Source organism: Psittacula echo (assembly GCF_963264785.1).
Source record: "Psittacula echo genome assembly, chromosome: 5".
NCBI lineage: Eukaryota > Metazoa > Chordata > Aves > Psittaciformes > Psittacidae > Psittacula > Psittacula echo.
Window position 1 is genome coordinate 86025018 of NC_137739.1, and position 112276 is coordinate 86137293.

The 112276-nt window shown below is 42.2% G+C and overlaps 2 protein-coding genes across 4 annotated transcripts; both read right to left on the reverse strand.

The window, feature by feature from the left end:
• Nucleotides 1-9416: 9416 nt before the first annotated feature.
• Nucleotides 9417-90902, reverse strand: EXT2 (exostosin glycosyltransferase 2). 3 transcript variants are annotated; one of them, XR_013956994.1, is made up of 15 exons: nucleotides 90805-90902; nucleotides 87956-88515; nucleotides 87691-87780; nucleotides 82860-82976; nucleotides 78497-78692; nucleotides 74055-74194; nucleotides 73061-73154; nucleotides 52085-52216; nucleotides 38713-38902; nucleotides 27213-27379; nucleotides 19645-19788; nucleotides 19013-19141; nucleotides 17726-17808; nucleotides 10917-11196; nucleotides 9417-10843 (listed from the first exon to the last, which is right to left on the reverse strand). XR_013956994.1 is itself a non-coding variant. In XM_080619231.1 (15 exons), exons 2-14 carry the CDS (start codon nucleotides 88489-88491, stop codon nucleotides 11058-11060), a joined length of 2157 nt encoding a protein of 718 aa, XP_080475357.1. In that variant the 5' UTR covers nucleotides 88492-88515; nucleotides 90805-90902; the 3' UTR covers nucleotides 10815-10843; nucleotides 11011-11057. The 3 variants fall into 3 exon arrangements, 2 of the variants coding, with proteins under 2 accessions (XP_080475356.1, XP_080475357.1); XM_080619231.1 differs by having other exon boundaries at nucleotides 10815-10843; nucleotides 11011-11196; XM_080619230.1 differs by having other exon boundaries at nucleotides 9417-11196.
• A 7970-nt stretch (nucleotides 90903-98872) lies between these two features.
• ACCS (1-aminocyclopropane-1-carboxylate synthase homolog (inactive)) lies at nucleotides 98873-112241 on the reverse strand. The gene is made up of 14 exons (XM_080619633.1): nucleotides 112044-112241; nucleotides 110550-110609; nucleotides 107456-107526; nucleotides 106884-106953; nucleotides 105849-105915; nucleotides 105330-105427; nucleotides 104640-104717; nucleotides 103320-103420; nucleotides 102547-102636; nucleotides 101535-101580; nucleotides 101245-101386; nucleotides 100500-100642; nucleotides 99969-100122; nucleotides 98873-99454 (listed from the first exon to the last, which is right to left on the reverse strand). The coding sequence occupies exons 1-14, from the start codon at nucleotides 112224-112226 to the stop codon at nucleotides 99156-99158; spliced, it is 1602 nt and encodes a 533-aa protein (XP_080475759.1). The 5' UTR covers nucleotides 112227-112241; the 3' UTR covers nucleotides 98873-99155.
• Between the last annotated feature and the right edge of the window lie 35 nt (nucleotides 112242-112276).

Sequence of the window (112276 nt, forward strand, 5' to 3'; positions counted from 1 at the left end):
ATTTAGGTTGGATATAAGGAAGTTCTTCCCTGTGAGGGTGTTGAGGCGCTGGCACAGGGTGCCCAGAGAAGCTGTAGCTGCCCCATCCCTGGCAGTGCTCAAGGCCAGGTTGGACACAGGGGCTTGGAGCAACCTGCTCTAGTGCAAGGTGTCCCTGCCCGTGGCGGGGGTTGGAACTGGATGAGCTTTAAGGTCCCTTCAACCCAAACCATTCATTGACTCTATGATTAAGTGCTATATCCCTTGTCTTGTTAGAGACAGGAGAGCCTCCGGCAGCAGGTTGGCATTTACAGAGGTTTCCCCCGCTTCTCTCACCTTAACATCCATGTGCAAAGCACATGTTGGGCTCAATCTATTTTAATCACTACGTGTGTGCCCGGACCTGAGCATGCCTGGAAGCATCATGATCCGAGGGGGAACGCTGTTCCCCAGAGCCCACTGGCTCCAGGCTTCCTTCCTCACTGCCTCTGCCGTGCACACCCCTGTGCCCTCATCCATGGGCCAGGCTGCAAGGTGCTCCCTCAGCTACATCTCTGAAAGCAGCTATTCTGGCAGGTTTTAAGCTACGTGCATCTGTATTTACACACATTTTTTTAATTAATTTAAAAGGGTTTTTTTTTTAACTAGCTATTAAATTAACAAGAAAAACTGTATAAATATATATATACTTTATATATATATATATGTATCTTAATCTAAGCCAACCTGCGGCTACTGCATTTCTTAAGGGTCACAGGGTCAGTTCTGTCCTTGCAATCTCAAGTTACCATAACAATGCCTTTGTTAATTATTATTATTATTTTAATACCTTGCAGCTCTATTTATGACTTTTCTTCTCTATTTATTTCTTATTTAGTATTTTACTCCTGTCCATACATTGATTTACCTTCGAAGCTGCAAGCTTCGTCCCCAGCCACCAATACAATTCCCAAGCCCCAGCTTGTCCTATGGACACCCTCCATGCCTGTGGTGGCATTCTCTGCAGGCGCAGCACCCAGCGAGCTGGGTTCACCCTCTCCAAGTAGCAAAGCAGCCCTGGTCCTGGCTGTGTAGCAGCTACATTACAAGGAGGGTCTGCCTTATGTTGCCCATGGTTAGAAATACCAGAGATGTCCCAGAGCTTTGAGACTGGGAGGATGCGAATAGCAAGAGCAGTGTGGGTTAAAAGCGGTTGGGTACCACTCGCTGCTGAGCCCTCGGAGGCACTTGTTGCTTAGGAGCCATAGTTAGTGCTTTGGTAGCAACTGCAAACCAGTGATGAATGAGGTTTGGGCTTGCTGGGCCTTGAAGAGTCCAAATTCTAAGGGCTGAGCCTCTTGTGCCTGAACAAGCTCATGGAGAAGAGCAAGATGGGACCAGGTCAGCCCTTTGGGCCATCACCCACCATCCAATCCCAGCTCCCAGCCGGCTCTCCAGCCTCCTCTCGGATATGCTACTCAGCTCAGGTCTCATTGCTGGAGCATCTACCTGGGTAGAGCCCACAGGGATGAGGAGCAAGACAAGGTGGAGGAGAACCAGCCTCCCTCTCCTATAGAGCCCACGGCAGCATACGTGTGTGTGCATCCCTGCTGGAGCACATATCCCTGACAGAGGATGCCTGGCTTGAGCTGCTCCCATAGCATTAGCAAAGGCCATACATAGTGACAATGAGGTCGCAGAGCTACAACACACACGGCTTCACCTGCCCGATAGCAATGGGGACTCCAGCCTGGACCATGTGTCCCCAGTGCAAAGCAGGGATGCTGGCTGGGTTTCTCCATCAATGGATGTGTTTTTGGGGCAGGAAGACGGTGTTTCCCTGATTCCCAGTGCACATCCATGCTGGGCAGCACATTGTAAAACCCTCTCCAAACAAACCCAAAGAAAAAAGAGGTAGTTTCCTGGGAAAAGGCCCGGAAAATAATCAAGCCAAGGCAGAGCCCCGTGTTTATTTTGCTGCTCTGACTGACACAGCAAAAAGCAAACAGACCCAGGGAGAAATTAAACCCAAATGGGAAGGGGGGGAATGGGATGGGATGGGAAGTCATTCAGTCCTTTGCAGCTTCCAAAGGGAGTTGGGAAGAGGCAACGCAGCAGCCTTGCACCCCTTAACTCTTTGCTGGTAACACGGTTCCCCACTCCCCGCCACATAGCTAGGTAGGAAGGTAGAGCTAGGACTTTTATACTACTGATTTTGAAGGACAGTTTTCAATGTATAATAATATATCGGTTTAGGTGTGCAGTGATTGAAAGAGAGACCGGGAGAAAGGGAAGAAAACAAACCTCAATCAATACTATTGGGTTGGTTTTGTTGTAAAATATTGTAACCTTGTATAAACGCAACCTTTTACTGTGGGTTATATTTTTTCTCTCCTTTAGCTTAAGGGCCTGGGGTAGGACATGTTAATAATAAATACGTTAAAAAAAGTACTAAAAAAGATCAGGAAAATGACAAAAAAAGAACAAAAAAAGTATCATTAAAAATGTTGCCATGTGAGAGGTTTGTGCCATGCAATGTTATTGCCTATGCAACCATGTATTACCAGTTCATTACAGTGGAATATTAAAGAAGAAGAAACACTCTTGCAGCTTGGTTCTTTTTCACCTTTTCTGAAGTAACTTATTGCACTTGCAGGGGTTGTTTTTTTGGGGGAAAGGGTGGAATTCCAGGGCACCAGTTTTGATTTTCCCAGTTTTTAATTGGGCAGCCGCATCGGGAATAGCCCCAACTTCCCGTCGGGCCCCAGCCAAGACGGGGGGACACAAAGGGTGTTGTTGTTGTTTTGGTTTGCAATAAACTCCTTCTCTCCTCTCCTCGCAAGTGCGATGTGGCTGGTTTGTTCCTGACTCCCGGAGATGAAACGCGATCAGAGGGGCCTCCAGAACCTCACGTTAATTGGAGCTGGCAAAGGATCCCAACAGTGCCCTTTTGAACCGCTGACGCAGCGCAGGGGGGGATTAGCTGGGGTAGATTAACAACAGGTGGCAGCTCACGGGCTGCTGCCTCTGCCCCGTGCAAAGAGATGGGTCCCGGCACAGGAACATCCTGCCCGGCAGCTCCCGGGAGCCATGGCTGCTCCGGCAGAGCCTTCCGCATCCATACCCGGCACACAGTGCCTCCTGCATCCATACCCAACACATAGTGCCTTCCGCATCCATACCTGGCACACAGCGCCTTCCGCATCCATACCCAGCACACAGCGCCTTCTGCATCCATACCCAGCACACAGCACCTTCCACATCCATACCGAGCACACAGCGCCTTCTGCATCCATACCGAGCACACAGCGCCTTCTGCATCCATACCGAGCACACAGCGCCTTCTGCATCCATACCCAGCACACAGCGCCTTCCGCATCCATACCCAGCACACAGCGCCTTCCACATCCATACCCAGCACACAGCGCCTTCCACATCCATACCCAGCACACAGCGCCTTCCACATCCATACCCAGCACACAGCGCCTTCCACATCCATACCCAGCACACAGCGCCTTCCACATCCATACCCAGCACACAGCGCCTTCCACATCCATACCCAGCACACAGCGCCTTCCACATCCATACCCAGCACACAGCGCCTTCCACATCCATACCCAGCACACAGCGCCTTCCACATCCATACCCAGCACACAGTGCCTTCCGCATCCATACCCAACACACAGTGCCTTCCACATCCATACCCAGCACAGACTGGCCACGGGGAGGAGAGGAGGGTAGAAGAGAGGGAGGTAGAACAGGGAGTTTTGACAAGGGCATGGAGTGATAGGACAAGAGGAATGGATTTAAGCTGACAGAGAGGAGATTTAGATTGGATATATGGAAGAAATTCTTCCCTGTGTGAGTGCTGCAGCACTGGCACAGGGTGCCCAGAGAAGCTGTGGCTGCCTCATCCCTGGCAGTGTTCAAGGCCAGGTTGGACACAGGGGCTTGGAGCAAGCTGCTCTAGTGGAAGGTGTCCCTGCCTGTGGCAGGGGGTTGGAACTGGGTGAGCTTTAAGGTCCCTTCCAACCCAAACCATGCTGTGATTTTTCTCCTTCATGCAGAGCTGAGAAGGTGCCCAGCAGCTGTCAACAACCCATCAAAGCCACAGAGCCCCTCTGGCCTTTCCATCAGTTGGCTGGAAGCATCAGCTCGGTTCAGATGGAGCATGGCTGTTTTCCATCTTTCAAAGCAATGGATAATGCAGGTGCTGTTGCAAGCTTATCCATTCCTCTCACTTGGAGGAGTAAAATTCCTTCCCTTCCCAAGCACTCAAAGCCAGATCCTCCAGATGTTGGCAGAGCTCAGGGTGTTGAGAGCCTGAAGCCAGTTTCAGTAACATCCTGGTTGTATGGGTTTACAACAGAAATTGCTCCTGGCTTGAACGCTGCCAAAGAGCTAAAAAGTCTCCCTATAAACTCTTGATAGCGGCAGGTCCCAGATCAGAAACGTGCATTCTTTGCTTGAAGCTGCACTTTCCCTACTGGCATTACAAGAGTTGTTTAAAACACATGGAACAATTTCTCTCTGGTGGCTACAGCACCTCGGTTAACGTGTTCCTTCCCTGCTGCAGAATGAGACTCCGAGGCAGGGCAAAGTTCGGGCAGTTTTAATGAAAACCAATTTTTTTCTTCCTGTAAACTAACCAGATTTGCCCTTTTCTTCTTCCTCTTTTTAAAAGCAGGTTATTAACCTTTAAGCAGATGGATATACAATAATCTTCTCATGGGCAAGGAAGGGAACAGCCACGCAAGGTGCACCTACTTACAGCCAGCTGGAGCCCACATGGAAAGGTGTTGCATATAATCTGAGACAAACAAGTGTTTATTATTTGTGAAAGGATCTTCCACTTTCTCTTGCTTTTCAGTTCATAACTTACTCATGCGGCAAAGACAGATGCTCCGAGTTAGGGATCTGCTCCTTTTGCTGCGGCCTTGCTGAATTCCTGGATCTCATTTTACCGTCCTTTCTGCTCCGAGCCTTTTCCCCTGCCTGGTTGGATGAAGTGTGGCAAAGGGGGTAGTGCTCCTCAAGGCACGCAGCAGCATCCGTGCCCAGCACCCAGCTGAGACCAGGCCCTCCCTTTGAAGGGAAGGTTCCCAAAAGGAGGACCTGTAAGCTTTCAAATAGGCAGAGCTGCAGGTGAGAAACTGTGTTTTCCTTGAGTGCACTGAGTTACAGAGAGAGCTGGGCTGGGGCAGCCTGGACAAGAGAAGGCTCCTTAAGGGGGGACCTTAGAGCAACTCCAGTGCCTAAAGGGGCTGCAGGAAACCTGGAGAGGGGCTTTGGACAAGGGCCTGCAGGGACAGGACAAGGGGGAATGGCTTTAACCTGCCAGAGGGGAGACTGAGATGAGCTCTTAGGCAGAAGCTCTTCCCTGTGAGGGTGCTGAGGCGCTGGCACAGGGTGCCCAGGAAAGCTGTGGCTGCCCCATCCCTGGCAGTGTTCAAGGCCAGGTTGGACACAGGGGCTTGGAGCAAGCTGCTCTAGTGGAAGGTGTCCCTGCCCGTGGCAGGGATTGGAACTGGGTGAGCTTTAAGGTCCCTTCCAATCCAAGCCAGTCTGGGATTCTACGATACATACATGCAGAAGAGAACTTTCTAAAGGACTATGGGCTTATCTACTGGACAAGTATGAGATGCTCCCACTGGGCAGGTGGACATCCGTAAGTGGCACTTTTCAGTCATTCCCAGCCTCTGGTTTACAGTTTTACAGGTTCCCATTGCTGTATAGAATGCAGTAGGTGGTAGAAGAGAGAAGCTTCACCCTTTAAAAGCACAGTGTGCAAGAGCAACCACATCTCATATGGAGTGAACATGGAAAACCTCACACAGGTCTGTGTAGCCAAAATTCTTGGTCAAGCAATCCAGCTTCCACCTTTTTCCAGTCCTCCACTAACTAAAATTCAGGTTAAAACCCCAATAGATGTGACTTAATTATTCAGCTGGTAGTTTCTTTTTCTTATGTCTCTGTAGAACCACTCACAACATGGGTTATTTCTCTTTATAGACACACAGTTATCCCATTGCCCATCTTATCTGTTGTCTTCCCCATCCTGCATACCGTCTGGTAGTGAGCACTGATTCAAGTTTGCAGACCTAATGAAACCAGGACAAAATTGCCTTGCTCTCAGCCCACAGCGACTGCAGCGCTGTCCTGCTTGTCTGCAGTCAAGTAAACAGGCATTTGAAATGAGTAAAGGAAATGTGAAGGGGAATTACTGGGTCCTTTTTCAGACAAATGAAGACAACAAACAGGCAACCTTGCAGGGAGAACCTTTGAGCTGCCCTGTTTCCAGTCGGAAAACTCCCTGTGTGCTGCTAGCTCCATGCCGCTCCACTTAATTGCCTCAATTGTCGCTGTTATCCTTTAATGGGAAACACAACTCGCTTTCAAAGCAACCACAAGAAGCTGCAGACAGGGGAATCCTGAAGATCAGCAGAGGTGGGACTTCATTACAGCCATTTCCATCAGGCTGAAATTACACAGGGTGCACAAGGAATGTCACTAAATGGCTTCAAGCCAGGGCAGGCTTGACTCAATGTCAAGGCTAACAGCCCTCTACCTTGGTACTGAGCTACCCCAAACAAACACTTCAGTCAAAAGTGTGGTCATTCTGCTAAAACACAGGCTTGGGTACTGGTGTTCAATCCTGGTTTTAACCCACACAACTCCTAAGGCTTTGGGTATATGACGGTCTCTCTCCATTTCCCTATCTGCAGTTCCAGGTTGATCTATACCCAAGGTAGGACGACCATGAAGCTCAATGTACTGTGCTTAGATACAGCAGTGGCAGGCTGTATATAAATATATCATAAAAAGGTATCATATATGTATATACGTATATATATATCATAAAAAGAACTTACAACATCCTACATGCATTCCCAACAGTGCAAGACACAACTGAAGGATGCATGACTCAACAGTAAAGCACAATTTAACCATTATTCCACTAAGCAAATGCCTCTGTCTACATACCAATATTAACAAGAGGTCTGAAGTGACTACCTGCTCATGGATAACCTTCAGATCCTACAGAAAGATGCACAGAATACCATGCTCAGAGTTTTCTGGCAGGTTTTGACAGAAAATTATTGTTTCCAGCCTAAAAATCAAAAGGAAAAGACAATACAGGTGGAATATCTATCTTTCCAAATCTTCAGGACCAGACTGAAGTTAGCAACTGGACCAACTGGATGCTCATTTTCTAGCATGTATTTAATCTAACACAACTTTGCAGAATATGTTGTTTAAAGATGCAAGTCTTTACGAAGAATAATGAAAAATTTCATACTCACTCTGTCTGATCCCTGGCCACGGGACTTAAAATCCATCTTCTCACCAGCACCAGCAGTTTCAGTTTGTCTTTCCTGTATTGTGCTGTAGCCCTGTTACGACAGCAGCTTCCATGGGAAAGGGCTTGGCAGAAGATTTATGCACTACCAAGTAATCATTTTCCTGGTGAAAAGGTGCTCTACTTTGAGAAGCACCCAGAGTACCAGGCATTCATTATGGAGGGTGTTTATGCCAAGTCTTGAAAGTATTTTAACATTAAAACTGCCCACCTAAATCCAGTTTCATGTATCTCAGTATAACACTCTTCCAGAGTGCCCAGCGCTCACCAATACAGCCTAAAAGCAAAATGAGCCCGAAGTGCTGAGTATCTCCTAAATCCCACCTCGCAATTATTGTGCTATCTGTGTCTCCAAGGCCCTGGAGTTTAAAAGGCCCTTGAACTGATAATTGACAGGGATAAACTACTTGCTGCAGTAAGGCATATTTGAACCGCACCAGCGGAAGCATGATGGATGGCAGGAGGTTCAGGAGTAGGAGCTGGAGATGGCAGGAGGCAGCAATTCAGAACATTACAGCTCGTCCTGTAATGAGATAGTGGAGCTGTGAGGAAGGAAAGAGGCAACATGTTGTAGGGAGAGTTGGTGATGCTAAAAATGTACCCTTGAGACATTACTGGCAGGGCAAGCACTATGGCACATCACACCATCACACCTATTGCTATGCACAAGCAGCATGCCCCAGTGCTGGGGCACCTCTGGAAACAAAGAGCTGCCACCACACTGGATTCCACAGTCTCCCTGGCTCCACCAAAGCACCATTCTTTAACATTTGCTGTCTCTCTTCACAAGAAGAGAAAGATCTGTTCCCTATTTCTCCAAGATAAATGCTACTGTCAAACCTTGGCAGAAAATTAGAGTAACATCTACTCTCCTCAAAAAGGTGACTGGGATGAATTCGTGCAAAGCCAACTTCTACTTCAAAGACGACCATCCAACTCCAGTTATGGGAAAGACAAAACACTGACAGATCTTTCTAAAGCACAGTGTGGATATTTGAGTTTAACACAGATTTATGTAGTAAAACAGCCTGTCGCTGCAATTCTCCCTTCTAAATGCATCCATGTTTCCTTGTGCTGTTCCAGAAGGGAAACAAAATGAATACTCCATGATTTATTTTTTAATATACCAATATTAACCTTTTTTTGATAATATATATACTGAAAATATATATAATGAAAAGTTAAAAATTATCTTAATTTAAAGATTGACAACAAACCCATTTGAAATCAGACATACAGGTACATCTTACCTTCACATTTTCCATCAGGAGCATCACAATTACAAATGTAGGGGGAAAGCAGACCATTTTACATTGGATTTTTTACAGTTAGTTGCCCATTTTCTCCATGGCACAAACCAGAGACAAATTACCATCTAAATGAGATGCAACTGTAAAATGCCAAAGGATAGTACATGATGTTAGGTCACTGGACATTTTGTGGATGCTTTGGGATGCAGGCACAAGGGCCTGTTGCCTTTCTACTGACCTGATAATATATATATATATAATATATATATTATCTACTTACCTACTGTAAATCAGTTTAGGAGGGCTGATTAGGCTGTCCCCACTCAATAATATTCCACCAAACATTTCAAATGCTCCATGTGTCTTTTAACACTGTGCAAAACCGGCTCACTGAGAAAGAACCAGGAAATCACAGCAGCTTCACTGCTCTGTGTAAGGGAGATGTTGTAACTCAGTTAAACTGCTTTGGCCTGCCAAACTGTGATCAGCCCCAAAAGAACAGCCAAAACTGAAGTGACTACTGCATTGTCACAATGACCCTTTCAAAGCAAACTACTCAAGGGAATTACGCTGGTATCTCCTGATGCTCAAGCACCACAACATAAATCAAGGGGAAGATCCAGAAAGAAAGTTCATGTCAATGAACCTGAGAGGCTGTAAAAGAGAAACAGCAAGCGACAAACCTCCTTCTCTCTTGTGACACCCACTGTGCAGACAGCAGTTGTTATCACTGCAACAGCTATCCTAGCTTCCCAATGCCCCCTCCCACAGCAACTTAGGAACGAAACAAAGACTGCAGGGAAAAACATTTACTAGCAATTAAATGTTCCCAGAGAATCAGACGATACAGTTTACAGGCACATCCCAGGGGAGTTATGAAGTGAAGCATCCCCTCAGAGCTATTGTTCCAATATGATTTTCATTCACAGCACATCCACTGCATTGGGCAATAAGATAAGTCTTAGTGGGGGTGAGACAAATAGGAGCAGATGTTTCCTGTTTCTAGCCTGACTTTCATTTGGTTTCTGTCATTGCTGCGTATCCAGCTTAGGAGAGGGGGTGAACCGTGATGCCTAACACTTGTCCTATTGTTTGGGGTTTGGCAAAATCTGAGGAATAAGGTTGCTTGCAGTGAAACAGAAAAACAGCCCATCAAGTAGGATTGTCTCTGTAGCTGGCACTAATGGAGGTTTCAAAAGACAGTGAAATCACCCGTATCTGGTAACAAACGTTTTATCAGTGGTGATGGAAAAGAGATTCTTTTCTCACCCCAACTTGGGATCCTCTTTAACACTAAAGGGCAAAAGTAACAGTCCTGGCAATTTTATTTCTCATTTTGTTGCATTTAGTTTGCTAATTTAGGTTCATTTCAGCACTGAGAAACAATTCCAGTGCTTCATGTTTCAGTGGTAGCCTGTTGCTCCTGAAACTACAAGCAGAAGACTGAATGGTAATTCACAGGAGTTTGTAAGTGTGCATTAACAGTGTCTTGTACATACACATATCCCTCCACATGGAAGCTGTAACTGAGAAATTCTGTAAGTTTAAGGGTTTTACAAATCAATACTACAACACATGCTTGCTGAAGAGGATTCAGATGTGAAAAAACTTGCTTTATAACTGTTCTTACCTACGGCTGTGACATAAAACTGTGACCTGGCCACTGTTTTGATAATGGAAATAAAAAATACAGTAAGACTGAAAGACACATCTTTTTTTCCATTGTAACACAACCAGTTTTGATGTAGAGTCACAGTCTCGTGCATGGATGTAGCAGAAAACCTGAGAAGAAGAGGCGCAGCAATTGGGGTTCTCTTCCTGCAGGTCTCTGCTCTGAAGGAGACCAACCACCCAGCTGCTGCCTGCCTCAATCTGCACCACCATAACTTGAGAAACACAAAACGCTTTGCCCTTTAAGCCATGTGACAACACACGGCTTTTTGTTGCTGATGTTGTAAAAAGATAAATGCTGTCTCACTATGCAGAAGAAAATGATTGTTACACAGTTACTTAAGCCAACAATTAAGCTCAAAAGACAGAGGCCCACCAACCACACAGGCAATAAGCTCCTCTGAAAAGAGAGCAGCTATACACTGCAGACAGTTGCTTTGGGTGGACGCTACAAACCAGAGAGCTGCAGCACATTTGATGGAAGAGGTCAGTTGCACCAGTCAGAGAGCGAGATTCTGGTTTATTCTTCCAGATGCATAAAGTCTCCTTTGGAGAAAAGTGCGTGTGGGGCATTTCTGGAGGACCCATGAACAGATTCAATCCTCTGTGATCAAAAGAGAAGCAGTTTTTCAGCTTTCCATTACACCTTTGTGCAGTGTAAAAGGAAGACAACATACCAGAATGCAACATTCATTCCCATCTCCCTCAGATGTAACCCATTCTCCAGCGATTCTTCAGGGCCACATATTCCTCTTAATTCCTTTTTAGCACCTTTTCAGCTGTCGTTTTCATCACTCAGGTTTGTCCCACAGCTGCCTTTACAAGCTGCCAATATTGGGAAAGCTCTTCAGTTTCTCAGGAAAGTCATCTTTGTAGAGGACAGGGTCAGCACGATGCTCCACCACTTTGAGAGGCATGGTCCCAAAGACAGAGGCAAACTTATTGATGCATTCAGATCTGGTGAAAGGGAAAAGCAGCGTCATTAAGAACCCCAACAACTGGGCTGGCTACCAGCTCCCACACCAACATAACCGGGAGAAGCCTTCCCTCTTGTGCTTGGAAGTATTTCAGCCATGCTGGCTACTAGTAACTAAAAAGAGAGCCTCACTGCAGAGAGAACTGCAAAGAAGCTGGTGTTCTTTGATTTATCCATTTAATCACAGAGACGAGCAAGGGGATGCTGGCAGCAGCACATGTGCACATGGAGGTCAAAGCTTCCCTTCTCCCTCCCCCTAGAATTCCAGTCATTCTTAAAGCAATGTACATGCTGTAAACCAGAACAGATTAACTGCCAACATGTCTCTTAAAGGGCCACTGTTGGGTCAGGTTGGCTCATAACAAGGGTTTTGCACAAGCCAAGCCTTTGTGAAAATGGAGTTCTAAGTAAGTCTGGGGTTTTTCAGGCTTCTTCAGAAGCTCTATCTTTTCCCACAGAAATAAATGTGCATGGTCAGCACTGATTGCACTGTAACTTAAAAGAGAAGCTGAATTAAAACTCTAAAATGAAAACAATCAGTTTCTCTTCCTTGTTTACATACAAAGATCCTGAGCAGTTAAGGCACATTAGCACAAAAAAGATGGGACCGCTGATGACTCTTTCAGTTTTAATAATCTCAGGTGTCAGTAACGCCGCGGAAGGGAACAGCCATGTGCTTCAAAAATCAAGCACACAGATGTTTAACCTTACAGTGCTCCTTTAACCCTTTCACTGAAAGAACTTCCCTACCTGTGGAAGCAAGGCAGGAAAAGCTTGTCTCACCCCCTCGCAGCTCAGCTAACAACAGCTGTGTACTTGATAAACCAGCTTTTAAGAACTTGAGACACCAAGAACCATGACAACGGTCCCTAACACATAATATCAGACAGCTACAACAAAATAGGTCACATTTCTTTTGCCATTCAAAAGTGAAAACACAAAGTGAATGGGTATTTTGACTCAGCTACAGAGGCTGACGTGCTGCAGGCAGTCCCAGAGCAGATCTCCTGCTCTCCAACCACTGCACCCTCTCCCGACCCCTTCGAAGGGTGAGGGGGTCACTGTGGCTCCAGGATAATTTTCCTCAACAGACCCGGTCAATCACAGCAACTAAGTGTGACAGCTTTGTGATGGGGACTGCTCAACACTGCCCCAAATACTCTTTTGAAGTAGATGGGACAGCAAGACTGGCTTTCAAAACCAATTCCTCAGCCCCTGAGCCATCCCGTGGCTCCCTCCTTAACTAAATGACTGGAAAGCACAATGTCCAGGTTGTTAATGTGCTACATCTCTATGTGGCTGTTTTAAGCTACAATGGTCATGTTTCAGACCATTTTATGGCTTGAGAAAAGTGGCAGAAAACTAATTCATACGGGGTGATACTTGAATAAAGTATTTATATACAGGTAAATGCAGATATTTCACTTCCTGCTGTGTTCTCATCCCCTCATACTTCTTCCTACCTCCAGATTCAAACCTTTGGGCTAGGAAACAAACAAGGAATTCAAAGGGTAAGAGAAAACTCAGTGCAGTGGAAAGCAGCCTCTGGATCTGGCTCAAGCACTGTTTGCTCCTGGGTAGCACAGATCTGGAACAGCGAAGGAGCCATCAGTCAGGACTTAAGCGAAGAGACCCAAGTTTAATCTCTTTAATAACAAGATGAGCCATGAGGAGGGTGAGCTCTGGGCCATAGGCACAGAAAGGTTACAGTAATATGGACACCAGGAACTGAGTGTTTTCTCTTGGAACATCCATCTGTTGCCGAAGATGAGATACCTTAAACACATCTGATTTTCAGGTAAGGCCACACTTCCAAATGCTCTGTTACTTCTGAGAAACCTGGCTAACTGGAATCCAAGTTGTGTGCATTGGAGAAGTCTTGTGGCAGGAAAACCAGAGACTTCACAGGCAGGTAGAGGAGGCAGATGCACTGAGTGATGCTCATGTGAGGAGTTCGCACAGCTGCTGGCCCTCACTGGTCTCTGGAATACAAGAATACTTCCAGTCTACTGGGTCAAATCCTGCCTCTGACAGTAATGACTGAAAGACATTGTAATGTAACAGCTGCTTGGTGGCCAGTGTGAAATGAATTAGTTAGCCTGCTGCCTGGTAGGCAGGTGGCCACATCAGATCAGCCATTGTCACAACCGGAACTAAGCAAAAGACAGGACTAAGTGGATAATGGAGACAAAAGTGACCTCTTCCCTCCAAAGGTTATACTCCCACATCAAAGATGAGGTCTTATGAGAAAGTATCAAGATGGAATCCTTCTACAGGGTTTGGACTAGATGGCCTTCGAAGGTCCCTTCCAACCCAAACTATTCTATGATGCTGTGATATAGCCAAACTTATTCTGGTGGCGAGACCATTCCAGCAGACCATTACTGGCAAGACCATATAAGAGCAGTACAGTACACCTTTAACCACCAAGAAACCACTTCATTGCTAAAGAAATGAAGAAATGGAAAACCCAGTATGTTCTAATCACTCTGGCTGAATTAGAAAAGTTAGTCCTCAGGAAATACCAAATTCAAAGATCAGAAACGGGCTTTTTTAGATTAAAGAAATGTCATACACAAGCCACAAAATGTGTTCGGAGGAAAGGCGCCTCCTTCCAAAAATTTCATCTCCTGCACTGAACTAAATCACTTGAATTCCAAAACCTTTGCCACTTTTGGACAATGTAAGTCCTTCTTCATCAAGAGGAATGTAGTGACAGAACATGGGGTAATGGCTTTAAACTTTAACAGGGGACACCTAAAGTTGGAGATAAAGAAGAAATTCTTCCCTGTGAGGGTGCTGAGGCACTGGCACAGGGTGCCCAAAGAAGCTGTGGCTGCCCCATCCCTGGCAGTGTTCAAGGCCAGGTTGGATGGGGCTTGGAGCAACCTGCTCTAGTGGAAGGTGTCCCTGCTCATGGCAGGGGGTTGGAACTGGATAAGCTTTAAGGTCCCTTCCAACCCAAACTATTCTATGATTCTATAAACCAGAAAGGGTATCTAGAACATTAAACATTCAAAGCTAGATAGCCAAGAGAATGTAACATGCCATCTTCATATGGAGTGAAGGTGTTTTTCTTGGCTGTGCCAATAACCTTGCAAATTCATGCTAACAGAGGCATGCTTCCTTCCAAGAATTATCTGGGGTTTTAACTTGCTTTGCTGACACCATGCAGTTGTTGCTCAACAAGGAATTAAGATTGTGTGAGTTTAGAACTCAAGAGCCTTCTTGCCCAAGGCAGACTGGGTGAATTTCATATCTGGTAAGGCCTCTCTTCATCAGTTTCCTCTCCCTTATAACCCAAAGATTTTTTGGCAGGGTAACTCTGCACTGAGGCCTTTGGCCAACTGTTACCTGGTCCATTTGCTTCATAAGGGAACGGCTTCCTATTTTGACTCTAACAAACACATGTCCTAAAGAAGACGCGGCGGTTAATGTGCCTGAAGAAGCAGCTCAGCCCTTTGCTGTATTTACTGTACAGGCACTTGCCTTCTAGGCTGCATTTTACAGTTTCTCTTTTTCGAGAGCCAGATGCAAAGATGCTAAAGGCAGAAAACTTGCTGCTAAACAGCACCTGTAAATACGGGGATTATGAGATCTTCCTACAGCTTCATCTGTGACCTGATGTAAAAGCTAACCTAGGGCAAGAAGGGGATTCTTGGTTCAAAGCTTTCTTTGGTTAATGTATTTTAATGATGGAGCTTGATAACCCTGGGGACTGAAGTCTTTTATTTGTATCAGTGAAATTACACAGCAGGAAGAACAGCAACGTTGGCTTTCCCTTGAGTTGTTGTAAACATATTTCAGTACTGGTCTAAAAACCCCTTCTTAATACTGAAGATAAGAGTCCAACTGTGCCATCTATCCTTTGTCTCTGCTGGAAGTGTCAAAAGGCCCAACAGAACTGGTTAGTTACATATCCTTCCTGGACAGATCTCCACAAATGACTTCTCAAACATCTTACACTTACAGAACAATCATCAGGCAGTTGCTGGGCATCTCTCTGCTATTTCTGAACCAGAAATAAACACTAAATGTTGTGCATGCCCACGGCAACCCCACTAAAATGCTTGTTCCACAAACAGTAGGTTCATCCCTGAATATTCAGGCAAGTAATCAGCTCAGACTACCTGCTTTGTTAGTTGTGAATGCTAAAGAACAAGGAGTCAGGCACTTTGGGAGGCTGTAAGTGGAGCTGATAATGGCTCTTTGCCTGATACCCTAGGTATTGTTCTTCTTACCCAACACTGTAAAGTTATCTGTACAAAGTTATTCTTTGATAATATGATGCCATAACAGCCTTACTGCTCTAGAATTACTGTCATTCGTTACCCACTTAAAATTAATAACTAGCTTCCAAGATTCAAAGTAAGAAACCCTTTCAGATTTTCAAATAACTCCCTTATATTGAATATAGATAATAACAACACAGGGTGAGAAGGAATTGGGTGTAGCATGTTTCAGTATATTAATGATCTTCAAAATGAAGCCTGAATGAATACATGCAAACTGTGTATCCCCTCAGATTTTCTCTTGCACTCAGACTCTATCCCAGCAGGTATTCCTTTGGCTGGGCAAATCCAAGTATGTGGATTTGCAGTCAATCTAACATTTCCCACAACCCAGGTATCTCTACTGTTGGAAACTACAGAGAAGCAAAGCAACAGTTTCAATGTGTTCTCAATAAACTGTCCATGATACTTTACTCCGAGGATACAAGAATTGCTATAGACATGGAAACATGACCTTTACCCTGCATCATAATGCACTGCGGAGCAAAAAAGCACTTTTCCATCTTCTGTTTTCATAGTTTTTACCTTAATGAGGACCTAGTTCATGATCAAAATTCCTATGTGCTGTTGTAATGCTACTAGTATGATCACAGGAAAGCTCATCTGGCTTCAGGTAGCCCATCCTGTAAAGCCAGTGCAGAATTGCTAGACACAGAACAACCTCTTGTGCTTCCCCTTAAGCTCTCATTTAAGATCTACAAAGCTTCTAACCCCTTCCTTTAAGAGGTTTTCTGCAGAGTATCTTTTACCATCTTAATGATGTATGTTTTACTTCTGACTATCATACTCCTTTTTTAATTACTTATATATCCAATCTAAATACTTTGTCACTAACCTTCGTGGTTATGCTCTTCAATAGCTGCCATGATGCTCGGTTAATAATCAATCAGCCAAACTACATATGTGTTTGTATGTGTTGTATCTTGTGTGTTTACACATCAGACACATGTATGTACTCTTTCTGTAAATAAGCCCCAACCTACTAATCAGTTCTGCATTAGTTCACTGCATATATTATAATCCATAGATATCATTTACATTACTAAAGGCCAGTAAATGGATCCAACACTTTAAATTTGCTGAATGCTGCAGAGAAGGACAGAAAAAAAGCTCACTAATAAGATGGCAACTGGTAAGATACCCATCTTATGCGTCTCAGTGCAAATCTGAAACGGCCTATTTTAAATGCAGGTCAGGTATTTTTTTATTGTCACCTCTTCTGATGGTCTTTTCCAGCACTATGGCTACCTCTGCCTACCTACCCCATCAATCCTAAGGCTGCAAGTTATTCTTCCCAAAGTCTGCAGGAGAGATGCAACCACGCAAGCAGCCTGAGATGAAATCCATTTGTCAATTCTAGATCCCAGTTAGTTCCACCTAATAACTAACATGGCAGGAGGGTTGGAACTAGATGAGCTTTAAGGTCCCTTCCAACCCAAACCATTCTATGACACAGTTCTTTTCAAACACGGGTGTTGAACAGCGTTGTAAAAGTGAAGCAACTTTCCCCTATTCTACACATTCAGAAGCCAAGGCAGAGGGAAGCTTAGCGTCTCGGTCAAGGCTGGGAAGCCATTTTCCTGCCAAGCAGAGAACCCAATTCTTACACTTACCAGCTTCCAGTATTCACTGTCACCATTCACTGCCTTGCAAATATAAATGTAATTTCAAAACCAAATTCTCACAGAAATATAATAACGCTGGGATTGTCAAAAAATGTGACATGCAATAGAGAGGCAAATGCCCTTCATTGGAGGAAGCAAAGTGCTTCACAATCTCTGGAGGAAAGACAATGTACAAACATCAATGCAAATAACATTATGAATAACTTATACCTTTGTTTCTCTTTGGTAAGCTAGCCTGGTTCAAAAAGAAAACAGATCTCATACTCATTACAGTTGATGTGCCATAGAAAAACATAAATGTGGTATTACTGAAAGTAGAGAATTTCATATATGTGTCCTATACACTTTACAGCAAAGCTGCCAGAAATAGTGCCCTTCTAAAGTCTTTTCTTGTAGTAGTCCACTTCTCAGTGTCACATCATCCATTGTAGGAATGACTTTTGCTGATCATATCCATGCGACATTCTTTCAAAATGAGCAATTTACAGCAATACAATCAGTGAGTGGTTTTGATCCTAATTTAATGAGACACAGGATAAGATTCTAAGGAATCAGAACAAGGCAATCAAGGGGAATAAAGGGTGGTCACTCACCTTTCCACCATGTGTGTCTGGTCCAGTGATAACCCATCAATTGCCGTGCATTCTGGACATTTGAACTTCTTCCGTGGGGTCACCTGCAGAAAGGCACGCCAGATATCATCAAATAGCAACAGAAGGGACATTAATCTCCTTGCTCAGAGAGCAGTGCAATACCTCTGAACATGCCTGCAGTGTAAGCTGAGCTGGCTCAAAAAGGAGGGGGGTTAAAAAAAAGGGAAGAAAAAAGCCACTCCATTCCTCCATTCAGCTCCATCTGGCCCAGCTGACTGCAAAATTCACAGGGGCCCAATAAAAATGGCTGGGAGGATTTTTTTCCTTCTGTAACTGAAAAGAAGTGGCGATGACAAGCTCCTTAATTCCTGTTTAATGACTGTTTTCTCACTGCCAAGGTCCCTGTATAAACACCATTTGTTCTTGCAGCCATAACAGCGATGAAATATAGCTTCCCATACTTCACCGTAACGTTGATCCAACAGACGCTCTTTTGCTCACTCCAGTTAGAGCTGACTGGCAAACCCTACAAGACTCTCCGAATCGCACAGAGGTGCCAAATTACTCTGCTGTGCCCTCATAGAGCTCAAAACCTTTCTCAGCAAAAACACACACTTTATCTTCTAAAGGCTTTTCTAGGAAACACAGCCACCAGCCCCAGTAAATGATGATGGACAGAGGAGAAAATGGACCCTGCTAATTGAAGTAACGCCTGGTGGCCTCTAAATCTCATTCCAACTTGACACACTTGGAAATGAATGTACAGAGTGAATGTCCAGACCTGAAAACGTGTCGAAACATGTCAGGAAATTAATTCAGGGATAAAAAGTTCATTTAAAGCTGATCTTGCAATTAACATTCTTGCAATTAACATTCCTATAAATCAGCTGTTGCCAGGCCACGACAAAGAGAGCTGCGGACAGTTGGCAATTTCTTTCTGCTAGTGATCCCAAATAGTTAAAATATATATATGTGGGTGTGTGCATATATATACGCATACACACACACATATATATATAGCTATCATTTAAATCACCTTCTTCAGACCTCATCTAGATGGCTAAAATAACCACCAGAAACAACTGGTAAACCAACAATTCTTTGTTCTTCAGCATCAAAGTTTTACTAAAAGGGCTTTTCTACCATGCAAGAACACGACACCAACCCAGGGGTCAATGAGAGAAAAAGGAAGATTAAGTAATACATTGAAGCCTACTAAATACATTTCTATGAGTATATACATCATGTTTTGAAACTTTGTAAAGCTAAACTGCAGAAATGTCCCACCTTAATAACTGATTTGCCAGTGACATTTGCCACTAGAAAGTTCATGGCAATATCTTCACAGTTCATATGGGCATCCACCCAGTTCTTGATGTCCCCAGGCATTTTGTAGGTGTAAAGATAGTTGAAATACTGCAGGATAGAGGGAGAGAGAAGACAATTTTAAATACAGATGCAGTAACTGTAAGACTAAATAGTTCAGTCACGGAACAGCAGGCAGGTAAGGATGGATTACGGGCGAACTGTGACAATGCCTTCAGGCAAGGACTACTTTAGCAGACACAAAATCATTTTTGGGTGCTTAATTCCTAACCAGCATACAAATTTCTTTACAATCTGTTTTCTTTTCTTGAACTGCTAGCTCCAAAGCTATGAATGCAGAATGTACTGTGCAGTTACAGCTCATGCACACTGGCAAGAGTTTTCCTGTAAGGTCATGAAGGTAATGGTTTTATTCTATAGGCAGAGACAAATCAGTTGTTTTCACAGCAATTGCAAGAGGTTTAGGGTTAGTTTGCAACTGGCACTCTGAATGTTGTAAAAAACAATCACAGCACCACAAAACATAGGACAATGACACAGCTCTTTATCAAAGGTTCATGTTGTATATTAGTATACTACAAATTGTACATTACCTTGTGATAAAACGCCGCCCCAGTGAGCACCATTGAGACTTCATTGGTCCATTCTGATTCATATTTCCATTTGTTCATCTCATGGTCCCAAAGATGCAGGCGGCCTGGATAACCAACCAACCTGTCAGGGAACTCACGCCAAACCTGAAGAGAAAGAGATGTGACACGCTGCAACACATCTGCACAGCGGCGCAAAGACCACTTTCAATTCTTCTAAGTCCTAATCCTTGGAATAGAAAGGTGCCTGGAAGTAGCATGAAAAAGGCCAAGCTTGCTTTGGAAGGAATCTACAACTCAGGGAAGCCATACCCCAGAGCAAAAGGCCACAAAAGCAATACTAACTCCCTTGTAAAGAAATACAACCAACTATTCAAAAAGATTTTAACACTAACTAAACCCAAGCGTGATTAGAAAGGAACTTTTGATGTTAGCTTCAGTAGATGTGGCTATAACCTAACTACTTTCACAGCTGGCTTTGGATCTAACCAACGTGCTTCCTTTGATAAGAACAGGCTTAAAACAGGCTTATATTTTAATATTTCTGGTATTCTTTAGTGGGTGCTTGGATAGATCTACTGCTACATGGAAGGCCTCTTTGCCCTTGACTTGTTCCAGACAGCTGGATACAATCAAGATACCATCCTTGTCACTCCATACATTATTTTGTAGCTGACTACAGGATCAAACACGGTAGACAAGAACAAGGAGAAGGGCATCATTAACGCAACCCCAGTTCTCCACACTGCTGGCCACATTAAATAATGGACCATTTCTGTGTTGGGAAAAAAGGGAGAAAGGATTATAATTATTTAGAAGGGTCTGAACTATTTGCTTGCTGAATGCACAGTTTGTCTTTTTCTCTGTCTTTATCTGTGTTATTTGCAGACAAATTGCTCAAAATCTGTCCTTTAATCCAAATAACTGCTAGATTTGTTGGAAGAATACAAGCCTTGACTCTCTGACACACAGTGTTAGATCGCAGAGTTTCTGGTTTAGATTGGTAGTGTATAAATAAAACACATACAGCCCTGAATTTCACCGTGCATGCAAGATCAACAACAAAATATCTCACACATCCCCAATGATCACTTCACTAGGAAACCTCTTTTCTCTGTATATAAAGGCAAGGGAACCCTACGGCTGAATCTGCACTATAGAAAGTGTTAGCTAGAAGTCCACCACCCTACAAACCTTGCCTTGTCAGCAGTTCACTTTGGGCACTTCCTATGTGCCAGTAAGTTTCAGTGGGAAGGCCTGGACTACAAGGACTCCATGCAAGTATTTTATCAAAGTAAATACAATAAAATAATCAGCTTTAAATTCCTGCTCCTGTATCCATATTTCTGTGATTCTTGCATTACTATATACCTTTTCATCTAGACATCTCAACACATTTTATTGCTGTCAGTTAATATAGCTTCAGAATCCCATGATGAGAGCAGTTATTATTTCAAACGTGCAGATGAGGAAACCTGCCAAAAATCATACAGGAAACAAAGAATGGGAACCAGATCTTCTGACTCCCTGACTTGCACTTTATCCAGAAATCAATCTTTCTAGACAGTTCTAGGGCACAAGTAGTGGGAGTGTATTTAGACAGGACAACCTCTAACACAGAGGGTTCTTGAAAGCAGAGATGATTTGGAACTCAAGGAAGAGAATACCTAGGGCATTGTTACAAGTTGGTGCTATCAGCTAACTAAAAGTACAGATTTTCAGCAGGCAAGCCAGTGAGGTCTTGAAATACCTATTTTACATGTCAAAAACATGAGTAAAGAACACAAAACCACAGGGATGACCAATCCCTCTTCCCAAATTTTATTCCTTGCATTCCAGGACACAAAAATTCATGATTTAATTTCAGTATATTTTGAAACCTGACTATTAAAATGCCCATCTCCAGCTGTTAGAAGGCACCACCACATAAACTACTGCGGTTCATGAAAGGATTTGACAGAACACTACAGATCTGCAGTGCACTGGGCTATGAATGCTTGTAGAGGGAATGGCATGCTCTTAAAGGCAGCTGAAAGAGAGATTAAACTCAGCTACTGCTTCCCAAGGGACTTCAGTGCCTTCACAACACAGCAGCACAGATTCATATCCCTTCTAGGTTTTGTCCTTGGTGTCATCTTCAAGAGTCCAAATACATAAAATAAAAGCTATAATGCATGTTGCTCCAACAGATCTCTTTATAAAACTCAACCCTACCCTGATTCCGGCCTCTGAAAATTGTCAGTTTGATGCATCTAAAAAATAACTTGGTTGCTTTAAACAGAGATTCCTTTGAAAGTGCTATCGGAGTCAGTGGAAAAGCTTGGCTTTTTCATAATGTTCATCACTAGCTCAATTCAATGGTAATTCCTGGAAAGACTCCAAATAGCTGCATCCAACTCACTGCCCAAATCCATACACAGGTTTTGTGCCAAAATTAATGTATACAGCTACTGCTTATAAGGAAGCTTTCAGAATGAAAATACTGATAATGACTCTTATACTACCCTTTATTTTGTAGCAGGGTCCATTTTCTGGTTTGAGGGTTGCCTCTAATTTACTAGTCTGTTAGGAATACATTCCATTTTAGCCAGTGATCTTATTAATGTTCTCAGACTAAAGGAGGATAGCCTGATTTAATACTGGTAAGGGACACATCCAAAGAAAAACATATTGCCAAGTGAAGAAGAGGTATGCTGCTTTGCAGACAACACTACAGTGACTTTGCTACAGAACCCTGAAGATCAGTATTTTTGGATGCAGCATCTCCCAGCTGAAAAGTCAAAGAGAAGTTCTGACTTGGTAGCTTTACTAAAAGTCTTGTAAGAGATACTAAGAGAAAACAATAGCAATTGTGTTTCCCAGTCAAGTTCCCCAAGTCACATAAAGTCTCATTTCTCCACAGTTCTTTCTGCCTCCTAGCCTCAACCCTTCCATGTTGTTTCTCTGTGCCCTCAGGACAGCTGCCACAACTCATTCTCCGTGTAGCCAGAAGGACAGAGAAGCATTTTCTTTTCCAGACTAAACTCCAACATTTATGCATTAAATGTATTAGACTCTATTAAGTCACGTGCAACTGGAACTGGCTAATTACAACTAGAATTTCTTACAATTTAATAAAATAATCAGCATTTCAGGTGAAAATAATGAAATGAAAATATTCCAATGAAAAATAATAATCATTTCCAATGACAATGTTTAAAGCATGAATCACTGATTACCCTCTATGAATGAAAGAAATCCCTACCAATCAGTATTCCTCTTCTGCCAGAGCCACATCCACTCTTAGGTCTACCCGCGTTCTCAAAGGGACAGCTTGTGCTATTGCTAAAACCCAAAGCAATATGGCAACACAAAGCCCATTAAAAGATAAATGATGCTTCACATGCACTCAATTTGTAAAATAACATCAATTTCAAAAAGAGCTTTGAAAGCAGCCAGCACTTAACCATCAAGAAGTGTTTTGGAAACAGAGTTTTATTATTCATCTTACAAAGGAATGCTGAAAAATCTACTTTTAACAGTCAGAATGGGTATGGAAGAATTCTTCTGAAGAAGGCATTCAAGCTTTAGGATGATTTTAGCCTATTGAAACATGTAATTCATCAGAGAGTTGATTGGTTTTAAAGAATGCCACAGACATGAAACACTGAAAAATAACTCTGGGACAGACTAGGATCATCTACCAGCAGAAGGCAAAAAGCTTCCAATGATAAAACACAAACTTAGCAATGCACCAAACACCACTTTTTGTGAACAAAATCCGATGGACTTAGAGCAATAATCCCAATTTAGATGATTTCTATTCCTGCTGCAATTAAAAATACTCTGTAAGGACAAAGTGCGGCATAAGTACATAAGAAATCTTCATGAACTTCATACTTGGAAACTGTTATCCCCACTTTTCAGGGTGACAAGAACGCAAAGCCATCTACCCCAAGGCCAGTTGATATGCAGACTTGGGAACACTACAACACTTGCTTTCAGTCCCACCTTCAGACACCAAACACTTGAGGAGAAGCCAACAGCTCTGTTTCCATTTGTTTAAATTATGGTAATCTAAATACTTGCTGCTTTTCTTGCATCTCTCTGATACTCCCCCTGTGGACACAAAGATCAGCATGTGGAGAAGAAGCTGTTTAGCCCTAATAGCTTTTTTCCACCAGTGCCCCAAGTCATGCCTGTGATTTCATCAGGTAACTTAACAGAAATGCTTTTTCCAAACTCAGACCGTCATAAGTATTCTTCTGCTACCTTCACAGAGCAGCACACCCGGACTATTTTTCTGCTTGCTCCAATAGATTTATGCGATGCCATAAATCACTGTACCGTAATAGTTCACTTTTAACAAGTAAAAAATGTCTGACACTTTGAGTGTTACTATAATTTTTTATGGCTGAAAGTGTACAGAGATCAAAGTTTCCTGGGTTTTTTTAGCCTTGCTCTATACATTCAGACAAGTCTGTGACAGAGGGGGTTTTGCCACATGTTTAAATGTAAAGTCTCAAGGATGTCAGGAGGAGCAAAGAAAATTACTGAATGTCACGTTTCCAGCCCTCCTTATGCCCAAAGCAGAAGCAGACATACTTTTCAAGGAAAACTTTCTAGTAACATTATATGCTGCTACTGTTCCCTCTGGATTCCCCTGCAAATGAGTCAAGACCAAGAGAGATACTTTGCTGGTAACACACATAAACAGATAAATAAATTATCACAGGCTGAGGACAATTTAAACATCTGGGAGCCAGCTCAGGCCTGTCAAGCAAGTCACAGACACTCAGGGACAGGAAAGATCAATCTTCAGCCCCCGAGTTCTGTGCCAGAGAGTAGGAACTACATCACCCACCCTCTATATGGGGAAAATGTGTATTTATAAAATACTTTGCTGCATTTTAAGGCATTTCTATTCATTTCATTTACAGGGGAAGAATAAAAAGCAATCTCAAAATATAAGGATTCAAACTCAGCTACCTGCTCTATAAAGCATTTCAATTTTCCAGCGATGCGGCTGTGCAGTTAAGTTCAATTCCCAGAATCAAAAAGTAATAGGATTTATAACAAAATGCAAAAAACCTGCAAAAGCAATAGCCTTCAGCCTGCCAGACTAAACAATCTTGTGTCCCAACAGTTACATTCACTCGCTGAATATAAGGACTGCTACTCACGTAGTCCCTACGACCAATGCATATGGTCCACAGAAGGCCAATAAATTACCGGCACAGTCCAGCAGCTAGACCTGGCGATGAAGAGTTGCAAGTCCCAACTGTCACCTAATCACACTGACTACAGGGGAATTCACAGCACCTTTTCTTTGCCTTTTCTTTTTCCATGAGGAGAACCCTTTCCTGCCTTAGCACAACCAGACCCAATAGATGTGAAGTCACAACTATTCTCCACTGAGGATGTTTAAATTAACGCTTCAGACACATGAGTACCACGTTCTACTTCTCACGACTCCTGGCTGACACAGCTGAAGCTCAGCTGCAGTTTGAATCTCTGCTTTGAAGCCCTTCACGCCTGCTTTGCCAGTAGCAGAGATTCATTTGGAATTACTTAACACAGTCACTTAGGTTTCTAGAGAACTTACTTTTATTTACTTGGAGACAGCTTGATGAAAATGAAAATCAAACTGCAAATGGAGCCAGGATTTACACAGCAGGCACGTTATGGCTTTGTTATCTTTCATCCCATCACTTCACTCTGAAAACTAGTAGTTATGAGCACCAACATAGGCAAAAATAAATCAGCTTGCAGAACTGCCAACACTTGATTGCTTTGCTGTTGCAGTGCAGTGCTTAAAACATTCAGTGTAGACAACGAAGTAGTGAGAAGGCATATGTGGCCAAAAGCCTCTTCCTTCAGTTGTCTTCTCTTCATTTCATCTTTCACACTTCATGTTCTAACCCGTTACTCTTAACCTGGCAAGGAAATTATTTCCTTTCTGGAGGCACACATGATAGATTAAACCTCCGTCTCCACTACTTAACATCTCTGTTGTTACATCAGCATATCTACATTACCACAAGTCATTTCTGGAGGCCAAAGCTCGTTACTTGCTAACAGTCTCTTTCACTTGAGAGGGAGAAAGAGCCGTATTTTACCACAGATGTATTCACATTAAAGAAATACTTCCAACATCTCTTAAAAAATATCTTCTTGTGTTAAGAATTGCAGTTAAGATTGCTAAAAACGAGACAACTATCACATTTAGTTTGCTCTCTGCCCTTTAGAAAAGTGGTTTTCATTATTTCACTCTATTTAGGTAGTTGTGCGTTCTGGCTCTCATGTATGAAGCCCAGTGCTGTTTTACTCATGATATTGCAGGTACAGGAGTGACTGAATAATTCAAACCTTTCTTAAAATATAACATTACATTTTCTAACAATTCTGATTTATGTACAAATACAGCATGTTTGTCTTAAATACACACACGTAACAATAAGGTCAGATTATTATATGTTTAGGCTGAGAAAGTTGGGGCTGTTCAGCCTGGAGAAGAGAAGGCTGCGTGGAGACCTCAGAGCAGCCTTCCAGTATCTGAAGGGGGCCTACAAGGATGCTGGGGATGGACTCTTCATCAGGGACTGCAGTGACAGGACAAGGGGTAACGGGTTCAAACTGAAACAGGGGAGGTTTAGATTGGATCTAAGGAAGAAATTCTTTACTGAGAGGGAGGTGAGGCACTGGAATGGGTTGCCCAGGGAGGTTGTGAATGCTCCATCCCTGGCGGTGTTCAAGGCCAGGTTGGATGAGGCCTTGGGTGACACGGTTTAGTGTGAGGTGTCCCTGCCCATGGCAGGGGGGTTGGAACTGGATGATCTTAAGGTCCTTTCCAACCCAAACTATTCTATGATTCTATGAACTGTGCCATACACTCAAATACAAATGAAGACAAAAATTAACTCATTCAAAGCGAAGCTTTGGAAGGCAAACAAGAGTGTTGTTTCTAAGTAAGTATACGTTTTAACAAACAACTCAAATGCCAATGACGACACGGAGACTGCCAACCTCTTATTACTGCCATGGTTACTGATTTGGACAAACCTTCTTTTTGTGGATACCCTCATTACAACAGCAGCTGTCGAAGCTTTGCCATTTCAAGCATATGATACATGCGTCCCCTCCTTGACATTCTTCAGTTCCTCCCTTCACTGCACTCCACCTTACTTCGGCATGTCCTCAAGGACCTCCTCTGTTCCCAACACTTAATCTCTGAAACTTGTCATGTCCATCAGGACACATTAACTTGGACAGCACTTGTGATTTGTCTGAAAACTCTTTGAAACTGTTAAGAAGAATGCAATTCAGCTTCCAGACTGTTCCCATTACAGCAATTACACAACATTTTCTGGAGTCTCTTGGCATTACTGTGCCAGTTACTGAAAATCTTCTGTTAGCTGGCAATTTTTTCCATAAAGCAATGACTATCTGTAGAAATATTTCAGTCAGCATTGAACCGTTACAGTAGAGAGGCAACAATATGAATCAGCAGACTCTGCAGTGATTCCTCCACTTTATACACATATGCAATGCTGAAGAGGACAGCTTAAGAGACACAAAAAAGGTTCTCTTACCTCATAGCCAAACTGGAGTTCATCTGAGGTTAGCATAATGATATCATCATCAATAGCCAACACTGCCTCTGTTTCAATCTCATCATAGGGGAAGAAGCGGTTACTGAGCTTGTTTTCTGCAGTCCTAACGACTTTCAAAGGAACACGAATCTTCGGCCAGAGAGATTCTAGAGAGAAAAATGAATAGAAATAAAAGGCAATATTATACTCCTGAAGAAGGCTGCACATCCGTCTTAGCTTCCCTTTACTCTTTATTTCTTCACATCTTAAACAAAAGCTTCTTAAAGGCCAATTCTATGAGAATGGCTTGTGTTGGAAGGGAGTTTAAAGCTCATCCAGTTCAAACCCCCTGCCATGGGCAGGGACACCTTCCACTACACCAGGTTGCTCCAAGGCCCTGAAGCAGTAGTACACAATCACTAGCTGCAAGTCTACAACCACAGACAATTTGAAGAGGAATGTTAATTGTATCAAGTGCTAAGACAAAGAAATTTTATTATATAAATGATATATAAATAATTCACAAATTATATAAGTTTTATTATACTATTTATTAACTACAAAGCAACAACTCAGAGAATTCAGAAGTTGTTCTCTGAGTCAAATGAAAACATGTATAAAGATACACCTTGAGGGAAGTGACCCTTCCCCTCTACTCAGCACTGGTGAGGCCACCCCTGGAGTATGGTGTCCAGTTGTGGGCTCCCTGGCGTAAGAGACATGGATGTACCAGAGAGAGTTCAACAAAGAGCCGTGAAGATGACGAAGGTACCAAAGCATCTCTCCTATAAGGAAAGGCTGAGAGAGCTGCAACTCTCTGAACAAAAAGACAGACTGACACAACTCGACACAGAGTTGAACACTAGGACCAAGGCAACTTTTTCCCTCCTGAAAAGGATTAAGGGGTCAGAGTAGACATTTGCACTCTGCATGCTGCTGGGGCAAAATGGATTAAGACATTTTTTGCATATGTAGCCGGTAAGTAGTAAGAAATGGGGGGAGAGTGAAGGGCAATTTTCCCTGTATGCAGACATAGCCACACAGATACCAAAATACTGTTTGATTCTGGTGTTTGTATTTTTCCAAGCATGTTAAAACACTGGAAATGGTGCAGGAAAGAACCACATTAAGTTATTTGAGGGCAGGAGAAAATGCCTTACAGTGGAACTTGGAGATCAATCTGTTTAGCTTACTAGAAGAAGGAACAAAAAGAAGATTTGATTAACATGTACAAGTACCTAACACAGGATGAAAAATGCCACATATGTTCAACTAACTGGAGAAAGACATAACAAAAAACAATGACTGGAATCTAAAGCCAGGCAAATTCAAAGTATAAATAAGGAAGGCATTTTTAATAGTAACAGTGGTTAACTTCTGGAAGAAGTTACCAAGGACAGCAGCTGATTTTGTACATCCTGGCTTTCAACAAGACTGGGTATTAAAATAGAAGATGCATTCAAGTTAGTAGTCATTGGACTAAAAGGAAAAGATGGTCTTAAAGGTGTTTTCCAACCTAAATGATTCTGCGATGTAGCAACTCAAAACTTACAGGTCAACCCAGATAACCTGACTGCCCTTTTGCCTCAAACTCTATAGCCAGTGACATTGTTGACTGTCATCAGGATGAGAATAGGAAGCTTGAATGTAAACTCCTAGGACACAGGGAGTAAATATAGAAGTTCAGAAGATAGCACAAGGAAATACGATCCGTGCTTGCGTTTTTTCAGAATGAAAAGAGGAAGGTAAAATTGGTGTCAATGAAAAAAGCCACTGTAATGGCTGAGGAAAGAGAAGTCCTAACCTGAGAAAATGGGTTTAGTCTGTCAACAACTACATATAACCAAATTCTGGAAGCGTTCTCAGCAGAAGGATCTGAAGAGATGTGGGATGATAGACAACCCCAAACCCAAACGGGTTACAAAATGACACAATTATACACAGACTTCCAATCCCATAATAACTGAGAATCAGGTCTGCTTCCAAGACAGCTTTATCCTCTTTCCACTGTCAATCTGTTGCACTAGGGAGCTACTACCAAAGAAGAGCTGCTGCTTCATTCCAACACGTACAAGTTAAACTCGCTCCCAGGAATGAGCGTCTACATCCTCATTGCCACTGGGTCTCTCAGATTTAACAGCTCTCACAACACTCAAATGAAACACAGGACTGCACACTGCTTAGGGACACCAGAGTCCAAATACTGCTTTACTGAGAAAATAAAGCAGTTCTTCCAAACCACAGAAAGAATCTTCAAAAGTCGGTTTTTCTTGGAGCTGAATTTTAGAAAGAAGGATTGGCATGCATGGGTGGCCAAAAGAAAGGAGAAGAAATACAGAGTGATGGTTATTGGTCAAATATGTATTCAGTTTCCTACCCTGAGTTCTTTCCTGTGAGACTGAGAAAATGACTGCAAAATCTACCTTTATCTGGGTGGTCCTGTAGACCATGGCCTGTATTTAACACGTATGCAGGTTCCTGTCCACTTTTACTTACCTCTTTTCCTTCTAGAAGGAGGCAAGAAGCATCAACTCAAACACTAATGCACACTTGAATGGCTTGTGATATTGAATCCAGCTGGAAGGATTCAATCACGTTACTTATGTGCTCCAATGGAAGTTACAGTCAGCCAGCAGCTGGAGAGACACTGCAAGAGCCTTGGGGCCACAAGAGTATTGTTCAAGAGCTATGGATTCCAGTTAGAGTGCAATGAACACATTTTATTCTCAGCATTGTAAGGTCTTTGAAATCCCCTGCTTGAACCATAACCTGAAACAGTGATTCCAGTGGAATTCCAAAGTTTTCATCTTACTACTCATCCTAATCACAAGAGGCATTAACACTGGATGTCTAGAACCACATATTGCAAATTACTTTCAAGTCCACTCACTGCTTTCTCACTGGTTTACCATACAACATGCAAGTATCCATAGTTACAAGTCTGTTACAGGTACCTCACAAAGACAACATATCATGGCCTCATAATTTAGACTGTTTAACGTTTGCAAGCTACATAAAAACCTTTGACTAATTGCCTTTAATTACCCAGTATTGGTATTAAGTAATTTTAAGCAGCCGGCTAGATGCACAAAATACTGCCACAAGGGTTTTGGTAGCATTCAAACTTGCCACAGCTATATATGCATTTGTAAATTTGCATTTATAAGTGTCAGCATGATTTACAATTTGATATATGTTAATACATCTGTTACACATAAAAAGAAGAGGACCAAATTGCAATAAAGATTTTCTTCCGGTGCAGGAATACATTGAAACTAAAAGGCATTAGGATTGAAAAACAGTGATTCAGAAAGCAAGCAAGAATGGACACTTTAAAGTTCTAACTCTTTGGAAAATCCACTGTTTGATAGCTTACCAACAGACATAAAATGTGGTAACAGAAGAAAAGGTAATGAAAAGTGTATGAAAAATGAAGATGTAATCTAATTCTCATCAGCATGCGTCTCAGATGTCAGCAAATCCTGTTAAATCCACGTGATTTACTAAGGGCTTCGAAGGTCTCTCAAAATGACCAGCTCTCAAAAAGAGGTATGTTACTGAGAAACACGATCCAGAGTTTCTGAATTTGGACTTAAGTTAATGAAGTCATTTATGATAAATGGTAAAATACCAGCAGTTTGGAGAAACTCTGAATAAGACATTAGGGTCCCAGTTACTCTGCAGCATGCAAAATGAAAGCATAAGACTACATACATGCAGCATGCTTAGAGGCTGACCTGATACTGAAAGTTGCTGCACCTACAGAGATGAAAGCACATGGGAGATGTCATAAACCCAATGGCTTGGGTTGGAAGGGATCTTAAAGATCATCTAGTACCAAGCTTCCTGCCACAGGCGGGGAAAATGCCATGGCATGACACAGCAACACCTGGGTAACCACTGTGGTAGCCTGGGCAAAAATGACTATCACAAAGCAGGTTCCAGTCAGAGATCCAAGTGTTCAAAATTAGCCTTGAAGCAGGAACTCCAAAAGAAATATGTTGCCAATAAAACAAAATAGACAACAGCTACTTCAGAAGGCAAAGTTTTATAATCCATGGGGAAGGTTAAAACTGTCTGCACTTACTTTAAAGGAACATAAAAGAGTGGATACACTTTTACACAAAGGAGAAATGTGGCTTAAAAAGAAGTCAGACACAGGGTCTGCCACTTCTATAAGACCATGTTCTTCTCATAGATACTCGTGCTCATTTCAGATACTGCTTGGAAAGCAATGAGAAACCTCAGCACTAGCAAAACTTATATGGGATAAAGCCTTAGTTCAGTAGAATTTATTATAATCAAAGAAAAAGCTTATGCTTTATTCTTACACTATACGGGTATCACATCATTTAACAAAGAATTACAAAGATAAAAGAAGCCCAGACAAGAAGGCAGATGAAGTCATAAAGATGGGATGAGAAGCTTTAAGCATAGGTTGGACAGGTTTGGCCTTTAAGCAAGGCCAGGTTGGATGGGACTTGGAGCGACCTCATGTAGTGGTGTCTCTGCCCATAGGGGTTGGAACTAGACGATCTTTATGGCCCCTTCCAACCCAAACCAGTCTATGATTCCATGATGCAAAAGTAAAATGCTTGTTTGCCCTAGGAATTATCTTCACTTCTTTCAAAACCAGTGAGGACTTTCCATGATGCAGATGACAGAGGTAAAACATGAAAATGGAGTGTACAAAAGTCTATGTACACACAGAGTCTGAAGAGAATGACAGGCACCTCCAATTTCACATCGTACTGAAATAATTATGAGAGAAGACTGTTTGAATAACACACTTGCTCTTTGGCAACAAGACTCAAGGGCATTCTTGGCACTGATTGCAGGAGCTGCCCACAGAAAACAGCATGTGGTCTTCTAAACACAAAATCAGCAGTGTTGCCCAGCTTTGCCAAACGCAGCTTTCACTTCTAATGGGCTTACAATCCCTTAACGACAACGTACATGGCTGTGTATCTGGCCAGCCCACAATCCCACCAGGAAGTGGGGCAAGTCCCTATCTCACAGCAAATTTTCCAAGCATGATTCCAAGATGATTTCCACAAACAGCAGGATCGAAGAAGTCTCATAATTATACTCCCATTTAAACCACTCATATATAGAAGAGCAGAAAAAACATCCATCCTCTAAATATGCATTTCTCAACTACAACTTCCAATGAATTACATGAAAGCCATAAGGAAGAGAAGGAAAGACAATCATGAGAGAGAGATATTATAAACTAAAGGAATACTCTCTCACATCAGAAAAGCCCTTTCAAAGTAATATTTCTATGGAGTGTATTATGCCTTTTCAAAGAGAAATGGCACCATCATGTTGTTAAATAGCATCATTCTCTGCATCCTTGCGTCTGAGAAACCGTGAAGATAATAGTATCTGAAGGGGTCCTTTGACAGCAGGTGGATTATTATCTATCTATTGAGTAGACAGAAGTGTATTTATATAGGAAATTCCTTGCTGTAATTATTAATCATCCATTTCATAATCATGGAATCCCAGACTGGTTTCGGTTGGAAGGGACCTTAAAGCTCATCCAGCTCCAACCCCTGCCACAGGCAGGGACACCTTCCACTACAGCAGGGTGCTCCAAGCCCGTGTCCAACCTGGCCTTGAACACTGCCAGGGATGGGGCAGCCACAGCTTCTCTGGGCACCCTGGGCCAGCGCCTCAGCACCCTCACAGGGAAGAGCTTCTGCCTAAGAGCTCATCTCAGTCTCCCCTCTGGCAGGTTAAAGCCATTCCCCCTTGTCCTGTCCCTGCAGACCCTTGTCCAAAGCCCCTCTCCAGGTTTCCTGCAGCCCCTTCAGGCACCGGAAGCTGCTCTAAGGTCTCCCCTTAAGGAGCCTTCTCTTCTCCAGGCTGACCCAGCCCAGCTCTCTCAGCCTGGCTCCAGAGCAGAGCCCCTCCAGCCCTTGCAGCATCTCCATGGCCTCCTCTGGACTTGCTCCAACAGCTTCACGCTCCTCTTGTGTTGGGGGCCCCAGTTTCAACATTCAGCCTAGGGAGAGTGAGAATCAATACAGCTGCTGTACAGAGCTACCCAATATTCTTGGGATACCCATTCTAAGCAGTATCAAGTTCAAAAATAGGAAGTGATACTTGAATGCAGACGGCTTGTTGCATCTGCAATTAGAAGCAGCAGGTAAGGATAATGAGGAGCATCTGGAAATTCAGTGTCCACTCTCCATGGCAAGAACTGAATGCTTGACAGTATTAGGAGCAATATGACAAATTAAAATAACAAAAAAAAAATCCACTTATTGTCTAAAACAATGGCATTTGATTATTCATACAAATAATGCTGTTCTTGGTTTACTTCCTCAGTAATAACAGGTAGGAATAGTTCACGACTACTGACAACCTGGCACCAGAGTACTAATTCATTTTAAGCTCTGACTTCTCACAACTTCTGAGGAGCCCACATGGAACTATAAAAAGGAAAAACCTTGCCAGAAGTAGTGTAAGGTAGACTAAGATCAATAAAAACCCTGGCAGAAAACATCTCTAAATACGCTCCTCTGTACGTACCTGCAGTTGCAGAGAATCCCATACCCCACGCTTAGCTCTCCTACCTGATCTTTGATAAACTCTGATTTGATTCTAACTGTTCTGTAGTAATCTGTATGAATTCAGCTAACTGAACATGGATGACAGAAGCCTAACAAGTACTATCTCAGTCTCAAAGGCTGAACGGCAGAACTTAGCTGGAATCTGAAGTTTCAAAACACTGTCAGAAACACCATCAAGCGCCTCTGGTCTAGTGGAAAGCGTCCCTGCCTTTGGCCAGGGGGTTGGAACTGGATGAGCTTTAAGGTGCCTTCCAACGCAAAGCATTCTATGATTCTATATCACATTTATTTATTATCAGAATTCCTTCAATAATGGCAATAATGAAAGAAAAAGAAGTCTATTCAGGCATTTCAACTGCTTCAACTTAGAACTCTGTTCAGTTCTAGCGCTTTTACTTACATTACAATGTTTATATTGGCTTACTGTAATGCACAGAATTCCTCTTATATAAAAGAAACCAGAATATTGGTTTCTAGGACAGTATTTGAAGTCCAGTTTTGTAAAGCTGGGTTTGTTAAGGCAAATTTCTGGTTTCCTTGGAAATAACATTGCAAAATGCTCCTAATGCTCAGGTTCCTTATCCCCAGTGTTTCAAATCAGTGTCATCCTTTAACAGTATCAAAGTGAAACACAAAGATGATTACTGCAGTAATACTCATAAGCATTATAGTCTGTATCTTATTCATAGAATCATAGAATAGTTAGGGTTGGAAAGGACCTTAAGATCATCCAGTTCCAACCCGCCTGCCATGGGCAGGGACACCTCACACTAAACCATGGCACTCAAGGCCTCATCCAACCTGGCCTTGAACACCGTCAGGGATGGAGCATTCACAACCTCCCTGGGCAACCCATTCCAGTGCCCCACCACCCTCTCAGTAAAGAATTTCTTCCGTAGATCCAATCTAAACTTCCCCTGTTTAAGTTTGAACCCGTTACCCCTTGTCCTGTCACTACAGTCCCTAATGAATAGTCCCTCCCCAGCATCCTTGTAGGCCCCCTTCAGATACTGGAAGGCTGCTCTGAGGTCTCCCCTGATCCTTCTCTTCTCCAGGCTGAACAGCCCCAACTTTCTCAGCCTGTCTTCATACAGGAGGTGCTCCAGTCTCCTGATCATCCTGTATCTTATTCCAAGTGCATCAGCAACTTAGCTCCAGGAACCACCACTGATAGAACTACACAGAAAGTACAGATGCTTTAAAACATACTTTCCACCTCCATAACTCTGAACCTAGAAAGGAATCAAGGTAAATAATTTGTAGCTTGTTGAGTATTTACTAACTAAACTGTTTACTATTTTTATACCATTGATGTAGTAAACAAAATGGTTTCTTCCATCATCTGAAACAAATGCAATGAAACGTTGGTGGAAATTCCTGTCACAGAATATCTTCTTGACTTTCAGAACTAGCCATTTAGCCAGCTACAAATGAAAGGGCAAAGGTATTTGGCTGATGGAGACAATGAAAAGCATCCTGTCTATACAAACATTGCCAGCTGCAGGCACCTGGACCACAATGTTTCTTTCCCTGGATGCAGGGTATTTCAAAGCATTTAATCTCTCCATTAATATTATGTATGCAGTTGTGGGTCTGCTGACTTAACTGCCGGGTTGAAAGGATTCTTGCATACTCTGTATGGCTGAGAACATACGCAAATTCAGCCGAACACACAGAGCAGAAATCAAATCCCCTGAATTCAGAGAGCACTTAAGATCAGCAAGTTCATTATATAAAGCTTTAAGGTTCCAGATCAAAATCATCATTGCATTTTGTATTTTCTTTCTGCTATGTCACATATAAGATCCCATGACATGGTCTAGTGTGAGGCGTTCCTGTCCACGGCAGGCGGTTGGAACTGGATGATCTTAAGGTCCTTTCCAACCCTAACTATTCTATGATTCTGTGATTTTTACCATCACAAGCACTCCACATTTCAACATGTTTTTACAAGGTATCTGTGTTGCTCATAGATTTATCTGTTCCTGTGATATTTATTTTCTTTAAGACACTGCTCATATTTTGAGTTCAAACCCAAAAGATTAGACCCTTGGTTCCCAGGCTCACCCAAAGCACAATGTTCCTACTTTGGCACACAGATTCAGCAAACCCCAAAATACATAGTAAACCTCCCACCTCCTACATGTACCTATATAGAAAGTATAGAAAGGTGGTGTATTAAAGTAAGCAAAATAGAGGTCAAAGCACAGGACCTTCTTGAATCAATTCTTTGCCTGAAGCTGAATTACTGAGTGATGGTGAAGACTTCACCTCTGGGTACCCCAGTTTCTAAAGATGCAAAATGAAAATAGCCAGTTAACCTAATGGATATGCAACCAGAAAATATACATATTTGGAAGTGTTTTCATAGAATCATAGAATGGTTTGGGTTGGAAGGGACCTTAAAGCTCATCCAGTTCCAACCCCTTGCCATGGGCAGGGACACCTTCCACTAGAGCAGGTTGCTCCTAGCCCCGTCCAGCCTGGCCTTGAACACTGCCAAGGATGGGGCAGCCACAACAGAATAATATTTGTCATGCTGACAAATGCATCTTTTCACACAAACTGTATTAAATGCTGAGGAAAAGCAAAAAAGGATTTTTATCTTTAGGAACTGCACATTTGGGCAGTACGGCATCTTCATTTTTGTCCAATATTTAGAAGGGAATATTTCATGTTTACTCCGGTTTCCTCTCAAGTCCTGAGTTTTCTGATTTGCATTACATTAAGGCATTATTAAAGGTATATAAGCTTTCATTAAAAAAATAAATAAACCAAATCCCCCAAAATCAATGTTAATTTTACAATTTGCATGTACTTCAAAGCTTTCCATTCCTAGGGATGGATTCCCTCTACTTCCAATACATATTGCTTTGCTAACAATGTCATTTTCAGTTCTAATGTATTGCTGGTGTTGACAGAGGAAGGAAAGGAGCAGAGCAGCCACATGTCATATTCGTGTGGCACTATGCCAGCTACATCTCAGGAGACCTAAATCCACTTCTCAATTTACTGCACATAATCACTAAGGAAGACAACTTGGATGTCCTTCACTCAGCCCTCCCACTTACACAGGCAAAACAAACCAAATGCACAAAACGGCTGCAATAATAAAAGCCAAGATCTGCTTTTGTACCCAAATGCATCCCTTACGTGGAAAGGACCAGGAAACACAGCACTTGATGCTCTAGGAGGTTAAGCACCTCAGCTTTACTATAACCAATTAAAAGTGAATAGCCATAAAAGAGCAGATACTACTGTAGGGTAATAAACCAGACTTTATCAGTGACAGTGGTGCACATTACAAACTTCAAACTCATTCCTTGCTCTAATCCATCAGAAACTTCCTGGCTTTAACAGGCTATAAACAGCAGAAGCTTTGAAGTCCAAGGATTAGGATCACTAATAGACAGACTGAACGAGAGACTGGCCAAAGAGCCAAGTGGAATGCCCTGCATGGATCTGGAATAAAACAAGTTCATTTAATCAAACTGACCTCTCTAGCCATAGGCCAAGAGATTACAGTGGTTATAACAGCAATAAAGGGACACTACAAACAATTATTTGCTTCAGTGCAGTGCTTAGGGTAAAGGCAAAACTGCTTTCAACTGTGCTCTCAAACCCACAATTTTAAGCTCTACAGACAAAGTTTGTTGGTTTTTTTGTTGTTGTGGGTTTTTTTAATTAAAAAAAATTAAACACCCTTCAAGTTTCAACAACTTCTAAATGCAAGATTAATAGAAGGATTTAACAAAAAAAAGATCATTCTAATGATTGATTTCCTTTGACTCTCCTGTATCGCAGACTCACTCAAGGGAAATGTGGAAACAATCCATTTGGGCTAAATCCACGCACATTCAGTGCTCACATAACTGAATATAACACCAGAGCATTTTTGCTTTTAGGAAAAAAACTCTTCTTACTGCAAAAATTCCAGTTATCATCAATTTGCAACACTTCTCATTCTAAAGGATTGCAAAACACTGAATAAACCACTAAACTTGAGGTGTTTTGCACTGCAGTATTACAGGACTCTTTTTACAGCAAACAATAAAGCCGCTCTGCTTAAAACAGGAGCACATTGCCAAAATGGCAAATGATCCAAGTGAATGGTAGCAATAGCTTGGCTCTGAGAAGCTGTTAGAAGATGGTAAATTGAGACTAGTGGTTAGGGGATTCATTTTTACATTGTGTCTTGCAGCTATGCAGAATAGCTAACTTCCAAGAGTGAAAGGCTGCAGCAGCTGAAGCTTCTGAATAGAGAATGCTGAAGTGAAGAGTCCTTACAACACGCTTTGCTCCTACAGACAGAAGAATCCACATCTAGCATCTTTTTGAACATGCACTGCTAGCAGACAACATTTCTTGTTCCACAAAACCACCACATTTTCAGATTAGAGTGACATTCATCTGTAAAGCATCTACAAGGAATCTGGAGAGGGACTTTTTACAAGGGCGTGTAGTGACAGGACAAGGGGGAAATGGCTTTAAACTGACAGAGGGGAGATTTAGGTTGGATATTAGGAAGAAGTTCTTTACTGTGAAGGTGCTGAGGCACTGGCACAGGGTGCCCAGAGAAGCTGTGGCTGCCCCATCCCTGGCAGTGTTCAAGGCCAGGTTGGACACAGGGGCTTGGAGCAACCTGCTCTAGTGGAAGGTGTCCCTGTCCAAGGCAGGGGTTGGAACTGGATGAGATTTAAGGTCCTTTCCAACACAAACCATTCTATGATTTTAAGTTAGCAGCACAACCACTGGAATGCTTTTCCCTTTTAATCTACTTTGGCTTTCCTTATGGAAGTATCCATGAAATACTTCTCAAAGACACATTCAGTAGAAGAGGGGTCATTCTGTAACATGTGAAAGTAAGCATGATACTACCAGATGCACCCTCCTCCACCACACCTACCAGGGTGTCTTACCTTCTGGTGGATTCTTATTCTGGTTGTTCCAGACAACTAACAACTTGGACAGACTAGGCACTTTAGACACCTCTGTGATGACTCGGAAAAGGCTCTCCACCCGGTCATAGGTCAGAACTATGGCCGTGAATCCTTGGGACTGAGGTGGGATCAATGGAAGGAAGAGTGGGTTGCTCACACTGCTCCATTTCTGTGAAGGAAAAGAAGAAAACAAGTAAACAACTTGATTGAAGTGACTTATCACAGTAGGGAGTAATTATTACATTAGGGAGTATTTCAAGTAGTCAGGACTAGACCATTAGATTCGGAATTTGCTCAGATAAAGTGGGTTGATTTCTCCAAACCTTTATTTCAATTTATTTCTTAATTCAATTTTCATTTTTGCCTAGCTGTAACATTGCAAACAAGAGGGGGTTTAAGTAAAAAATAAAGTGGAAGGGGCAGATAGATCTGTGGTGAAGGAAAACCAAGTCAATTTTGAACCCAGTTAGCACGACTCAATTCCCATTTACTAATCACTATTTCAAGACAAATCTTATTTATAGTCAGGACTCAATAAACCAAGAGAAACTTGATCAGCACCATTTTAAAGGAAAAAAAGGGTTTACAGCAAAACCAAATCAACAAAACCATGAACCTGGCATAAAATGCGTACCCAAGCAAAAAGGCAAGAGCAGGCACTAAAAAGAATAATGTACTAGCTTCTATAAAACTGTGTTTGTTCAATGATGGAAAAAACCACCTATTACATTAAACAAAAAAAAGAAGGCATGAGATGCAAAGATGAGAGCTATCTACTTCTCATGAATTTTAACTAAGCCATCCCTTTTAAGACTTTAAAAGGTCTTACTTCAATATACTGCCAGGATAAGGAAGCCAGCTCAGCTGGCAGAAGCCAAGACAGACAACTAAATTCTCACTAGATGTGCCAACCTCCTTTGGAGCTGACAACACGGGGGAGGAAGCAGTGAAGGGACCACTCGACAGGAATGAAAGCGCCGGCATTTCAGTCTCAACTTTTCCATTCCAGCTGACGTTCCAAGCAGGGGTCGGAGAGAGAAGCAAAGGGGAAAAACAAGACCTTTTGGGACGAGGTGAAAAGGGGAGCTGGGAAAGCAGAAACTGAGTGATGCTGTTTTGAAGGGAAGTCTTGAATCCCAGCCTGTAAAAACTATGAACACTCAGAAGAGGTTAGGAACTGCCAGCAGTTTACAGAAATACTGCGAGACTCTCCAGTTAAACTCATACCACAAGACTGCCTGTATCAAAAGGCAAAGCAAGTTTTATAGACTCAAAGTTATCTGTTCATATTAGCAGGAAATAAACTTTGCAATTTTCCATTTCTTTATTTAGTCTTTGGGTTACTTTATACACCCAGCAAACACCTTCCTCATGTTTAGTGGTTAGACACCTCTAACTAGAGTAACTCCAAGGACAAGGAGTATAGAGAGCTTATTTACTAAAAGAGATCATACCTTTTTGACCATTTTGGTAAAGGAGAGAAAAATATGATGTGAATATGATTTCCTTCTACAAACACAGCAACATCGAAGGTTGGAGGTGGAAAAGACACTTAAAGTTAAGCACAGCACTGACATACTGTTTTATCCAGGATGGTCTAAAGGTATGTTCCTGGCAAGGGTTTGTCAGTAGGAGTAATACCTTATAGTAGGCTTCCTGTAATAGTTGGAAAGGCAGAGTAGTCTTCAGCTACACGTACTTTATCAGGTCTGGTACAAGTAACATTCGGCATAAGCTGTTTGTGAGTTTCCTAATGGAAAGCATGAAGTTCTGGTTTCAACCCAACAGGAGTAATAGGATAATGTAGGAATAGTAACAGGGTAACACGGAACTTAGGCTCATGAGAACGACATTGGCTACGTTGGACAGCAGAGGACTACACTCAGCAATTCAGAAAATACATGATAGAATCACAGAATAGTTAAGGTTGGAAGGGACCTTAAGATCATCCAGTTCCAACTCCCTGCCATGGGCAGGGACACCTCACACTAGACCATGTTGCCCAAGGCTCTGTCCAACCTGGCCTTGAACACTGCCAGGGATGGGGCATTTACCACTTCTCTGGACAACCTGTTCCAGCGCCTCACCACCCTCACAGTAAAGAACTTCTTCCTTATATCTAACCTGAACTTCCCTGTTTCAGTTTGAACCCATCACCCTTTGTCCTACTGCTACAGTTCCTGATGAAGAGAATATATCCATTACTCCAGCAGCTGATATGTGCAGAAACAAATCTGCTTTCAGATTATTACATTTTCTAAAATTAAATCTATTACACATCCTTTGGCCAATTCTACAAGATGACTGGTGGCAGATGGAGACAGCCCTCTGACTTTGCTCCAGCAAATCACAATGTAAATGCTACCAGAGCATAATCCATCTCATTAAAATGCTGCAGATTCATTTCCACACAACCCCCACCCCAAGACTGCTATTACCCAAGTGACCCTTGTAACGCTGAGCAGCTTCTTAAAACAACCTTCAGAAACCTCTCTTCATTAAGACTTGAAGCAGAGGTTTAACATCATACTCAGAGAGCCAAGGAAATCTTGTGTTTCTGCTCTAGAAGTAGTAGTAACTGGTAGAACACTCTATGGACAGTGCTTTATTTACTATGAGTGAATATTGCCACCTAAATTAGTATCTCCCACTTGAAGGTTTTCTAGTTACTTTTTCTCTCTGGCAACAGCATTTCCTAACAAATCACTTGCTATAATACCTTTGGAAAAGGACTAATCCTTCTCTGCCATCTAAGTATTTTGGTCACTTACAGAAAAAAATACAGATGCATTTGTGTGAGCACATGCACATCTGCCTAAAGTATCCTGCATTCTCTTAAAACCTTAAGTTTTAGGTACATTACTTAAATTCCAACTTTTACTACTTTCAGAAAGGTATGAAAATCCTCCCCTGCTGCTTGTAACTTAGGAAAACTAAGGCAACTTTTGAGGTGTTTTTTGCTCATGCACCTACTAAAGGATGATAGTGGGAGGGAGAGGCCTGTAGACACTCACTAATGGATGGGAGAACCATACCTCTCATTTGAGAAAAACATTTCAAAAAGGCAATTAAGCATCTCTCAAGTGCCATTAAGAGCCAACCCCCTGCTGCCTGCCTGAAGAGTGTGTCTACAGTCTGAGACCTATTGACCCCACTTTCTGCAGGAAATCGGGCAAATTCAAGCCTTCATAATTTGCTAAAGTCTTCCAGATTTCTGCTTGGGAAAAGCAACCATAGAGGGGATTAATTCAACAGCAACCTAATTAAATCTCTATTATGGCAGCAAAGCATGAAGTGGATAATGACATAGGGATGGGTTCTCCCAGTCAGTAGTCAAAGAACCAAGTGGTGAGGGAACATTTCCTTCAGTGTCATGTTTATTAACATTCCTGATGGAAATTCAGAGGAACTTTCAGGGAGAAGAGCAAACAGCAACAGTGGATTGATCATCCATCACCTTTCTTTGACAGTGCTGACACTCAGCTATGGATAAGACAACCCTTCCCTCTCACTAATATCACCAGAAGAGCCACGCTAATTAATCTAAGATTAATAGGTTGTTTATATAGGCAAAAAGGATCAAGTTCAAATGCCACTTTCCTAAGAGTAATCTTATGTCACGTAAGTCTTACAGTCTCAATCATCTGACAGCTCTTTGCACTTCACGTGAATATCCACAGTAGTGTGACATGCATGACAGTAAGAACTTAGGTATAACCTGAAGCAGAGGAGAGAGAATTCAGGAATGGGTATGTATACGAGGAAGGATTCACACTGCTGCAGCTGTCCTGTGCATGCTATCCACCAAAGTGCATGTGTAATAATGCCTTAGAAATAAGGCACCTTCCTTTACTAGAGATACATCAAACATTGCCCTACCTCTTCATCATTAAAACCAACTTGATTCTATTTTAGGAAAAGCTAATACATTAAGGACAAGGTATCAAGGGAGCTGAATTCTCATTGCATGGGATGCTTAAAGTTGGACTCCATGTGGAGTCTTCAGGTTCAAGTTAGCAGAGAAGTTCTAAACAGACTGTTCTTAGCAGGCTACAGAAGTGAGATAGATGGGAGCTTCAAGATGTCAATGAACACAACTGGCCTGAGAACTGGTCAATCATAACAAATGCCATAGAGTCTCAAAGGTATTGGCAAACTACCAGACATAACACATGGTCCTATCCCAAAAATTACTTGGGATACTGAGTACCATTGAAAGAGACTTGAAGAAAGACACAGCAGACACATTACAAACTGCATCCCAGAATGGTCTCTAGGAAAACCAGATTCATGTAAGGCTGTCCTGTATTACAGAAGAGCGTCAAGAACTTCCCAGCTATCATTTCATGAGAAAACTCAGCAGCAACACTTTAGAATAACAGAATTTCATTGCTCCCATGAACAGGACAGTGGGCTTTCCTCGTTGTGTTTTATTCTCAATAACTAGACTTTGTTGTAACCACATATTAGAGAAACCACACAGTCTGAGCAACAACTCATTGCCTTTTAAAAGCACAGAGGTAAGGACAACAGGGTGTTGAACTTAAACAGTAGCTAAGCAGTTCTATACACCTAAGCAAAACAGAGACACATCCCCTGCCTTTGTGGGTAAGGCTTTTTCAGCTGGTTTGTTCTGAATATCAACCTAACCTCAATGTGGTTTCAATTATGAATTACCAGACCAGGAAAAAAAAAGCCTTGATTTATTCTATTTTGCTCCAGTTATTTACAATAAGTTTTTATTGAATACTGTCAGAAAGTATTCCACCATGCTTCCCATCCTCAAGTGGTCATAGGGCAAAACCAAAGGAATTTACCCCCTTCTCCAGAACCAACCATAGTGCCTACACTCTGCAAAATCACAAGCCAAGTTGCAGTGGCCATCACTTCATGTTTTGATGGAGATATAAACCCTCCTCCAAAAAATATTAGCTACAAGACAGACAGGAGTTTCTACCTACTCTTTCTTGAGTGATAAAATCTGGTACTGCTATGAATGGTGACTTTTAATTGCCAAAGTACATCATATAATTGTAACACAAAGTTATTCAGCATATTTGTTTTTAGCCACTTAAATCTAATCAGCTGCCTGAGCATTTCTGACAGAATCTATTGGCTGAACACATTCTTTTATAACAAAACCCAGAGCTTCAGGCTCTTCTCTTCAACTCCTTGATTTCAATAATGTGTCAAAGAATAGATTTGCAGTGAGAAGTCAAGAACTGAGTTCATATTTAAGGCTGCCATAATAGTTATGCTTTCTGGAATCCCTCAATCAATTTTCTTGCCATTCTATTGGAAGAATATTATAACATTATAACTTTCATGAAAATATTTGGACAATTTGAAAGAGAACCATGAACAAGATTCATGGGTTTTGTGGGTTTTCTTTCTTTCTTTCTTTCTATCTTTCTCTTTCTTTTTTCCCTTTCCCGTGGTGAAAGTCAAGGTAGAAGCTTCTGACCCAAAAAATCCAGGGTATGACATAAATTGAATTGGGAAAACAGAGCTTAAAATTCATTTTATACTGTCAAAGCCAGAAAAGACACGGAGTACTGAAAAGTTGACTTATGGAAGCCAAAGCAACAAAGCTCTATTATTATCATCATCCATTATTATTATCCATTTAATATTATTATCATCATCCATTATTATTATTGTTAACATTAATATTGATAATTTTTAGTTAATGACTCCCATTATATACAGTAAAGCTGCAAGTTATGCAGCCATAGGAGGCACCAGGCAGTGCAACAAACAAGGTAAGAAAAACAGTGATGAGACCTTCATCCTTGGCCAGCAAAATCTTTTGTTGGGTGCATCTCAAAACCAACTTTGCTAAGGTGACAAACATGTCTCTCACTTGTGTGTGTAAGTGCCTGCTTCTAAGCTAAAGACAAAGCAAAAAGCTCTTAGAAAATATAAAACAAAGTGGTATTAAATGGTTATGTATAGTCTAAGGAACTAAAATGTCATTCAAGTTAAATATATGTCTCTAAATTGGAGAGACATCAATTTGATGGATGGACCACTCAGTGGATAAAGAACTGGCTGGATGGCCACACACAAAGAGTTGTGGTCAATGGCTTGATGTTCGGCTGGAGACCAGTAACGAGTGGTGTCCCTCAGGGATCAGTGTTGGGACCGGTCTTGTTCAACATCTTTGTCGGTGACATGGACAGTGGGATTGAGTGCGCCCTCAGCAAGTTTGCCGATGACACCAAGCTGTGTGGTTCAGTTGATACGCCGGAGGGAAAGGATGCCATCCAGAGGGACCTCGACACGCTTGTGAGGTGGGCTGATGCCAACCTTATGAAGTTTAACCATGCCAAGTGCAAGGTCCTACACTTGGGTCGCAGCAGTCCCAGGCACAGCTACAGGTTGGGCAGAGAAGAGATTCAGAGCAGCCCTGCAGAGAAGGACTTGGGGGTGTTGGCCAATGAGAAAATGAACATGAGCTGGCTTCAGTGTGTGCTCGCAGCCCAGAAAGCAACCGTATCCTGGGCTGCATCAAGAGGAGCGTGACCAGCAGGTCGAAGGAGGTGATCCTGCCCCTCTACTCTGCTCTCCTGAGACCTCACTTGGAGCATTGTGTGCAGTTCTGGTGTCCTCAACATCAAAAGGACATGGAACTGTTGGAACAAGTCCAGAGGAGGCCACGAGGATGATCAGGGGCTGGAGCACCTCCTGTATGGAGTCAGGCTGAGAAAGTTGGGGCTGCTCAGCCTGCAGAAGAGAAGGCTGTGTGGAGACCTCAGAGCAGCCTTCCAGTATCTGAAGGGGGCCTATAAGGGTGCTGGGGATGGACTCTTCATCAGGGACTGCAGTGACAGGACAAGGGGTAACGGGTTCAAAATTAAACAGGAGAAGTTTAGATTGGATCTAAGGAAGAAATTCTTTACTGAGAGGGTGGTGAGGCACTGGAATGGGTTGCCCAGGGAGGTTGTGAATGCTCCATCCCTGGTGGTTTTCAAGGCCAGGTTGGACAGAGCCTTCAGTGCCATGGTTTAGTGTGAGGTGTCCCTGCCCATGGCAGAGGGGTTGGAACTGGATGATCTCAAGGTCCTTTCCAACCCTAACTATTCTATGATTTCATGAAATCTAGCTTCTGGTTCCGTCAATCAAATTCAACAATTGGTTGTTCATGCCTTAAAGATTATTATTTACAATGGAAATAAACCTACACATTAGATACTAGCCACACATCATAGGATAACTGTGAGGTTATCTACCACTGGGTAAGAGAAGAATGCTAATCTCTACAGGTAAGTTAAAGAACCAACTGTTAAATCATGTTTCACAGAGACACACAAATGGCAATATTTATAGCAGAATACATGTGGTATACTCAACTTCTCCCTAATATTAACACTGGAAAAACATACTGATAAACCGAACTTTATTTAGCATAAGAAAGAATACCTACCTTTTAACAAAATAAATAAAGGAAAATTTCACCCAGCTGATTCAAATGAGGTAACTGAAAATACAGCAGGAACAGAAACCTAATACTGTCCAATGGAAAGAATAGTAGATGTGCATTGCCCAGAAAGGTGTTAGCTTATTTTCACTTACAGCTAAACAAAGAAGCATATGTCAGTATCTGCTTAATGCTCTGAAGATGAGGAACGGCACTAGGATGGAAGTACAGTTGTAACAATGGCATTATCTGGAGGCTGAGGGCTCTAAAATACTAGTGAAAGAGCTTAGAAACAGTTCAGCTGTTTAACAAGTGTCAAGTGCCTGATCATTGTCAGAGGCCCACGAAGTATTGTGTAAATGAACATCTTATTAGGCTTTGCTAAATGAATGGCACATTTTACACCAAGTTAATTTGGCTGGTTTAGTTTAAACCAAATGATGATGCTGTTTCCTGCCTTGCTGGAAGAAATGAAATCTGGTATGTTTATTGTTCGGCATAGTGATATTCTCAAGTGATTCTCAAACTATGGTCTGTATCGTCCAAGGTCAAAGCTCAAAAGCAGCCCCTGACAAACAAAACCTTCCATGTTTTATAGGTCTGCATTCTAAACAGTCTTGAAAGAATTTCAACAAAAGCAACTGAAAACCTTTGGAAAACCCTGTCTTCCTCATTTTTCAGAAACCTACATGTTGGCAGGGAGTGATGCAAACCAAGAGGGGAATTGAAATGATCTACAAAGAAGCACAAGTGAGAAAGCAAATTACCTCTATTAGAGCATAACAAAGTATTTAATTGAAGATAACAGATCACATCTCAAACCCAGGTCATTAGTTCGAAACCAGCCCAAACTGGTAATCATCACAGTGTGCACCATGGAAGTGATCATTTTCTGGTTTACTTGAATGTAATGGATTGCTTCTGCCTAATGGATAATGCTTGGGCCAAGAAATACAAAAGGCACTAAACTCCCATGCTTGCAGCAAAAGGCTGTCTGAGATAAAGGATTCAAGTGGTCCAAGAATGAATTTCAGGCCCCCAAAACATCATTTGCCCCTCTTCATTAAAAGGAAGAAATAGCTTGTAATGCATTTTTGTTGTACTATTTTGAAGTACTATTCCATAACATATTAGTCTGTTATATGCTAATAATCTTCCACTTCCTCAACAGGATAATGGGTGAGTAGGAAAATAATCCATTTCAGAATGCATTTCTTTACATATAGAAAAGCCAAAGGGTCTTCAGTCAACCCATACAAACACCTAAAACTGCTCGGATCAGCTCCTCAATGTAATGTACTTAGAATTAACTGCATATTCATTTATCTTCTGCGTACCTTACAGGCCCTCCTGCTGGAAAAACACCCTGTACTGCTGCTGTATCCAGCGGTGGTGAAGATACTCAGGCAACAGCCAATATAAACCAAACTAACGCCAAATAAAGCAACTTTCCAGCCACCCGCTCCCTTTTCCCTCCCATTCCCCTCCAACCTTTTTTCTTTTGCTGTTTCATTTTTATATCATGAAATTTGTTAATTCACCACAAGTGAATCAGAAAATTCAAAAAGAAGGTAGCACATTGAGAGAGAAGTCATCACCCAAGTGCAGAAGAGTGCAGGACTGTTTTGGCAACAGTACCTGCTTAGCGTGGTTTAAAGTGTTTGGGAAATGACAGACTCAACACAAGGTTGAGTGTTGGGCTGGTGTTTCTATGTGTTGAGACTTGAGATATATCTGGAGAACAGGAATAAGGCTTATAGAATCATAGAATAGTTTGGGTTGGAAAGGACCTTAAGATCATTCAGTTCCAACCCTCTGCCATGGGCAGGGACACCTCACACTAAACCATGGCACCCAAGGTCTCATCCAGCCTGGCCTTGAACACCACCAGGGATGGAGCATTCACAACCTCCCTGGGCAAGCCATTCCAGTGCCTCACCACCCTCACAGTAAAGAACTTCTTCCTTATATCCAATCTAAACTTCCCCTGTTTAAGTTTGAACCCGTTACCCCTTGTCCTGTAACTACAGTCCCTGATGAAGAGTCCATCCCCAGCATCCTTGTAGGCCCCCTTCAGATACTGGAAGGCTGCTCTGAGGTCTCCACACAGCCTTCTCTTCTCCAGGCTGAACAGCCCCAACTTTCTCAGCCTGTCTTCATATGGGAGGTGCTCCAGTCCCCTGATCATCCTCTGATCATCCTTATCTATATGCAGACCTAGCCATGAGCATGCTTCACTGATTTTAAATGAGCAAATACCACTTCCACGCTGTCCAAGAGTCATTCCCTCAGATACAAAGAAATCAGTGTAATTTTGCTGAAAAGAGAATGTAATCATCACTATGTTTACAGATACGTCCTCATTCCTAATTTGAGGAAACAAGAGTCAAATTCTTCATACTCAAATCTTGAGTACCAAGAGTTAAAAATGAAACAAAGAGAAAAGCTTCAGAAAATAGCCATAAGTGCCTGTTGGTCCTGCTTTGCAAGTGACATCAAACTTGAGGCAGCCTTCTGTGAAAGATGCAGCTTTTTCTTCATAGGTGCTGTTGTTACAAACGTCATACAGTGTTTGAGGCTCCTAAACATCTCTTTTACCTATCATACTTACAGGCTGTAAGCTCTTCAGTGTTTGCTAACTCAGATTCAACTCTACTGTACTGTAATCAAAATAATAACACGCAGTACCGTGTTCATCGGATCATCATCGGATGATGAATCTTAATATTGGAAGCAAACATTTAGCAACCAGGATACTATTTTCTGTTACTTCTCAGGAACCTAATGATATATGAAGCAAAATTAACCCCTACAAACGCTCAAAGAAAAACAATCCTTAAACCAAGGAGACAGGCAGGTAAGCAACCATGGCCAGGGATTCTTTCTAGCTAAGGATCCTCCTCTGCACGATGATCTTGCACAGACAGCAAGCCCTTCTATCTGTCAGAAAGGTGTGTTTGTCCTAGCAAGTAAGCTCGTAAGCCCATTAAAGCTGGCATTTCCTGTATAAATATTCCATAGGCAAATCCACGCTCCCATTTTCAACCGTCACTATTCAGAGCACAGGGATCTCTGTGCTGCAAGCATCTTGCCTTAAAATGGTGATTGCACCTCTGCACCTTCTGATCATCTGCCAACAGCTTCTACATAGTCTTCCTGCAACTCCACAATTCTATCTAAGCCATGTAACAGGAACAAGAGCATACAGATGAGCACTGCGTTAATCCTTACTGACCACAGCATCACAAGGAACAACAAGCAGAGCTGGAAGAACTGGGTGCTGAGTTGGCTATGTTTGAAGGCAGAATATATGTGGCAATTCTGGAGGTACCGCTCTGGCCAGTAACGTAAGACTTTATGACACCCAATTACTCACACATTTCACTGTTGTGTTAATGTTAACTTGCAGGTGCTTCATTTTAACAGTTACCCATATCCTGGCCCTGGGGCTGAACTGAAATAATTCTCTATAAAAGCTTCAGTCTTGGAGTCTATTTACAGAAAAATATGGCAATTTTCCTGTAAAGGAGGAACATATTCAAGTCATCTTTAGTTACTCTGTTTTCTTGTCAGAGTTAGAGGATATGGTTGGCATCTTCCCCTACCTCTAACATACTCAGGTACCTGCTTTCCAACTATATGTTTTATTCAGGCTTACCAGAAATTGTAACAGTGCTGTAAATGGACATTAGGTACCAGCTTAGATGAGAAACATGCTCAGGTTCAAGTGCACCATTACTGCCTTGACAAGCAGACACCAAGTGTGGAATTTTGACTAGCACAACTATTAAAAAGAAATCAATTATTTAAAAGAATTAAAGTAACTATAATGAAATTGACTTTGTATTAGCAGATACTGTATATATCTAAATTATTCTACATCCTAAATTGTCTGAAGTTACAAATTAGCCAAGTCCTGAAAAATACGCTCTCCTATAGATCACAGCTGTAATATGCTCTCTTCTTGAAGAGATAAAATACAGTCACAGAAAGAAAACTTAAAACTCTCAAAGATAAATTGGAGAAGACTCCAGTTATTTGCTTCGAATGAAAGAACAAGGGTCAAACCCAAACAGCATTAGCTGGCTTAAACAAAAAACAAGAGAGGCTGATGGAAGGAGTAGCTATCAAACCCCCCAGTTAAAGATATCACAGAATTGGGTACTGCTGGTCTACAATGTAAACTGCCCTTGAACAATTCCTGATCTGAATTCCATTTCCTTTAACTGACCCTCTGAGAAACAGTCACAAGCATTCTCTGTTGCTGGCTAATATGGAACTTACACAGCCCATAAAGGGACTTTTAATGGCATTGCTGTTTCATATTGAAGCAAGAACTGAATTCATGCACATATTAAGCAATTTTCATAGACTAGAATAAACATCAAATTCTTTCAGCTGAGACATAAATGCACCAAGGAGCTGACCATTCGTGGCATGAGAGAGTCACGATATGAGGTGTTAACTCCAACGTCCTGGACAAACTCCAGTCTGTCTAATTGCAGGCAGCCTTTAGCTTCTCTTTGCAACTGCACACTGACACAATATTCCTGCCCACTCCTTGTACTGCCCTAGCACGATATTCCTGTTACATATTCCTCCACAGTTACAAAGCTCTGCTCCGTATGTTGCCATGTCTGCGGTCGTAAACCTTCTGCCCAAGAACCTCTAGGTTGAATGAGTAACATAAATGTTTTTTTCCAAGTGTATATTAAAAACAAAGAACAAAAAGGAGCCTGCTTGTTGTTCAGAGTAAGACTGGCTTCCCCAGAAATGGAGAGAAAGAACCCAGGAGAAGAAGGGTTTGCATCCCCTTTAAAGCCTGAGTAATCCTAAACCTATTTTCTTCCTTTTACTAGATGTTTCAAGGTGTTTGTTCTGCTAACATCATCTAAAGGTATTAAGATGCTCTGATCCCTTCTTGTGAAGCACATGTTGCGCAGTTTAATTTCTGCCTTAATTACTGCCAAGTGCCACATTTTCTCTTTAGGCAATGAAACAATAGATTATTAATGCCTTTGGCTAAGCCATGGAAAATCATCTTCTGAAAGCCAGCAATGAGCTTCTAACTCTTTGTCAGCAACTGTTCACCCTATTGGGATGAAGGGTTTAAAGGAAAACACATTCTACTCCTGTGCGCACCTACCCAGCTTGTAGAGAAACTCTCTACACCACCATAAAGCCAAACAGTTAACAAGTTTGGTTTTATTAGTAAAACAAAACTATGTTTTATATTTTGACACAAAGAAAATTAACTGATTATGAGTGAAAATCATCTGCAGGCTTTTATATAGTAAAAAAATCAGAACCAGCTGCTTGGTGCAGAAGGTTAATTAACACTCCAGTGTTTCTTCTGAACAGAGGTGGGTTCAAACAGTGAAACTTCTTTTTCTTTAAAGGGAAAACAAAATTCCCCAGCACAACTTTGATCATCAGTGTCTTTATAAGAGAAATTATGGAGAAATAACATGGAGAAAATTGTAGGCAGAGAAAGAATTAACTGCTTCATCAGAATTACAGGCAAAAGCCTTGCAGACTGCTTAAGATCTTCAGTATTTCCACTGCAGCTAACTCATTTTTAAGATGACTAAGCTTCAGCTTCTAAATTCAACAGGAATAAAGAAGCGTGTGTGTGTAGATGTAGGCATGAAAAAGAAAGGAAGAAATAAACAAGCAAGCAATTTAGTGTGTGCAATAGCAAAAGGAAAAAGTTCGCATTTCACTGTCAGGATATAAAATGAACTGCTGGTTATTTTGCCAGTTGTCATAAAATATATTAGCTTCATCTGTGCAAGTTACCAACACAACACATACACAAACACGCATCCATAGAATGATTACCAAGCTTCATAGCACATACCTTTTATACAAGGCAAAAAACCCAACAAACCTACAATTTGTTTTATGAGTAAATCAAACGAATTTGCTTACCACAGCTGGCGGATCATTCCAATCCTCATAAGAAATGGCAGCATATGGGTAAATTCTGTCATTGATAATCTGAAGAGTAGCAAGAGCAATTGCTTTCATTGATCGAAAATATGCTTCCCAGAACCACCTTGCCTGTAAAGAGAACAACGTTCACTGTCACAATGCACAGATCCAGTGCTTAATAATCAATATTGGCTTGCTATGCATATGTTCCATGTAGTCAATGTGTAAGGTGGAGATTAAATTAGGAGGCATGTTTATTGTAGCTAGGATACTTCCATAGAGCCTGAAGGCTTCAAACTCAACTCCACTGCCCAAAACCCAGGACTTGCAGCCAATAAAATGAAGCAGCAGCATTGCTTTGCAAGTGATTGAATAGAATGAGAATACTTGAAGGAATCAATTACTTTCACACTTTAGCTGTACGTTTTCCTCTTGAAAAATGTTCAAAAGCAGTTTAATCATAGAACAGAAGAAATTGCTGTTATACTCTGTTTTCTCAAGGCAGAGGAATCCACAGGGCAGCTAAACAGCCAAACAAAAGCATGCAGCCTAAAGGAAGCCACTTTCGAACATCAGTATTCGAGACAGCTGATCAGCTGGAGAATGTCAGTACTCATGAACCAAACTAACACCTTCCCAAGTCTTCCAGAAAACAAATATTATACAAGTACATGTTAAGATTTTTACATAAAAGTACATGTGTGTGCCGATTTGTTACAACTGTTCATCTAATTTACAACATAGTGTAAAACCACTGACACGAAACGGGATTTTCTTATACACAGATGCACTGAATTGCACAGATGAGTCATCTTCCAGCTAAGTCCCTGTCATGCAAGTTCTAATCTTGTCCCAGTTTCTGTATAACACATAAATGCTGGAAGAAAAACAGGGTTTTGGCAATGAAAATGCTGACTTAACTGATTCTCTGTTAGAGACATAAACATCCTTTTGAAATGCCTAGAACCATCCCATGATCCTGTAGGCCCCCATCCAACCCAGAAGGAAACACACTTTGCCAGTAAATGTAGTTCAGGAGTTTCATCCCAAGAGATATGAATTCATTTCAACATAATTTTCCTTGAGGAAATTCCCGCACCTTGAAGCATCCAGCAGGTAATTTAACTTGCAATCTCCTTATGGTTCAGTATCAGCTGTAAGAGTGTGGTTCGCATCTAGTCGCAGAGCAACTAAAAGGCTTTTCTTCGTTCACTGGAAGCATAAGAAGCTTTCAGAGCCAGAATGTAACCACTGAAGACAACATACAAATTTGGGCAAGTGCTATATTACTCTCGCCACAGATTCCTTAAACAGCAAAAAGGCTTTAATCATATACTATGACAATATTAAACCATATTATTTAGCATATTAAGTTACTGAAGGAATACCAAGCTCCTGGAGGAATACCAAACTTTGGTACTATGAACCAAAAATAACTCATTTAGCTGTTGTTAACAAGTTACCAGTGTGTCTCACTCTGCAAGACAGTACTTTAATAGAAGACAAAGAGTGATTCCTATATGTAGAACTAATGCATTCCCTATGCTAAGTAACAGGGTACAGGAAAGATTACAAATAGGGAAAACACAAGTTCACAGGCAAATTTGCACATATTCACACATGTTCTACCTTGTACTTTACACTGTGTGCACTCTATGGGATTCAGAACTAAAGACCTGTTGCTGAGATACTGGCCCTAAAACTCTACTCTATGAGTAGTTTGCAAAACAGGCTCTTCAGAAGCAAACTAGAAAAGAGTTAAGTGCTCCGTGGAGCCCTACTTTTATTGTGAGAAAACATGAACAACCATAAGCCTCACTACTTCAGAGTATTACAGAATTCCACTAAGGAGAGTGGTGAGTACGTCCAAAATCTACACTTCTCTGGAGCTTGTCATCCAGAGACAATGCAAAGCCATTTCACCCTAGAACAGAATCACTTCCCTCTCCTGATTTCTCCCCCTAGTAGGCCTTAAGCTGGATAACAAGGTGATTACCAAGAACACAGAAAAAAAATGAATATTCTATGAGTATATATATCCAAAATGAGTATTACGCATGCCCACCTGTAAAAGCAGAATTATATAAACAGGTCAAGAATAATGTCTGCCTTCCTAAAATACCAAAAAGACCTCAAATCAAGGGAACACCACATGCTAAGCATAGGATGTAAGTACTCCTTTCCCCATGCTCCATTTCTTAAGAGGAAATGTATTATCCAGAGCTCATACAGCAACTGATACAAAAAGAAAACCAGAAGCAGATGAAGAATTAAAACTGACCAGAGCAATAAACCTCTCTATTCAAGTACCCTAAATAAACAAAAGAACACAGATTCCAAATTTCATTTTCACATTAAACAACAGTTTAGAACCATTGCTATAATCAGCACTAGGGAGAAAAGAGAAATTCTCTTATGCAGCCTTTTAACATGTAACTTTATATAGCAATTAAGTAGCTATTGTGTGTCATACACACAGGACTTTGTTTCACACTTATTAAATGACAGCATTCCTATACTGTTCTGACTCAGATTGTTTATTTATACTGTAGTATCTATGAATATCTAGCTTCGTAACAACTAAAGCTGGTCTTCCTCCTTCAGCAAAACCAGGACGGATCTGCTCTGGCGTCTCTTTGCTGAAAGAACGCTTGCAACGTGAGGCAGGATTACACCTTTATACCAGAAGCAAAACTGGAGAGAAGGGCAGAGGGAATTTACTTTTTATAGACTAATATTTATGTAATTCATTTTTTGTAAAGAGCCAGAAAATGTTCCCACAGTTGGCTCTAAGTTTTCTGGGAGTTGTGTTTCTTTAAGGCAGAACTCAAAACCTTCCAAGGGGATTCGAAGTCTCCAAACAGATGTTTCAGGGTCTCATTACTTCCTCCCCACCTTGTTTGCTTTTATAAAGCAGAACTGATTAACATGGCTTGCCAGTGTCTGCTGCTCAGCATGTGAAGTTACTAAACATGTTGGGAAAGTTTTCTACTGGGAAGATATACATCGGTTCCATTTGAAATGTATTTTCTGCTGTAGTTAGTGTGGTTGAAAAGCTTTTGTTGGAATGTAATAACTACAGGAGATAAAAATCCCATTAATACATTTGGGATACAGGAGAAATAACAACAAGAAGAGATCTGTTCCTGACTCGTACGCCAACTTTCTTCTGAGCTGCCCATTTCTCTTTTCCATATCTATGAATTCGGAAGACTAATGGCTATATACTTGAGAGTAGCTTTAATACACTGGGTAATGGTTTTCAAGCATGACAATCGTAACATACTTATCAGACCTACCTGAAAGCTTTCCAGGACCTTGAAATAAATGATCCATAAGTACAGATCTTATCTTCCACACAGCATTGGTTACACACATATTCTACGACTATGATACGGTCAGGCTGCCATTCCTTTCAACTTGAACTGAAATTAACTTCTGGTACTCCAGGTTTCAGAACACATTACATGGACCACAGACTTGTAGAGAATGCTAACATTTTTATACACCTAAATACTGCTTAGGTCACGAGCAATCTAAATTGTACATAGAGATCAAATGCTACTTTGTACAACTGCTAAAACAACATAGATGAATGTATGTTAACCTATGGGACCTTGCTCTGGGTGTATGGCTTACCAGAAATTGCAAACAGGTATTTAAGAAACACAGCTTCTCTTTCCCTTCTAGATTTCTAGATAAATAGAAAATGTAGGGTAGATCCTAGAGAAAAGATGAGAAAACATTACTTTCTGTAACATTCCACCAACGTGTGGAAGAATCAGACATAAGGTAATGAATGACTTGACTGAGAATGAGAAATACATTATATTATTAGGTTGCCCAAGGGGTAACTTGAATCTCTAACAATACAATAAATTCCCCGTGAAGTTAATTTACCTGAGTTCAATTTCTGCATAACATTTTACAAAGCCAAGACAGCTTCGCCATGGAAGCCAAAGACTGAAGGAACTGAAGACCAAACTCTCCTCTCTCTCCAAGCAGTGAACCCTGCAGACTAAGGTCACAAACTCAGGCATACCAATAAGCAGATCTAAGTTGTACCCCTTCCTTCCTCACCAGACCACTTTCAACTGCTGCATCCTCATTAGATCAGCCATGAAAACCCACGACTTTCTGTAAAGGCTAAACTTGTTTAATATAATATAGAGGTATTCATTTATCTCTGCAAATACACATGCACACCTTGAGGAACACTGACCATATCTGTAAGGCAGAAGAAAAAGTTCAGAAACATTGTTTTCTTCCTCAAACCTGTAGATGGTATGGGGAATTCTGCGCTCCTTCAAGCAATTAAGCAAGCATCCAACTCCAAAGTTAAATTCCACTTGTTTTCAGTTCCAAGATTTTGGTCAAATGGCCTCCAAAGAAACTAAATTGACAGTATTCAGCATATACTGGTACAGGCAAGAGCTTGGGATGGAAGCATGTGCAGTTATTTTCATAGGAAACAACAGGCAGGAGCACACAGCAATAGGGTAGCCTATTCACAGAAGGTAACATTTATTTAGGTAAGGTGTTATTTTCCTTAGAAATAAACACACTTGAAGGCCTAGCATCTTTTTATAAGCTCTTTACAAGCCCGAATAGCATCAGGTTACAGACTCCATTCATATAGTGTTTATAAGTTCTAGTGTTAATGCCACTAATGGTGCTCCGGTGTAGAGTGCAAGACAGATCAATGTAAATCTTTTGGTTAGTTTGTGAGAAGAAAAACACCGGGCATGAGGCAGGGAAAGGAATACTTTCTGTAACGTTTGGATCAAGGGGAAAACAGACTGGGAAAGAAACTTTCTAGCCTCCTGTATTTTCACAGCCTATGATTTGGTGGGAGTTGGTAAAGTTAGCAAAAGGGGAGAAAACAAGGTTTGCAGAGGAGTAGTAAAAGTTAACTGCCCATAAACCCACCACCTCTCTCAGCTTTTAGGTCAGGCGCCATGATGCTGTAAGATTTTGCCCCGCTGCAGGAGTTCAGTGTTTCCAAAATGCTTTAAAAGGTTTACGAGGCCTTGAAATATAACCATTTTCACACAGGGGCGACTCTACTTAAATGCTTTCCCTTCTAGATGGCTCTGGCGTTCCTGGTTTTTACTCTCTGACCAGCTGGGTTTGGGAAGTCTGGCCAAAGACTCCAGCAATGGCCTGGGAGCTTGGTGATCTTACTTTAAATCCTGGTTCTATTACTTATTTACAGATTAACGCTTGACATTGATTTGATTTCTTGCTCCTACTCCAGCTTCTCAGCAGTGTGTGTAATATTCACGACGGACCTGTTGCGGATTTAACCTTTCAAATTCTGCGGTGGATAGAAGAACATTAACAACTTTATCTTCTCTTATTATTTACAAAGACACCTTAAACTAATAAAGCTATTATTTAGCTAACCAATGCTAATTGAAATTGACTGCAGCAACACTTTGCTACAATGTACTTTGAGAAGAGATATGAAAGATATTACAAGAGATACCCACAGCTTTGCTATGTGTCTAACAGCTCTGGGCATGGAAGTTCATCCACTAAGACCTTCAGGTTCCTAAGTTACATGTGATACTGCAATATAATCAAATGCTTTTTATGTTACTGAGACCTAACAACTTATTGCCCATCAAGCAAACTACTATAACTGGTCACAGACAACCCCCACCATAACCTCTTCCCATTATGCACTAAGATTAGCTATGCTGCTGAGGTTCAAGATAAACTGAATTATCATATATCTGCCCTATAGTAAAGATGCCTATGAGGATAGCTGATGACATATAATAATCAGATAGCAAGCTTGAGCTCTCACTCCCCCTACTCCCCTCCCAGAGTAAAATGGGACTGAACAGAAAGCTTAAGTCCCTCTTTTGGAGGAACAAGCATTTTATAAGTTTCCCAAGCCAAATTTTGGGTTCAGACTGAGGACCCTATAACCCCAAATTCCCACATTCCTCTGCCTATGAATTGTAATCTGCCCCCTCTTTCTGGACTGCTTTGCTGTTTCTACTGCTGGTTCCTTGTTCAAACAACTTCCTTGCTGATCACACGTACCACTTAGTATGTGGTTCTTCATCAAAGATGATACCAGCTGGGTCAGCTAAAATTAGTGCTATATTTGTTTCTTCACACAGGCTTAAAATAAACCCTCAGAAGATTTTATACTATTAAGCATTATGTGGTAATTTGTTGTTTCTAGAAATCTGTAAGAATTTGAGTTTAAATTAAAGTGTTTATTTGGTTCAGGACCCTTAATAACATCACACAATCAGATTCAACACACCTAAAGCTGGCTGGCTCCATCTTCTCTCCGTAATCAGTGCAGGGAGAAAACCAGGATCATTCAGAGAGACATTTAGAGCTCTGGTACCTTAAAATACCCTCTGAACAATCCGTTCTCCTCTTCTTAAGGGAGCATGAGAGGGCAGAGTAAATGACTAGCTGTGAGCCTTGATCCTTCTGCCCCTTGAAGCACTATCTTCAAAATGGATCCGAAGACCTTCTCATTGCCAGCCAGCCATGAAGATTTGAAATGAGAACAAGCAAGAATGTAGGATACATTTAAAAGAATACATTTTCATTTATATTTCATTTATATTTCATGTGATTCAGGCTACAGAAAAATGCAAGACAGCCATACTCTGAGAAGCTGGCTCACTTTTGGGGTGCAATTACCCAAACTGGAGATTACCTCTTTAGAAAGTGCAATCTGAAAGTAAGAATAAGATTCTTATCCCCATACATAGACTACTATGTAGGAATTTTAAGAGTTAATCCATTAAATCAATGCAATACTGGTAAAATCATGGTAACCTGCCTAAAACTGGAGAGTTTCTCAAATTATGCTCGTGTTTTATAGAAGATCAAATTAAAAACACCTTTCAAATTTGACTTAAGATGGTTGTGTTGTGTCTATCTGTCAGCAAGGACCTGCCCAAGAAAAGCTATAGTGTGTGTGTGTGTGTGTATATACACACACATATATATAAACTGTATAGAGTGCTCACAACATCAGCATGCCACTTTGAAAGCTAAAAAATGGGGGTAGCAAGGAAACACACTTTTGGGGGTCTCTGATCACTTCAGATAAAGACTAATCCATATTTCAACATCAGTTTTTTCCCGAAGTTTAAATCAGAAGTTTCTCTACAAGGAAAAAGGAGGAATGAGCAGGAGAACAATGCAGGGCACATACAGTTGTTTCCAGTTAGCCAAGGTTTGCTCCTAATAGAACATGACAACACTCTCTTAATATTGTTCCTGAATTTTCATTCCATCTTTCAACTCCTGTTTCCGAGCTCTGCATGAGTCCCAAGCAAAGCCCTGAAAATATCCATCTATTTAACTTACACAACTTATAGAGTGGCCTATAGAGGAATATTCCTTATTTACAAGGAAGATTCTGCAGGATGAGCAAGCAAAACCATAATTTGTCTCATTACAGCCCTGTATTTTAAGGAAAAGATTCTAGACAGACGTTTTGTGGTGCTGGTTTTTATTGTAATTCAAGCTCAAAAGGAAAGCAGGAGGCGGATTTAATCACCAGGCTCAGCATTCTCCACTGTAGTAATTTCAGCCATGAACAAGCACATTTGCCCACTTCAGGTACAACAGAGAGTGAAAGCAAAATCTTTCCCTTATATAAAATTCCTTTTTTTTTCCCTTCTTCTTTTTGAAGTTGCAATTCATAAGGGGACAGAGGTCAGAGTTCAAAATGCTAGTCTTACCCTACAGATACCAGCCACTTGGGAGTAACTGACTTCTACTGGCTCTCGGTTTTATTGCTGTGAACTACTTGACAAATGCTGACTCATAAGAGCTAAGGGTAAAGGAAAAAGTCAGTGCAAGCTCGGATATTAATCTCCAGCTTCTTGCACTGCAGTCTTCCTCCGACTCCTCTCTTTGGTGCTTTGAAAAGGATCACTTTTATCAGTCATAGTAATCTATATCTACAACAACATGTACTATGCGTGTGTGAGAATGGCTCTTTGAAGCGTTACCTCTTCAAGTTAACATTTTGAGTCTTGCTTTCATACTTTCACATAATTTGTGGAGAGTTGGGGTTCTTCGTTTGGGGTTTTTTGGTTTGAAGAAGTTTTGGGGGGTTGAGGTTTTGGTTTTTAGGTTTTCATCTTCTGATAGGAGCAAGAGCCTTGCTCCGCCTAAAATCTGGCTCAACTATATGACACAGAAGCAGCTCTTTTCAACAGAATAGCACTCATTCTCTCTCATGAACTGGTACCATTTCATATGGTGGGGAAATCCTGCTTTATCTTGACCCCTAAAATATATATTTCTGCTATTCCTTGTCCTATTGATAGTAACTTGGTTTCAAAAATAGCAAGAACACGAGACTTGAATAGATAAAAATACCACTTAGCACTGGTGTTCTCCCCTCCCTCCATGTATTTCTGCACCCAAAACTTGCTTCTTTGATTACTGAGAATGTCAGCTTCACAAGCCTGTTGCAGAAAGCAACACTCCACCGGTCAGGGAACTTGACTTACTGCCCTGGCACTCCACAACTCCATTGCCAAAAGACATTTCAAGTTATAGAGCCAACAAATAGGCATCAGCACTACGAGCAGCAAGGAACCACCCCATTCCCAGAATACTGCTGCAAAGCATATAGCCAGAGCCAGCAAAGAAAGCAGCAGGTTGAGTTAAAAAGGCAAGTTTCATAAAGCTTTAAAAACATGAACTGTAAAATAACTACCATTTCCTGAATTCCCTTTGCTCCCAAAGAGCTCTCAGTTCTGTCTTCCTATTTACAGGCAAACGACATGTGTTGACACCACAGAAATAACACAGCTGTAAAAGAGTAATATAGATCCCATGCTGGCTTCCATAGCCCTATCTGCATAATCACCACTGAAAATGATGTTAAGATACAAGAAACAGCCTACTCTCATCCCTCCAGTTTCCAAGGGGGTTACAGGGCTCCTTCATTACTCCACTATCACCAGGCTGTTACTGTGAAGGGGCAAGCACACCTAACCCTGAGTAGTCAAAATGACTTGGATCTGCATCATCCATCCTTTTTACGGGTTCTCCTTTGCACACTCCCTGTTAACAACACAAAACCAGATCTACAGTGGGCCAGTTTATGGCATCATTGATCCAACAGAAAACAAATACATGTATGTAATTGCAGGGAACATTCAACTACTGTATGACCACAAGTTGAGGGGTAGGGGGACGTATTAGCCACATTTCTTGACAAGTGATGGACAGCTCCTGAAACTGAAAGCAATAGGTTTCTAGTCCTAGGAGTATTGCCTTCAAATATGTCTATGTTCTCAGGGTAGATCAGTTTTCCCTGCTGCAGGCATCCCGCCGAGAGGCGAGGTCCCAAGCAAAACACAGGAATCTGACTGCAAGCCTTTGAGGTGGCAGGAGCCAAGGGAGGTTCAAAGACAAGGCTGGCTGGTGGGCAGCACCTCCGAGTATTGCAGAGGTTAGAGGTTAGTAAAGCAGGAGCCACTGGCCAATAAACTAGTGTTTGGAGAGCCCACTCTACAGATAAATTGGGGATCTGTTTACACCTTTCCCAGCTTTCTGAGTTACACACACTGATGCTTCCCACTGTGATCTTGTCCTATGTCCACCAGCACCTCCCCTCCTCAGCAGCTGCCCTGCTCTCTGCTGGCTGGCTTTATAACATGGTTAAAGGATGCTTGGAAACTTTTAATCAGCATCCAGCATCAAAAATAAATAAATAAAAGCACAACTGCTTTTATTTGTGTCAACTGCTGCAACAAGATCTGTCTTGTTTGAGATTTCCCATGACTGCTGCACTAATGCTGGGAGAATAGAAGCTTAAATTCCCTTGATTAGAGAAGCTAAACACAAAGCGAGCCCAGTGCCAATCACACACATGAAAGGACAGCTTTTTGAAGCAAGGGAAAAAAAACCTCTAGGTAGGGTTACCACCATATTACAGCAGTCAAAAATCAGCACATACCTTAATTTCAGAGCTTAAGCTCTTTACTAGGAAGATCTTGCCCTTTTGATGAAGGCATGTTTTGCTCAGTTTCCTGTAAGCTATATAGTTCTATTTTATATAAGCATAAACATACACTAATCCCATACACACAGTTTTCAACATTGGACAACTTTAACCACAGACATTACTGCCAGCATTGCTTGAACACAGATATATATTACTGATCTCTGTAAGGATAAAAGCTGAAGGAGTGGAAGTCATCATGGGTTTTTTTCTGTATCTACAGGAAAAATTCAGTTTAGGACATAGCGCCGCTTTTTAACCCCATACCTTAAAAGTAACTGATCTTAGCTCAAGCTATGTAAAAAGCTTATCCTTTATGACTCAAAATCTGTGCATGGCTGTATGGCTGGCTGATTAAATAGATAGGGTGATTATTAGCTGCTGGTTGTATAATACTACGTGGTGGTTACACTGCAGGTGAACAGGACTGAGAATTCTTCATGGACAAAATAATTGATGGATGGCAACAAGGGTTAGTTATTTAGTTCTTCTTGTTAAACATCTGACACAGCATGCTAAAGAGGAATAGTCCTTATTGCATGAAGCCAAAGTTTGTAAAAAAGAAACAGTAATCTCAAAGATAATCATTAAAGCTTATTACAGAAGTCCTTGCCATCCCAAAAGAGATGGAAAGTACACCACTGACCAGTGTTTGCATATTTATCCTGTATTACACTGTGAGGAGGGAGTTGTTTTCCCTCTCCCCTCCATACATATATAACATGGCCCCAGGGGATAGATGGAGATTCCCTGAAGCACTGGCTGCTAAAGGCAGGTAGCAACCGTTAGAAACAAAACAAGTGGTGAGAGGAAGAGCTCAGAGCCCAGGCTTGGTGCTGCTTGCTTACCAATGTGGTTCAGATAACTGGTTAATGGGTGCTGTATTCATGCTCGGGCTTCACCTCATCACCAGATTCAGGATCAGGAAAGTTTCCCCAATGCCTCAACAGGCACCACGGCTGGTTTACGCTTTTGTTTCATACAGTGCCAGGAAGGATCTTACAATAGAATCTCCCATGCAAGGAAACCGAAATGGAGTATCCTGTGGATCCCCTGGGACCAGAATTCCATTACTGGCTGAGTCTAGCTGCAGGAAACTGTATTTTTTAAGCTTAACCATAATCTAACAACTTCAATCCATGATTCCCTATTCCACTGTAAGTATCCTGGCAGATGCACTCCCTCTATAATCCTCTTCTCCAGAGCATCTGTACAGATTTAAGCCACCAGGATAGAATACACATTCAAAGACAACTAATGCTAGGTGCCATTTTCATTCCTGAAGATCATTCAAATTTGTCAGCTAATGGAAAAATAAAGACAAAAAAAGAGGAGCAGGTGGAAAAGGAAGAAGCCAACCCTCAGATACAAGGGGGCTGCTTCTTTTGCAAACCAAAACCCATTACAGTATATTCCTAGCACAGCCCACTTTTCCATTTGTAAGAGATAGATAATTTCCCTTTAGACAGTTACCTATCTAAGAAACTGTCACATATTTCTTCGCAATTTACCATGATTAAAGTGAAAGCCATCTGAAGATTATCTGGCAGCAGATTGTTTCTATAGGACATGTAAAACCTTTCTAACTTAAAAGCCAAATGTTTCTACTCCATTGTAAGACACAGTTGATTTAGTCATTAAAACAGGAACCAGGACTCCTAAATTCCACTATTAGTATTATATTAGTATTATGATTTGACTTCCTATATATTATTTATTCCTCTATCCACTCATCAGTAAAATAGATACAAGGCCAAGGTGTATGTACTACTACTATGTAATATACTCACATGCAAATGACTACAGCAATGCAGTGTATTTATACTACAGGTAAAAGCTAAACTTGTAACACGTTCAGTAATGAAGGGGTAAGGGGAGCAAGTGAATTTGATAACGAAACGCGATGTGGTACAGACTAAGCAGCAGCAGAGGGAGAACAGAGAGTAACAAAGAATGAGTGGAACACCAGGAGAGATGCTCCATCATCCACTTATCTGCACTGCTTCATGTGCATGACACAGAGTATTTTCGAATACTCTTTCTCAAAGAAGTACATGCCTTTCCAATTTTTGGATCATCTGGGTTTATCTGTAGTCTATCCAAGCTGCGCATAGCAATTCGCAAAGGGTAAGTACCAGAAGCCCCCTTTGCAACAACATAAAACAGAGACTTAAAATTTGATCTTAAAAATATAGCAATAATACGGTCTTAACCCAGCATCATTTCTCTCTTCCACTTGAAGTTTACCCTTTTGTTGTTTAGAGGCTGCAAACCCAGGTACAAAGGCAGCCCAACCGCATCCTATAAAAACCATTCACTGAGGTGCTGACTGCTCTCAAATTGCAGAGCTCCTTCTCAGGCATGCCACGAAGATCCCGCTGTAATACAACAAGCATGAAAAGAGCTTGCTTCATTCTGAAAAGCAACAGGGCAGGGCAGACAACAGGGGGGAAAAAAAGTAGGATAAGGATAATCTCTGCAAGAAACGAAGAGGGGAGGGGGGAGCAATGAAAGGCTCATATATAAATGCCAAGGATTCTACAACTCCCATGGTGATCCTGGCTGTAAGCCAGGAAAAAGTTTTCTCTTTCCTTTGCCGTTTGCAGCAACAAATCTTCCCTCTGGGGCAGGGGTGAGAGGGCTGGAAAGAACTTCCCTGCATCTGATAAGATGGCAAATTGTCCAGGCCTGACATTTATGGGGGACCCGGAGCTCCACTGAAGCACTCTAGGAGGATGAAAGCAGGGTGAGCCTCTCCGATCGTGCTCCTTAAAATGCTACAAGTGGCAGAGAGATGAAAGTTGGTTTAGGTTTGATAATGACGAGTCTGAAGAACCCCGAGACAGAAGCTGTACCCTTGTCAGGGAAAGAAGTTGAATATTCTAATTTAAACGACTTGTAAAAATCTCATTATGCTCAAAGAGCTTCCAGTGTTCAGATACTGAAGTTGTGTTTAATTGGCTAACAAGAACTAAATCCCATCTCTTTTATGTGAGCTGCACCACCCACAGGTAAACTCCACCACCCATTTGCTTTAACTCTTTCTCCAGGACTGTTTCACTGTAAGGATGGGATGTTTCACACGCCGACAGTGATTGCCTGGAGCCAGCAGAAAGGCTCATATAGCTGTCAGCAAGCTGATAAGAGCTGAAATTGCTCTACAGAGCCCTCTTTAAAGAAGAGCCAAAGCAGCACATTAAATGAAAGAGAGGAGGGGTCAGAAAAGCCAGCCACTCATGTTGTTTTAACGTGGCACTAAAACAAGTCATTGATTTATGCATGTGTCTTCAGCTCTGTTTGACCCGGAGTCTGAACTTTTCTCCAGGTCAGGGCTGAGGCACATGGGACATGCACTAGAAAAACCATAATAGCTTGTCCAGGTATTCCAACTGTGGGAACAAACACTGTTAACTACGTCTTCTATCCATGTTTTTAAACCTTAGTTTACATCTCTTTGTAGCTTTTAATTGCCTACATGGGCTGAAAAGGCAGGATTTATCTAAAACTTTAGTTAATATAACCCAAGAATGCTGTATGGCCACTATCTTGTGGGGCTTCAGGAGAGTGAATTGTCCATTCATACAAAGGAGGAAACTATACATCACGGTCAGTATTCTCTCACTGAAGTGTTTAGCAGCCAGTGAAGTTAAGATGCATTTAAAAAACCCACTGACAATCTAACAAGGTTATTCCACAAGGTATGATAATACCAAGGTTTCCTGCAAAGCTGAGTCCTGAAGCTGCATCACAGCAACCGCACCAGGTCTCACCAAACAGCCTTCTGCTCCCGTATTCTGCCTCTGACAACAGTCCACAGCAGGTACCTTTTGCTCCCATTTTTCCCCCCTCTTTTTCCCCTTACCACTCTCCAGCTTCCAGAAGTCTGCAACTCAGGAACTTCTAAGCCAGAGGGTGTATCTTTGCATTCATCTCTGACAGATTTTCCTTCTCTGGCTTTCTTCATTCACCCTTAATGCCAATAAAACCCCCTCACTCATAAAATGCTGAAGCAGTGAGTTCACACACTACCTGAGAAAAGACCATCTCTCCTCCTTCAGTTTTATAGGCTAGATTCCCAACAATACAAGTCCTAGGAAACTTCAAATGAAATTCTATCAAACAACATACAGTCTTATCCATTCACTTTCTTCATGACCTTCTTATTTCATAGATCTGTATTGTATCCCTGCTACTCGCCTTACCCCCAGTCATTCATTGTCAGATGAAGAGTGGTAGGTTATTTAATCACTCTTCTGAAACTTCTGATCATCCTTGCTCTATTATGTCCTTTTTAAGCTGGGGGAACCTAACTATGGCCTGAACTTCATTCGTCACTTTATCATTTGGTCATGCTGTGCCTGAATTTCTTTGACCTGAGATGTGCCAGTTCCAAGTAAAACCTTTCCCAAAGCAGAATCATTCCTAAGGGGTTATTTTCTATTACTGTTAGCTTGAGCTGCAAATTTTCCCTTAAAAACCCATCCTGTTCTGGGAAAACCTTCTACACAGCTACCTGATTTTATGGAATTTCTTATCTCCAGCATCTCCAACTCTCTGTAAGTTTGACTGAAATTGGGCAGTAACAGAAATCAGAAGAGAAATCAGCATGCACATCGTATGTGATCATAGCCTTGTTTCCCTAGGAAACCAGGATGAAAAGAATTCCTGCACTCAAGAACACTAGCTCTTCATTCTTGTACCATTAGAGCACACAAAGTCACCCAGTCTTCCAGACTAGATATTACTTCAAAAGCTTTATTTTGAGGAGGTGGGGAGTGTTATAAAGCCAGAAAGGAACAGGCACACAAAGCCTTCTGTTGAAAATAAACTCCTTACCTAAAATCTGTTCAGTGAGAGAGAATGCCTAAATAAACAGAGGAATAATTCTTCTCTTCCCATTGCACAGACTTTCATATTCGGATCCTATGCCTGCATGAGTCTATCTGTAGTAAAAGACTTCCAAGTATGTTGATATTAAGTGAGGAAAAACATTTCCAATATATCTGTCTATTCAGATAGACTGATTCTTCTCTCAAAAAGAAGGGGAAAAAGGCACAGAGGCTCAAATATAAGCTGAGGAAAACTTTCACATAGTTAAGACGGTTCTGTATCAACTACAGTGGTGAAATATGTTTCTAGGGGTTAACAGGCTTTCAAAGCAAAACATCAGAAACACTCTGTTGAGAGGGAAACTACACAAGGCACCGTATGAGCACATAGCAGCAAAGCTTTGTTCTGTGTTTCTTCCTTTACCTATTTCACTCTTCAGGAGCAACACAAGATGTCAAATATCACTCTGTCATGTAGGTCTATTACTTCTATTTCTTGCTTCTCCACTCCTAGAACTTTGCTATTACCTGGGTGCTGGATTGGGATGCAGAGAAAATGAAAGCCTAAGGATGCAGCACCAAGTCTGCTGGATCAGTAGCTGTGCAGCTGAGCTGCTTATCGACTTGCCTCTGGGCACTTCTGCCAGTGTTTCAGACTCCATATGGAACTATTTGTGAGAGGGGGATGGTTCAAGGAAGCTTCAAAGAAAATGAGAATGACAACATTACTGTAGAAAACAGACAAGGTAGGAACCCCAGAGATGCAAAAGTTTCATCCTGACTGCTATTAATTTTAGCAGCTCAACTAGCAGAGGCTTTTTTGATGGTCAATACACTCCAGTTTATAAGAGCTGTCATATGCCAGTCTCCAGTTCTCATGGGCAGAGGCTGTACATGTAGTACTGAATAACAACTTTTCACTACAGTGTAGACTAGGCTATGAGCACATAAACCATTCCCTTTTGTGAGGAAACACAGAACTGAACCAGCAATTGTTGAGGGCAAAATGGTCTGCAAGTTTGAACAACAGAAGTGTAAGTTAATAGAGTTAAACCCCAGAGATCTCAGCACAACCAGGTACAAAGCAGGACAGCAGAAAGCAACTTTGATTTCCCACACTTCAGCACTGCTCAAACCAATAAATCTCTTTCCTGGTTTATACCATATACAAAACAACTGAGCAAAACAAAGCTGTGTAAAACTGGAAAGGAAATCACAGCCCAGGTCATACCAGCCACAGATGACTCCAAAGCTAAAGCACTTGTATTTCATCCTCATCATGTCTGCATTGATCACTGTACAAGCTATTGGAAAATATGTTCAAATATGGGTTTTGAGGTATTTTAAATGTAATTACTTCTCTTTAAGAGCTTTGCTCTCTTCTCCAACAGATGTATGGCCAGAAGTACCTCCAGAAACAAAGAAAAAATTAAGCATAGAGAATACCGATTAAAAGCAGACTATATTTCAACTTGAAAAAAATCATATTTACATATATACATATGTGTGTGTGTATTTATCTATATATATATATATATATATATATATATATATCTATTTTAACCTTGATGCATGATTACCGGAGCATCAACTGCAATAAAATGCTGCAAAGAGAGCACGTAATCAGCAAAGAGAACTGACAAGCTAACATTTACTACAAGATCTGGTTTAATTGACAGGTTTTCCATAGGAATTAAGTCATAATCTAGAGAACCACTGAAACCAAAGCAGCTGGACAGCAAGGCTCCAATCTCACAAAGGTTATCAGACCCGGAAGTTCTGATAGGTATGATGAATGCATGCTTTATCCTACTCAAACCAGGAGAAGTTTAGAGCAAGGATTTGTTGCTTGGCTAAAAAGAGGATGATCTCAACCATACTCACGTCAGAACATGTCAAAGGTTTCTTAATTTACATTAAAGTACATTAATTGGGAGGTACTGGCAAAGCATGGTTCACAAGTCTTCACCAAAACCATATTTCCCCTCTACTCTGCTCTCCTGAGACCTCACTTGGAGCATTGTGTGCAGTTCTGGTGTCCTCAACATCAAAAGGACATGGAACTGTTGGAACAAGTCCAGAGGAAGCCACGAGGATGATCAGGGGACTGGAGCACCTCCCGTATGGAGACAGGCTGAGAAAGTTGGGGCTGTTCAGCCTGGAGAAGGATCAGGGGAGACCTCAGAGCAGCCTTCCAGTATCTGAAGGGGGCCTACAAGGATGCTGGGGAGGGACTCTTCATTAGGGACTGTAGTGATAGGACAAGGGGTAACGGGTTCAAACTGAAACAGGGGAAGTTTAGATTGGATAGAAGGAAGAAGTTCTTTACTGTAAGGGTGGTGAGGCACTGGAATGGGTTGCCCAGGGAACTTGTGAATGCTCCGTCCCTGGCAGTGTTCAAGGCCAGGTTGGACAGAGCCTTGGGTGCCATGGTTTAGTGTGAGGTGTCCCTGCCCATGGCAGGGCGGTTGGAACTGGATGATCTTAAGGTCCTTTCCAACCCAAACTATTCTATGATTCTATATAGTCTCCCCTAGGAGAATTTTATGTGCAACAAAACCATCTTTGTTTCAAAAACTTAATCACATCCTCACTGCAAAGGGAACAGTGAGATCTTGTAAAACAACTTTCATACCAGTTTAATAAAAGCTCTTCGCAAAGATCATTTTTTCCCCATTTTAACACCAGTTGCAGACCAATCTTTTTGTCACTGTTACATCAAACCCAAATGTTTCACAATGTAAAAACAAGAACGGACATGATCATTGTGATTATCTGTTTCCATCTCAAAAAGAGCAATGCTCAGAGAAAACTAGAACACACCACAAGACAAACCTAGTACAACACCAGTTTCAAGTCAGTCCTCTTCCACCTGACAGAAAAAACAAGCATCAAAATATTGTATATGAATTACGTGATTAGCCCCTGAAGTTGAAGCAGCAAAGAAATCTGTTTAAATATTATTGAGACATAGATTACACACAAACCCAGAGTACTCTGAAGTTTCCATAGCCCTTCCATGGCTAAACAGAATAAGTGCTATAGATCACATCTGAAAACATGCATTAATCACTCCAGTTCCTTTGCAGATTCATTCTATGCATGGGTACTAGTTGAGTTTCATTTTAGTAATTCCCTGCCCAAGAAGCTGATTTTCCACCCCATCCCACATGAGCAGCTGAGTGGTACTTAATAGTTTAAGCCCAGCCAGCAAAAACAAGCCCAAATTCACTTTGCTTCTGAACTACCCTTAGCACCAGCCTCAAAAGGTTCATTCCAACTTCAAATTATCTCTTCTACTATCACTCCTTTAGCCTGATTTTGTGATTCTTTATTCATTGATTCCTGCACATTGTCAGCGAAGTGAAGACACTAAAAAAATATTGGGAAGACGTTCTGTCTAGCCAGAAAGTCCTAATACACTTTTCCAAACCATTTAAATGGAAAGACAGCAAGTGTGCAACAGTGACACTGATGAGGAGGAAGGAAACAAGAATCTGTAGCACAGGTGGAATATTACTGCATATTTATCAATGAGGAAAAGCAATCAAGTTACTGGCAGTCCACACAATATCAGTCACTAAGTACATTTTCACCTTATCAGATAGCTACAACGTAGAACCATGTGTCAGCAAGGGAATTTCACAGATGCTTACACTGGGATTTTACCTTGTAAATAAGACTGCCAGGACATGAAATGTCTGGATAACATGTTTAAGTAACCTCAATATGCAGCCAGAAATAAATTCACAATGACAAGAGAAAGAAAGACCTTGTGATTTCATCCTCATCCTCTTGCTACCAAAACACACAGCTATATCCTTAACAAAAGCACCAAAATGGGAGAGTAAGAAAACATCCTTCCCACCTATGGTCAATAGAATCACTGTTTCCAATAGTTGTAGTGATGCTTTAGACCCAATGACTACTGCAAGCCATCTATAATCCAAGAAATTCACTCCAGGCACAGGCTACAACTGCATACTGGGTATTAAAATATCTTCTATTTTAACTTAATTTTATGGAGCTACAGATAATATAGATAACCTACTGATCATCTGAATTAAGAGGGGGTTTCTTGGTTTATTTCATTGTGAATGTTCTTTGGTTGGTTTGGCTTTGTTTGTCTGTTTGTTTTTAAACAAACTAATGTTGTTTCCTGATTTCCTACTTTAAAATTACTGTGGAAGCTTTCCAAAATGCCAAGTGCATTCTCTGTAGGAGAACACTCTCCCCAAATGATTAATTTATGATACTAGTAAAGTGGACAGCAAGAAAAAAATCAATGCACACTTCAAGAGACTCTTAATGTCAGTTTTAAAGCTTTATTAATCCCTCGTATTAATTACATTTATGTCGGAGAAAGAAAAGAAAATAAAGCAAAACCATGTTTCTAGGAGCTGCAACAGCAAAGCTACTTTTTCACCTGCCATCCTTGGTAGCAACTTTTGGTGATGCCAGCAGGCCCCACCAAAAGGGTTCATTTGGGTGATGGGACTAAAGAGAAAGGAGACCTCTGATGGCTGCTGTGATATTTGCAGCTTCTCCTTTCAGAGGATGAAGCGAAGCTGGGAACAGAATTCAGGTGCGAAAAGCTATTTAATGCTAAATTTGAGAGTCCATTCTCTCCCACATAGCCAGTATTAATATACGCTGTGCAGTTTTAGCACTGTCCAGGTAGAAAGAACTAGAGTGCTATAGGTTACATCTTGAAAAACCACACCTTCGGTCACTTTTTGTAAGGGCCGCAAAAAAGACGACTGCCACTAAGGCTGGGTAAGGGAATTTCACAAACATGCCTCCACAGTTCTTGCATCTTTAAAAGTCACCTGAAATCACAGTTTACTGTTTACCTACATACTCAGCTCTTACTACTTCTATGCCTCAATTCCTCATCAGGAAAAACAGTAACACTGTCTCCCTACCTTATAACAGTACACACTCCGGTACAATGAGGTGACAAGGATCACAGGATCCTAGATACTAAGTTTACAATATATGTTAACATCTTACTTCTCCACTGGCTCAAAATGTAATCTATATATTCCAGCCACTGGAAGAACAATGTGGTTGAATCTTATGCCCTAATCTGACAGCAAAACTCTTCACACTTTGTGGAAATCCTCACAAGGCTAACAGTCCTCATCTGTTGAGCTCAGAATTAAAACCACTAATAGTGTCCATAACAGCAAAGCTAATAGACAGGAATCAGCATCAGCTGGAGCAAACTGTAACACACTTCCTTTTGACTATATACCCAGCCAACACGGACTTCATTCATGAGTTTGGACAGTTTGTGATCTCAGCTCTTTCAGTCACCAGAGAAGTAACTGAGAGAAACTGTCAACTTTGTTAAAATACTTAAATCTTTTTGGATTTAATAACTTCCCTCCCGTGTTGAGTGATTAAAATTTATTCACAAACCAAAACTTCTTTAGAGATAAAGGCAAGACTCTTGAACTTCTTTTTTATTATAATTTAAATACTATGGTGAAATAAAGAAACCAATATGCACTGTGATTTCATCAGAAGTATGTTAATATATGAGAGTAGGCAGCACACCCACATTCAGTGAGAGCTTCCATCCCAAGGTGTAGAAAGTAGACTTTGACTATGTTGGCAGAAATTGGCAGCCTCTACACATGACAAATACCACATGATCTTTACATGAAAAAGCACTGGTAAAAACCTCAGTTTCTCTCTTCAGGAGGTCTGCTGCAACCCAGGATGACTGGGCATCGTTCACCGTGGATGCTAAAGATCCTACACTGTATTTCACAACAGCAAATACATTAATATAGTAGGCTGGGGCAAAAAGTCTGCCTACTGAAGTGGTCTTCTGCAGCCACAATCATAAGCAATGCTCTTACTTCCCTCACCTGATGGGTAATGTAGGACTGATCAACAGCTGTTGTTCAACACATTTAGCCACACCAGGGATGGGTAGAGACACAACACTGAAAAGTAATGGTGAATGCATATGCTTAGCATAAAGAAAGGGAGTCAAATGAAGTATTAACATGAGTACAGCAGATGCTTCTGCATTCCAACAGATTCCACAGCAAAGCAGGTGTAAGAACCTACACTCCAACCATAAATAAAGGAAAATCATTTAAACAAAATACATTATTTTACCTGTCTTTGCATCTCTTCAATCTGTCGCTGGGGGACACTTTGCAGAATACTGTACATTTCAGGCATCTTTTCTTCAGGGATGACAACAGAGGCCCTATAGGCAAAAAACCCACAGAAAATAAATGGTAAGACAAAAAGAAAGAAGTTATACATTAAAAGATTACATTAAAAGATGTCGGCTACTTTTCCAATCCAGAATCTTGTCCTATTCTAATAAAACACATTCAGAAGATATTAGCAGAAAGAAGCAGTCTTCTCTCAGTGTAATTGATTATTCTGCAGCAGTTCCTTCGCAGCATCACCAAGGCTGCCAACAGATAATGCCACAAAAGCCTGGACTGATCTGCACAGACAAGTTGATAAATATGGAAGGGACCCAGAAATCCTCATTTCTCATCTCTGGATTGCCACTGCCTTGCTGTCAGCTGAGATTTTTGAAGTGACTAAAGAGTAATACACATACAAAGTCATATATAGCATATACAGGGCTATGTATGCAAACTAGGAACTTCTGTACATATTATCCCAAGATCACGTAACTGGGCGCAGTGCATGCCTGGAAAAATAATCTAAGCTCTTAACACAGTGTACTCAGCTACAGAATAGTTATACCTTTCAGTTTCAGACAAACTTAGAAATCATGATACTATATACTGAATTTAGCTTTTAAGTGATGCATATACTTTCCTTAAAAGAGCCTGAATGCAGACCAGTCTTCACTGAATTCAAGCACAAGATAATAAAGCAAGTCTGTTCTAGAAAATATATTATCAGCTACAAGATAATCAAACATTGTCATCACTGCCTCACTTATTTTCCTCTCTTATTTTTGATGCATAATATATCAAGGGCAAAGACTGCATGTATCTTAGTCTGTGTTACATTCCCTGTAGCGCCCAGTACACTTGACTTATCATACAGATCTTACTCAAATCACTGAATGCAATGAAGTCTCTTATGCAGGGATTCAATGTACAGTAGTGAAGGTACAAACCTCTTCCAGTCCAGAACCTCAGAGAAAGGTAAAATGTAGGAGTCTGCAATGATCACTGGGACACAGCCAGCTTGAAGAACATCGCTCAGCACAGCCTGTCCCAGGCGGGCGCCGCGCAGAACGACACAGAACGTAGACTCCTGTCAACAAATGGTATCCAACACACAGATGAGGATAAAAAAGGAAATGTCAGATTTGTGTTTCCATTCTATGCTTTGTTTTAATGGCCAAACTTCAGAATTCTAAACTGAGAAGAAAAATAAGGTAAATTTTGAAAGTTTGGCATAATAGGATGAGCAATGATCAACACGCACTTACTGAGTACAAACTGTATGAAGCTAACCTGATTTGCTTCCATCATAGGGCAACCCAGCTCTATGGATAGCAGAAAAGCAATAGAATCATAGAATCATGGAATAGTTAGGATTGGCAAGGACCTTAAGATTATCCAGATCCAATCCCCTGCCATGGACAGGGACACCTCACCCTATACCATGTCACCCAAGAATCTGTCCAACCTGGCCTTGAACAACGCCAGGGATGAAGCATTCACAACTTCCCTGGGCAACCCATCCCAGTGCCTCACCACCCTCTCAGTAAAGAATTTCTTCCTTATATCCAATCTAAACTTCCCCTGTTTCAGTTTGAACCCGTTACCCCTTGTCCTGTCACTACAGTCCCTCATGAAGAGTCCCTCCCCAGCATCTGTGCAGGCCCCCTTCAGATACTTGAAGGCTGCTCTGAGGTCTCCACGGAGCCTTCTCTTCTCCAGGCTGAACAGCCCCAGCTTTCTCAGCCTATCTTCATTACGGGAGGTACAGATTTCATATCTCAGCTTCAAAAGGCATTTGACATCTTTGATAGTACTTTCATAAGCAAATTAAGAAATCATGGGCTGGATAAAGCCCTCACAGGATTTATAGTTACATAAATTGTAGTTACAGAAAGAACTCTAAGCAGTTTGCAGTGGCTCACAGGTAAAACAGTGATGGACCAAACAAGCTTTCCTACGTGCAACAATATTCCATGTGTTCCTTAGTTACCTGAGTAGCAGAATTAGGACCATACTTACTAGATATTTCAATACTTAAAATTTGGTAGGATTAGCAAGAATAATGGATAACGGGATTAGAGTTTGACATTATATGGATAAATTGACTAAAAAAATAGCCATAGGGTTCAACATTTAGATAAAAATAACCAACTGCATAAACATAAAGCATGAAGTAACTGGCTGAGTTTTGCACTTTGCAGAAGAGGGCATTTCCTAAGGACAGGAAAAGAAAGAGTATTCACGTGTCAGCAATATTGTGCTTCTTTAAAACCAAACCACTCTACCCACAGGGTGTATTAGAATCAAAAAGAAGTACAACCGAAGAAACCTGAAGGAATCACTCACTTTATTCAGTAATAAAAGACCTCAGACACAGCAGTGTGCTCAGCCCTGGCGATCACTTCCAGGGATAAAAAAGAAGGATGATTACTTACCTTGAAAGTATGATCTACAAGGAAAGATTGACTATATCAATACTACTTATTGTGAAGAAGTGAAGGCAGGAGGAAGATGGCGAAAGGGAGCTTCAAAGACATAAAAAGTTGTTGCAAAAAGGAAGAGTATAATCCTCTTACTCATGTCCACAACACGCAAGGCAAAAAGCCATGAGTTTGAACTGCAGCAAAGAAGACTTCTGGTCTACACTGCACTCACCCTGTAAACAGGGACTTTAGTTCTCAGTGCCACTGAGGAATCTTTCTACAGGTTGCAAAATAAATGCTTGTGGAGCTCAGTTACACAAACAAGGAAAAAGCCCAAGTCAGTGTTATCCCTAAATCTCAGAAAGAAAATTATAAAGTTGATAGAGGGGCTCCCACAGATAAGAAAACATCTCTCCAGCTTGTGTTCTGTGGCCTGAGGAAAAGGAGCCAGAAGGCTCAGCAGGGCAGCAAAACATCAAAATGGAAGTAGGAAACACAAGGGGGTTTTGCTGGCTCTTCACTTGTTTCCTAAAGCAATCGTTAAGACCTGTGTTCATACCCATAAAGTACTAAAAGCCTTGAAAATCTCATCCAAGAGAAGACTGCAAACAGGAAGCATTAGCAACCCAGAAGCCCAAGAGCCTGTCTAGTAGGAAATCTATAAAGGCAGCGCTGGAAAGGATGAACTGTGACTGCAATCCCCCTTCCCCCATTCTCAGACAGGAAGAGAAGGAAAAGAAGAGTGCAGGGAATGGAAAGAGCAGAGAGAAAGAACAGACATTTTAACCATTGACTCACTGGATCACACAGCAGCAGGTGGAAGAAACTCACTAGTAAGGCCTGGGAGAGAAAAAACCAAAGCAGCCCAGATGTGGACACACATGCTCATCTGCCCAGATAACCATTTTTCCTGTCTAGACAAAGGTTACTATAAATATATCTCCTTGCATCACCACTGTTATCAGCCAGACATTCCGAAGGGAGATGGAGGGCTCTGCAAAGGAAAGTATTTTAACAATCTCTGCATGTGCCAGCTCTCTTCTGAGTTATAAAATCATATATAGCAAGATATAGATATAAATTCCCCGATTTGCTACCCTTGAGTAATCCAGTCTGTACTTAAATAAAGCAAACAAGAGTGGGGTTTTTTTCCCTTTGGCTGAAAGTTTAGGGCTCAGGGTGACCCCTTCCTCCCCCTCCTCCACAAGGAATTTTAAACATATTTCCTACAAAACATAACAGGAGGGGTGGAAACTTTGCCTTTCCTCAGCTTGTTTGTTGTTTTAGCATCATTTGTTGAAGTTCAAAGCCACATTATGTGCTGGTGGCCACAGACAGAGCACAGTGGCCTGTGGCATAGCTCACTTCACCACACTGCATGCCAAAGCACCTCTGCGTCCATGCATCGCCAAGAGACACAGGGGGCTGAGAATGGTATCTAGTTTTATCTTCACTGACACATCAAAAGGCCTTTGGAAGTTGGGCCATGGCCATGAAACACATTTCACCTAGATGTTTTCATAGCTGCATGCTGACAAGTCTTCTAGCTCAGCCTGTCACATCTATATAGATCATTTTGGAGGGTTTAACTACTAAGCTGCATCTAGAAGAGAAAATCTGCCAAAACTCCTTAAGTGGAGGGCTCTTCTTTTGCCTCCAGATAAATCCTCACATGACTCCATTTTAATCTTCCCTCCAATTGATAAAGCCATCCTCTGCTCCAAGCTTTATCTAGCAAGGCCAAGACTGTCATATGTGAGGAATCAGCTTTAAATTCACGCTTGCTGAAGGTCACTTTACTAGTTATTCTGTGGAAAGTGTAGATTCCAATGTTCTTCCCCAATTCTGAAGTGAGCAATACTGTCTGGCCTCCAAAAGTTTCTCCTCTCGTTGCTGCTGGATTTGGCAGTATCTTTGTATCATTTTTTAAGTTTACATGCCATTATCATGTGCTACTAGAAGACCACCATTACCCATCGCATGAAGTTGTGATACATAGGCAATGTTTTCAAACTGCAGCACAGTTTGAGTACAGAGTCCTTGGTTCTCTTGAAAATAAGAATAAAGTTTGGATATAATATCCAAGCTAACATAATGAATTATACAGTTACAAAACATAGCCAGCAAGTCAACCCAATCCAAGGAAGTCCCCTACCAATGCTAAATGGGATCAGCTAAGGTTGGGATCAGCTACAGGTTGGGCAGAGAAGAGATTCAGAGCAGCCCTGCGGAGAAGAGAGAAGGACTTGGCGGTGTTGGTCGATGAGAAAATGAACATGAGCCGGCTTCAGTGTGTGCTCGCAGCCCAGAAAGACAACTGTACCCTGGGCTGCATCAAGAGGAGCGTGACCAGCAGGTCAAAGGAGGTGATCCTGCCTCTCTACTGTGCTCTCGTGAGACCTCACTTGGAGTATTGTGTGCAGTTCTGGTGTCCTCAACATAAAAAGGACATGGAACTGTTGGAACAAGTCCAGAGGAGGCCATGAGGATGATCAGGGGACTGGAGCACCTCCTGTATGGAGACAGGCTGAGAAAGTTGGGGCTGTTCAGCCTGGAGAAGGATCAGGGGAGACCACCTAGCAGCCTTCCTGTATCTGAAGGGGGCCTACAAGGATGCTGGGGATGGACTCTTCATCAGGGACTGCAGTGATAGGACAAGGGGTGATGGGTTCAAACTGAAACAGGGGAAGTTCAGGTTAGATCTAACGAAGAAGTTCTTTACTGTGAGGGTGGTGAGGCACTGGCACAGGTTGCCCGGAGAAGTGGTAAATGCTCCACCCCTGCCAGTGCTCAAGGCCAGACTGGATAGAGCCTTAGGTGACATGCTATAGTGTGAGGCATCCCTATGCCAGGGGGGTTGGAACTAGATGATCCTAAGGTCCTTTCCAACCCCAACCCTTCTATGATTCTATGCTTCTAAGACAGCCACCAAGTGGAAGAGAAGTTTGAAGGAGAGGCAACCTTACCTGAAGCACTTGAGGATAATCAAAGACTTGATTCTTGTGACAGCGTTTGCGAACAGCAGGGACCCCATCGGACAGATTTGTACACTTGTCTAGGATCAACACCGATTCCCCATTCTCAGCTTGAAGTGCTTCCAGCTCAGAGCGGTACTCTGGGTGCAGGGACATTTGAGATGACAGGATGAAATACCTGCGAGGACTGAAAAAACACAGCAGGGTTACCGGACAGCACTGGGAGTTTACTTCCAAGATGCTTTAGAACACATTTCCTTCCATCCTGGAAAAGCAGAGGAAGATTAACTAAATGTGGACACACTGCCAAGACCATGTAATATTCAAGACAAGGCTGGAAAGAGTAATAATGCAATATAATTAAATCTTGGATAATAAGTGGCTCAGCATTATTTACAACTTTGAATACTTGGAAACAGTGCCTATTATATTAGAACAGGCATTTGCATTGTAACCTCTATTACAAATGGAAACAAGCATTATTTAGCTATGTATTAAAACAGCCTGTCACTGAGGCCAGGACTGTTTATTCTTTCATTTGGTGTTTGTGGACTGTGACAATGTAAATAGGACACTGAATGCTGCTGCTACTTTCTCCTCCCATGTATTTTTTTTATCAGTTTTAAGTGAAAAAAGAAGATACTGAACTGACAGCTCATCCACCCTATGTTTATATAGTCTTGATATGGTGATGGCAGCAACAGGACAAGCTCATCTCATTAGCTGTGATTCAGTTCTGTCCCTTTTAAGCAACATTTCCAGGACAAAGATGAAGACCCATTATCCCATTCACACTCAACTCCTACCATGTTCCAAAACCATGAATATTTAAGATGTGCCTTAATACTGAAGTGTTTAAAGACATAATTAACGCTGGAGGTAAAACACACAGGAATACAGCCTCAAAGTTGGTACTCACTGCTTTAAAAAGTTATGTTAAAGTTAGAAAACAGCATTTCATGTAGTATCTACTCATACTCATCTCCTTTCCTTTTTAAACAGGCCAGACTGCTCCACTGCTCCCCCCTGAAAGGAACACACAGCGAGTGCCTGCCCTCACGCTGCCAAAAGAACACAGGAAACACAAAGCCTGCACTTAGGCTTCCAGTGCTACTCCACGTGATGCTATCTTTAATTTACAGCTCTGAAAACACATCCAAACACACATTTCATAAAGTCAGACCTCTCCTGCTGCTCTTCTCACCTCTTCTACTCATTTTCATGCTGGTCACTTTAGTTGCTCCAATTAACAGACGAGACATTCTTTTTACCAAGCCTCCAGCTGCTACCAACTTGCTACCAGCAGCTCTACTGAATATATATTTCCAGCAGAGGTGGAATTAAAATGTTTTAAACAATTCAACTAAAAAGGACAGTAAATCAAAACCCCCCAGCAATAAATGCCTGTAACCAGCTACAAATTATGCAGGTTTGTTTGTGTATATGTTTAAAGCCAAATTTTGCCTTAAAACAACCATCATCCTATGATGCTCCAAATCTTGTTATATTAAATCTTGCTACAAAAGTATATCCCAGCTCCCAGGAAATAACACATTGGTGTAGTGGAATGTAATAATTTATCCCAAGCAAGCCTGAATTCTGAGCATCATCCCCTTGTCATAGTCCTGCATAAAGCGAGCATCATCCCCTTGTCATACTCCTGCATAAAGCAAGCATAATCCCCTTGTCATATTCCTGCATAAAGCAATAGAACCTGTGAATGTGTTTCAATTAGTAATGCTAACTGGCCACTAGATGGTAGTCCGGAGACAACAGTCAGTTCCACACACAGAAAAACCACCACCTTTGAGAAATATGGAAGCTCCAACACCTTCACTGAACACAGATTCATGCACCGCAACAGCTCCCATGTAAGAGTTTCCCTTATCCGACCTAAAACCAGACAAAGCATTTAGCTGACTACACGAATGTGAACAATATGACTGCATCTCTCCTTACAATCGGTTCTATACATGCTGATGCCTATCATCACCTTCATGCTTCCCAGGCAGAAATACAAGCATACTCTGTAATAGTAGTAGTAAAAGTAGTAGACTGTAGTAATACTGAGACCTATGAAGAATCAATTGGGATGCAACCAGATGTCCCTGCACCGGCCCGGTCCAGGAGCATCACAAGCAGGATTGTAGAGGGTGCAAGCAAAGCAAACCACTGCAGCATAAGTTTGGCCTGTAACTGACTGTGGTATCTTCCCTGCAGCAGCTCAAAGCAATAGCAAGAGCATTGCCCTTACCAGAGAAGACAATTGAAGCCAAAGTACAATAACTTATTGTGTCCAATAGCGGCAGCACCCTTTCAATTAGTTTTCAACTTCAGTAATCCATATTCTCTATAGGATACTGTCAGAAAAAAGGACCTAAAGTTCCTGCATTTCTAAACTTGATCTTCACAATCAGTTGACGTATCATTTACTCCCATTGTTCCAGCCTGCCCATCTTTTAAACTATAACAGAGGTAAGAAACATTGTCAGCTGTGTAATTAAGAGGCTTATAAAGTATTAAAATGGCCTTCCATAATCAATCAAAACATGTCTTTCAGACTTTTACCGACTCTTGTTCTGAAGACATGAATGTAGTAGAGAAACTACCGCTTTCCACAGTAGCTCAATGTGATGGCTACTTACATTCCTTGTTAAAATTAGTGCTTTATTTCCCACTTGTCTTGTTTTACTTCCAGCTACAAGGTCAGGGAGGGGGCATAGTTTGTGTTTATGTCTTACTCCATTACTTTAGAAAAGATAACATCAGAATTCTAAGCTCTGAATGTAACTATTCCCATAACCAAATCAGTTCTCATTTTTCTTTTTCATAAGCTAACCACACTAACCTCCTTCAGATTCATCCTGCAAGAGCTGCTTCCCTTCAGAGCTGCATTTGCAGGCTTCTCCAGTTCCAAACTCTCAATGTCATTTTGAAAAGACTTCAGAACCACAAAAACATCTAAACTGATTTATGAAGAATGTATCCATAAGACACACAGAGGCAAAGATCACATCCTCACTGCTATCTTCCTCCTACTCATTCAAAGTTTGGCTTGGCTGATACTACTTGAGGCATTCATGTTGATCCCCATGATCCTTTCCATCTCTTTAAAGTCACAAAGGGCATATAGCACAATGCTTTTAATGTTGCATTAGCGATCTTTTGCTGTTACTTTGCTTTCAAGTATCCTAAAGCAAATTGTCTGAAGTGATCATGTATAAGGGAATCTGTATTGCTTTGAATCACTGCCCAGCTTTACTTAGAATCATAGAATCATAGAATAGTTAGGGTTGGCAAGGACCTTAGGATCATCCAGTTCCAACCCCCCTGCCATGGGCAGGGACACCTCACACTAAACCATGGCACCCAAGGCCTCATCCAACCTGGCCTTGAACACCACCAAGGATGGAGCATTCACAACCTCCCTGGGCAACCCATTTCAGTGCCTCACCACCCTCTCAGTAAAGAATTTCTTCCTTAGATCCAATCTAAACTTCCCCAGTTTCAGTTTGAACCCGTTACCCCTTGTCCTGTCACTACAGTCCCTGATGAAGAGTCCATCCCCAGCATCCTTGTAGCCCCCCTTCAGATACTGGAAGGCTGCTCTGAGGTCTCCACGCAGCCTTCTCTTCTCCAGGCTGAACAGCCCCAACTTTCTCAGCCTCTCTTCATACAGGAGGTGCTCCAGTTCCTGATCATCCTCGTGGCCTCCTCTGGACTTGTTCCAACAGTTCCATGTCCTTTTTATGTTGAGGACACCAGAACTGCACACAATGCTCCAAGTGAGGTCTCACGAGAGCAGAGTAGAGGGGCAGGATCACCTCCTTCGACCTGCTGGTCACGCTCCTCTTGACGCAGCCCAGGATACGGTTGCTTTCTGGGCTGCGAGTGCACACTGCAGCCGGCTCATGTTCATTTTTTCATCAACCAGCACCCCCAAGTCCTTCTCTGCAGGGCTGCTCTGAATCTCTTACACTTTAAAGAAACCAAACATAACAACTCTTTTACTTTGCATGCTAAATACCTTGTCAGTTCAATGGAAATACTGATTCTAATTCTACTGGAAACACTGTCATGCTGCACTATTTCACAACTCAGTTTCTGGAGTGGAAAAAAACCAAATCACTCAAAAAGAAATCTGCAGTTTATAGTTAAACCACGTGTTGGCAGATGAGCCAAAGCCTTTAGCATTGGAACCATCATATATTTTAACAGTAAGAGCTATAAAAAGCAACCCTTACAACATTGCCCAAGCCCACCAACCAGTTAGTAGCTACACTTCTATTTTATCAGCATCAATATTAAACTGCATATTGAATATACTTTGCCTAATTCATGGTAGTTCCTTTACCCTGGTCCTCTTTCTGGCAGGTCCACCTCTGCTGACAAGGGGCTGTAAACAGGAATACTGACATCATAGCCTTGCCGGTAAGTCCACGTGGAAAAGCCTCCACCAGCCAGCAGAGCTCTGAAAAACACAAGGAAATGGCTTTAAACAGAGTATGCAGACCATTCAAACTCAGAACATGATTTACTGATTGTCATGACCAGAACACCAGGAAGATGCACGCTCTGAGATAAATTTTGCCTTCAGTTTTTGTCAGCAGTGTTTTTCATGCAGCTTTTTGGTTCACTTGAGTTTTCATGGACTGGGATTACTGCCAGATTGGATCTAGTCATCAGTGGAATACTTCTGATTGTGTATGATCACTCAGGAATGCACCATTTGTTGCAGTCATTGTGATAACTTCGCATTTTTGCAAGCTTATATGTCCCAAGTCAATTTTAATATAAAGAAATACGCTGTCCATTATTTATACTAATTAAAATACCCCTCGATGCCTGCACTAAAATAGAGTATAGCACAGCTTTCAAAGTGTTAGAGACAAGCTGTATTCCAGCTGTAAGTTTAGGTACAGTAACAGTTTCAGTGACTCTGGAATTCTCAGGCTGGAAAAGAAAATGGAGTTATTTGCAACTGTATTTTCAAACTAGTGAAAAATGTTATTAACAGAAAACATGACAATAAGAACTCTGCAGGTTATAAAGCCAAATCCCAGCAGTAGAGGCTGCTTTGGGACACTATGTGCCAGAAAGCATGGGAATCATCCAAAACCGATAAATTAAGATGTAATTCAAGCTCGCAACAGGATGACCCTGATTGTGGCTTTTCCTAGATGGGACAACCTTTTGCCACACGGAAGAGCTTTAAGAAACAGAAGAGAACGATGTGTACAGAAGAAAGCAATACGTCATTCACAACGCCAGAAAAATGGCTTGTTACTATCTCCTATCCCAAATCAGGCTTTGAAACATGCTAGTAGAGGACATCAGCTTTCCAGTTGCTATGTCATCTCCAGTGACCAGGTGGCACCATGAACACATCATCCTATTGCCAAAAGCTCAGATTCAGCTTCTTGAGTGAAACTTCTCAAACAGCTGATCAAACTTTCAGTCCTTTGCCACCAAAGAGCAGGGGGTGTGATACTTCAAATTACCCCAGAGAATGGGTCTGCTTAAGGTACCATACAAAGTAGTTTGGAGAAAAATACATCTTCAAATCATTTCTCTCCTTCTCTGTGGAAGGAAGCAGAACACAAATACACCACTACAGTAGGCACGCTGACAATCCATCAGCTGATATTCTTGTTTTCAGGTATCACTGAATGGAATCCTTAGTATAGTGTTTGGAGAAGCAGTCTTTCCACAGCTGTTACACAACAAATTATCATTATACCTAATTATAATCCAATACCTACCATTTTTCCCCATTGGAACATTGACACTGGTATGTTCTGCCTGTTCTAACTCCCATCAGATGCCCTGTGGGATACTTCACTTCCTGCTCTGACCTGCAGCATAGTTGTTAAGCGTGCAAACACCACAAGCACACTTTGCCATAAATGTGACTTCACCTACATAGTCAAGCAAGCAGTCCTAAGTGTCATTTAAGAAGCCCTTTGAAAATCCCAGGCTCTGGATTAGAGATGCATTTCAGCCTGATGACAATAACAAAATCAGAACAACTTGCCCTTTATTCCTCTTCACTCAGAACTCAAACTATAGGAGCAACAGAAATCAACTTGAGAACGAGATGATAAATCAACTATGTTGCTGAGTGAGAATTTATGTTCCAAATCAAGTGATTATATTGGATTCCTTCCCAATGTCCCTTTGGGTGACATGTACAATGCTGCTATAACTAGCTCTCACCCTTGAAGCCACATGTTCCATGTCTTATCGACATTAACTCAGTTATAAGCAGGGAGAAAAAACTGGCTTGGGTGTTGCTGGTCTTGCACTTCATATCCCCCTCCTCTTTTTTTAACCCCCCTAATTGGGAAACTACAACCAGATTGTTCTAATTGGATCCGGTGAAAACATGACAGCACCTCATCAGCCTTGAGAAAACAGGTGTGTGTCATGCAGACTTTTACCTAAATAAACCCACAGGGAACCAACACCAGTTAAGTAACTCCACTCAGATTTTCACTGTACAGTGCAGTAAGAGAGTAGAGACATTAACTCCTAATGTACTTGAGACAAATAACCTTTAAATTGCACCGACCAGCAAGAAAGAAGCCTGGTCCTGAGCAGCTTTTTGCCACTTTTCAGGTATTGATCCTTCCTTCTCTCTCTGCAGGAAGTGTCCCAACTGGCCTATGCAGTAAATGTTGCTGCCCAGCTGCCATCATGATGAGCTTTCTGCCAAACTTCACAAGTCACTGAAACCGGATTCATCAACTGAAGCAGAACAAAAACTTATCTTAGTTCATATGTTCAATTCTACAGCGACCGAGTGGCTTTGCAAAAGAAATCCTTTCACCCTCATAAGTGTACCAAATTCAATAGTACTTATTAACAAATAATAAAGAGCTTATTTTTTAAGTTTTATGGCAGGAGATTACAAGTTATGGCACCTAATACCAGCAACGCAGCTTCCATGCCCACAAGGCAGATTTCCATCTTTGAAATTATGGAATGAAATGCTTTTACACTGTCTTTGGAAATTGGATTTAAAGATTTAAGAAGCAAACAACCCCTCAGTGAGGTAACTTTTTAGCTAGACTTTTCCAGACGTAAAAATACAACTGAATTCCCCTTTGTGTATAAGGTCTTATTTTACCTGGAATTAATATTCTGCAGCAAATCAACAGAACACAATTCTATCAGACCTCATGATTCACTACTGTTCAGCTATGCATGACCTCTGATATGTGCCAAATAGGGAAGGAAGGCCACGCTCCTTATGCAGACTTCACAAGTGTGACCTGTGTATTTCATGAGTGATGCACAAAATCCCACAAATCCAAGCTTTCTGGAATTGTACTGCTGCAGTTCAGACCACTCATACAAAACCAAGTGAACTTTGCCAACGTACCTTCATCTTGGCCTGCAGCCTCTCACCCTGTGATGCTATACCACTTTGTTAACTACCCATTCTGTAAGTGTAGACGTCCCCAAATTAAAACACACACACAGGTTGTTTGTTCTGTCAGACATGAACTAAGAACTCCAGAGTTCTCCAAAATCATACCATAACCTCATACACCATCAGTTTCCTGTAGTACAGGTTCTGTACTATACTGAATACAGTCTAACTGTTGGCTGCCTGCAAAAAGGAGTTTCCACCTTTTCTCCACCCCAAGCACTGTTATTGCCTCTCTTATGTGTTATAGCTAGTGATCATACAGCTGCAAGGTGAGCCACTTTGGCAAGCTATGACAACAGCTGTATGCCAAAACAGATTTGGGTGTTTTATTCCAATTACTTTACTCCCCATGTTAGCGCAACAAACTCTTAGAACAAATACCTACCAAAATAATACACTTCCTGCATACTAAGCCAAGTCACATAAGACCAAATATGGATGGACATTTGACATAGAAAAAGAAGTTAAAAAAACCCCAATAGTCGTACAGTGTTAGAACTTTACTGCATCCAATTAATGAACCTATTTCTTCAATAGACAAGTGCATCTGCAGATACACAGTCCCAGAGCTGTCCATTCCAATAAGCAGAGCATCATCAAATGAAAATTCCCCTTAAGAAGTACAAATCTTAAGATAACACATCCAAGTATTTACTACCAGATTAACAGGTTTGGTTATGTAGGAATGATGCTTTACTGCCCTCTTCAGGCTAAACCCCATGAAAGTAACATATTTCATGCAAAGTAGTAAAAACCTGAAGCTTTCCTTCACAGTCAGTGATGTAACCACAATGAGTAAACTTACTCTTTGAACACATCCTGGAAAAACATGTTCTGTTCTGGCACTGAAGGATGTTTTAAATCACCTTTGGTGCAACGAAATCAAGATATACTCCATACACAATCATCTTAGCAAAGATCCCACATGTCATGCAAGATTTTGTTGACATTTGGCAGAAGAAAGTTAACCTTGACCTTCAAGAGAGGGCCTGGTTACATGGGACCTAATGCAGCAGAACTAAGCACATACAGGCTACCCCAGTAGAAACATTCAGTAATGGTATCTAAGCTAAATACGTTTGTCTTACTGTTATTCCAGTTTTCTTTGCCTTACAACCTCCTTTCCTCTTCCAAAAGGAAACTGTTCTGCAAGTGCGAATTGAGCTCACAATTCACGCCTTTTAAGTTTCTGCCAAATATTTTCATAACATACTTGCCAGAGAATAACTAAGAGCATTTATTCGATTACTAACACAGTGCAGTTGTTAAGACAACAAAAACAACTGAAATTCACCATAGTTCTATGAAGTAGAGCAGCTGCTTTAAAAAGCCCTTGAATATTTCTATCGGAAAGCTGTAGTTACAATCACTTTTTAACTTCTAATTTGCATCAAATGGGACATTCTGTAAAGCACTCAGCTTTAGTAACACACAATATACATATCTAACCTCACGATTCTCCATCCTTACAGCAAGCCCAACAGTTAAAAGTAAATGCTGTCAGCTACGTCCCGTACAAAATTAAGGATGGTCTAAACCGTCAGATTTCAGGAGCAAACACTTGTCCTACAGAAGACAAGGACTTCTCTACTCCCTCTTTTTGAGAAGGAAGTCATATTTCAGCTTTGTAAAGGTTAAGGAGCACATCCTTTGCCATCAGCTGCACTTCTGAGCTTCAGCGTCTGTACTTCTGTTTCTTTACTGGCACTTAAACCTAGATCTATGCATTCAAACACTGCAAAACTCATACCTATCTCTAGGAACATCTAGGGCAGTGTTATAATCTGGTGGCCCTCCAGGCAGCATATTGAAGAGCAAGTGGTTTGTGCCTCGATCCCACCTAAAGCAAAAGAAGAAACAGACAGCAATTAGAAAGGTATTCTCCATATACAGATGGGAAGTTCTGTCACAGCCTAGCTCTGGCATTGACTCACTGCATTCTCCCCTTCTGCGTCAACCTTAGTTTTCCCCACTTTGTGTTCTTTAAATTCACACACTGAAGTTTCAGGAAGTACCTGGATAACTGTGCCAAAGCCTGAGCTGTTTCCTTGATACGGAGTGCATTCTGATTAAGGACATCTATGGATGGCACAAAAAGGCAGGCCCGGTTCACATCGTCAGTGTAGAATTCACTGTCAGAGATGGCAGTCAGCAGCTCATTGTATTCCCTGGAAATGGTGTTGCTCACTGAGGTCCCGTATTCATCCACATACTTCTTCAGTGAGTAGATGTATACCTTGATTTTGTTTTTGGGATTGAAGCCACAGCGATAGACATCGAAGCAGGTATGCATCCTGCAGCTGAGGTCTCCCCGCTCAGGAATGGGGCTGTCAGCAGGAAGCTTGACCACAGGCACATCATGGACACTGCGTTTTTCAACGGTCCAGTCATTGGATGACTCAATGGAGTGAGGCCAGAACTGGAATATTCCTGTGGCAATTAGGCCAAGCAGAACTATGGAGAAGAGCGTGATGTAGTAGATGCGATGCTTGGTTTTCATCCTTGGGATGAGGGCTGGACCCCGGGTGTTGTATTTGGCTGACGCACACATAATGGAATCAATTATCTCTTGTCTCTACAAAACAGAAAGAGAGAGGTTTTAGGATCTTCAAATGCCCACATGTCTCTCTGGAACATAAGATGCCAACTGGGCTGCTACCTGGCAAGGACAACAGGAGGCTGATGTGCTGGGCCTGGCTGTAACAGAACGATGTTGGCCAGTTAACAAGCACAAGTCAGAAAAGAACATGGCTTGGGCAGTGAGGGGAGGAAGAAATCCCAGACTCTACAGAAGTGGTAAGTCCTTTTAGGTACCACTCCATCTGCATCTAGGTGAATTCATGGTGAGTACTAACAAGACAATGAACTGCTCATCTAAACCTGATACCCCACAAAGGCCTTATAGTGGGGCATCACAGAGAAGTTAGAATCATGATGCTGCTCCCATTGTAAAGTTGCTTTCAAAATGAATTTTGCAGGAGCCCCACCATAACCAACTAGACTGGTGCTACTCTTCTGTCAAGAAAAGGCAAGTTTTCATCTTTTACACAAAGAGTTGTGGTTCAAGTAAGAGGCAATTCATATTAACTACAGACTGAAGAATCAGCTACTTGTTGCATGCAAAAATCTGTCTAGCTTTTCAGCTAAGCTTCCATACTAAATAGATCCAACCTGTACTCTCCAAAGCGGCAGCTTTTTAAATGCAGCAAGCATGTTTTTCCTGAAAAAGAATGTGGATGGTATAATGATGTGTTTTCTTTTTGGACAAATGGGATGTTTTCTTGCTTTGTGACAAAGAAAGAAATTCTGACAGTCAACTGTGCAGTAGACAACAAATATGAATAAAAGAAGAATTAATAAGGCATTAAATGATCTCTATAATGACCTGAGTTATGGTTATTGGCAGTGCTTAACTAAAGACTGGGTTGGGTGGCTAATGCATGAAATAACTGCACTTACAGCAGCACAAAAATAATCTCAGATGCTAATAGATATTCCACTTTTAACAGTTGCTTTCATCGATTTATATTCACATTCTGATTTTGGAAACAGCTTTTCAAACCTACTGTACAGGACTATACACGTATGATGCTGTTAGCATGACAGATATCAGGATCACAGAATCACAGTCCGGTTTGTGCTGGAAAAGACCTTAAAGCTCAGCCAGTTTCAACATGTGGCAGGGACACCTTCCACTAGAGCAGGTTGTTCCAAGCCTTATCCAACCTGGCCTTGAACACTGCCAGGGATGGGGCAGCCACAGCTTCTCTGGGCACCCTGTGCCAGCACCTCAGCACACTCTAGATAGATTCAATGCTTCATTACCATCAGTTTTATAACTAAAAACTGTCCATACACCTCTATTAACCACATTATTCCTCCTTCCTGACAGAAGAATATAAACCACATTATTTCTCCTTCCTGATGGAGCACCAGAACCACCTGTATAATGACAAACCTTCCACATTGGCAGCAAGCACTTAAGAATCATAGAATAGTTAGGGTTGGAAAGGACCTTAAGATCATCCAGTTCCAACCCCCCTGCCATGGGCAGGGACACCTCACACTAAACCATGGCACCCAAGGCTCTGTCCAACCTGGCCTTGAACACTGCCAGGGATGGAGCACTCACAACTTCCCTGGGCAACCCATTCCAGTGCCTCACCACTCTCACAGTGAAGAATTTCTTCCTTAGATCCAATCTAAACTTCCCCTGTTTAAGTTTGAACCCGTTACCCCTTGTCCTGTCACTACAGTCCCTAATGAAGAGTCCCTCCCCAGCATCCTTGTAGCCCCCTTCAGACACTGGAAGGCTGCTCTGAGGTCTCCACGCAGCCTTCTCTTCTCCAGGCTGAACAGCCCCAACTTTCTCAGCCTGTCTCCATACAGGAGGTGCTCCAGTCCCTGATCATCCTCGTGGCCTCCTCTGGACTTGTTCCAACAGTTCCATGTCCTTTTGATGTTGAGGACACCAGAACTGCACACAACGATATATAACTCTCCATCCACCCCTGGAAACGTTTAATCACTGTCACACAGCACACAATCCGCTCGGGCCACCTGCGGGCACAGGACAAGCATCTGGAGTATTGGAATAAACAGGGACAGGACACAGCAACCAAAGAAGGTGGGAAAACCATTACCGGATGAAACTGACGCGGTAACTGACAGCACCGCAGGGCCCAGACCGCTGCCCGAACACAACCGGCGGGAGCCAGGCCCTCCGCCTGCTTCCCTTGCCCAGCGGACGGAACCGCGCCGGGAAGCGGCAACAGACACGGCCGGCCCGGGGACACTGGCAACGCAAGCGACAGCCCGGCACGGCACCAGGCCAGGGCCGCTCCCCTCCGCCGCCCAGACTCACCTCCGCCCGCAGTCGCTCGGGCCCGCCCGCCCGCCCGCGCCGCCAGCTCGGTCGCGGCCGCTCGCAGCGGGGTTCAGCCGGCACCGACCGCCGGTCACCCCCGCCTCCGGGCCTGGCAGCGCGGCCTGCGCATGCGCGGGACCCGGCGGGCACCGCTACCGTCACCCGCGGCACGAGAGCGGCGCAGCCCGGCTGCGCCACAGCGAAGGGCGCCACCGTGCGGCGGGAGGGCGGAGCGGCACCGGGGAGTCAGGGCTCGGTGTGGGTGAAGGAGGGGATGGATGAGGGACGTCCTCCCCTCAACTCCCTTTGGATTTCGTGTTCGCTTCCAACCTCTTTTAGCGGGATAAAACCAGTATTTCCAAAGGTAAGCACTTCTGTGCCTGGTCCTCCTGCATCTCATGTAGGAACATGTGGCAGGAGCCACCACAGCTATGGCTGCTACACCCATACAACCCACCAAGGGAGCTGGCTTCTCAGCCTGCAGCCCCTGGAACCGGCTTCACACCCACAGGAGCTTTCCTACCTGCTGGGGACTTCGTTTCCTTCTGACACTGCACTGGATTTAGCCTCACGCTAAAGCCTGGCCGTGGGATTTGGGAAAGCCTCTTCACACTGCAGGGATGCTCTTAAGTGAGGAAGGGTGGTGGGACAGTGCTAGTGTTCATCTGGGTGTTCAGAATTGGTACCGATAAGATGCCACTGCCCTGGTTTTCCACACGTTTACATTCCTGGCTCGCTTTCTTCCAGCCCCGTGCACCTTTCCAGAACTATGGAAACTTGCCCAGGGCAGCTATGGCTGCCCCATCCCTGGCAGTGTTCAAGGCCAGGCTGGATGGGGCTTGAAGCAACCTGCTCTAGAGGAAGGTGTCCCTGCCTGTGGAACTGGATGAGCTTTAAGGTGCCTTCCAACACAAACCATTCTATGATTCTGTGACTCTGTTTTAGGCTTTCTCATTGACCAAGGGGTTTTGGGCCTTGTGTCACTTTCCAGCCTTCCAGATCACACGGCTGAAGGGAGGAAAAAACCCAAACCTGCACCTTTCCCAAACCCTACTCAAGAAGAACTGGAACCACCCCCTCTCATGGCAGGAGGCAAATCAGGACAAATTTGTTGCACAAGAACCCAGCTAAATGGTGATCACGGACACTGGTTTCATTCCCAAAAATGGGAGCTGACTTGGTCTGTAGGCAAACTGACCCTTTCCAAACAAACAAGCACGAGGTAAGATGCTGCAGGGTAACTGTGCATGCTGCAATGGTGCAGTGGGGACGTTTCAGCAGAGGCAACGCTGTGTCCCTGTATGTGGCATCATATTCTTTATCTCTCTCTGCTCCCTAAGCTGAAACCAGCAGACCCTGACCATGTTCAGTGCCACTGAGTGTGAAACAAGGATGACTTTACATCTCCTCCCTGTAAACAGTTCTCATCTGTTTACTGGCTCTCCTTTCTATCAGTGTGAGGATGGATACGGCTGTTTCAGGAGCTATTCCTCTGTTTAGCAGAGCCGCAGGTCTCCAGTGAGCATCACAACAGCCACAGAGCTACCAGAGCTCAGTGACACCCTGCCATGCTAACATTTCCTGCTGCAGCCCCTCCAGTTGCCTGGTCCAGAAGCATCTCTGATCCTGTAATCCTTGGTTGTTTAGAACACTCTTAGCACACGCCTCCTAAAGTGTCAGCTTTTGCTGGCCTGAAATGTGTTCCCCCCTTCAATTTTTCACGTATCCATTTTTATATATTTAAATCTCATATACATTGGGGAGGTGATGGTGTACTCTTGTGTAATGTCTGTTTGTGAAAGGATGGGGAATTTGTACTTATCCCTGCTCTAAAACTCTAAAATAAGCCTCTCAGAGCACAGTGTCCTCAAGCAGTGTTGCCTGTCAGCAGTGAGTTAGTTCTCTTTCCCTTTACCTGCCCTTGGGAAAAACCACTTTCTGCAAAGCCATCCACATACACACACAGAGGCAGCTCGGTACTCCAGCAAGAAAGGAGAAATGCTGTCACTGCAGTGCTTTGTCTTCTTTCTCCCAACCTCTTCTCACACACGTCGCATAGCAGGTGATGTAGCATTCTCCTTAGACTCACTGCTGCCTCCTTCATCCTGCCCGTGACATTCAAAGCCATTAACAGAAAGGACTCAAAGATCCTAAAGCATCCTTTCTGAGCACTGATTCTGGCTTTTCCCCCCATGCTGGTACAAGTTACTAGCTCTTGTTAGAGCACTTAATGCTTTTAATATGATGGCTTTAACACATCAGCTTGAAATTGCAGTGAGCTGCCCCATTCATAAATCAGAGGCAGGAACTCTCCTTCTGGAGGGTGAATGGATCATGTCTGATTTTACGAATTGAAAGGGGCAGCATTCATGTGCTGGGGCTGCTGGGACAAGCACTGCATCTCTGCATCTCAGCATGAGCCATGCTTGGATGTGACTGCTCCAGGGAGGGGTGACCACAGCCCTGTTTTGTAATGGGGACATCAGCAGGTCCATGTGTGGCCAGAGGGGCTGGGAAACACCGAGCACAGCCCATGCAGTGCCGACAGGCACTTCCCCTGCCTCCCTGCTCTGTCAGGGAGAAGAAAGTGCATCAAATCAATGGCAGCTGAAATATCCATGGAGGCTTGATGATCGTTTCATCCCTGTAGGAAAACTGGGAAAGCAAGGCAATTATATTGAAAACTGGGACTAAAAGAAATGCAAGCAGCATCAGCTATTTTCTTTAGAAAAATGGAGGATGTAGTCTGGTTTGACAGAGAGTTCCCTGAAACGACACCAGGGAGCCTGTTTATATTCTAGTGATGTAGCTAAGCCAGACAAGTCTGCAGCACAGCATCTATTTTTAGACTCCTGGTTGCCATTTATAGCTTGTAAAAATATTCATCAGCATCTGGATAATGGGCTATCAATTTTTATAAATGCACAAGAGAAATGAGATGTTTCACCTCTCTTTTCTTTAACCTTTTACGTCCTGCCTTATATGACTCTTTGGGGGTCACCTGGGAATTCGTCTTTAAGGGCTTTACCATCACACCGTACATTTGCCTGCTGTCGCATCCAGCACCGTGTATTTTCTGCTGGAGTAATCAGTATATAGAAGAGAAAGAAATGCTCTGAGAGCCTCCTGCCTTATACAGTCAGTGCTGGAAGCAGCACATTCTGGAAACACCTGTATAATAAAAGATCGTTGTAAAAGTCAAATATGGAGGGGAAAACTAATGGCTTGGGGATATCTTTTCCACCTTACTTTCAACCTGTGGCATAGCATAACTACAAAGTCATAGCTCAGGGTTTTTCTTCTGAGAAATTGTTAATGGCTACTACCAATATATAATGTAGTGGACTCAAGGAAAAAGTTTCTAAGTATAAGAGGAAATAAGATACTGCAACAGCCAGGTCATTGCCTTGGTTCCCTCTTTTGGTTTATGTTTTACACCCAGATGATACCCTCATTTATATCAGTTGAGTTTATAATCAGTCTGATTAATAAACTGTATCTAGCAGCCAATTGCATGGTTTTACCTCTACAGTCAGTCCATCATACACCTCCAGTGCTGCTGGTTTGTGAATGATAGTGCTGGTCAACACAATCTCTGCCTGATGCCTGTAACTCTCTGTCCTCTACTGCCTTCCTGAACTGAAAGGAAAAAGAAATGTAAATATACTTCGGGGGATGTGAGACACGAGGAGATCCAATTAAGCAAGCATTCCCTTCAAAGAAGCTGTAACGTGGCAGAAACATACAGGTAGAAACACTCTGTCAGTGTAGATCCTTCTCCCACCTAAAGCTTTCAGCTGTCACAGTTTGCAGATGCATTAATCTTTAATCAATTGGCTGCTTTCTGCAGAGAAGTATTCAGGGAAAGAACAGGTCACGACAAGCATTCTCCTAGAATAACTAAGCGCTCGAGCATGAGCTGTGCCATCAGACCTTGCTGGATAGCAGCAGGGAATAGACAGAGAGCTAAAAATAGCCTTTCCTTGCAGTGTTTTTCCAGACTATTTTTGATTCCCCATTTTGATAAGGTCGACTGGCTATTTGCTAAAAATAACCGATCCCGGCAAACTGAGGACAAAAAGTAGAGTATTTATAACCATCTCAGACTCTTCAGTACATTTGTCAGCTGCAGATAATGGAGGATCCTGTCATCAGGCAGTGCTTTATGTAAGTCAGTAATAAAATGAACGTTAATTGGAATGAAGAAATGAGTGTACATCACCACTCTGATTTTCTCAGGTGGAATACATACCTTTTTGTATATATATATATATATATACTTGTAGGTTACCTTGCCCTGTTCTTCATGATTCAGAAAGAACCAAAGCAATCCCCTGTTAGGTCAGCCAGTCTTACAAAAATAGCTGCATATGCAATATGCAATTAAAAGTGCAAAAGCAGCTTTACCCTTTGGATACTTTAGATGCAAACATTTTCGGGGGGTAGGGGGGGGGGTATGATTTGTGTAGCTTGCTCCATGAGGAGGTTTTTTATCCAGCCCTTGTGTGCCACCATCTCACTGATGAAATGAAATCACCGCTCTGCCAGCAGCATGAGAGCAACAGAGGGATTCTGTAACCAAGTAACTGCAGGAGGGCTGCAGAGAAATTGTCAATATTCATGATAATTTGACCTCAAGGCAGGTTTGAAGTACCTGGGTGGTTATGGGGATGGGGGGAACACACATGAGTCAGCCCAGCTACATACTCTGTTGCACACATTCTAACAGAGAAAGACAACAATTAAGGCATTAGCATTTATGTAGAAAAGAAGATATCTATCATACAGTACATTTGAGCAGCTGCCCTTCTTCATTGAAGGTAGGGAACTATTAAGATAATAGTGAATATTTGTCCTTATGGATATTTTGCTTGGGATATATTAAGTTTCCTTACGGGAAAACTCATCTTTACAGATTCATTCCTTAAGCATGCATGATCCTTCAGAAATATTTAGTTAGAATGGGCTCCACCTATGCTGTTCACTTAACTGCAATGTAAGACAGATTAATAATATGGAGATTCACAGATTCTCCCCTCCCACATGGACACATCAAGGATAGACCTGCAATGTTACGTTAGGGAAGTGTCTATGACCAAGGGCATTGCTGTACTGGAAATTCCCATCTCTAACCTAAAAATGCTTGCCATTTCCTTGAAATAGAGAAAGAAGGGGATGGAGGGGAAGGAAAATGGAGACTGGAACATGGCAAGGACCATGAAACCCTTTAGGATCCTCTCTGTGCTCAAAAAAAAAGATAACCTGAACACAAAATTTGTATGCCAAGTGGCTTTTATCATCTTATTTAATTACAATGGACACAAGCAGCGAAGGCACAGTGTTAGACTCATCTTGATGGCACTTATTTGAGATGAAATGCAGCAGGCTTTAAAAATACAGATCTGACTGGCTTAATCATTTCAGGTACTGCTCTGTTTGCCTATTGCTTGACATAAAAAAGAGGAAAGAAATGGGGGGGGGGGGGGGAGGAGGACAGTCCTTAGTCATTTCTCTATCTTTTTCTTTTTCCCTGTAGAGATTTGTCACAGAGAATAAAAGGCCATTAATAATAATGATGAGAAATAGTAAGCAGAGAGAACATCTAACATGGAGGTAGCAAAAGGAACAAACAATTTGTACAGGCAGAGCCTGTGCGTTCTTTTCTGTCAGGGAATTCTTACAGCAAAGGAGAGCAGACTTAACATCTATATACATATACACAGGACTTTCTAAATGTTTTCCAATTCATTTCAACCAGTAAAGCCATTTTCAGGATTTATGGGGTTTCAAAATGAATGTTGCTTATTCCAACAGCAGACTCATAACACATTTCTCTCCAGCACCATTTCCAGTCGGATTTTGAGTTTCTGTGAGCAGGCTGACATTCCCCAGTGGAGAGCTCCTCAAGCAGGTGTTAAATCTGAAAAAACACCCATGGAAAATGTTCCATGCAAAAGTGTGTGTCTGTCGGGTTGAGTTACAGCAATATCATATGACTGTGAGCCATATGATATTAGCTGTGAGGATTTTTAGTGTCTTACACCCTTTCCGACGAAGAGGTGTGCTTTACTAGCTGCTTCCACACAGAAACGGGTGAAAAACATATTATACTAATTGTTACTCTTGTATAATTACATACTCCAATCACAGGAGTGACCAGAACACCAGCAGCAAAGAAAATTAGGAGTCATTAATGGGTTGTGTTAGTTATAGCAACCCCCTGAAATACCACTTCAACTAACAACTATAGAGTCTTACCTGGTTCTTCATTTCATAGAGCTTTCTCCCTAAATTTTTGTTTCTCAGACCCTTCTTTGGATTCATAAGTAAGAGGGAGCAAACCAGTATGTCCATTTGTGTTCTAGCTGTACATCTCACCTCCCGTTCCATTAAGGAGACCTGTCTTGTGCTATAGCTTTCTTCGCGGACACCCGAGAGCAAATGGAAAATAAAGTATAATGGAATCATAGAATGGGTTGGATTGGAAAGGACCATAAAGCTCATCCAGTTCCAACCCCCTGCAATGGCAAGGGACACCTTCCACTAGAGCAGCTTGCTCAATGCCCTGTCCAAAAATTAATGTATTTAAAAATATTGTACATTAACAAATGCCAAACTAATAAACAAATACGATGCTTATGACTATTGCTTGTACTCATCTTCCCAATCACCAGCCTTGCCTCATTGCTGGCATAAAAGAGAGGGACCAGTTACATGCAGCACCATCTTCTCCTCAGCCACTGGTCAGACTCCATCTCTGTCCAGGCAATTCTCCACCATCACCTCACCAAAGTGCAGTTGCATTTCTTATTTGCTACCTATGCCTTGGTAATTTGGTTTATGATACAGACATATGCTTTTGTCGCTCAGTATGATATGCCCACCTGCCCAAATCTACAGTGCCCTACAAAACCAACAAAGCCACAATGGTGCCTCTGTGAGGCATCAGGCACTGACATCTCACCTCACAAAGTAACTGTAAAATGAAAGCTGGTTTACTTGAATATTGAACCAAAGAATAATCCGGATTTCTTGTTAACTCTCAATACTATCCTCCTCCTAAATTATCCAGATGATGCAAAGATTTTTTCTGTGCCTTTCCAGTTTGATATTGGAGGCTTGATCAGAAGAAGGTGATTCTTCACTTGAGATGAGCATATTCCAACTGCTTTGACAGCACTGAATTTAGCCTAAACTTTACCTTTCACCTCTTTAACTCATTATATAAACAGATTCCAGAATGCCACCAGGATGAAACTCAGCACAAATTACAGGAGGACAACAGCACACTTCCATTCAGTTTTCATGGGCAAGTTCCTTGAACTCTGGATTAATATGTACGCAGAAAAAAACACCTTAAATTACTTTAAGACAGCTAAAATTGTATAGTACCAGAAATTAGAGCATTGTAACTGTGAAGGAGACTTCCCAACTGAAATACTGTACCACCATTACAGGAAACAGTGTCTTTTAATATGGAAAAGGGAGGAAGGAGACTGAAAAATAGTGTTTAGTCAAAAAAATACCCTGCAAATTGACAAATATAGCTAAAACATTGCCTTAGTTACCTTGAAAATGGTGGGAGGTGCCACCTTAGAAGCCCATGGGCTGCAGAAAGAACATCTACTTTCAGTCACCTCTCCATTCTTAGCTCTTTGGTGGACACTGTGCCAAGCGGCCAATGGATGCTGTTTGCTTATATGAATACAGAAATGAAGGATATAAACAAAAATGGGCACTTCACCAAGCAAGGGTGTTGGATATGGTCTGACCCGAGGTTAGACTGGAAACCAACTCAAGACGAAAAGCTTTACCCATGAAGCTGAACCCATACACGTGCTTGTCTACCCTGAGCTGAGGCTAGGTTAGGACTGACAGTGGGTTCTAGTGCCCAAAAACACCTCCTTGAGAAAGCAGTCATCTTATGGCCTTGAAATAGTTATACCTGTTCATCATTGAGGAAAAGGCAAACTTTACACGTTTTAACCATCTCAAGTCTCCATCTTTCTGGAAAGCATAAAATAAACAGCATGAAAAAATGACACCACAGGACCTTATAAGAGAGTTAAGAGCATATTCATTAGAAATGAAATACAAAATACAATGATGCTGCAGGTCAGGGGGCAGCAGGCGAACAAGACCCCCACCATTCCCTATCCTCACCCCAACCCAAGGAATGCACCTATATAATACAAATTAGAGATCTCCAAACGGGGGGGAGAGGAGGGGTTTTACAAAGTGATTTTCTTGCTATACAGAAAATATATTATTTGCTGGAAGTCACTGTTGAGCTTTTAAGGGGCCAGGGTCAGGCACTGCTCAGGAAAGTCCCTGAAGGCACTGACCCCTTATTGCTTCCCCACCAGTTTGCTGAACACATCATAGATCTCTGGCTTTTCCTGGGCAAACTGCTCGGCTGTATTCTTCTGTAACCAGTCAGATGAACGCATCTGTTGCTGCAGGAGGCCAATAAGGTCACCAAGGTTGGAGCTACTGGCACTGGTAGGCTCCTGGTGGCGGGACACAAAAATGACTTCATCTGTGCTATCTGCTTTGCCATCCTGTTCTGACTGACAAGGCTGCTCCTTCTCCTCAGCCAGTATCTCCTGCTCCCGCTCTTCCAACACCTTGCGGATCCGTTGCATACCTGCAGTGACAGAAGGAGAAACATGAGTGGATTAGTTTAAGTTGTAAGTGTCCCCATACCCAACCAATCCAGAAAAAACTTCAAAGGGTGAAAGGAAAGGGACTCAGAGATTTCCTCTTCATCAGGGACTGTAGCGATAGGACAAGGGGTGATGGGCTCAAACTTAAACAGAGGAAGTTTAGATTGGATCTAAGGAAGAAATTCTTTACTGAGAGGGTGGTGAGGCGCTGGAATGGGTTGCCCAGGGAGGTTGTGAATGCTCCATCCCTGGCAGTGTTCAAGGCCAGGTTGGACAGAGCCTTGGGTGCCATGGTTTAGTGTGAGGTGTCCCTGCCCATGGCAGGGGGGTTGGAACTGGATGATCTTAAGGTCCTTTCCAACCCTAACTATCCTATGACTTCATAATAAACGGAGGAAAAACTGAGGAGACAAGAGGATAATGACAATAGGGTAAGTTTAGGATTAAAGAGAGGAAGAAACAGAAATTCTGACGAAAGAAAAAGAGATTACTGACCTAACTGCAGCCGGTGGGTTTTGTCAGCAAAGATGATGCGGAACCATCCAGGCTCACTACACTCAAAGGCTTTACCACAGGACAGGAGGACCTTGTTATCCAGAAAACGCTTCCAGAGCAGCATTTCCTCCTCAAATGTGCCTGTCTTAAGGTACTGGGAGAGTCAGCAGAAAGACCAGAGATTAGTAACATACATGGTATATCACTGAGATCCTCATGAATTTGTGATTCCCATGAGGTCTGCAAAGGCCAGGGAGACACCTTTTACCTCTGACGTATAGCAGTTGTGATATAAAGGAAGAAATGGGGAGGAAAGTGGCTTGAGAGCAGTGAGATTCCTGCAGGGAGGGAAATGCAGAGAGAGACAGAAGGAAAAGAACGGACACAAATACCAGGCAGCCTTCCCTCTGCTCATCAGACAACAGAGTTGTTGAAACAAACTGCTTATCACAATAGTAAGCTTTCCTTCAGATGCAGCTGCACCACGTGCCTGCCCTCACCCCAGGAGAAGCCTGCCCTAAGACTACCAACCTTTCGGAAATCAATCCAGACAAAGAAGCCTGCATTGCGGTTGAGGAAAGGAACTCCAAGAGTCTTCAGCTCATCTGTCACATACGTATGGGCAGCCTTTAGGCGGGCACGGTTGGCCCTCAGATAGACCTGGTTGATCCAATCTGACCAGAAAGAGAAAATGAAGAAAACAAATCACAAACTGTGAAAGAATTCACATCTGTTTGAGTTTCCAAAACACTCACAGTGCCTTTTTCCATCTCACCCTTCACCTCCTCTATTTGTTTCCTTCTTCCTCAAATAGCAAAAAGACGGGCAAGAACTAGTTAGCAGTTTCAAGTCTGTGCAGCAGAGTATCTTCTTGACCTCCCTAAAGAAGTTACCCTACATTCATAGCTCTTAGTTGTTGTGGAGTGTTTAACACTCCATTCAAGGCAAAGCTAGAAATCCAGTTCCATTTCCTTCATCCCACGAGTTCTAATTCTTTGTTTCTGCTCAGCTAGTTCTACACAACACTGGCTATTTCTATACAAACAGCTATCACAATAAGCTGCTCCTCTAATTCTGCTGATCAGGAGCTCTGCAGAAATGGTCCTTTTCTGCAGAAACATCAGCCTTGTGTTATATGGGCAGCTTCAGGATTACAGAAGACTGTCATCAAGCTGCACAAACAGGAGAGCACTTGGAAAGGTAAGGGGGAGAGGGATGCCCCAGGTCCAAAGATGCACAGAACAGCAGAGGATCACACATGGGGCTACTGACTTACCTCTGTCTCTAAGCAGCTGTGCAACCTTGTGCTGGACAGGTCCACAAACCCCATGGAAATAACACAAAGAAGCCACTGCATTAGCAACATCTTGGTTCTCTGTATATAAAGTACCAAAACGAATCCCAGAGACAGCAAAATCCTGCAGAAGACATAGAGAGACTACTTTATTACACAGGAAGACCAGGATCCTATTACTACTGCCTTGTTCCTTCCAGCACGAGGAACCTGAGGACACCAGGCCAATGCTACCAGCTGGGAGCCACGGCATGATGGCAACCAGCACTCACCTTGGTTATTCCCCACATCACATGAGTCCGCTGTGGATCAGGCAATCTGTATGTAGAAGGATGCAGATGGGCAGTTAGTTTCATAGGTGCTGAAGCTTTTGGATCACCAGTGCAGCATTGCAGAAACAGAGAGGCAGCATTACACAATGACAGTGCAGCACAGAACATCAGTCAAGTAGGGAGAATGCAAATCTCACCTAACCTTAGAAGACAGGAACTCCCTAGAACTAGTTCTAGACACAAGTTAAAGTATTACAGATGTACAGATACCTGCAAGTGCTGTATTTCATGAGCAGATTTCCTGCACATCCAAAGCTTGTACCTAGAATGCCGGAAATCAGGCTTGTGCCAATGTATTTGCCAAGAATTAAGTTATTTTCTTTTACATCCAAGCCCAGCAACACTGAGCTAACACATAACCAGGTATATTTGATTTCCTTGCAATTGAACATGAACAAAAAGATGGCATAATGGGTGAAAACTAGAAATTAAAGGCAAAGAAACAAATCCACCCAAAGAAAACCAAACAAAAATCCACCATATTTTTAAAAGGTGAGATTTGACGTTTCTGATCTCATTAAATCACTACCTAACAAAACCAATCCTCCAGCCTGTAATAACACCATGATCCATGACTAATGTGAAACAAGAAAGCAAACAGCAACAGGAAGTCCTTACAGGCATCAAATGAAGAGTGGGAAAGAGGTAACAAATTTAGGTAGGAAGAAAAGCCTCATTCTTAACACATAAAACAACTCTTTGTAGCTTTGGGGACTGTCACAAGCAAATACCAAAGTACACACTGAAAAGCATACCCCAACAGAAAACTAACCACCATTTTTCACTTGCCAAAACACATTTGCCATTCAGAAATGACAAAAAGGAAGGAATGGGCATAAGGCAGACTCAGAATGTGTGAGCTCATGACTTAACTTCCAGTCACAAGTTCTCAGCAAGGCATCATGGTGAACTGTCACTGGAAGATGGCCAGGGAAGTAGGAGCTGATTTTACCTGTCCATGCCCAGGACACTGTGAAACGTGGCTGACTCATCAAAAACTGACAGCATGTAGATCTCATCTACTATCACATGCAATTCATGTCTGCAAAAGGACAAAACGGACATTACAAAAGAAGGCTGCTTTTGGGTTAGAAGCAGAGATAAATTCAGGCCTGCAAAGACTTGCTTTATACAAAGAAGAGGGACACTTCATTTTGCAGAAGCATTTTTCTCACAACTCAGAAGGTCCGTTGTGTACATGGAAGTGCTCTGAGATATATTCCCCTGTCACCCACTGCAACCATGTAATGAGATAAAACTTCAGTCATTTCCAATGCACTAGTGAATATTAATTCCTGTACTGCTCATCTAGAATAAGTTGTATCAGCAACCCCCTCAGATTCTGAATCTCAGAGAGTATCCATGATCCAGGACAAAACTGGGAACCCACAGTCATACATTTGTCTTTGCACAGAGAAATTGTGAGGAAAGGAACTCGGGTTCCTACCAGGGAAGCACAGCACCATAATATTTGCTAGCACCACCACCAAATAAAACTTGCATTCCTTGTTGCAAGTTGCTTTGCCACTCTAGATGACTGAATGGCCCATGTTCCCTTGTTCCCACTACTCCTTCCCCTCTTAAGCCCACTGTTGTGTGTGAAGAATAGATTGGTTGCCTGACTTAAAAAGATATTCGCAGATAAAGTCGGGGACATTGAGTAATTCGTCATATTCCTGAAGCCGTATCCGACTCAGGATGCCTCAGCCTCCCGAACTGACATACCTTTTAGCAAATTCCAGGTAATCCCGTAGCTCTGACAAGGAGTAGATGTCCCCAAGGGGATTTTGGGGATTCAGAAGAATTAAAGCCCTTACAGTGACACCCTGCAGAACACAAATAAAGCAGTAATAAGGTGGCACACATCATGGGAGAGATTTTTAGTACCTCTTACTTGAGCGTGACACAAGATTCCCTTAAGCCTCCAATGTGACTTTTCACCTCAGAGGTTAGATTGTATGAGAAAGCTTTGAACCACAAATTAAGGGGGTTTTTTTACTATTATATCACTTACAAAGTGAACTGAGGACAAGATTATAGACTGAATCTATGGTTTTGAAGAGGGACACTGACACAACTGTTGCTATTTGGTCAACCAATGATGACAAAGATGCTCTCAGCATGGAGGAGAACTTGGGAAGTCACAAATTACTGAAGATTGTCCATGAATGTGCCAAGAAAGACGGGAATTTGAGCTACCTCATAGCAGCCTTCCAGTATCTGAAGGGGGCCTATAAGGATGCTGGGGAGGGACTCTTCATCAGGGACTGTAGTGATAGGACAAGGGGTAACGGGTTCAAACTGAAACAGAGGAAGTTTAGATTGGATCTAAGGAAGAAATTCTTTACTGAGAGGGAGGTGAGGCACTGGAATGGGTTGCCCAGGGAGGTTGTGAGTGCTCCATCCCTGGCAGTGTTCAAGGCCAGTTTGGACAGAGCCTTGGGTGCCATGGTTTAGTGTGAGGTGTTCCTGCCCATGGCAGGGGGGTTGGAACTGGATGATCTTAAGGTCCTTTTCAACCCTAACTATTCTATGATTCTATGAAGATGTCAGAGCTGGTAATGATCTAAAGGTGCAGCTAAACATACACAGGGCTTAGGACAACATCAAAACTTACCGACTAACTCATCAGAAAGATGATACTTATTCTCTAGATTTGCACCTCTTACCCACTTGCAAAATCTCTTGGTGTTCTTAGTGGAATCAAGTGCACTACTGTGCAGAGCAGTCAATCTCGGGGTAACTCAGCTGGCCTTCCTGAAGGATAAACCTTGGGTAGTGCCTACTTTCTAGTGCACGTCCAAGTACTTTTTGTGTGTGATATGAAAGGCTTCCAGTGCTTTGTGAATGGCCTGGTACTCCTGGTTTACACAACAGTGGGGGGCTCCCCCTAAGACTGCCCCTCAGTTTGCCTGATCTTAGGTTGTCTATAAGGACAACTGGAAAGCCATGGGCTAGGTGTTGATCATCAAGGCCACTTCTGGGACGTGCCACCTCAAACATACTGTAGTCTTTACTGATGATGTGAAGCTCAGCTAAACTCACCTCTGCCCGGGCATTCTGTAAGGCCTTTTCCAGTTTTTCCACTGTAAGCTGAAAAGGCCGAGTGCTTGTTCCAGTAACCTGAAAGACATCACAAGGATAAAAAAAGGCTAAGTTATTTCAATAGAGTCTTGAGCCAATCCCCTGAGAAATGTTCCCCAAAAGAACCCAACAACAATGACCTGGGAACATCTTAGAATCATAGAATAGTTAGGGATGGAAAGGACCTTAAGATCATCTAGTTCCATCTTCTTACCCTTTTATACTGCAGAGATAACAAATAAATAAAGTCAAAGAAATATCTTCACCGTAGGCTGGAAGCACAAAGAATTCTCTGCTTATCCTTGAACAACTAAAACAATGCAAGATCTCCATCTACTTTTCCACCCTGGGATCATTTTTAGTAGGACAGTACATACTTCTGTCTCCAAGGCTCAAAATGGCCATTTTTTCCCTCTCAGGAACCGTCATTGGGAGTAAGATACAAGAAAAGGACAAAATCTGGAATCCAGATTTATGATCTCAACCAACTTCCTTGCAAATCATGTGCCCAACTTCCCAGCAATAAATTGGGACAATGTCCACAGGCTGCAGCCCACTCTTGTTTTGAGGACTGGTTTCAGAGGTTCCCAAAGCTTGGCACTTTCCAGTATCAATTATTTGTCAACTGGTTGGTATTCCTTCAGATCTTACCTTACTGTCTAAATAGGCATACACCAGCTTGACATTACCATAGAGGAAGACACTCTGGGTGATACCACCATAAAAGGGAGTAGCAATCAGAACAGCTTCTGGAACCAAGAAAACAAGGTTGGTTATCAACAGGTCACAGTTCTTCTCTCTCTTCTAACGTATTTCAGCTAAACATGGAAGCTGTTTTATAGCTGTGCCCTCTGGAACCACTGTATTGTTGCTGCCATTTCCTGCGCTTTATTCTTACATTAGTTCTTTTATCTTCTGCAAGAACCCAGGTAAGATATGCGTATAGCCCACGTTTAGTTCTAACAACCACAAAAACAGTGGTCAAAACACTAGGTGTGAGTGCACGACATGGAGGTCATGGAGATGATTAATTTCACAGCACAATCTTGCATGAATTAAGAACAATGCCAGTTCCACTACTTCACTTCTCATAGACAATATTGAAACAGAGTGACTCGTTATTTCCCAGCAAAAATAAACATTAAAACCATCTCCCAGCCATCCACTTACCCCCTGGATCACACAGGACTGTAGCTAATGCAGAAAATAAAGAGCCACAACCATTTAAAACGATGACCTACAGAAGAAAGAGAGAAGTCAGTGATACATCTGTCCATAGAAAGAAAACGCTATAATATAGTAATTTCTGACCATATCACTAAAACATATTTTCTCCCCAATTCCCTAGTTCCCAGAATTTTCCTGCTGAATCCCACTTCCACCAGAAATAACTTCAATCCTGTTCTTTGCTTCAGAAACACTTTGTCCTGCTGCCGTTCCTGATTCTAATAAGCAATAGAAAAAGAGTAGGCTTTTAAATAGGGAAAAAAAATCTGGAGTAGTTCTGAACTGCTAGAAAAGCAAACTACTTTTCATCATCTAATATTGTGTTATCATCTGTTCATGGCAACAGCAGCTCAGAGCTCTTGCCAAACGTGTGCAAAAGTGGGATCACCGTCTTGTACGGGAGCAGGTTTGACTCCTGCTTCCAGAAGACAGATGCTCACACATCCTATGAGTTTCACTTCAAGCACCAGGCAGAATCTGCTGCCTTGGAGAAGCAGTGGTCAGCAAACTTCAGTTCACATGAAGCATGGGCTTCTGCTGAACTACTGCAGCCAGAAAAGCAATGGCTGCATCAGCCGTTACAGGACAAAACTGACTTTTGTCCTGAGGTATAACAGTGGAATGGGACCAAATTCAACTCAACTGAAACAATGAGCACTCTTTGTCAAGGCTGAGGGATACAGGCACACTAGGTCCCAGGAAAGAATAAGAAGATACAAACACAAAGTCCCACTCAGAGCACTGGCATAAGGAGCTGGCACACAACAGTGAAGCATAGCGAATATATACAGTAGACCCAAAGTGTTTTGGCTGAAGTGTGCATCAGCAGCTACTGCAGTGGCTATGAATCAGTCCCGTTTACATGATTAAAGGCTGTCATCTTACCAAATCATTTGTTAAAAAAAAAAGAAGATGAAACTATTTGACAACAAATGGCAACACATTAGAACAGACACCAATGGAAAGTGGGTTACCCACATTTTCTGCCTTAAGAGGTGCAGGGGCCTTGCAGTAATAGGTCAAAAATCGAGCCACTTCCTCCCGTAAACTGAGAAAGACACAAAAGCAAACATTGATTCAGCTTATTCTCCAAGAGGCTGGGCTTCCCCAGGTCCACATCTCAGGAAAATAAAGCCAGGGCATAGTAAAGGCTGGTGAAAATAGCTAGAAAACAGGACAGCTCAGGCCCATGCCAGAGACACTACTTTCATACACGGCAAAGGTGTCATGGATAATGTCTATAATGGTGCATACATTTCTGATGAGCTTTAATCAAGGCATAGAAGAGAAGGATTAAAGTCTCCAAGTGTTCACCATGTTTCAATGAACTGTTTGGAGCTACCTAGTTTGTTAATGCATACAGTGCTTTTAAAACTGTGTTTGCTTTAGAAAATTTGTATCTTCTGTCACATAAAATGATTTTTAACTGGATGAACTGGTAATTTATAGTTTTGGAAAGAAAAAGATGATTAAATGACCTACAAAAGTGGTTTGCATTCATTCATTCTGCTTATCAGACAAGAAGTCAAAAAGAGTTATGGAAGACTTACAACATATGTCCTGTCCAGTCGGGATACTGAAGCAGTGGAGGCTCCATCAGATTCATGTCAGTCTGTGTCAGCTGCAAGCAACAAGAAGAACTCATCAGTGATATTGGAAACATGGAGATAGACGAGATCCATATACAGGTACATGCCTGTGCATACACACACACATGTGCAACTTCAACAGCTGTAAAACTGGATTGAGAAAGCCACTGACCATCAAAATTAATGCAGCTTGGAGAAGCAAAGACCAGCAAATTGATCAGTGATAACTTCAGGTCATATGAAGTATGGGCTAAGTTACTGCAGCCAGAACTTCTCTACACAGAGATATATAAAAGGGATGCAGAATGGGCAACACACACGGCACCCATAAGGAAGGTGCCTGCAGAAGACTTTGTCAGCAAGAGAAGCAACGCAGAGTCCCAAAGCATGTTTCAGCCAAGCTCTGAGGACAACAGCTTTCAGCTGAAAAGTAAGTCACAGTTGTGCAAGCTCAGCTCTAGGCTATCAGAAAAAGATAGAAAGGAGTTTGAATCACAGTCAGATAGACATTGTCTTTAATAAAGTTGCAATATAGTGTTTTTTAATGAATTCTAGCTTTTATTTCTGTCTCAGTTCCAAGTTAACTGCAGCTCCTTCAGGTCTGTAATTCTGATAAATGTGGTAAGTGTTAAAGTATAACAGGAGCTTTCAAAAGACAGGAGAAAAAACTTCTAAATAATTCTTCCCTAGGGCAGGCCCTTTGTTCCTTATGGGCAGTTCATTGTGACCTCAAAACCAGATTCACCCAAATTGTGGAGCCCTTCTTAATGTTCATATTTAGATAAAGTACGCACACTGCTTTCATCTAAATATTTTCAAGGTTGTAAATATCAGGGTTTCGCATAATCCAGTTCTATGAAGTTGCAAGAGAAAGCACAGTGGTGATACAAGCAGAAAGGAGAGAACATTCTACATGAAGGCATAAACAAGTATTATGTACAATGTACCTTCTAAATATTTAATGGCAACCAAATCTATGAGTTAATATTAGAAGAGGTGAGAGTGGGAGGACACTAGAAATAGGTGATAGTGAAGGAGGAGGGAAATTCAACATGCAGTGTGAAAGTTTCTCACGTGATAACAAACCCACAATATTGTGTACTGGTGTTTTAATAACTGGTGCCAAGCTCTGGAGCTTAAAGACACTGTCCTTATCCCATGCAGAATTACAACCTGGTAGTATAGGATTAAATTCCTTTACTGTGCTGCAGATGTTCTTGAAGCCTATGTAGCACAGAACTGTGCCTCCTTTAGATCTCCTAAACTTATCTAGAGGATGCAACATGAAATGTATCAGCAGAGCTTTTCAAAAGCTACTATAATAAAGAGGAGAACCCTTAAAGGGTAAGGAAAACAGATGGGTCAACTGAAGGGCAACGGAGCTGGTGCAGGGCCTGGAGCCCAAGTGTGATGGGGAAGGGCTGAGGGACCTGGGGGGTTCAGTCTGGAGAAGAGAAGGCTCAGGGAGGGCCTTACACTCCCTACAACTGCCTGACAGGAGGACGGAGCCAGGAGGGGCTGGGCTCTGCTCCCAAGGAACAAGGGATGGGACAAGAGGAACCGGCCTCAAGCTGCACCAGGGCAGGTTTAGATGGAGATGAGGAACAATTCCTTCCCCAAAGGGTGCTCAGGCATTGGAACAGGCTGCCCAGGGCAGGGCTGCAGTCACCGTCCCTGAAAGTGTTCACACAACGTGGAGATGAGGCCCTCATTGCCATGGGTTAGTGGTGGCCTTGGCAGTGCTGGGGAATGGTTGGACTTGATGATCTTAAAGGTCTTTTCCAACCTGGTTGATTCTATGGTTCTATGAAAGGAAGATCATCTGAGATCTTATGCCACAAAACATTCTCTAACTTTAGGGTCAAAAGTTGAAGACAGGAATCTGATAAGTTACTCAGTAGAAACGGTAAGTATTTATTATCACAAATAGCAACAAATCACTTGCCTACAATCCCACACGGTGCTGCATTCAGTGAATCCACACTGTAACTCCAGGCTGTGATAACTGAGAAGCTGGCAACAATATCTTTATTCAGCTTGTGGCCACAAGCGTGATGGCTCATCTCACTACAGCCCACAAAGCCTCATTTTCATAACAAGGCTAATTAAGATGCAGCTGACACCATCTCCCTCTGCACTACTTACTGCAGGCTTGGTGTTAGTTTAAGGGGAGAGGACAGTGAAAGAAGGAAGGTACCATCTACACAGCCTAGAAGGCACCTTTTCCGTGCAGGCACCAGCTCTGCCTTACCTGTTCTTTTAGCTGGAAGGCGGAGCAGCGGGGTAGCGTCCCCCCCAGTCAGTGGATGGCAGGCAGAAATAAAACAAGGATCATTTTGAGGGTGGGAAATGGAGGAAAGGGAGCAACCATGACCTTCAAATCACAGAGGCTGATTTCCCTCCCCACAGATGACTTCAGGTAGGAGTTGTGCTGCCGGCCTACCTCGCAGGATGCTCCTGGGCAGTGATTTTAATGAAACCAAGAAACATTCCTCTACAGCACATTTCTGTTGTTTTCTCTTTTTCCTGCTTTTTGAGGGTGCAACTGAACAAAGTGAGCAGGGAGCAGCTGACCCAGTCTGATTTTGAAAGGTTTCAAGGGCTGCCACCATTCACTGCTGCCACTCTCACACACTTTGTGTAAGTTGACAACCGGGTGTCCAAATCGTGTGACTTTATAATGGGCAGATGTGAAGATCCTTGAAATTAAATCAAGATCAAACCTAATCTGAAAACCTCTGTATTAAATTAGCTACTGACAGCAGGAGAAAATAAAATGCATCTTAGTTTCATTTCGTTTTCTGAGCCAAAAGGGAAAACTCATCATGAAGAGGAACAGAAGAACACCCTTGCTCCTCTCCTCCTGGAAAAATAACATACATAAGTGTACAAATAGCTGGATTCAAAAGTGCCTTCCAACATATGAAAAATTGACAACGAAAAGCTTTGCCAGACAAACTTAAGCAACAGCAGTAACTCCAGGAAAGTGCAAGCACCAAGGAGGAACTATAGAGCAAATTCAATGTTCAATGTTTCTGTTTGGAATAGGACTTACCCGCTTAGACATCAGGTCAAAGCAGAGTTTATTCTCACTGGTGCCAAAGTTTATTATACCCTAGAAAAAAAGAAGTAACTTATTGTTTATAGATACAAAAACAGGTGCATAAATCACTTTAGCTATCACTTCACTAAATAATTTGCTACCCTTCAGGGGGCTACAAGAAATCTGGAGAGGGACTTTTTACAAGGGCATGTAGTGACAGGACAAAGGGAATGGCTTTAAGCTGACAGAGGGGAGATCGAGATGAGCTCTTAAGCAGAAGCTCTTCCCTGTGAGGGTGCTGAGGTGCTGGCACAGGGTGCCCAGAGGAGCTGTGGCTGCCCCATCCCTGGCAGTGTTCAAGGCCAGGTTGGACACAGGGGCTTGGAGCAAGCTGCTCTAGTGGAAGGGGTCCCTGCCCATGGCAGGGGTTGGAACTGAGTGAGGTTTAAGGTCCCTTCCAACCCAAACCATTCCATGATTCTTTATCTAAAAGCATTTGTTTATCAGTCATTACCATTCCACTCCACTGATTTGCTGAGAAACCACCTGAACAGTAGTCATGAAAAAGTGGTTGAAACACTAAATTTTCCCCTCTGGAGAGATGACCCTAAAGCTCCAGGTTTAGGATATGACCTTGCTTATTCAGCACTACATCAGACCTTGAAGAGTTCAAACCTACTAGCACATTTTCACTATTAGAATAAGTTGAGTAAATAAATCTTTAAAGAAAAGAAAATTTAAGCAACTGTACATTTATGATGTTACTGAAGTTACAAGTCCAACTTTAGGTATTTGCTTAAAAAGCCACCACTTACACAGACAACAGCCGGTGGAAAAGGCAGTTTTCGCATCATAACGCACCTCGTATCAAAAACTTCACTTGTGTTTTTCTATCTTAAAAGTCTAGTTTTCACCTCCCAACACAGTGTGACTACATCAGGGGTAATAATAGAACATTTTAAAAGTTTCAAGCAATTCAGTATCTGAAGACAGGATCTATTTAAAAGTAATGCACAGATGGATCATTATTTACATTTCCTATCGTTGCTGGTAATACTTTGCCTTCATGCCACAAGGGGGGTCCGATGAGCTACTTACAACTGAGCAGAGGTGTGGTAAGGCAGATAAAGCACCGTTAGTTAAAAGTAATTTAAAAAAGTCTACTTAGTTGTATCTCCTGCATCCATCACCTGCAATAATCTGATACAATCAGAGGAGAAACAGGAGGCTCTGTTTGTTCCTGCAGATTTCTTTCCTCTGTCAAGGTCTACTATTGCTATTATCTCCCCCATAGGGAAACGAAGAGCTTGCAAACCTGAGCTGAACATGGTGCTCATCTTTGATATCCAGATCATCTGCAAAACTACTTTTTCTCTTCTCCAAACAAACAGCTTGACCTGCCGTGTATTAGGGAGACCAAAAAGCTCCACTGTTTTTAGCATATCTGTTAGCAAACCTCTAGGAAATCTTTAATCCTAGCAAGGATACTTTGAGGTGCTCACTCACATTGGGGTTCTTGTCTTCATCATACTTGTCAGCATGATAAGCTTTGTACCCTTCCTCCGTGGAGCCACGGAAGATGCTGGCAATGTTGCCACGAGCAGAGAGGTAGGGGCTTCTCTGGAAGTCGCTGGGGCTGCAGAAGCCGTGCATGTCAACCCTCCTCTCGGATAGCGGCCGAGCCCTCATCTCCTGCAGGTCTCCTCCTCCCTTCCGTGTTTCAGAAGTGCCTCGGGCTT

Coding starts and splice junctions, on each gene's coding strand:
- EXT2 (XM_080619230.1), bottom strand. CDS start 88,491: ATGTGTGCGTCAGCCAAATACAACACCCGGGGTCCAGCCCTCATCCCA. Junction 38,903..52,084: donor GGAATGATCCGCCAGCTGTG/GTAAGCAAATTC, acceptor TTTCCTTCACAG/AAATGGAGCAGTGTGAGCAA. Junction 19,789..27,212: donor AACTCCAGTTTGGCTATGAG/GTAAGAGAACCT, acceptor CTTTCTCTTCAG/GTTTGGCGTGAGTTCCCTGA.
- ACCS (XM_080619633.1), bottom strand. CDS start 112,226: ATGAGGGCTCGGCCGCTATCCGAGAGGAGGGTTGACATGCACGGCTTC. Junction 101,387..101,534: donor TGATGTGGGGAATAACCAAG/GTGAGTGCTGGT, acceptor TGTCTTCTGCAG/GATTTTGCTGTCTCTGGGAT. Junction 100,123..100,499: donor TCTGGATTGATTTCCGAAAG/GTTGGTAGTCTT, acceptor TGACTCTCCCAG/TACCTTAAGACAGGCACATT.